General features: G+C 47.2%; 1 protein-coding gene across 1 annotated transcript; it reads left to right on the top strand.

Annotated features, from left to right (window-relative positions):
- Positions 1–30243: 30243 nt before the first annotated feature.
- Positions 30244–95698, top strand: cyp27a3 (cytochrome P450 family 27 subfamily A member 3). The gene is made up of 9 exons (XM_080199533.1): positions 30244–30522; positions 40841–41031; positions 52758–52957; positions 68787–68984; positions 71963–72126; positions 74819–74985; positions 78102–78183; positions 85206–85409; positions 93285–95698. The coding sequence occupies exons 1-9, from the start codon at positions 30271–30273 to the stop codon at positions 93399–93401; spliced, it is 1575 nt and encodes a 524-aa protein (XP_080055659.1). The 5' UTR covers positions 30244–30270; the 3' UTR covers positions 93402–95698.
- The last annotated feature ends 19311 nt before the right edge of the window (positions 95699–115009 follow it).

Below are 115009 nucleotides of genomic sequence, written 5' to 3' on the forward strand. Positions count from 1 at the left end.
ATATACTACATCCATCAACTCTCCTTTATCAATCTTGTGTAGCTTGAGGAACACCACGCCCCATCAAACATCCCTAATTCTCCTTGTCAAGGTGCATAGCGCGGCATGGTGACAAAATGGTGGCACTACTGCTTCACAGCACCAGAGACCTGAGTTCAATCCCCAGCTCAGGTTGCTGTCTGTGTGGGGTCTGCACGTTCTCCCCATGTCCGCATGGGTTTCCTTCGGGTGCTTCAGTTTCCTCCCACATTCTGAAAGATGAGCTAATTAGGTGCATTGGCCGTGCTAAATTCTCACTCAGTGTACCCGGAGAGGCGCCAGAGTGTGGCAACTAGGGGATTTTCACAGTAACTGGGTTAACAGTGACCTTCCACTTAAGTCCTAGGTCGGATGTTAATCATTAATAGAAGTCACTGGGATGTATAAAGAGGTTACAGATGGCACTGGATATCAGTGATGCATATGTAGAGTTGAATCAGAACATAACATTTGAGAGGCATCGATAGGGTGGATTCTCGGAGGCTATTTCCCAGGGCTGAAATGGTCGCTACGAGGGGACACAGGTTTAAGGTGCTGGGGAGCAAGTACAGAGGAGATGTTAGGGGTAAGTTTTTCACTCAGAGGTTAGTGAGTGAGTGGCGCCGTTGGTGGTCGTAGAGGCGAACTCGCTGGGGTCTTTTAAAAGACTTCTGGATGAGTACATGGGATTGGGAGTTACAGATAGTTCTATGGCCTGGTAGGTATGGATATGATCGGCACAACTTGTGGGCCGAAGGGCCTGTTTCTGCTGTAGTGTTCTATGTTCTATAAAGGAAGTTCATGAAGAAGCAGGACTTGGTGTGGCCTTACCAATGCCCGATATAATTGTAACTAAACATCCCTATCGCTTTACTCAAATCCTCTCACAATGAAGGCCAACATATCATTTGCCTTCTGTACTGCCTGCTGTACCTGTACGCTTAGAACAAAGAATAAAGAAAAGTACAGCATAGAAACAGGCCCTTTAGTCCTCCAAGCCTGTGCCAATCATAATGCCCTAACTACAAACAAAACCTTCTGTCCTTACTCAGTCCGTATTCCTCTTTTCCCTCCCTATTCACATAACCACTTAGATACCTCTTAAATGTTGCCAATGTGCCTGCTTCCACCACCTCCTCTGGCCAGGTGTTCCAGGCGCCAACTACTCTCTGCGTGAAAAGCTTCTCCCGCACATCTCCCTTAACTTTTGCCCCCTCACCTCGAACCTGTGCTCCCTTGTAATTGAGCACTGGCAGATGATATGTTGGCCTTCATTGTGAGAGGATTTGAGTAAAACGATAGGGATGTTTAGTTACAAGTGTATAGGGCATTGGTGAGGCCACACCTGGAGTATTGTGTGCAGTTTTGGTGTCTTTGTCAGAGGAAGGATACCCTTGTTATGGAAGGAGTGTAGTGAAGATTTATTTGAGCCTCTCAGTTACAGTCCAGTGAAGGAAACACAAGTCTTGTTTCTTCATGAACTTCCTTTATTTTCTGATTCAACTCTACGTACACATCACCAACATCCAGTGCCACCTGTAACCTCTTTAAACATCCCAGTGACTTCTATTAATAATTAACATCCACCTTGGAAAAAGCTTCTGCCTACCCTGTGTGTCTATGCCTCTCGTATTTTTGTAGACCTCTATCAGGTCTCCCTTCAGCCTCCGTCTTACTTTCAGTAATCTGTCGGAACTATTCCAGAGTCCAGGGAATTTTGTATAATAACTGCCAATGGATCTACTATTTCTAGGGCCCCTTCCTTAAGTACCCAGGGATGAAGATTATCAGGCTCTGGAGATTTATCCACCTTCAATCCCATCAATTTCCCCAAAACCATTTCTCTATTAATGCTGATTGCCTTCAGCTCCTCACGAAAACTTGTTTCTCTTAAAGCTTTGTTGTAAAAATCAGCCTGTTTTAACCCTTATACGATGGACAAATAACTTTGAGCAGACGTCTTATTAGTACAAACAATATTTATTTAAACCCACACAATCAATAATCACCCACCCGACCAACAATAAGTTATCTTACAGAAAATACTAGAATTCAAGTACAATACAAGACCTTGACTTAATTGTGTGTGACTGACAAATACCCAAACAGATACTGGCCTTTATCTGTATGCTGGTCTTGGTAGTTGTCTGTGTAGTTTGGTCCTTTGCTCTGGTCTGGCATTCTGGCTGTAGTCTCTCTTTCTTCCTTCTCAGGTGTGGTGGCTCTCCTCTTGCTGGCAATGTTCACCATTGTTGCAGCTTGTTCGTGGGATCAGAGAGAGAGAGAGAGAGAGCGATTCCTGGTTGTGCAGCATCCTTTATACCCCATTTGGCTTCACGCCCTTTTTTTGGCCATTGCCAATCAATCGATCAGGACTTGATCACCCTGATCGATAAGAGTCCAATCAGGTGCTACCACACCGATCTCTGGGTGTGTCCCCGGCGGCCATGCCTGTAGGTGTTGTAGGCACATAGGTCACATACCTTCCTCCTAAATAAGGATTCACGGTGCCTTTACGTCTGGCACACAACCCAGTGTGATCAGAAAGTCCCTTTCATCCTGGAGATGGCCCATATCCTGTGTATTCACTCATCAGGGTTGTAGCCTGTTTGTCTCTGTCTTTAAACTGCAGCCTGTCAGTTTAGTTTCTTGCCCAGTTATCCCAGAGTGCTTTACAAAACGCCATTTTAGATGGCCTGTTTGGCTACATTCCCCCCTTTGATCCTGAACGCAAAGCGTGATGGATCACAAATTCAGGACCAATATCTGTCAGGAATTCCCCAGTCACTCAGCAGTCAAGCAAGGCCCAGGTATTGACATTTACAGTAATGATATATCCCTACAACATATTCCAGAAGCTACAGACAACAGTCTACAATACAAATACAAACAACCACATATTCTAAACCCCATTATTACAATAAGCTAGTTACCCACAAATACAGACAATCAGATATTCCAAACACCAAACAAATAAATTAATTATAAACCAACATTTAAACAAACATTAGAATATTCGCATATCTGAGACACATTTTGGTAGTAGAATTTCTAATGGCTCATTAATATAAATGGTAAAATGGCAGCCTTCCTATAAACATTGTTCTACTGAATTAGAGGAGGCCATGATTCAAGGGCGAACCCTACATTCTGCCTCCGGGTCATCCTCTTTTTCCATCGGCTGAATTGGGTTGTGAGGATGATCAGATATACTAGGGTGAACAAAATTAGTACTACAGCCAGGTGTGACATTAAGCGAACAAATGGATGGATTTGGATGTTTGAGCCCCAGTTCCAAAGGTCATCCCACCAAGTGGTGACTTTGATTTCCTTAATCCTCTTTTTTATCTCTTGGGTCTGCTGTACTACTTTGGTGAAGGTTCTGTGGGCTGTAGCCAATTTTGCCCGAATCAGGTTCAATTCCTCCGGCAGGAGGTTTAAGCTTGTATCATATTTCTCATGGTACTCCCCCAGAGTCTGTCGGAGCTCGTCAGTGGCGTTCACATCTATCCTCTCCCTCTTATGAATGTCTATTAGTTGAATGAGGCCCACTCTGGCTGGTATGTCTGGTTTGATGCAGAATGTAGTGTTAGTAATGTTACAATGGGTTGTGCCATACTGATACTGTTTCAGGGAGGTGGTAAGACAGTATCTCCCTGCTCCTTTGTAAGCTACTCGGGTTATGTCTGTGTCCAGGTTACGAGCTTCTACTGAGCAATTTAGACTAGTGTTTGTTCTGAAGCCACACAGTGCATGCTCATTTAAATAAACTGGGTACGAACATGCAATTATTTCATCAGTTTGCTGACATCTGTCCAGAGTAGTGCCTATGAGTCTCCCTTCTTTTTCCACTGCGTATGGTAAAGTGCCATCATACCCTATCCAGATATCTTCATGGATAGTTCCTATATTTTCCACTTCAAAGACCCTCAGTCCAACCTGGTCGTCAGTGATTATGGGGAGCCCTAATATCATTCCCAGGGCTTTCCCTGGAGTCCCCTTGCAGTCGTCGTTGCATAGTAGTTATACTCGTTCTGAATAACCTTCTTTCCTAATTCCAGCCCATAGGCTAGACAGGCTAGCTCCATGCACCCATGGTTAGTGTATGCCCACCAGTCACTAGTGAGGGTCGTCCTTAGGAAGCAGTAATCAGAGCTCCTATTATCTTTCCTGTACACCACTCCTTGGATATTACATCCACCGGTGATACTCTTATTGGGGTGTACCCATAGGATGCCATCCTCACATTTGCCTGCTTCTGGTGGGATGAACCACGTATATCCAGGGTATCGTAGGCTGCTCTTCTGGTCTTTGGTTGAGGTGGTGTCTGTGGTTCGGTCTGAGACGAGGAATCCCAGATAGCAGAGAAGTATGTTGTCCATTCTGGGGGAGATCAAGGTAGCACCTGTTAATTCTTATTAATATCTGATTCTCTTTCCAATTTCATTACAAGAATGTCGTACGACTCCCCCCCAACTTTTTCCAAAAAAAAACCAAAGAAATAAGTAAATGAATAATAAAGGCCCAATAGTGCCATACGAAGGGTTGGTTGGCAATCAGTGTTTAATGGGGTTGAGTGGGGTGAGGAATTTGCAGAGCGTGAAAATAGAATGTCAATTGGGTGATGTGTGGAGTGGACGGATAAAGCTATTTACAATCTGGACCGTGATGTCCTGGTTCTTCCTGAGTGAAGGGACCTTACTTGGGCAGGCTTTGGCTGCCAGGCTCCATCCCTGGTAGTGAGCGCCGGGTCAAACGGTTCTGGGAGTCCTGGTACCAGGGGTGCCGTAGGGGGTAAGGTTTGCGGGTTCCCCATCCTTTCTGTCGGGGTGCCCGGGCCATGGTTTTATTCCTGAAGCTCTGTAAATTGGAGCGGGGACCGTGGGTGTATCTGTTGGCCCTGGGGATACTGGGTGGGGGTTGTAGCTGCTTGTCGGGCCGGTCCTGCGAGGGACATGGGTTGGGGTCCATCGTCGGAACCTCTGAGATGGTGGTGTGGGGTAGTTGGGTGATGCCCTACAGTCCCGGGCAAAATGGTTGGGTTGCCCACAGGTGTAACACTGTACTTGTGGGCGTGGGCCTCTGGGCTCAGCTCTATATCGTTCTCGGTGTCGGGGATTGGGCCTATGTTCTGTGTGGCCTCGTGGTCCCCTGTGTCGGCGATCAGCAGGGTTGTATGGGTGTGCAGGGTTTGCTGGCCTTCTCAAATTTGGTGCCCTACAATCTCGGGCAAAGTGTCCCGACTGTCCACAATTAAAACATGTCCCTCTATCTCTCCCTGGGGCTGCTGTGTAAGGTAGACGTGTACCTCTCTGGTATTGGTGATTCCCTCTACCTTTGTTTCTCCATACTGGACCCTGACGAGCCCTCATTGGAAGCATTTTTGCCTCCTTTTCTGACCGTGAGGTTGGGGCTCCCTGAACTTCCTGTTCCCAGATTCGAGCTAAGCGTCGGAGAACCCACGCTTCATTGTGTGTGGTTTCTGCAGGGTCAAAATTAGCACAGGCTTTCTTGCCTTCCTCTGTAGCGTGCGACACTAATGTCCTAGCCCATTTGGATGAATCAGCTTCATTTAATCTAGTCCGATCTAATTCCCCATATACTCCTGTGAAGTGGATCCACAAACGACTGGCAAAGGCAGTGGGATGTTCCCCTTTCCTCTGTCTGCATTTATTTAACCCATCTACAGGATCCCCTTTATTAAATCCTATCGCAGTCAATATCACTTCCTTCATTTCGTTTAATGTCCCTTCCCCAACATTTTGAGGGGCTGGCAGGGCAGACCGTACAGACTTGCTTAAGCACATGACTATCAGCTTCACCTCCTCTCTCTCATCCAGCCCATGCATTATCTTTTGCTGCCTAACATCCTCAAAGAAACTGTATGGGTCAGCCGATGGCTCAAAAGTTGTGATTTTATTTGCAATCTCAGCCAATTGTGCCACTGTAAATGGAGTCGTGTATGTAACAGCTGAGTCCTGACCCCCTCCTGTCCGACGTTCAGTCGTCACAGGGTACATCGGTACTGGAGGTAAATCTGGGAGTGCCGTGGGTATGACCTCCCCTGGGAAAGATGGTGGTGGACCCCGACCCTCGGTTTGCATAACATAAAGTCTAGCATTCTCCTTTAACTCTCCCCAGTCTGCACTCTCTATCCCCTTTCCCTCTGCTGTCCCGAAGGCACACATAAATCCATTTTGAACTGATAATAGGGATTCCAGCCTTGAGATTTCTCGTTGGCATTTGGAGTGGTCAGCAGTTGCCTGTCTCTGTTCTTTACTGGCTTGATGTAGAGCTTTTATAGCAGCCTGCAGATCAGTGCACTGAGCTTCCAATTGTGCTACTGCCTGCTCAGCTTCGTCTCTGGCCAAGACAGCACGCTGGGCATCTTGGTAGGCTCTCTCATACTGGGTTTGGAAATTGCCCAGATGTAATAAATTTGCCTGGTTAGTTCGCCTTAATTCATCTATCTGTCTGTCCTTTTCAGCTTTTATCTGTTCTATCCTCTCCTGCTGCTGTTCCTTTAGTCTCTTGATCTCCTCCTCCTTTTCCACCTGTGCCTTACGTATCTCTCTGTCCTTTTCGGCTTTTATCTCCTCCAATTCCTTACGAACTGTGTTTAACTCCTTTTCTGTACCTAGCAGCTGTCCGAAGCAGCTCACAATAGCAATCTGTTTCTCATATTTGTTTGCCTGTTTTCCCTGAACTTTCCTTAGATCATCCCAATACTTCTGCCCTAGGGATAAGAACATAAGAACATAAGAAATAGGAGCAGGAGTAGGCCATCTGGCCCTTCGAGCCTGCCCCGCCATTCAATAAGATCATGGCTGATCTGTCGTGGCTCAGTTCCACTTTCCCGCCCTCTCCCCATAACCCTTAATCCCCTCTCTTATCAAAAACCCATCAACCCGCTTCTTAAAAATATTTAGCGAGGCAGCCTCCACCACTTCAACGGGCAGAGAATTCCAGAGATTCACCACCCTTTGAGTGAAGAAGTTCCTCCTCAACTCCGTTCTGAACTGCCCCCCCTTTATCTTGAGGCTGTGCCCCCTAGTCCTACTGTCTTTTTTGAGCGGGAAGAGTCTTTCCACCTCTATCCTATCCATCCCATTCATCATCTTATACGTCTCGATGAGATCTCCCCTCATTCTTCTAAACTCGAACGAGTACAAGCCTAGTTTATTCAGCCTCTCCTCATAGCTCAACCCCCTCAACTCCGGTATCAGCCTAGTAAACCTCCTCTGCACTCCCTCCAAGGCCAAAATATCTTTGCGCAGGTGCGGCGCCCAAAACTGCACACAGTACTCCAGCTGCGGCCTCACCAATGCCCTATACAGCTGCAGCAAGACCTCCCTACTTTTATATTCAATCCCCCTCGCTATGAAGGCCAGCATCCCATTCGCCTTCCTGACCACCTGCTGCACCTGCAGGCTGGGTTTTTGCGACTCATGCACAAGGACCCCGAGGTCCCTCTGCACCGTCGCCTGCTGCAGTTTTTCGCCACGTAAGTAATAGTCCTTCCTACCATTCTTCCTACCAAAGTGGACCACCTCACACTTGCCAACATTAAATTCCATTTGCCATTTCCTGGCCCATTCGCCCAGCCTATCTAGATCCTTCTGCAGACTCTCCACACCCTCCGCACAATTTGCCTTTCCCCCAATCTTGGTGTCATCAGCAAATTTCGACACCCTACACTCGGTTCCCTCCTCCAGATCATCTATATAAATGGTAAATAGCTGAGGCCCCAGCACCGACCCCTGGGGCACCCCACTAGTCACCAACCGCCAATCCGAATAGCACCCATTGACCCCCACTCTCTGCCTCCTATTTGACAACCAATCCTCTATCCACGCTAACACCCTACCCCCAACTCCATGTCCTCTGACCTTCTGCAGTAACCTCTTGTGAGGTACCTTATCAAACGCCTTCTGAAAATCCAGAAAGACCACATCCACCGGCTCTCCTCTATCCACCGCCCTAGACACATCCTCATAGAACTCCAGTAAATTGGTCAGACACGACTTCCCTTTAATGAAACCGTGTTGCGTCTGCCCTATCAAGCAATTCCCTTCAAGATGCCTCGCAATTTCCTCCTTAATGACGGATTCTAACATTTTACCTACCACAGACGTTAAACTAACCGGCCTGTAATTCCCCGCCTTTTGCCTGGCACCGTTCCCGGTCCCGTCTCAGTATTGGCACAAGATTCTGCCCATAGGGGCCACCCTTTCTTCTTAATATATTCCCTGATTTTTTTTTCCATATGGGACACTTCTCTGCCTCCATACTGTTTCCAGCCATTCTATATTTAATGACAAGGGGTAGGGAGGCGATTGGACTGCGGGTACGGCTTTATGCTATGTTCCAGTCCTAATCCCTCTGGATTCTAATACAAACCTACAGAGTTTACCCTATCCTCCTTGTTAGTAACAATACATGCACAATAAACAATTTCCCGAGAGCAGTTATTTGTCCAATAAGGAGTTCACACCTGTTGGCTCTGAGTTTTGAATAACCATTCAATATAAAGTCTGTGGGGTTCGATATCGGAGCAACAAAGTTACTTCTCATCGATGCCCACCCAGGGACGCCAAATGTTGTAAAAAATCAGCCTGTTTTAACCCTTATACGGTGGACAAATAACTTTGAGCAGACGTCTTATTAGTACAAACAATATTTATTTAAACCCACACAATCAATAATCACCCACCCGACCAACAATAAGTTATCTTATAGAAAATACTAGAATTCAAGTACAATACAAGACCTTGACTTAATTGTGTGTGACTGACAAATACCCAAACAGATACTGGCCTTTATCTGTATGCTGGTCTTGGTAGTTGTCTGTGTAGTTTGGTCCTTTGCTCTGGTCTGGCATTCTGGCTGTAGTCTCTCTTTCTTCCTTCTCGGGTGTGGTGGCTCTCCTCTTGCTGGCAATGTTCACCATTGTTGCAGCTTGTTCGTGGGATCAGAGAGAGAGAGAGAGAGAGAGAGCGATTCCTGGTTGTGCATCGCCCTTTATACCCCATTTGGTTTCACGCCCTTTTTTTGGCCATTGCCAATCAATCGATCAGGACTTGATCACCCTGATCGATAAGAGTCCAATCAGGCGCTACCACACCGATCTCTGGGTGTGTCCCCGGCGGCCATGCCTGTAGGCGTTACCTTCCTCCTAAATAAGGATTCACGGTGCCTTTATGTCTGGCACACAACCCAGTGCGATCAGAAAGTCCCTTTCATCCTGGAGATGGCCCATATCCTGTTTATTCACTCATCAGGGTTGGAGCCTGTTTGTCTCTGTCTTTAAACTGCAGCCTGTCAGTTTAGTTTCTTGCCCAGTTATCCCAGAGTGCTTTACAAAACGCCATTTTAGATGGCCTGTTTGGCTACAGCTTCTAGTACATTATTCATGTCTTCCTTTGCAAAGACTGAATCATAGAACCCTGCAGTGCAGGAAGAGGCCCTTTGGCCCATCGAGTCTGCACCAAACACAACCCCACCCAGGCCCTACCCCCATATACTGTAGCCACTAATCCCTCTAACCTACACATCCCTGGACACTAAGGGGCAATTTCTTAGCACGGCCAATCAACCTAACCCGCACATCTTTGGACTGTGGGAGGAAACTGGAGCACCCGGAGGAAACCCACGCAGACACGAGGAGAATGTGCAAACTCCACACAGACAGCGACCCGAGCCGGGAATCGAACCCAGCACCCTGGAGCTGTGAAGCAGCAGTGCTAACCATTGTGCTACCGTGCCACCCGTGAAGCAAATGGCCCACTATGAATCCTCCCATGTTTGACTGTAAGGGCCCCTACATTCGGTTTTGTCCATCTTTTTCTCTTTACATATCTATCGAAACATTTATAGTCAATTTTTATCTTCCCACTTGCTTACTTTCATTTTCTGCTTCTTAACCAACCCCTTGGTTCGCTTTTGCTGAATTGCTCCCAATCCTCAGGCCTATTGCTTTTTCTTGCCAATCGTCTTTCTAATTGGTTGAGAATCAGCTGCTGGAAGAGAAAGATAACCCAAATGTAATTGCAAACCTTTTGGGGCGAGCCACTGCTGAACTGTGATATTTTGCGCTTTCGCCTAGAAACAAAAGATGACCACTGAAAGTTTTGTTCTTTTCCAGATAGGTAATGCCCTTTTTAAACAGAGGTCAGATTCTTTCTGTTTGCGTGAGCCTGGGGGCAGTAACTTTTTTCGCATATTGCATCAATATACAACACAGGGAATACTTGTCAATCCAAATTCTGCTCCTTTTATAACATTTAAAAAATATAATAATTATTTACACCCCACAAACGTGGCTCAGCGGTCAAGATAATTCAGCAAGAATATATCTCTTACGTGGCACGGTGGCACAGTGGTTAGCACTGCCGGCTCACTGTGCCAGGGACACATATGCATGTTTGCCTGTTTGTGCTTGTGTCTGCATGTGCGTGTTTGCGTGGCTATGTGTGCCTGCATGTATGCGTTTGTGTCTGTGTGTGCATGTCTCCATGTGTATGTGCGTGAGTCTGCATGGCTATGTGTGTGTGTGTGTGTGCCTGTGTTTGCATGTTTACATGAGTGTATCTGTATGTGAGTGTCTCTGCATGTCTGTCTGTGCGCATGAGTGTGTGGCTATGTGTGTGTCTGTGTGTCTGCCTGTATGTCCACATGTGTATGTCCACGTGCATGTGTCTCTATGTGTGTGCATGTCTGCCTGTATGTCTATGTGTGCATGGCTATGTGTGCGTGTGTCTATGTGTGTGTATGAATGTGTGGCTGCATGTGTATGTGTGTGTGTGTGTGTGTGCATGTCTCCCTGTATGTCTATGTGTATATGTCTACCTGTATGTATGTCTGAGTGTGTGCATGAGTGTGCGTATGTATCTGTGTGTGTCTGTTCATGTCTGCCTGTATGTCTACGTGTGTCTGCATGTGTGTCCGTGTGTGTGCATGAGTGTATGTGTTCATGTGTATGTGTCTGTGCATGTGTTTGTATGTGCATTTGTGCGTGTGTGTGTGTGTGTGTGTGTGTTTGTACATTCTGATAAATATAATTTCATAAACTTTTTGTAGCAAGAAAACAGCTACTGCAAGAACTTGGAGGTAATGAGTATAAATGGTGAGCGAGTGAGTCTTGAGTTGAAGTTAATTGAACCGTTCTCTGCTTTATTGATGTCTTGAGCAATACTCGATGTCTTAACTAAATCAACTAAGAGTGCTCGTATTATAAAGGATCAGTATCTGATCCACCTAGGAAGGAAGGAACTTGTATTTATCATGATTAGATTTTGCTATAATCAGGCCAAGAGGTTTTCAAACATTTGGTTCTACAAAATCTCAGAGGAATTCTGAATGTGGCTGTGTATCTCATACACACAGATATGATTGTGCATTTAAATATTCGTATTATACCTGTACACACACAGATGTTTCTTTTAATGGAAAGCGTTGAAGAAAAACGAAAGTGAAGATTTTCTTTGATGTTTGCACTATGACTGGTTTATTTAAGGAGCGAGTAACCATTGACTGCAGATGCACTTTTGGTCCTTCCAAGTGATGTCGTCAGTAAAGTTATTTTTTTTCTTTCTGAGCAGTGTGTGCTTGTATCAGTTTGATAGATTTACATTATGACACAAATAAAAATGCATTGTATAAAATATTTAATAATGAGGACAGCATTACTTTGGTCTGTTGTATTGTGATTACAATTGCTCGACAGAGTAAGGGTTAACGTGGGACCGGGGAACAGTACTGCCCATGTGGCATGATATATAGAACATAGAACATTACAGCGCAGTACAGGCCCTTCGGCCCTCAATGTTGCGCTGACCAGTGGAACCAATCTAATGACCCTCTAACCTAAACTATTCCAATGTTATCCATATGCCTATCCACTGACCATTTGAACACCCTTAAAGTTAGCGAGTCCACAACTGCTGCAGGCAGGGCATTCCACGCCCTTACTACCCTCTGAGTAAAGAACCTACCTCTGACATCCGTCCTATAATTACCACCCCTCAATTTAAAGCTATGTCCCCTCGTGTTAGCCGTCACCGTCGGAGGAAAAAGGCTCTCACTGTCCACCCCATCCAATCCTTTGATCATCTTGATAGTATAGAGTCACATGATGAGAGACCCAGAGAGACTACTCTGCAGGTCGCTTACCTACTTGGAGAAATGGCAGGGACGAGGGATCTGCACATATTTAGAGATTAACAATAAAGTGTTTATTTTTAAATGTGAAAGTCTCAAACTCCTCATGACAGCAACACTATATTAAAATATGGTGGGCGGCATTAGGCAACATTACTAGGCTGATTCTGGGAAGGGCAGGACTGAAGGATGAAGGGAAATTGACTACGTTGGGATTGTTTTTGCTGGAGTTTGGATGAATGAAGGGGAAGTCTCATAGAGACTTATAAAATTCTAACAGGACAAGACAGGGCAGATGGTGGGAGGGGCGAGGCTTAACTCAGATATCAGAGGAATGTTTTTTTACACAGAGGGTGGTGGGGGCCTGGAATGCGCTGCCAAGTAGGGTGGTGGAGGCAGATACGCTGGCATCGTTTAAGACGTACCCGGATAGTCACATGAGCAGACTGGGAATGGAGGGATACAAACGAATGGTCTAGTTGGACCAATGGGCGGCACAGGCTTGGAGGGCCGAAGGGCCTGTTTCCTGTGCTGTACTGTTCTTTGTTTTTGTTCTCTCCCACACACTCACTCACTCCCACCTATTCACCACGCTCTCTTCCCAGGCCCCGAAAAACTGCAGCCTCCTGGTCTCTGCCTTAACTGCAGCCTCCCTGGGCCCCAGTTGACATCCCAAGCATGCACTCAGCCTTAGGCACTCTGGCCTCAACTCAAATTCATTCTCCCAGGCTCTGGAGGAACAGCATCTCATCTTCCGGCTACGCACTTTACAGCCTTCTGGTCTCAACATCGAATTTAATAACTTCAGGTGATTAACTTTGCCCCACCTCGACCTCTTTATTTTCATTCTATCTTATTTAAGAACATAAGAACATAAGAAATAGGAGCAGGAGTAGGCCATCTAGCCCTTCGAGCCTGCCCCGCCATTCAATAAGATCATGGCTGATTGTGATGTACAAAATCTAAAGTTGTTAAAAGTTTATTTATTAGTGATCACAGGTAGTTTTTATATTAACACTGCAATGAAGTTACTGTGGAAATCCCCTAGTTGCCACACTCTGGCACTTGTTCAGGTACACTGAGGGGGGATTTAGCACAGCCAGTGCACCCTAACCAGCACGTCTTTCAGACTGTGGGAGGAAATTAGAGCACCCGGAGGAAACCCACGCAGACACGGGGAGAACATGCACACTCCACCCAGACAGTGACCCAAGCCAGGAATCGAACCCCGGTCCCTGGCGCTGTGAGGTAGTAGTGCTAACCACTGTGTCACCTTGCCGTCCCTGAAGCTGAAGCTTGTGCTTGTTAGTAACTAATTAAAAGCACATTGGTTTGAGATTGACTGCTCATGCGACAAGTCTTAAATGATCCCAGCGTGTCCGCCTCCACCACCCTGCTTGGCAGTGCAAACGGTGTTGGAGAAACTCACAGGGAGCTTGGCTGGAGTGCAAACGGAGGCTGCCAGTGTTTTGCTTCACTTGTCTTCTGCATTTCAGGAATGCGTGCTGCAGTTTTGGCAATTATTTCGCTATTTGAGGCTCTGCCAGTAACATTGGAGACAGACCCGCATTTTCAGAATCACATTCACGTACTGATTATTTGAGTGAATAAAATTTAAGTGCATCACTCTTGTAGATGCAGAGTTGGGGAAGGAAATTGTCCACTCGGTTTAGCTGCACGGTTTTTATAAACTTATTGCCCATCCCTGATTGCCACTGAAGTGAGTTTCTCACTTGACCATTTCAGAGGGCAGTTAAGAGTCGACCACATTGCTGTGCGTCTGAAATCACATGTAGGCCAGACCGGGTAAGGATCTCAGATTTCCTTCCCTAAAGAAACATCAATGAACCCAAACATCAACGATGGTTTCATGGCCATCATAGAATCCCTATGGTGCGGAACGAGGCCATTCAGCCCATCAAGCCTGCACCAACTCTCCAACAGAGCATCTCATCCGGGCCCTTTCCCGTAACCCAACATATTTACCTCGCTAAACCCCCCTCGCCTATACATCCTGGGACACTGAGGGGCAATTTAGCATGGTCAGCCCACCTAATCAGCGCATCTTTTCGGACTATGGGACGAAACCCACGCAGACACGGGGAGAACATGCAGGCTGCACACGGACAGTGACCCAAGCCGGGAGTCGAACCCGGGTCCCTGGCGCTGTGAGCCAGCAGTGCTGACCACTGTGCCACTGTTCCATACTTATTAATTGAACTGATGTTGCCACAGCACAAGCTTGCGCCGTGGGATTGCTAGTCCATTGATGTTACCACTACATCAGTTAGCAATGCTCAATAACCCATTGTGTTTTCATGCCCCTTTGTGGAAATGTTTCTTTAAATGAGAATCCTCGGAGTAGTTCCCCAACAGCTGATGAAATAAATAATATCATATCAGCACTCTCAAAACCTTTTGTGATTTTTGTGTAACTCTATCAGGTTAATGTTTTGTATTTTAGTTGGGAGGGAAGGGGGAATCCACTCACTGCTGCCTCACAGCGCCAAGGACTCAGGTTCAATTCTAGCTGCACTCCAAAGAGGTGCGAGTTAGGGGGATTGGCCATGATAAATTCTCCCTTTTGGAGGGAGTGCAGAGGAGGTTTACTAGGCTGATGCCGGAGTTGAGGGGGTTGAGCTATGAGGAGAGGCTGAATAAATTAGGCTTGTACTCGTTGGAGTTTAGAAGAATGAGGGGAGATCTCATTGAGACGTATAAGATGATGAATGGGATGGATAGGATAGAGGTGGAGAGACTCTTCCCGCTCAGAAAGGACAGTAGGACTAGGGGGCACAGCCTCAAGATAAAGGGGGGGTGGTTTAGAACGGAGTTGAGGAGGAACTTCTTCACTCAACGGGTGGTGAATCTCTGGAATTCTCTGCCCGTTGAAGTGGTGGAGGCTACCTCGCTAAATATTTTTAAGATGTGGGTTGATGGGTTTTTGATAAGAGAGGGGATTAAGGGTTATGGGGAGAGGGCGGGAATGTGGAACTGAGCCACAACAGATCAGCCATGATCTTATTGAATGGCGGGGCAGGCTCGAAGGGCTAGATGGCCTACTCCTGCTCCTATTTCTTATGTTCTTATGTTTATTCTCTGGAATTCTGGAATCTCTGGAATTCTCTGCCCGTTGAAGTGGTGGAGGCTGCCTCGCTCAATATTTTTAAGACGCGGGTTGATAGGTTTTTGATAGGCAAGGGGATTAAGGGTCATGGGGAGAGGGCGGGAAGGTGGAACTGAGCCACGACAGGTCAGCCATGATCTTATTGAATGGCGGGGCAGGCTCAAGGGGCTAGATGGCCTACTCCTGCTCCTATTCCTTATGTTCTTATGTTCTGATGTGGATCAGTTCCACTTTCCTGCTTTTTCCCATAACCCTTAATTCCCCAGTCTGTCAGAAACCTATCTACCCGTGACTTAAATATATTTAGCGAGGCAGCCTCCACCACTTCAACGGGCAGAGAATTCCAGAGATTCACCACCCTTTGAGTGAAGAAGTTCCTCCTCAACTCCGATCTAAACTGTCCCCCCCTTATCTTGAGGCTGTGCCCTCTAGTCCTGCTGTCCTTTCTGAGCGGGAAGAATCTCTCTACCTCTACCCTATCTATCTCCTTCATTATCTTATACGTCTCTATAAGATCCCCTCTCAGCCTTCTAAACTCCAATGAGTACAGACCCAGTCTATTTAGTCTCCCTTGATAGGCTAATATTTTTATTGTTCTCTATCTTTTATTTCTTCATTGTGTTTCTTCATTTTCTTCCCCCCCCCACTCTTTCCCCCACTTCATCCCCTTTCCCTTCCCTTTTCTCCCCCCGCCTCCCCTTTTCTACATTCCACTCTTGCCCAAAATCTCCATCTGTCACAGCTTATAGCTTCTCTGCTGTTTGGCCATTCACACACTTTATTTTCTCTGTGGACAGCTTTTAACAGTCTTTCCCCCCCAGTTTTTGTGGATATGACTCACCTTTCATTCCCTCCCCCTGCAGCATAAATATCTCTTATTTTCTATGCCTTTTACCTTTGACAATGGGTCATCTGTACTCAAAACATCAGCTCTTTTCTCTCCTTACAGATGCTGCCAGACCTGCTGAGATTGTCCAGCATTTTCTCTTTTGCTCCCAGGCCCTGAGTTGACTTCTACCTCCCCAGGTCCTGACTTGATCTCAGCATCTCAGGGCTTGGCTTGAACTTGCTCTCCCTGGGCTCTGGGACAGTTGTAGCTGGCTGCCTAGGCTTCAGTCTTGGTGTTGCTTTGCTCCTCTCAGTCAGGCAGCCCCCAGCACACTCAGCAACATGGTGCACGCTGCACCTCCCATCAGACACAGTTTCTCTCCTGCCTTTGCTGCTGATAGGTTCACTGGTCTGCCAGTGAGAAGGAAAAGCAGGAGTAAAATGACCTGTGTTTGGAGGAGTAGCTCCAAGAATAATCTTCCTTTGAAACCTGTGTTTGAGCAGGATTTTGACAAATGTTGCAGGGGACTGGTGATGGTTGGGGTGGAGGGGGGAGGAGGGAAGGGAGATGGCTGCAGTGTAGAAGGGCTTCACGGGCCAATCCAGCATTCAGGCCATACACTGGACAAGCCTGCACTACAAGCATCTCTCAGGTCACCATGTATTTCTCTGGGCAACCCCATGCCAACACTATAGTTCAGAAAGCCCACCAATGCCTCTACTTTCTCAGAAGACTAAGGAAATTTAGCACGTCAGCGAATGCCTCTCACCAACTTTTACAGATGCACCACAGAAAGCATTCTTTCTGGTTGTATCACAGCTTGGTATGGGCTCCTGCTCTGCCCAAGACTGCAAGGAATTACAAAAGGTTGTGAAAGTAGCCCAATCCATCACGCAAACCAGCCCCCCCATCTATTGACTGTATCTACACTTCCTGCTACCTTGGCAAAGCAGCCAGCATAATTAAGGACCCCACACACCTCGGACATTCTCTCTTCCACCTTCATCCTGGAAAATCATCCTCGTTTATACAATTCTGCAACTCACAATCAGTTGGACAGAATCCAATCAAAACTGCTACAAATGACATATCTTACATACTGATCCAATAGAAAAAATACTGAACCACCCTGATCAATGAGATCACGATACCTCGTGGGATACCCCAATATATCATCTCTAAGCCTGTCCTCTGGTCTCTTAGTCAGATATCATTGGGGTGATTCTCCCAAAAGTGCTGAATTGGTGGGAGAACTGTTCTAAATCCCAACTGTTCTGTCAGTTCCGCTTCTCACCTGAATCTCCTCACTCTGTGCACTGAAGGTGTCCCAGTTGCGAATCTCCCCAGGGGGTGGGATGTATCCACGCTGGATTTTGACAGTTCTGGAACTCTGCGCATGTGCAGTGGCCCCAAACTGTCAACTTCCCGTTTGCTGACCAGCCCGATCGCCGGCCAGCACGGGACCCCCACGGTGCTGCCACTCCAGCCCCTCCATGGCCCAATTGTGGCCCCCACAGCAATTCCTGGGCCAGCCCTGACCTCCCCCTTATCCCAGAGCACCCCGATGTCCAGGTCCCACCCCTCAGCAGTGGCGATCCCCCCGCTCCCTTCACCTTGGCAGATTCCCCCTCACTGACCCCCTCTGGGGTCAGATCCCCCAGTGGTAGGCACCCCCGCTGCAGACCACACCACCCCCCACCCCCCCCCGCCAAGCCTGCTCCAGTTAGTGCCCTCCCTCCAACTTAAACTGATCCTGTCTTCAGACTGGCAGCAGGAACCCCCCCCCACCCCCACCCCCACCAATTGTCCCTACGCCCCAACGACAGTAGGTCCCGTCCCCTTGGCACTGCCCGATGTCCAATGGGTAGTACCAAGGTGCCCCCTGGGCTTGGCCACTTTGTCCACTGGGCAGTGTCGGGGGTACAGGCTGGCACTGCCAGGATGCCCACGCCCAGGGGGCACAACCCCCCCCCCCCCCCCCCCCCCCCGCCGCCCAATTCCCTGAGGGGCTCCAGTTTCCCCTCCTTCATTCCAGCTGGGTCTCCTGCTGGTTCCCCAAACATGGAGAGCTGGTCTGAACCCTGTCAGGGTGAAGTATTCCTGGCGGGACGGGAGATTCAATAATCCCGATAATGAATTAATATGCATAATTAAAGAGAAAGATTGAGCTGACTTACCTGCCATCCCGCTGGTTTCCAGCGTGGTCTGACCGGTGACTGTTCACCGGCTCTGGGAGATGCGCACGCGTTCCCGATGCCGGAGGTGCACTTCTCCCATCGCGACCCGACAGAAGAGTTACGGGTCACAATGGCAGAATCGTGGTCCATGTTCTATGTCGACAGCAGGCTCACAAAGCATCTTCACTGAAACAGTCTCACATGGGCATCCTTTAATTGATAAACGGGGCTTACAAAAGCTATTAGTATTTCACCTTGTCAGTGAAGTTGACTGAATCTCTCAGGGATGTGGTCAACTCAACTCGCTTTCAGGATATTCCCCGATTATAGCCCTGATAAGTTTTGTTTATTGCCAACATAATGAAACACAGGTAGATATTGCTTATCAATTCAATGACTGAGCTTCTTGTCACTCCCTACAGTTTCAAGGTGTGTCGTTGTGTTACCATTAATTCTTGTCAGTTCCCACTAAGTGCCCTCCCATAACTCTTTTGTTAGCTAAGACATTAATATCTTTCTGACTCTGTTTTGATTAGAAACTGTGAAGGCAGCTTCATTAAAACTCTCTCTTGTATCAGTTGTTTCTGATAAGGTATCTGGTGAGGCAGTTAAGTCTCCTTTATGGCCTTGTGATTCCAACAGTTGGGTGCATTAAAGGAACACATCTAACATTTGTTTGCTATCAAAGGGGCACTCTGTAACTGTGCATCAAAGTTTCTTTGTTTAATTTCTAAGAACGTATAGAAGTTATATTTATATGTATGGACTAATTAAAGGTATTACATGTACCTTTAAAACTGCAAAGGTGGCACGGTAGCACAGTGGTTAGCATTGCTGCTTCACAGCCCCAGGGTCCCGGGTTTGATTCCTGGCTCAGGTCACTGTCTGTGTGGAGTTTGCACTTTCTCCTCGTGTCTGTGTAGGTTTCCTCCGGGTGCTCCGGTTTCCTCCCACAGTCCAAAGATGTGCGGGTTAGGTTGATTGGCCATGCTAAAATTGCCCCTTCATGTCCTGGGATGTGTAGGTTAGAGGGATTAGTGGGTAAATGTATGGGGAAAGGGCCTGGGTGGGATTGTGGTTGGTGCAGACTCAATGGGCCAAAGGGCCTGTTTCGGCATTGTAGGGTTCTATGTTCTAAGTATTTAAAATTCCTAATTACAATCGCTAACAAACTTGCTCCCCACTGATAAAGTGAATTCTACATCTAAAAACTGATTAAACGAAAACCCTAGCAGACTCTTAAGGTAGCCCTTTCTTTTCTATCTTTCTACACACCCTTGCCTTATCCCCGTAACCCCACACATTTACCCTGCTAATCCTACCCCACTAGCCTGCTCTTGCTGGGATACTAAGGTGCAATTTAGCATGGCCAATCCACCTAACCTACAGATCTTTGGTCTATGGGAGGAAACCGGTGCACCCGGTGCAAACTCATGCAGACACAAGGAGACTCTGCACAGACAGTGACCCAAGGCTGGAATCGAACCCAGGTCTCTGGCATTGTGAGCCAACTGTGCCACTGTGCCACCATGCTGCCCCAGTTGAATATATATGCAAGAGCACAGATGTGTGAAGTGGTTGACAGGCATTCTGTCGCATCAGGTCCCTTTTACCTTATTCATTTATGGGGTGTGGGTGTTGCTGGCTTGCCCATCCCTGAGGGTAACTAAGAGGCAACCACATTAAGATAGGACTGGAATCACATGTAAGCAAGTTCCCCTCCAAGACACTCATCATTCTGACTTGGAAATATGTCGCCATTCCTTCGCAGTCTCTGGGTCAAAATCCTGGAATTCCCTCCCTCACGGCATTGTGGGTCAACCCACAGCCCGTGGATTGCAGGATTCCAAAGGAAGCAGCTCACCATCATCTTCTCAAGGAGTAACTAGGGATGGACAATAAATGCTGGCCAGCCAGCGAATGCCCATGTCCCACGAATGAATACAAAAGAAAGGCCAAACCAGGTAAGAATGGCAGGTTTCCTTCACTAAAGGGCAGGAGTGAACCAGATGGGCTTTCCCAACAATCGGCAATAGATGTCCCCAGATTTTTACTGAATTCAAATTTTACCTTCTGCCATGGTGGGATTTGAACCCTGATCCCTGGATTAATAGTCAAGCAACAATACCACTGTGCCACTGCCTGCCCTTCATAGCAGTAATCTGCGCTAGTCATCGACAACTTGGAGCCACATGTGGCATGAGAACGATTTCTAAGAAGGCACTGCTTTGTAAAAGAGGTTCCACATAGAGCAGATTCCCAACTTGTTTAGGTGCTCTGCACTCTCAACACCAAACTAACTAGCAAATGCCTTGTGGGCCCTCTGAAGTATGTGACTCTATGATCAGACAATGCAAGACCCTGTGTGGGGAGATGCAGCCATCTTTCTGAAATGGCTAATTTGAGTTACTTGGGCTGTCAGGTTGTTTAAGTTTATATTTATTAAGTGTCACAAATAGGCTTGCATTAGCTCACTGTGAAAATCCTCTAGTCACCGCACTCCAGCGCTTGTTCTGGTGCACTGAGGGAGAATTTAACACGGCCAATGCATCCAATCCGCACATCTTTCAGACTGTGGGAGGAAACCGGAATACCCGGAGGAAACCCACGCAGACACGGGGAGAATGTGCAGACTCCGCACAGACAGTGACCCAAGCCAGGAATCAAGCCTGGGTCCCCTGGCAGCAGTGCTAACGAGTGTGCCACCATGCTGCGCTTGACATGGTTGGGTTAGTCCAGGGCAGTTGTTTAATGAGGACGGGTGAGAGGGAGATCATTGCAAGTGACATCATTGGGGGAGCCTTCGCTTATTCATCTGCTTGGCTGATGTCATTGTGTACCTTAAGTCATGTTCGCTAATGTCATTGGATGTCCTGGGTCATGCTCAATGACATCATCAGATGCCCGGGTCATGCTCGGTGGCTCCATCAGGTGTTCTGGATTGGGAGTGTCAGGTCACACTTGATGACAATGTTGGGTGCGCTGACGGCATCCAGGAGAGAAGAGGGGACACCGTTTCCAGTCTGGAACGGGAGGTGCAGGGAGGGGTGAATGCGAGCCATCACCTTACCTGAATCACGCTCTCCCAATTATTTCCACTTCTTCTCTTTGTGCTGTCCTCCCCATTCCTGAGCTGGGATCAGTTGCACAATAAGCACTCACACCACAGCCTGTGCCAGGTTTGGCGTGATACACAAGGAACTTTGAAAAGAGATAAGCTGCATGCACGCTGGTCAATGTAAGGCTCATTGTAGCTCTGACACAGACATATTTTTCCGCTGAAGGATTCCTGATACTTCTCTGGTGCCAGGTTCCAGGATATAACTAAGCAGCTGAACAATATCCTGAAAGGGAAGCATGAACATCAAATCCTTATCTTTCAATGAGATCATCTTTTATCCTTCTAAACTCCAATGGTACAGGCCCTTCTGTTCAACCTTTCCTTATAAGAATGAATACGGTGAACCTACTCTATTATATTTTTTTTTCAAACGAGGAGACCAAAACTGTACACAAGACTCCAGCCGTGGACTTGTTAAGGCACTGTAAATCTGGGGTAAAACCTCTCTGCTTCTGTATTCCGTTCCCCTTGCAATAAACACCAACATCCCATTTGCCTTCCCAGTCACTTGCTGTACCAGCACCTTAACTTTCTATGATTCATGTACCAAGACGCCCAGATCCCTCTGTATCACCATGCTCTGTAATCTCTTTCCATGTAAATAATATGCTGCTTTTCTAACCCTCCTGTCAAAGTGAACATGTTCACAGCTTCCCACAATGTATTCCATCTGCTATTTTTTTGCCCATTTACTTAATCTGTCTGTTATCCCTTTGCAAACTCTTTACCTTCTTTTGGCAAATTACTGTTGTAGCTATCTCGGCCATTGGCAAATTTAACTCCCATTCACTCAGTCCCTTGATATAGATTGTAAATAGTTCAGGTTCACGGACTGATGCCTAGCGGCATTCCACTAGTTACATCTTGTCGATCTAGAAGACACCCATTTATCCCTACTCTCTGCTTCCTGTTAGCTAATTAATCCTAATATGTTGCCCCCATGTGCTTTTATCTTGCGTAGTAACCTTTGATGTGGCACCTTATCAAATGCCTTTCGGAAATCTAAGTATATCACATCTCCAGGTTCCCTTTTAGTCACCTTTCTCAAAGTTCCAATTCCTGCCAGACCTCCAGTTCTTCCTTCCTGGGTCATGATAGAGCCCCAGAGTTAATCAGGAATTACAGTCCTGCAGTCAGGACACAGGAAATTTCTTCTGCAGCAGTACCGGCATCCCTGTCTTTGAAGTTACTTGTGTGATTGTGGCTGTCCCAGCAGGACTCTTCCTGTTAAAAGCCAGTATCGCGGTCTGCCATCAGCAGCTGTCAAAAGCCGGTACCGTAAACTACCATCTGTGTAACGATATCCAACTAACACAAGTAGATAAGATTGGCAAAGTCTACAAAATAACAGCTACATTAAACTATCTGTCTTTATAAAGATGAGAGTTAAAGCATGTAACACATAAACAAATAACTTATATTAATGCCAGGAGCGGTATAAGCTAAAGGAGATCAGCCACGAGGAAGGGTTATGTTTGTGACATATTCTAGGTACAAAATCCATTAACCCTTTCCTTTCAGGTACAAAATGCATTCACCTTTTCCCTACTTCACCCTCTCTGGTGGACACCTTTCCCAGTTCAAATGTATTTGTGTTTTAAAAGGAGCTAATCTAACAAGGCTTTCTGGAGTTAAATAAAAAAATGAGTTTATTAGTCACTAAAATGCAATAAAAAAGAATATAACACAGTATACACATAGATTAGAATTGAGGAATGTGTTGGGGCTAAAACTTTTTAAAAATACAAATTGGTTGTGACTTGTCTGTGGGCAGCAGACGTAAAAATGCAACTGAAAATGCAAATGCAAATAAAAATCAACATAAGAACATAAGAACATAAGAACATAAGAAATAGGAGCAGGAGTAGGCCATCTGGCCCTTCGAGCCTGCCCCGCCATTCAATAAGATCATGGCTGATCTGTCGTGGCTCAGTTCCACTTTCCCGCCCTCTCCCCATAACCCTTAATTCCCTCTCTTATCAAAAACCCATCAACCCGCTTCTTAAAAATATTTAGCGAGGCAGCCTCCACCACTTCAACGGGCAGAGAATTCCAGAGATTCACCACCCTTTGAGTGAAGAAGTTCCTCCTCAACTCCGTTCTGAACCGCCCCCCCTTTATCTTGAGGCTGTGCCCCCTAGTCCTACAGCTGATTTTAATATACTGCAGGTTAGCTGAAAGGACCTGCGCTGTTTCCTGTTCAACTGCAGCTTTGTTGACTTCACTTACTTCCAGTAACCAGCAAGAGAGTGAGACTTTTTTTACCTGCCAGATCAGGAGAGATGGTGTTGCCTTTTCTTGCCTCTGTGTCACGCACTCTGACACTCCAGTTCAAGTCCACTGATCAGGTCTGCAACTTGCTTTTTAATTCCAGTTCCTTATATATTCCTAGAAGAATACCAACAGCTCTGGCATATTACTTACAGGACACGATTCCTGCTGAAATGAGATCAGCCTCCATTGTCTCCACAGGAGATTGCAGTAAGTTCCTGCATTGTTCCTTTCTTTGAAATTTCCATGTCTGGAAAGGGTGTGACATTCCATTGTTTCTCTCTCTCTTTCAGCTTGGAGGTTAATCCGCATGGGAACCTTTCAGATGGTTACTGAATTATATTCTTAGAATTTACACTCTTAGCACCTTCAGTTTGTATGGCTCTTTTTAAAATCTATGGAGGGATTTTTCCGGCCTTGCTCATCGCAAGGCTGGAAAATCTCACCCGAGGTCATGGTCTCTTATGGCCTGTTATGATTCCTGTGGTGGGTGGGACAGGAAAATTCCACCCCTTTTCTTATTTAAAAATTCAATATGTCTGCACGTAATTCAGACTATGATTCATCATTGTGACAACTATCTCTGCAGTCACTTCCCTTAACACCCAAACGATGCAGGTCATTTAGAGATCTATCAGCCCTTAGATCTAATAGCTTCCTCAGCATCTTTCCCTGATGGTGATTGTTTAAAGTTGTTCTAGGCAAGGTAAATGCAGGGAGGATGTTCCCAATGGTGGGGGAGAGACTGACTAGGTTAGCATTGTTTTCACTGGAGTTCAGACAAATGGGGGGGGTGGGGATCTTATAGAGACTGATAAAATTCTAACAGGACTAGACAGAGTAGATGTAGGGAGATGCTCCCAATGGTGGGGGAGTCCAGAATCAGGGGTCACAGTCTGAGGATTCGAGGTAGTCTATTTAGGGTGGAAATGAGGAGACATTTCTTTATTCAAAGAGTGGTGAGCCTGTGGAATTCATTCCCACATGAAGTAGTTGATGCCAAAGCATTGAATGCGTTCAAGAGGTGGCTGGATATCACACTTGGGGTGAATGACATTAAAGATTATGGGGAGAAAGCAGGGTTAGGCTTTTGAGTTGGATGATCAGAATGGTGGGGCAGGTTTGAAGGGCCAAATGGCCACCTCCTGCTCCTATCTTCAATGCTTCTATTTCCTCCCTTTCACCACCTGATTTTCAAGTATCTTTTCAAAGTTTCCTAAGTCTTCTACTGTGAAGACAGACTCAAAATACCTATTCATTTCCTTGTTTTCCATTGTCAATTCATTTGACTTAGTCTCCAGAGAACCAACACTAGATTTAGTTATTATTTTTCATTCTGAAATGCTGATTGAAACTCCTACCATCCATTCGTATTCCTGGGTATTTTTCTCTCATACTCTACCCTTGTTTGTTAGTCATTACTTCCTGATTCTTAAAACCTATCCAATCTTGTCATCTACCACTAACATTTCCTGATTTCAACAGTGCTTCTTTTGATTTGATTCCCTTCTTATTTCAATTTCCTTTCTCACTGACATAAGTCTTTGCCAAAAGGTATTAAATATCTCTTTAAAAGTCTGCTGTTACATCAGATCTGCCGTGCCTTTTGACCGAATTTCCCCGATCAGCTAGTTCTGTCTTTATATACTTATAACTAAGTACCTTTATTTAGGTTTAAGACACTAGTCGTAAACACACACTTCTCCCCTTCAAATTATTGTGTTAGGATAGCTGTCACTGAAGGGTTTACCATGAGGTTATTGATTAAGTCTGTCACATTGCACTTTACCAGGTCTAGATCAGCGTGTTCTTTCTTATCTTTTACTGATGTAATAACAGCATTGTTAACATAGCTACCCTACCAGCATTTCTTAGCTTTCGGACTTTTTGAAATGTCAAATACCTTTCAATGTTGAGGTCACAGCCTTGGTCACCTTCTATTTCTCTGTGATGACTGTCTGATTGCAGATATTTATTTCTATCTGTGCTAATAATTCATCCATTTAGTTATAATGTTGCGTGCATTCAGGCATAGACTCTTTGGCTGTGATTCTCCCATCACGCCGTGCCAACTCTTCAATGCAGCGGGTTGGGAGAATCCCACCGCAGCTGATTCATGGGGTTTGCACGAGCGTTCGTGCCCTGCTTGTGTCTCCCAGCGCCGGAATTCCGGCAGCATCTCGTCCGCACTGGAAATCCGGCATGTCTTGCAGAGGTTGCTGTGGCAGGGTTGTGTGGAATTGTGGTCACTGTTCTCCTGAAGACTGGGTAGTTTGCTGCGAACAATGGTCTGTTTGAGGTTGTGTGGTTGTCTGAAGGCAAGAAGTGGGGGTGTGGGGATAGCCCTGGCGAGATGTTCGTCTTCGTCAATGATATGTTGAAGACTCCGGAGAAGACACAACCCTGCCACAGCAACCTCTGCAAGACATGCCGGATCATCGACATGGATACCATCATCACACGTGAGAATACCATCCACCAGGTACATGGTAAATACTCTTGCAACTCGGCCAACATTGTCTACCTGATACGTTGCAAGAAAGGATGTCCCGAAGCATGGTACATTGGGGAGACCATGCAGACGCTACGACAACGGATGAATGAACATCGCTTGACAATCACCAGGCAAGACTGTTCCCTTCCTGTTGGCGAACACTTCAGTGGTCACGGGCATTCAGCCTCTGACCTTCGGGTAAGCATTCTCCAAGGCGGCCTTCACGAGACACGACAGCGCAGAGTCGCTGAACAGAGACTGATAGCCAAGTTCCGCACACATGAGGACGGTCTCAACAGGGATCTTGGGTTCATGTCGCGCTATCTGTAACCCCCGTGACTTGCCTGGGTTTGCAAAACCTCACTTACTGTACTGTCTGGAGACAATACACATCTCTGTAACCTGTGATCAGTGCTCCTTCCACTCACATTGTCAGCCACTTCAGGTCTTGAACAGCAGGTTAGGTGTAAAGATTCGCATTCTAATCAGTAATCTCTAAACTGTCTGTGCTTTATATGCTCTGTCTGAGGCCAGAACTCTCCATTCACCTGACGAAGAGGCAGTCCCCTCGAAAGCTTGTGAGTATTATCAAATAAATCGGTTGGACTAAAACCTGGTGTTGTCAGACTTTTTACTGTGTTTACGCCAGTCCAACGCCGGCATTTCCACATCATGACATTGCAGCAGGCCAGGGACAGACATGTGGGCATGGGAGCAGGATTGGGTGTTAAAATGGCAAACAACTGGAAGGTCAGGGCCCTAATTGTGCACAGACCAACGGTGCTCAGCAAAGCGATCACCCAGTCTACGCTTGGTCTCTCCGATACAGAGATCACACTGGGAGCAGTGAATGCAATAGACCAAATTGAAAGAGGTGCAAGTGAAACACTGCTAAACCTGGAATGAATGTTTTGGACCTTGGATGGTGAGCATAAGAACATAAGAACATAAGAAATAGGAGCAGGAGTAGGCCATCTAGCCCTTCGAGCCTGCCCCGCCATTCAATAAGATCATGGCTGATCTGTTGTGGCTCAGTTCCACTTTCCCGCCCTCTCCCCATAACCCTTAATCCCCTCTCTTATCAAGAACCCATCAACCCGCTTCTTAAAAATATTTAGCGAGGCAGCCTCCACCACTTCAACGGGCAGAGAATTCCAGAGATTCACCACCCTTTGAGTGAAGAAGTTCCTCCTCAACTCCGTTCTAAACCGCCTCCCCTTTATCTTGAGGCTGTGCCCCCTAGTCCTACTGTCTTTTTTGAGCGGGAAGAGTCTCTCCACCTCTATCCTATCCATCCCATTCATCATCTTATACGTCTCAATGAGATCTCCCCTCATTCTTCTAAACTCTAACGAGTACAAGCCTAGTTTATTCAGCCTCTCCTCATAGCTCAATCCCCTCAACTCCGGTATCAGCCTAGTAAACCTCCTCTGCACTCCCTCCAGGGCCAAAATATCCTTGTGCAGGTGCGGCGCCCAAAACTGCACACAGTACTCCAGCTGCGGCCTCACCAATGCCCTATACAGCTGCAGCAAGACCTCCCTACTTTTATATTCAATCCCCCTTGCTATGAAGGCCAGCATCCCATTTGCCTTCCTGACCACCTGCTGCACCTGCAAGCTGGGTTTTTGCGACTCATGCACAAGGACCCCGAGGTCCCTCTGCACCGTCGCCTGCTGCAGTTTTTCGCCACGTAAGTAATAGTCCTTCCTACCATTCTTCCTACCAAAGTGGACCACCTCACACTTGCCAACATTAAATTCCATTTGCCATTTCCTGGCCCATTCGCCCAGCCTATCTAGATCCTTCTGCAGACTCTGCAGAAGAGATAAAGGTGTTACACCTTCTGCGATTGCATGGGAGGGTGCCATGAGTGACAGGAGAGGTGTTGAGTATAGTGGAGGAGTGGTCCAGGTTGTCCCAGAGGGAACGGTCCCTGCGGAATGCTGACAGAGGGAGTGAAGGGAAGATGTGTTTGGTGGTGGCCTCACACTGGAGTTGATGAAAATGGCGGAGGATTATACTTTGCACATGGAGGTTAGTGGGGTGAAATGTGAGAACAAGGGGGCCTCTATCCTTGTTCTGGGAGGGAGGAGAGGGGTTGAGACTCGAGGCGTGGGAGATGGACCTTACGCTGTTCAGGGCCCTGTAAACAACTGTAGATGGAAAACCATGGCTGAGGAAGAAGGACCATGTATTAGAAGCACCACTTTGCAAAGTGGCATCATCAAAACAAATGTGACAGAGGCAAAGGAGCTGAGAGGAAGAATCATAGAACCCTACAGCGCAGAAAGAGACCCCTCGGCCCATCGAGTCTGTACCAAACACAATCCCACCCAGGCCCTACTCCCATATCCCTACATATACCCGCTAATCCACACATCCCTGGACACTAAGGAACAATTTCTTAGTGTGGCCATTCAACCTAACCCGCACATCTTTGGACTGTGGGAGGGAACCGGAGCACCCGGAGGAAACCCACACAGGCACGAGGAGAATGTGCAAACTCCACACAGACGGCAACCCGAGCCGGGAATCGAACCCAGGACCCTGGAGCTGTGAAGCAGCAGTGCTAACCACGGTGCCACCGTGCCGCTCCATCCTTACAGGATGTAGGGTGTGAAGAGCTGTAGTCCAGATAGCTGTGGGAGTCAGCGAGCTTGTAATGGACATTGGTTGACAGTCTATTGCCGGAAATGGGAACAGAAAGGTCAAGGAAGGAAAGGGAAGTGTCTGAGATGGACCAGGTGAAGGTGATAGAGGAGCGGAAACTGGCAGCAAAGAAGATGAATTTTTCTTAAATTCATCCCACTTTCTCAAAATCCAGGGTGTAGCAATGCAGCTGTATAGGGCATTGGTGAGGCTGCAGCTGGAGTACTGTGTGCAGTTTTGGGCGCCGCACCTGCGCAAAGATATTTTGGCCTTGGAGGGAGTGCAGAGGAGGTTTACTAGGCTGATACCGGAGTTGAGGGGGTTGAACTATGAGGAGAGGCTGAATATCTGCCTCTGAATACTGGGCTTGTACTTGTTAGAGTTTAGAAGAATGAGGGGAGATCTCATTGAGACGTATAAGATGATGAATGGGATGGATAGGTTAGAGGTGGAGAGACTCTTCCCGCTCAAAAAAGACAGTAGGACTAGGGGGCACAGCCTCAAGATAAAGGGGGGACGGTTTAGAACGGAGTTGAGGAGGAACTTCTTCACTCAAAGGGTGGTGAATCTCTGGAATTCTCTGCCCGTTGAAGTGGTGGAGGCTGCCTCGCTAAATATTTTTAAGATGCGGGTTGATGGGTTTTTGATAAGAGAGGGGATTAAGGGTTTGATAAGAGAGGGCGGGAATGTGGAACTGAGCCACGACAGATCAGCCATGATCTTATTGAATGGCGGGGCAGGCTCGAAGGGCTAGATGGCCTACTCCTGCCCCTATTTCTTATGTTCTTATGTACCTGCATGGTTCCTACCTATGCTTGTCTTTTTAATGAGGTATGTGGAAGACTCTTTGTTCCAAGCCTACACACCATTCCTTTACCGGTACATGGCTGACTATTTTGGTGCTGCTTTTGTGCTCTCATCCAGAGCTGGAAAAATCCATCAACTTCAACAGGAATAGGATGGGAAATGGGGGCGTGCGGTCCCCAGAAGCGGAGGGGGTTTCAGTTCAGTTGGGCAGCATGGTCGGTGCAGGCTTGGAGGGCGGAAGGGCCTGTGCTTTAACGTTCTTTGTCCCCAGATGTGCTGGTTAGGTGCGCTGGCCAGGCCAAATTCTCCCTCAGTGTGGGCTCAGGGGATTGTCACAGTAACTTCATTGAAGTGTTAATGTGAGCCTACTAATAAATAAGCTGAACGAAGAGAGGTGGATGTAAACATACCAGATCAGATACACTGATAAATTGTCAGCAAGCAGCAGCTCCCAAATTACTGCAGTGCCGGATTTCTGTTTTTTCTCAACTGACTTGGCACAGCCCCAGCTCCGATTAGCTTTGCTATTGTTGAACGAAGGCGAGATCTCAGAGGATCAGGAGGTACTCAGTCAGGTTAGGGTCCAGCTCTCCCTTGCTGGCTGGAGCAGTGCAGATGTCTCTGTGGCTGCGCCTCCGTCCCTGCTGGCAGCGGCGGGGATTTTCCCCCCGCGTCCCGGCGCTGCGCCCGCTCCCTCGGTGCAAGTCGGGCGTAAGAGCGGCGCCGGCGGCGGCGGAGACTCCGCTCGATGGGCGGGCGGAGCGGACCGATCCGAAAAACGCCCGGGATCTTCCCGTGCAGAGTCTGCTTTCGACCGCCTACTGGCACTTTGTGAAAGGATACCATGAGAAAACCCATGAGTTGCAGGTGAGAGGGGGATGTGGGGTGGGGTGGGCTGGGAGGGGGGGGGGGGGGAGTGTGGGGTGGGGGTCTCTTTCGGGTCAAACCAAGTAGACAAACTCAAATTACATTAGGACAGAGTGAAAACAAAAACAAAAAGTCCAAAGGAGAAACTTAAATCAAAATGTGACTGTCGGGGGTGTGTAATGCACCTCAGCCCCTGCGGTGCCCAGCGGGTGCGGAAGGTGTCGACTGTTCCTGCGGACACTGCATGCTCCCTCTCCAGGGACACCTAGCCGCCAATGTAGCCACGGTAGAGGGGTGGGAGGGTGTATTTAACTGCTGGTGTGAACCCTCCTGGCAAGAGTGGGTTTCACTGTACAGCGCAATGCACTGCTTCTTCCTAATGTTCAGTTGTTGTCGAAGTTTTATTTATCAGTCACAAGTAAGGCTTATATTAACATGGCAATGAAGTTACTGTGAAATTCCCCTCGTCGCCACCCTCTGGCGCCTGTTCGGGAACACTGATGGAGACCTTAACCAGCACGCCTTTCGGACGGTAGGAGGAAAGCGGAGCACCCGGAGAAAACCCACACCGACGCGGGCACAATGTGCAGACTCCGCACGGACAGTGACCCGAGCTGGGAACCGAACCCAGGTCCCTTATGCCGTGAGGCAGCAGTGCTAACCCACTGTGCCAGCGTGCTGCCCAGGTGCGAGCAGATAAATAAGGGGTGCAATTGAGGGATAGGAGGACAGGTTTGCGATGGACACATGTAAACACACACCAAGGGTGGAATTTTCTCATTCTACTCGCCGTGGGGCAGGACAATGCAAAGATCCGTTGACTTTGGGAGGGATTTTCCGGCATTGGGATGAGCACGGCAGGAATGTATCCTCCAAGTGTGGCAAATAAGGTCGGTGAGCTAGAAGCACACACGGCTGTCTGGGAAAACCAGCAGCGGCTGGGAACAGAAGTAGAATTTGATCCGTAGTGAAGCAATCCATTTGGTGGAATGCCAGTCACTTCTTCTCCCCTGCTATTTTCTGGTTCTCTTGCATTTACCATGGAAATATGAAGTGCTGGCAGCTGCGATCTCTCAGAGAGGAAAGTGCTTCATCCCCAGTTTCGCTGAGTTAACTTGCTTCTCACGATCACGGTAACACAGTGGTTAGCACTGCTGCCCTCACAGCGTTAGGGACTCGGGTTTCGATTCCCAGCTCGGGTCACTGTCCGTGTGGAGCTTGCACATTCCCCTGATGTCTGCGTGAGTTTCCTTTGGCTGCTCTGGCTTCCTCCCACAGTTCAAGGATATGCGGTCCAAGCCTGCACCGACCATGCTGAGGGAAATAAACTTTTGGGATAGAGCAGGGGAATGGGACCGATTGGATTGCTGCACAGAAAGCTGGCGTGAACCCGATGGCCTCCTTCAGTGCCACCAAGTCTCTACGGCCCCATGAATCAAGTTCCACCTTTTCAGGCAGAGCATTCCACAATGTTGTAGCTCCATGCAGAATTCATTCCCTTCGGCTTGTTTTATCTTCAATCTGATTCCCCACCCACCTGTCAGCAGTAAAAGTTTCTCCTGATTAACTCTACCTAACACTTCTATTCATTCCCTGCTCTAAGGAGAACAAGCTCAGCTCCTCTTGTCTATCCATGTTACTGAAGTCCCTTATCCCTGTTACCATTGCAGCGAGTAATTCCACAGTATAGCCTGAAAAGAGGCCCTTCGGCCCATCAAGTCTGCACCGACCACAATCCCACCCAGGCCCTACCCCCATATCCCTACATGTTTTATCCGCTAATCCCTCGAACCTAAGCATCCTATGCAAATTAAATTGAACTGCAGCACATTACAGATTGTCTCAGGAGAATAGGAACAGGAGTTAGAGATTCGGTCCCTTGAGCCTGTCCCATTATTCAATTAATTTGCCAGTCTACTTGCTTGCTATGTTAACTTCCTGTGATTATTGTGTAAGGACACTTGGATTGCTTTGCGTAATAATAAGTTTTACTTTAAAAAGAAATAATCTTCAGATCTATTCTTCCTACCAAAGAGGATAAGTTTGCATTTCTCCATATTATTATATTTCATTTGCTGTTTTCTTTCCCTGTCAACTTAAACTTCATGTCTAATGATATGCTGGCGTTGGAGAAGGTTCAGTATCCCGGGTCCAGTATCCCGGAAGATCCCGGGTATGGAGGGATTTTCTTATGAGGAGAGGTTGAGTAGTTGGGGCCTGTACTCATTGGAGTTTAGAAGAATGAGAGGTGCCCTTATGGGCACACGTAGGATTCTCAGGAAGGGTTTGACAGTGTAGATGCTGAGAGATTGTTTCCTCTTGTGGGAGCGTGTTGGACCAGAGGGCATAATCTCAGAGTAAGGGGGTCATCCATTTAAGACAGAGATGAGGAGGAGTTTCTTCTTTGAGGACAGTGAATCTGTGAAATTCTTACCTGCAGCTGTAGAGGCTGGGTTATTAAGTACGCTCAATGTTGTGATCGGCAGAATTTTAACCAGTAAGACAATTGAGGGTTATGGGGATAAGGCAGCAAAGTGGAGTTGACAAGTATCGTATCATTATTATGGCAGCACGGTAGCACAGTGGTTAGCACTGCTGATTCACAGCTCTAGGAACCTGGGTTCAATTCCCGGCTCGGGTTACTGTCTGTGTGGAGTTTGCACATTCTCCTCGTGTCTGCGTGGGTTTCCTCCGGGTGCTCCGGTTTCCTCCCATGTCCCAAAGATGTGCGGGTTAGGTTGATTGGCCATGCTAAAATTTCCCCTTAGTGTACTAGGATGCTTAGGTTAGAGGGATTAGCGGATAAAATATGTAGGGATATGGGGGTAGGGCCTGGATGGGATTGTGGTTGGTGCAGACTCGATGGGCCGAAGGGCCTCTTTCTGCACTGTAGGGTTCTATGATTCTATGATTATCACGAAAGAGGTAGTGTTGGGCAAGTTAATAGGGCTGAAGGTAGACAAGTCTCCTGGCCCTAATGGAATGCATCCCAGGGTACTAAAAGAGATGGCAGGAGAAATAGCAAATGCACTAATGGTAATCTACCAAAATTCGCCAGACACTCCAGCAGATTAGAAAACAGCAAATGTGATGCCAATGTTTAAAAAAGGAGGTAGACAAAAGGCAGTTAACTATGGGCTGGTTAGCTTAACTTCTGTAATAGGGAAAATACTTGAATCTATCATCAAGGAAGAAATAGGGAGACATCTGGATGTAAATTGTCCCATTGGTGAGATGCAGCATGGGTTCATGAAGGGAAGGTCATGTTTGACTAATTTGGTGGAATTCTTTGAGAATGTTACATGTGCAGTGGACAATGGGGAACCTGTGGATGTGGTGTATCAGGATTTCCAGAAGGCATTTGACAAGGTGCCACATCAAAGACTGCTGCATAAGATAAAGGTGCACAGTGTTACGGGTAATGTATTAGCATGGATAGAGAATTGGTTAACTAACAGAAAGCAAAGAGTGGGGGTAAATGGGTGTTTTTCTGGTTGGCGATCAGTGACTAGTGACATGCCTCACAGATCAGTGTTGGGAGTGCAATTTACATAGATGATTTGGAGTTGGGGACCAAGTGTAGTGTGTCAGAATTCACAGATGACACTAAGCTGGGTGGCAGAGAAAAGTGTGCAGAGGACACTGAAAGTCTGCAAAGGGCTATAGGTAGTCTAAGTGAGTGGGCGAGGGTCTGGCAGATGGAGTACAATGTTGGTAAATGTGAGGTCATCCATTTTGGTAGGAATAACAGCAAAATGGACTATTATTTAAATGATAAAAAATTGCAGCATGCTGCTGTGCAGAGGGATCTGGGTGTTCTTGTGCAGGAATCTCAAGGAGTTGGTTTCCAGGTACAGCGGGTAATGAAGAAGGCAAATGGAATTTTGTCCTTCATTGCTAGAGGGATGGAGTTTAAAAACAGCGAGGTTATGTTGCAGCTGTATAAGGTGCTGGTGAGGCCACACCTGGAGTACTGTGTACAGTTTTGGTCTCCTTACTTGAGAAAGGATATACTGGCACTGGAGGGGGTGAGGAGGAGATTCACTAGATTAATTCCAGAGTTGAGAGGGTTGGCTTATGAGGAGAGACTGGGGCTATACTCATTGGAATTCAGAAGAATGAGGGGAGATCTTATAGAAACATATGAGATTATGAAGGGAATAGATGATAGATGCAGAGAAGTTATTTCTACTGGTGGGTGAAGCTAGAACTAGGGGACATAGCCTCAAAATAAGGGGGAGCAGATTTGGGACTGAGTTGAGGAGGAACTTCTTCACACAAAGAAGTTTTCACATTTGTTAATTTTCTCCCACATCATTGTTTCCAAAAGCTTTCCATCACTTGGTTCAAACTGACTGATCTTTGGTTGTAATTCTCCAGTCCTCTGGCACCATCCCTGTGTCGAGGGAAGATTGGGTGAGATTACGGTCAGTGCCTGTACAATTTCCACCCTTACCTCCCTCAATAAATGTCCCACGAATGAATAAAGTGAGGAACGGTTGAGGACTCTGGGTCTGTACTTGTTGGAGTTTAGAAGGATGAGGGAGGATCTTATTGAAACTTACAGGATACCGCGAGGCCTGGATAGAGTGGACTTGGAGACGATGTTTCCATTAGTAGGAAAATCTAGAACCAGAGGGCACAACCTCAAACTAAAGGGGTGATTCTTTAAAACAGAGATGAGGAGGAATTGTTTCAGCCAGAATGTGGTGAATTTATGGAACTGTTTGCCGCAGAAGGCTGTGGAGGCCAGGTCACTGAGTGTCTTTAAGAAAGAGATAGATAGGTTCTTGATTAATTAGAGGATCAGGGGTTATGGGGAAAAGGGGGGATGAGAAAAGTATCAGCCGTGATTGATGGGCCGAGTGGCCTAATTCTGCTCCTATGTTTACAGTCTTAAAAAAGAGTATGCTTAGTTGCCTGCTATTTGACCTTGGTGACTCATCAACTTCAGGTATAGCCGGCCTTTCTATTGCTTCCTTTTTATGAACTTTTAGCCCATGCATTATCTCAGCCACTACCTCTTTCACTATAAATGTGACACCGTCTTCTTATTTGTTAAATACAGGTGCAGAGTACTCATTTAACCCCTTTGTATCTACATGGACATCTGATTTCTCATCCCTAATCAACCTTAGTCTCACTTTTATCCCTTTTTTAATATCTACATGTCTATAGGAGACTTCAGGATTCCCATGTTAGCTGCCAGTCTCTTCTCATCCTCTCCCTTTTCTGCACTTTCTCTTTGATCATCCTCTATTCAGTGGGCTCCTCGCTTGTATCATTAATATGACTCGCGACATTTTCTGCTTCATCTTTCGCTTTTCCATCACGCAGGGAGCTCTAGGTTTATTTGTCCTAGCTTTTCCCAGTGTGGGAATGTTTCAGGGGCGTACCCAAACTGCTGAGTCTGTTCTCACGCCACTGAAACTGGCCCTGGACGTGGGAACAAGATGGGCAAAAGGGACGAGAAGTGCTGGTCACATGGAGGCTTTGCAGCAAACTCAGACTAGCGGACCCTGCTGACGTGTTTCTGAGTTTTGCTTTCTATGACGTACCTTCTGTGCTCGGCCTGGTTCCCGCTCGTCGTAACACTCGCACACTCTCTCCGTCATCCAGGTAGCCCTGGCTTTGTTTGTTCTTTCTTGACCCCACCTGGGGATGTTGCAACCAATTTATCTCTGGAACTCAAACCTGTGACAAACATTCTGTTCACTCTACCTGCATCCGTCTAAAACATTCTGCATACAGATGCCAGTGTAAATACTACAAATCCCAGCTGTTAAGAAACCGTAGCAATTAGGGACAGATTTCAGACTGGTTCATTTTTTTTGAGCAGAACGAGAGCTTTGGACTCATTTGCTGCAAACTACTTTGATTATATTCACGGTGATGATGTTGAATGCGACACTAATTGAAAATATGAATCTGTGAGAATGACTATGTCGGACTGTTACTTGACTTGTCTATGAACCAGCTTTCCCAACTTTGCTGCAAACTCCTACACGTTAGTAAGCAGTTCCTTGCTACAGTGACAGGCCTGGGTTTGCCCTTACCGTGGTTGTTTTGCAGTGATAAGATCAATGTTTGGTTGCCAGTCAGTTTTCATTCCTCGAATGTTAAGTTAAACACTTCTTTCAACATTTCCTTTAAATCTCTACCCCCACCCCCCTCCCCGGTCCCCTCAACCCAACACACGCTCCCCATGCTCGTACATATCCAAAGCTTGCCGACAAGCCTGCGCCCATCTCGAAGGCTTCTTATAGCCCCATTTAGTGCCAACTCATGACCAACCCCACCTCCCAACTTTCACCCTCCATGCCAACTTAACAGGTATTGACCGTGGGCAGACTTCAGGGTGGGGGCACACTAACATTAAATAAATTGATGTATCTGTTGCAGATTTCACTGTATTAAAAAAAAACAATCACAGAATCCCTACAGTGCAGAAGAGGCCATTCAGCCCAGCAAGTGTGCACAGTCTCCCTGACAGAGCATTTTACCCAGGTTCCCTCTCCCACCCTATCCCTGTAAACCCCCACACCATTTCCCATGGCTAATCCATCTAACCCACACATATTGGGACCCTAAGTGAAATTTAACATGGCCACTCACAATTGTTAAAATGGCGGCGCGGGCTCGTTGGGCCGAAGGGCCTGTTTCCCGTGCTGTGTTGTTCTTTGTTCTTCTTAGTTAATCCACCTAAGCTGCACACCGTTGGACCGTGGGAGGAAACCGGAGTACCCGGAGGAAACCAACACAGACATGGGGAGAACATATGAACTCCACATAGACAGTCACCCAAGGCCGGAATTGAACCTGGCTCCCTGGAGCTGTGAGACAGCAACCACTAACCACTGTGCCACCCTCTCAGCAAATGAGGAGGGGTTAAGAAAGGACAAACAAAGCCAGGGCTGCTTGGATTCTCTCACTCTCATTCATGATATCCCACACACTACATTTAAATCCACACAAGTACTTAATCTGCTATAAAAACAAATATTTGTATTTATAAACCCATACTAAAGTCAGAAAAGATCACTAATCCTTTAATAACTTTTCATCTGTCAATCAAACTGAATCTAGCATCCCCCCATCAACCCCCCCGCAACCCCAAACCCCACTGTGATGATGATAGGTGTGGATGCAATCAAGCATTATGTTATGATGATTGGGTTAAGGGTTATGTTAACAAACACCTGTTGAGACTTTTCGAATTGTTTTTGAACTCTCAGCCACAGGCAGGCAGTTCTTTTTCAATTTTTAAAGAGCAGGGGATTTAAATAACTTCATGACTTGACAATTCTACATACCTTATCCTTCCCTCATGAGGATTTATATCTACTCTAAAGGTTTGTAATGCCCACATTGCAGGATAAGGCCTTTTCTGCAGCAGAAATGACTCATTTGGACTCAGCACTGAGTTCGTATGGCCCTACTTAGTTTGGATTTCCCACATGTCAGTGTTACATATTATCCCTTTCCCTAAATGGTGAATGTACCTATCATTTTTATAGGTTTCTGGAGCCTCCACTACTCGGTGAAAACAGGGGCCAAACATTCATTCGTTCTCCCTATTTCGTTTACCCAACTCCTTCACGGTGGCGCAATGGTTAGCACTGCTGCCTCACAGTGCCAGAGACCCAGGTTCAATTCTGGCTTTGGGTCACTGTCTGTGCAGAATCTGCCCATTCTCCCCTGTGTCTGCGTGGGTTTCTTTGGGTGCTCCGGTTTCCTCCCAAAGTCCAAAGATGTGTGGGTTAGGTTGATTGGCCATACTAAATTGCCCCTTAATGCCAGGGGGATTAGAAGAGTAAATGTGTGGGATTACGAGACTTGGGCCTGGGTGAAATTGTGGTCAGTACAGACTCAATGGGCCAAATCACCACCTTCTGCACTGTAGGGATTGTATGGATTTTTGACACAATTTTAAACCTCCCGTTGAACATGCCCTGGTCAGTTTTTTTTAGCATTGGTATCATTACACATGGAATGAATGTCCTGAGTGATGGGGTGTCAACCACACAACCAATTAATCACCCATTGCACTCTACAATGGAAAAGACTTTGGATAGAACATAGAACAGTACAGCACAGTACAGGCCCTTCGGCCCTCAGTGTTGCGCTGAGCAAGTCCGAACCCAAGATCAAGCTATTCCACTCCCTATCATCCTGGTGTGCTGCATGTGCCTATCCAATAACCATTTGAAAGTTCCTAAAGTGGCTGACTCCCCTAGCACAGCAGGCCATCCATTCCACACCCCCACCAGTCTCTGAGTAAAGTATCTACCTCAGCCACCCCTCCTATATCTCCCACCACGAACCTTATAGTTATGTCCCCTAGTAATAGCTACGTCCACCCAAAGAAATACTCTCTTCGTGCCCGCCTCATCTATCCCCCTCATCATCTTATAAACCTCTATTAAGTCACCAGTCATCCTCCTCCATTCTAAAGAGAAAAGCCCCAGCTCCCTCAACCTTTCCTCATAAGACCTACCCTTCCAAACCAGGCAGCATCCTGGTAAATCTCCTCTGCGCTCTCTATAGATGTTTTTAGACAGATGACATGAGAATGTACGGACGATCTTTTTTTTTGAGTTAAATGTCTTAACTTAGTAATACAATCTGCACTGCCGTTTTGAACCATCCTTTTGAATGGCCCCCTTTCCGCTTCTACTGTTCATAACATCGTCTTTGCTTGCTTGTGTCTGACTGTTTGGATTGTGTTTCTCTGGGACGGGGGGGGCAGGCGGGCGGTGGTGGGGAAGGCGACTGCATTTGCTCTGTTAATCTGATTATGCAGTGGAGGAACAGACAAGCTCTGTTTATGAAGGCAGCCGTAACCATGGGCCAACATGAAGATGTCCGTCAGTGAATTTTCACCCTATTCATGAGCTGAAATGTTAACTCTGTCCACAAGTGCTGCCAGGCTTACTGTGCACTCCCAGTGTTTATTTTTGACTCGACTGAATTGGTTATAAAATCTTTATATTGCATGTGTCCAGGATATTGTAGAATGGTAGAATCTCCCACTAGCAGCAGGAGGCCATTAGGCCCATTGTGTTGTGTTGGCCCTTTGGGCTATCCAGCTAAGCCCATCCTTTAATTCTTCCCCCCGCCCCCCCCACATTGTTCCACAAATGTTTCCTTTTCCAATTCTTATTTATCCAATTATTATTGAACCTTCACCCACCAGGCAATGAAATCTATTCATAATCATTCTGTGTTTCTAGAAATAAACTCCTCACATCTACCCTCAGTTCACTGATGATGTAATGTGATGGCTGTTGTCCATCCCACAGTTCCGCTCACTGCCATAACATGAAGGACGGCATTGTCAATCAGGTCTGCCCTCTGATTGAGAGGGTATCTTACTGAAATGTGTTGGCCTAGGGGTATTTTCACTAGACTATAAATCTAGCAACTCAGCCAATGCTCTGGGGAGCCGGGTTCGAATCCCATAGAGTCATAGAATCCCTACAGTGCAGAAGAAGGCCATTCGGCCCATCAAGTCTGTACTGACCACAATCTTACCCAAGCCGTATCCCCATAACTCCATGCATTTATCCGAGCTCACCTTCCTGACACTAAGGGGCAATTTAGCATGACCAGTCCATCTAATCCGCACGTCTTTGGACTGTGGGAGGACATTGGAGCACCCGGAGGAAACCCGCGTAGACATGGAGAATATGCAAACTCCACACAAACAGTGATCCAAGCCGGGAATTGCACCCAGGCTCCTGGCACTGTGAGGCTGCAGTGCTAACCACGGTGCTACCATGCTGCGTCTTAGTGTCCAGAAATTTGTAGCTTGGGGTGGTAGTGGCGTAAATGCTTGGGGTTACAAAGATAGGGCCTGGATGGGATTGTGGTCAATGCAGGCTCGATGGGCTGAATGGCCTCCTGCACCATAGGGATTCTATGAATCCCGCTGCCGGAGATGGTGGAATTTGAATTTAATAAAAAATATCCGGTATTACGGGTGACCATGAAACCATTGCCAACTGTCGGAAAAACCCATCTAGTTCACTAATGTCCCTCAGGGAAGGAAATCTGCCATCCTTACCTGGTCTGGCCTACATGTGATTCCAGAGTCACAGCAATTCAATCGGCTCTCAATTGCCACCCAAGGGCAACTAGGGATGGGCAATGAATGCTGGCCAGCCAGTGACACCCATTTCCTATGAATGAATGAAAAAAAAAGTACAAGAAGACTCTATGAGGATATTTTCTGTTGATAATACAGTGGCATCCTGCCAAAAGCTTCAGGAGAAATTTAAGAGCGAGTGACTCTCTTTTGTCTGATTTGTTTTTGTAGATTTTGCAGAAGAAAATGTTTGGCCCCATTTGGAGGTCTCAATTTGGTCCCCTCAGGATCGTCAATGTGGCCAGCGCTGATTTAATTGAGCAGGTTTTGAGGCAGGAAGGTAAATATCCGGTGCGAACGTACATGCCTCACTGGCGGGCGTACAGAGAGCTGAGGGGACAAGCTTACGGACCACTTTGTGAGTGAGTATCACGGGAAGCGTGCAACGCTACCTCTAAGAGCCCGTTTCTTTGAAGGTTTATCAGTCGTAATAATGTCCAGCTTGGGGCAATGAATGCTGTTGGGCAAAGAGGGCAAGGATTATCCAATCAGGTGACAAAATGTCTCTTGCTTTCCAATTGGCCATGCAAAGGAGGTGTACTAAAAGGAGAAATGTGTTGGATGACTAACGGTGGGAGTGGGAAGGTGGAGGCAGGAAGTCAGAAACCTCCAGGAACTACCATGGTGTGCCCAAGAGGTTGGAATAAGGATCGCTGCTTTTTTTGCACAGTTCAGAGACGGTCGCCGGTGGGGAGGGATTGTCTTGTGAGCAAAGGTTAAACAGATTAGGACCCTACTCATTGGAATTTGAGCCCCATTCAAAGGGGTTTGACAGGGTAAATGCTGAGAGGATGTCTCCCTTCATGGGAGTGTGTGTGTGCGTGTGTGTGTGTGCGTCTGTGTGTGTGTGTGTCTGTGTGTGTGTGTGTGTGTGTGTGTGTGTGTGTGTGTGCGTCTGTGTGTGTGTGCGTCTGTGTGTGTGTGTGCGTCTGTGTGTGTGTGTGTGCGCGTCTGTGTGTGTGTGTGCGTCTGTGTGTGTGTGTGTGTGTGTGTGTGTGTGTGTGCGTCTGTGTGTGTGTGCGTCTGTGTGTGTGTGCGCGTCTGTGTGTGTGTGTGTGTGTGTGTGCGCGTCTGTGTGTGTGTGTGTGCGTCTGTGTGTGTGTGTGTGTGTGTGCGCGTCTGTGTGTGTGTGTGTGTGTGTGTGTGTGTCTGTGTGTGTGTGTGTGCGTCTGTGTGTGTGACCAGAGGACACAGTCTCAGAATAAAGGGGTGCCAATCTGAGATTGTGATGAGCAGGGTTGTGAATCTTTGGATCTCCTTGCCACAGAGAACTTTTGGGCAGAGTTCTCGTGTATATTTAAGGCTGAGATAGATCGATATTTGATCAGCAAGGGAATCAAAGGTCACAGGGAAAGGGCAGGAAGGTGGATGTGAGGAATGTCATTGGACCAACCATTTGAATAGCAGAGCAGGGTTGAGAGACCAAATGGCCTCCCCCTGTTCCCCACATACTTACCCTGCTAATCCCTCTAGGTATCCCAGGACCCTAAGAGGCAATTTAGCACGGCCAATGCACTTAACCTGCTCATCTTCAGACATGCGGGAGCACCTGGAGGAAACTCACGCGGACATGGGGAGAACATGCAGACACCACACAGACAGTGACCCAAGCCGGTAATCGAACCCCAGGTCCCTGGAGTGGCGAGGCAGCAGTGCTAACCACTGTGCCACCATGCTGCTTACCAGATTGATGTCTGGGATAGCGGGATTGATATATGAGGTGAGATTGAGTCAGTTAAGATTATATTTGCTGAAGAATGAAGTGTGGTGGCAGGGTGGGGGTGGGGGGCGGGCAGTGCGTTGTCATAGAAACCTATAAAATTCTAACAGGGTTGGATGGTCTAGGTGCAGGAAGGATAATTTGATGGTGGGGGGGAGTCCAGAGCTGGGGGACATTGAGGACATGGAGTCAACATTTTAGGACTGAGAGGAGGAGAAATTTCTTCACCCAGAGGTTGATGAATGTCTGGAATTCACTACCACAGAAACTATTTGAGGTCAAAATTGCCCCTTGGTGTCAGGAGGATTAGCAGGGTGCGTATGTGGGATTACAGGAATAGGGCCTGGGTGGGATTGTGGTTGGTGCAGACTCGATGGACCGAATGGCCTCCTTTGGTACTGTAGGGATTCTATGATTCTGTGAAAACATGAATGTTTTCAAGACGGTGTTAAACAGAGCTCTTAAGTGAAAGGGACTAAAGGAATTGAGTGGCCAGCAGGAACAGGTTACTGAGTTGGATAATCAGCCATGATCATAACGAATGGAGAAGCAGGCTCAAAGGCCTATTCCTGCTCCTATTGCCTATGTTTCTATGAATTCCATGTTCCCATCTACCTTTGATTTTCTTGCCTAACAAGAATCTACCAACCTCTGCCTTAAAACTATCCATTAAACCCCGCCCCCCAGACCGCCTTCAGGGAGTTTCCAAAGTTGCACAGTCCTCAGGAATAAACCTCTCCTCATGTCTGTCCTGAAAGGGCAGCCACTAATTTTCCAACAGTGCCCCCTGACCTGGGCACACCCACAAGAACAAAGAAAATTACAGCACAGGAACAGGCCCTTTGGCCCCACCGATGATGCTGCCCGATTGAACTAAAACCCCCTACCCTTCCCGAGACAATCCCCCTGTTCCCATTCTATTCATGCATTTGTCAAGACACCTCTTAAAAGTCATGGTCATATCTGCTTCCACTAGCTCCCCCGGCAGTGAGTTCCAGGTACCCACCCCCCTCCGTGTAAATAAACTTGCCTCGTACATCTCCTCTAAACCTTGGATCTCGCCCCTTAAAGCTATGCCCCCCTAGTAATTGACTCTTCCACCCTGGGAAAAAGCTTCTGACTATCCACTCTGTTCATGCCTCTCATAATCCTGTAGATTTCTATCAGGTCGCCCCTCAAACTCTGTCATTCTAGTGAGAACAAACCAAGTTTCTCCAACCTCTCCTCATAGCTAATGCCCTCCAGACCAGGCAACATCCTGGTAAATCTTTTCTGCATCCCCAAAGCCTCCACATCCTTCTGGTAGTGTGGCGACCAGAATTGAACACTATTCCAAGTGTGCCCTAACTAAGGTTCTATAAAGCTGCAACATGACTTTCCAGTTTTTAAACTCATTGCCCCGGCCAATGAAGGCAAGCATGCTGTATGCCTTCTTGACTACCTTCTCCGCCAGCATTACCACTTTCAGTGACCTGTGCACTTGTGCACCCAGATCCTTCTGCCTATCAATACTCTGAAGGATTCCACCATTTACTGTACATTTCCCATGTGTATTAGATCTTCCAAAATGCATTACCTCACGTTTGTCTGGATTAAACTTCATCTGCCATCTCTTCGCCCACATCTCTAACTGATCTATATCCTGCTGTACCTTCTGATGGTTCTCATCACTATACGCAAATCCACCAACCTTTGTGTCATCCGCAAACTTATTAATCAAACCAGTTATATTTCCCTCCAAATCAATTATATATATTACAAACAGCAAAGGTCCCAGCACTGATCCCTGAGTAACACCACTTGTCACAGCCCTCCATTCAGAAACACACCCTTCCACTGCTACCCTCTGTCTTCTTTGACCGAGCCAGTTTTGTATCCACCTTGCCAGCTCACCTCTGATCCCGTGCAACTTCATCTTCTGAACCAGTTTGCCATGAGGGACTTTGTCAAAAGCCTTACTGAAGTCCATGTAGACAACATCCACTGCCCTACCCTAATTTATTATCTTTGTCACTTCCTCGAAAAACTTGATCAAGTTAGTGAGACACGACCTTCCCTTCACAAAACCATGTTGCCTGTCGCTAATACATCCCTGTATTTCCAAGTAGGAATAAATTCTGTCTCAAAGAATCCTCTCCAATAATTTCCCGACCACTGATGTAAGGCTCACCAGCCTGTAATTACCTGGATTATTCTTGCTACCCTTCTGAAACAAAGGAACAAATTGGCTACAGGGGAGATCCCAGAGGATTGGAGAATAGCCAATGAGGGTACAAAGATTTCTCTCAAGGCCCCAGTAATTTCCTCCCTTGCCTCTCTCTCAGTATTTTGGGGTATATCCCATCAGGCCCTGGGGACTTGTCTACCTTAATGTTTTTCAAACCCCCTCAATACCTCCTCCTTTTTGATCTCAACATGACCCAGACTATCTACACACCCTTTCCCAGACTCTTCATCCACCAAGCCCTTCTCTTTGGTAAATACTTATGCAACGTACTCATTTAATACCTCACCCATTTCCTCTGGCTCCACATATAGGTTCCCTCTCCTGTCCTTGAGTGGGCCAACCCTCTCCCTGGCCACTCTCTTGCTCTTTACATATGGATAAAAAGCTGTGGGATTTTCCTTAATCCTGCTGGCCAATGCTTTCTCGTGACCTCTTTTAGCCCTCCTTACCCCTTGCTTAAGTTTATTTCTACTTTCCTTGTATCCCATACTTGCTTTGTGTGTTCCCAGCCCCCTCGCTTTGACAAATGCTTCCTTTTTCTCTTTGACTAGGTTCACAATATCTCTCATTATCCAAGGTTCCCAAAACTTGCCATATATTTCCTTCATCCTTACAGGAATATGCCGGTCCTGAATCCCTATTAACTTACACTTGAGAGCCTCCCAAAGAGATGTTAATTTGCCCTCAAACATCTGTCCCCAATCTACATTCCTCAGTTCCTGCCTAATATTGTTGTAATTAGCCTCTCTCCAATTTAGCACCTTAACTTGAGGACTATACATATCTTTATGAATCAGTACATTAAAGCTTACTGGACTGTGGTCACTATTCCCGAACTGCTCCCTTACTGAAACATTGACCTCCTGGCCAGGCTCATTCCCCAATACCAGGTCCAGTGTGGCCCCTTCCCTAGTTGGACTATCTACATACTATTTCAAGAAGCCCTCCTGGATGCTCCTTACAAACTCTGCCCCATCCACACCCCTAGCTCTATGTGAGTCTCAGTCAATATAAAAGAAGTTAAAATCTCCCACCACAACAACCCTGTTACTTTTACACCTTGTCAAAATCTGCCTACATATCTGTCCCTCTATCTTCCGCTGACAGTTGGGTGGCCTATAGTAAGCCCCAGCATTGTGACTACACCCTTCCTACTCCTGAGCTCTACCCATATTGCCCTTCTTGTATGAGTCCTCCACAGCTGTGGTACAGCTGCGATATTCTCCTTAACCAGTAATGCAACTCCCCCACCACTTTTATATCCCCCTCTATCTCTCTGAAACATCTGTATCCTGGAACGTTAAGCTGTCCTTCCCTTAACCAAGTCTCTGTAATAGCAACAACATCGTAGTTCGTCGTACTAATCCAAGCTCTAAATTCGTCTGCCTTACCTATTACACTTCTCGCATTGAAACAAATGCACTGCAGTCCACCAGACCCTCTTTGATGAGCAACCATCCCCTGCCTGCTGTTTCTCGGGTCAAAAGTTATGAAGAAGAAATGTCTCTTCCACATCCGTCTTGTCAAGACTGTTCAGGGTCTTATAAACTTCAACCAAGTTGCCTCCCACTCTTCAAACAAAGTAAGAGTTTCTATAGATGAGAATTAACAAAGAGAGCTTTGGCCGGGTAGAATGTGAGTCTGGGGAATTAATAATGGAGATGGCAGATAAACTGAATGAGTATTTTGCATTGGTCTTCCAAATGGAGGAAACAAGTAAGATTCCAGATATAGTTGCAAATCAGGAAGTGGAAGGGAGGTGCCCAATAGAATTGCAGGGAAGCGACACTGAGCAAATTGTTTGAAGTTGTAGGCTGACAAATTCCAGATAGATTTCATCCCAGGGTCTTTGGAGAAGATTCAGTTAGATTGGAAAATAGCATTTGATTTGATTTGATTTATTATTATCACTTGTGTTAGTATACAGTGAAAAGTATTGTTTCTTGTGCACTATACAGACAGACCATACCATTCATAGAGAAGGAAAGGTGAGAGTGCAGAATGTAGTGTTCCAGTCATAGCTAGGGTGTAGAGAAAGATCAAGTTAGTGCGAGGCAGGTCCATTCAAGAGTCTAATGGTATCCGAGAAAAAGCTGTTCTTGAGTCGGTTGGTACGTGACCCCAGACTTTTGTATCTTTTGTCCTTGCATGTGTGTTTATGTGTGAGTGTGCTTGTTCATATATTTGTGTCTCTGTGTGCGCCTTCATGTGCGTGGCTGTTCTTGAGTCGGTTGGTACGTGACCTCAGACTTTTGTATCTTTTTCCTGATGAAAGAAGATGGAAGAGAGAATGTCCTGGGTGCGTGGGGTCTTTAATTATAAGAACATAAGAAATAGGAGCAGGAGTAGGCCATCTAGCCCTTCGAGCCTGCCCCGCCATTCAATAAGATCATGGCTGATCTGTCGTGGCTCAGTTCCACATTCCCGCCCTCTCCCCATAACCCTTAATCCCCTCTCTTATCAAAAACCTATCAACCCGCGTCTTAAAAATATTTAGCGAGGCAGCCTCCACCACCTCAACAGGCAGAGAATTCCAGAGATTCACCACCCTTTGAGTGAAGAAGTTCTTCCTCAACTCCGTTCTAAACCGCCCCCCCTTTATCTTGAGGCTGTGCCCCCTAGTCCTACTGTCCTTTCTGAGCGGGAAGAGCCTCTCCACCTCTATCCTATCCATCCCATTCATCATCTTATATGTCTCAATGAGATCTCCCCTCATTCTTCTAAACTCTAACGGGTACAAGCCTAGTTTATTCAGCCTCTCCTCATAGCTCAACCCCTTCAACTCCGGTATCAGCCTAGTAAACCTCCTCTGCACTCCCTCCAAGGCCAAAATATCCTTGCGTAAGTACAGCACCTAAAACTGCACACAGTACTCCAGCTGCAGCCTCACCAATGCCCTATACAGCCGCAGCAAGACCTCCCTACTTTTATATTCAATCCCCCTCGCTATGAAGGCCAGCATCCCATTCGCCTTCCTGACCACCTGCTGCACCTGCAGGCTGGGTTTTTGCGACTCATGCACAAGGACCCCGAGGTCCCTCTGCACCGTCGCCTGCTGCAGTTTTTCGCCACGTAAGTAATAATCCTTCCTACCAAAGTGGATCACCTCGCACTTGCCAACATTAAATTCCATTTGCCAGTTCCTGGCCCATTCGCCCAGCCTATCTAGATCCTTCTGTAGACTCTCCACACCCTCCGCGCAATTTGCCGTTCCACCAATCTTGGTGTCATCAGCAAATTTCGACACCATACACTCGGTTCCCTCCTCCAGATCATCTATATAAATGGTAAATAGCTGAGGCCCCAGCACCAACCCCTGGGGCACTCCACTAGTCACCATCCGCCAATCCGAATGACACCCATTGACCCCCACTCTCTGCCTCCTATTTGACAACCAATCCTCTATCCACGCTAACACCCTACCCCCAACTCCATGTCCCCTGACCTTCCGCAATAACCTCTTGTGAGGTACCTTGTCGAACGCCTTCTGAAAATCAAGAAAGACCACATCCACTGGCTCTCCTCTATCCACTGCCCTAGACACATCCTCATAGAACTCCAGTAAATTTGTCAGACACGACTTCCCCTTAACGAAACCGTGCTGCGTCTGCTCTATCAAGCAATTCCCCTCAAGATGCCTCACTATTTCCTCCTTGATGACGGATTCTAACATTTTACCTACAACAGACGTTAAACTAACCGGCCTATAATTCCCTGCCTTTTGCCTGGCACCCTTCTTAAACAACGGCGTAACATTAGCCGCTTTCCAATCTTCCGGCACTTCCCCGGAATCCAGCGACGTCTGGAAAATAACCACCAAGGCATCCACTATCACCTCCGCCATTTCTTTCAGAACCCTCGGATGCATTCCATCCGGTCCTGGGGACTTGTCCACAATCAGTCCCTCCAGTCTGTCGAGCACAGCCTCTCTCGTAACAATAATGTCATTGAGACCCTCCAGTCCTACCACCTTTCCATCTCTAACACCCGGCAAAGTATTCACATCCTCCTCCATGAAGACCGAAACAAAAAAGTTATTCAAGACCTCAGCCATTTCCCCATCCCCTACCACTAAGTCCCCCTTCTCATCCTCTAAGGGACTAACGTTCACCCTCGCCAGCCTCTTCCTTTTTATATATTTATAAAAACTCTTGCTATCCTTTTTTATATTAAGCGCTAGCCCAGCTTTATAGTTTCTCCTACCCTTCTTTATCAACTTTGTCAAATTATGCTGGCTGCTTTGCCGAGGCAACAGGAAGTGCCTGGGTCAATTTCAGGTCAGGTGTCTCCAGAGTCCAAAGGTTTGCCAAATCTTTAAGGAATTGAATTAGAGCTTTGTTAGAAAGTTTAAAAGAGTTAGAATGAAGGTCGAGAAGCATAGAACAAGAGGGAAAGAATTAGAGGGGATGCTGAGCACAGCTTACAAGAAGTCGCCTAGCTCCAGTACCATCTTGAGCAAGTTTGTAACCCCTTTATTCAGAAAGGAATGGATTACAAATGCAGGAAACCAAAGACCAGTTAGCTTAACATCTATCATAGGGAAATTATTAACAGCTGTTTTAAATAAATTACAGCAAGAAGTCTCACAACACCAGGTTCAAGTCCAACAGGTTTATTTAGTGGCAAATGCCACCATATTTGCTACCAAATAACCTTGTTGGACCTTGACCTGGTATTGTGAGACTTCTTACTGTGTTTGTCCCAGTCCAATGCCGGCATCTTTACATCATTAAATAAGTTACAACAGGGCATTCAACGATGACCTGGGGAAGTCAGCCTGGTTCTGTGCAGGGGAAATTCTGTCTGACCAAGTTATTGGAGTTGTTTGAAATTGGAGATAAAATGGAATTTTTTGGGGACCCTAAGGGGGATGTGCTCTACATAGATTTTAAGAAGGCTTTTGATAAAGTGCCCTTCAAAAGATCAGTACAGAAACTAAAAACTCCTGATATAGGGAGTAACATATTGGCATGGATTGAAGGTTGCGAGCTAAGAGGAATCAGAGAGTGGAGTCATAGAGGTTTACAGCATGGAAACAGGCCCTTCGGCCCAACTTGTCCATGCTGTCCTTTTTTAAAAACCCCTAAGCTGATCCCGATTGCCTGCATTTGGCCCATATCCCTCTATACCCATCATACCTATGTAACTATCTAAATGCTCTTTAAAAGACAAAATTATACCTGCCTCTACTCCTACCTCTGGACACTCACCCCCCTCTGTGTGAAAAAATTGCTCCTCTGGACACTTTTGTAACTCTCCCCTCTCACTTTATATCTATGCCCTCTAGTTTTAGACTGCCCTACCTTTGGGAAAAGAAGGGGAGTGGATGCCAGTTGGTCATTTTCTGGTGGCGAGTGGCGTGCCACAGGGATCAATGCTGGGGCCTCAACATTTTACACTTTATGTAAATGACTCGGATCAAGGGACCAAAGCTAAATTCGCTGATGATACAAAGATATGTTGGGGAGTAAGTTGTAAAGAGGATTAAGGAGGTTACACAATGACGTGGGCAGGGTAAATGAGTGGGCAAATAGAGTATAATGTGGGAAAATGTGAAATAGTCCATTTTGGCAGGAAGAATAAAAAGTAAGTGTATTGTCTAAATGGCGAGAGATTGCAGAGTTCTGAGAGGCAGAGGGATCTGGGTGTCCTAGTGCACGAATCATAAAAGGCTAGCATACAGGTACAGCAAGTAATTAGCAAAACTGATTGAATGTTATTGTTTATTAGGAGGGGAATTGAATACAAATTGGGGAGGTTATGCTTCAGTTATACAGAGTATTGATGAAACCACATCTGGAGTATTGTAGACAGTATTAGTCTCCTTATTTAAGGAAGGATATAGATACCTCAGAAGCAGTTCAGAGAATGTTTATTTGACTAATACTTGGAATGGGAGGGTTGTCTTGTGAGGAAAGGTTGGAGAGGCTAGATTTATATTCACTAGAAGAGTAAGAGGCAACTTGATTGAAACATACAAGTTCCTGAGGGGTGTTGACATGGTGGATGTGGAGAGGGTGTTTCCCCTCGTCAGAGAATCTAGAATTGGGAGTCACTGTTTAAAAATAGAGGGGGTTGCCCATTTAAAGTGAAAATGAGGCAAATTCATTCTTCTAAGCATTGTTAGGCTTTGGAATTCTCTTCTTCTGGAGGTTGTGGGGGGCAGTCTTTCAATAATTTTGAGCCAGTGGCAGATAGATTCTTGATAAGCAGAGAAAGATTATTGGGATCGGCAAGAATGTGTAGTTCAGTTTAAAATCAGATCAGCCATGATCCTATTGGATGGCAGAGCAGGCTCAAAGGGCCGAATGGCCTACTCCTCTTAATTTGTATGTATGTGTCAGCGTTAATATTGTGTTGAGTTTTAGGCACCACACCCTCGGAAGGATACTCAGGCTTTGGCTGGGGCACAGAAGAGATTTCCTGGAAGGATACCAGGGCTCTGAGGGATTACAGTTAGGTGGATGGACCAGAGAAAGTGGGATTGTTCTCCTCGGAGCAGTAAAGGCCCAGGCAGAGTAGTGTTTTTATAGAGTGAATGGAGAGAGACCGTCTGCAGTCATAGAGGACTTAGTAACCAGAGGAAACGGATTTCAGGTGACTGTCAAAAGATCCGGAGGTAGCGCGAAGAAACAAGATATTGGTATGGAACTATAATGACTTGGAGTGCAGTGCGACTCTCAAGAGGCTGGCACAGTGGTTAACATGCTGCCTCACAGTGCCAGGGGCTCAGGTTCGAATCCTGGCCTGGCTCACTGTCTGTGCGGAGACGGCACGTTCTCCCTATGTCAGCGTGGGTTTCTTCCGCTTTCCTCCAAAGGTGCGTAGGTCGGGTGAATTGGCCATGCCAAATTGTCCCATATATCCCACGATGCGTAGGTTAGGGGGATGAGCAGGGGAAAGGGCCTGGGTGGGATGCTGTGTTGGAGAGTTGGTATTGAGTAGATGGGCCGACTGGCCTTTTGCTACACGGTATGATTCTAAATAGTGGGAAAAAGGAAAAGAACTGCTGAGATTTGGAGAACGGCCTGAGGAATAACAACTGGTTAGATTCCTCTTTCAGAGTGACCTATTTCTGGGCTGCACTAAGTTTTTGAAAGTATCCAAATGGATTTGGGACCCTACCCAAACTTTCAGCTTCAGGCTGTGACCTGAATTCTGTGTTTGATCCAAGTAAATTCTGGCTGAGGGAATTTGTGGATTAGTTGTTCGAACTAACAATGTGCTACGAGTACCAATCACATTGCATGTTTCTGTACTGACAGGAGAGGATAGGCTGTTCGTTGTTTTCAAAGCTAAATGTTGAGCGTGGAAACCTCACCCTGACAGTTTGTAAATTCTGATTTCAGCCCATGGGTCTGTGCTCGCTGAACGTGTTAGCTTGCCTGCCGGTGTGACCGTATTGTATGTCACCCCGGGGTTAAGTTTTGTGGGGTGCAACAGCTATTGAATCGTAGGCAGGGATTTTACGATCTCGTTCGAGCGAGGCTCGTAAAATCCCGCCTGAGGCCAACGGAGAATTCCGTTCAGTGAGCCGTGCCCGCCCTATTTCCGAGGCAGGTGTGGCGGTAAAATTCCGGCCGTAGAACCCCGACAGTGTGAAAGCAGATTATTTGGCCTACCCGGTCTATACCAAATCTCCAAAAGAGCACCTTACCCAGGCCCTATCTCCCTATCCTCGTAACCCCACGTACTTACCCTGCTAATCTCCCTAACCTACTCATCTTTGGACACTAAAGGGCAAACCTGCACATGTAGGAGAAAACTGGAGCACCTGAAGAAAGGCCGCGCAGGCAATGGGAGAACGCACAGGCACCCCAGGCCAGAATTGAACCCAGGCCCCTGGTGTTGTGAGGCAGCAGTGCCAACCGTTGTGCCAGCGTGCCCCCCTGTTGAGGTGGGGCGGGAGGCTTGAGTTGCTCCCAAAATAAATAAATATCTACATTTCCACAGTCTTTTTTTTGTGGCAGGAACAGTTGGGTCTCAGAGGCCAGTCCATCCCCATCATCAAATAACACCGGCGTTCTTCGGGTCCCTGCTGTAGGGGTGGGGACAACAAGGAATACACTGGTGTGTAAAATCCAGCCTAGGGCGTAGCCAAGGGCTCAACCATCTTTCCTCTTGTGCTTTCTCTCTTTCAGGTATGGGAAGGAATGGAAACACATGAGGAGCATTTTGAATCCCAAGATGTTGAAGCCAAAGGAGGTGTCCAGTTATTCTCCTGCCATCAGTGAGGTGGTGACTGACTTTGTGAAGAAAGTTCGGTGGCTGAGAGAAAACCACGGGGGAGGGGTGATGGTGAATGATGTGTCCAGCGAACTCTACAAATTTGCATTTGAAGGTAACAACTTTAAATCTTAAAACCTTGAAGGAAGCCCATTGTGTCTCTAAAGATGCTATCCAATTGATCCCACTCTCTTCACCTCTCCCCATAGCGGAGTTATGGGAGGCGATACCCTAGTGGTATTATCGCTAGACCATTAATCCAAAACTCAGCTAATGTTCTCGGGACTCGGGTTCGAATCCCGCCATGGCAGATGGTGGAATTTGAATTCAATTAAAAAAAGAATCTGGAATTAAGAATCTTACTGATGACCATGAAAACATTGTGGATTGTCGGAAAAACCCATTCACTAATGCCCTTTAGGGAAAGAAATCTGCCGTCCTTACCCGGTCTGGCCTACATGTGACTCTAGAGCCACAGCAATGTGGTTGACCCTCAACTGCCCTCAGGCAAATAGGGATGGGCAATAAATGCTGGGCCAGCCAGCGACACCCATGTCCCACAACTGACTAAAAGAAAATATTCTCCTTCAAGCACTCATCTAATTTATTTTTTTGAAGTTGTGATTGAATCTGTTTCCATTACCCTGTTAGGCAGTGCATTCCAGATGGTAACGCACTGTTGTGTGGAGAAACATCTCCTCTGTCCCACGCCTGGCTCTTTTGCCAGTAACCTTAAATCTGGGTCCTCTAGTCATCGACCCTCCCACCAGTTCTCCGAATTTGTTCATTCACTGGTTTGACTGGTGCATGTTCCGACATCACATGGACTGATCATTGATCAGTGTGGTCAATATGTGAAACTACTTATTCTAAGTAACAAACTCCTTTCCAACCTGTGGGCAGCCTTGAGTAAGATTCGTTTCTACAAATCCAGTAGGTTCCAATAAGTGTTGGATATATTGAATGTTGCACATGTGATCATCCTCCGTGGTCTTAAACAAATCAAAATTGAATATAAAAGTAGGGAGGTCTTGCTGCAGCTGTATAGGGCATTGGTGAGGCCGCAGCTGGAGTACTGTGTGCAGTTTTGGGCGCCGCACCTGCGCAAGGATATTTTGGCCCTGGAGGGAGTGCAGAGGAGGTTTACTAGGCTGATACTGGAGTTGAGGGGATTGAGCTATGAGGAGAGGCTGAATAAACTAGGCTTGTACTCGTTAGAGTTTAGAAGAATGAGGGGAGATCTCATTGAGACGTATAAGATGATGAATGGGATGGATAGGATAGAGGTGGAGAGACTCTTCCCGCTCAAAAAAGACAGTAGGACTAGGGGGCACAGCCTCAAGATAAAGGGGAGGCGGTTTAGAACAGAGTTGAGGAGGAACTTCTTCACTCAAAGGGTGGTGAATCTCTGGAATTCTCTGCCCGTTGAAGTGGTGGAGGCTGCCTCGCTAAATATTTTTAAGAAGCGGGTTGATGGGTTCTTGATAAGAGAGGGGATTAAGGGTTATGGGGAGAGGGCGGGAATGTGGAACTGAGCCACAACAGATCAGCCATGATCTTATTGAATGGCGGGGCAGGCTCGAAGGGCTAGATGGCCTACTCCTGCTCCTATTTCTTATGTTCTTATGTTCTTATGTAAAATGCCGTGAGGTACCTGCCATTGTTGGATAGCCCTAATTTAGTTGGTGCTGTTATCACAAAATATCCAATAGGGGCAAATGTAAACTTGTCACTTCCCCACCTACTCTATTTTGTATAATTTCCACTAGACGCTCTCCCCTTTCCTATTTTGTTTTGATTTGGATTAGCAGTTCATATTAATTATGGGCAGCACGATGGTCAGCATTGCTGTCTCAGAGCGCCAGAGACCTGGGTTCGATTCACGGCTTGGGTCACTGTCTGTGCAGAGTTTGCACGTGTCTGCGTGGGTTTCCTCCGGGTGCTCTGGTTTCCTCCCTCCATTCTGAAAGACATTGGCCATTGGCCTCAAGGTCATCCCATTCCTAAAAATGGGAAATTCTTTTTGGTGGCCTGATGTAATTTAAAGCCTAAATCTTTTCATTGAGCGTTTCATTTCACAAAGGTAATAAAAAAGTTTATTCAGTTCAATGAAATTCTTCAATTAAACTAAGTTTATTAAAACATTGAAATGTTAGAATCAAAAATGTTACAAATTAACAATATTCGGACAAACGTACACTTAGGACAAAACAAATGTCATTTTGGCCAAAATGGGAGATCAATGGTCCCACCTGCACAGCTAATCAGTTAGCAGGCTGTCACAAAAGATCTCAGGTTTCATGCCAAAGAACAGAATTGGTTATAGTTTTTATTATCAGATTATAAGCCCAGCACTTAATTAAAAACAATTTCATTCATTCAGTGTTGTGTCAATCTAATGATGGCATGTACTTCAATTAATCATATTTTGACACCTTCAAATATTGATCTGTCGCTCGTCTGTCCGTTTTACGTAGAAACATAGAACAGTACAGCACTCGATGTTGTGCCGAGCTATGTCCAAACCCAAGGTCAAGTTATCCCACTCCCTATCATTCTGGTGTGCTCCATGTGCCTATCCAATAACCATTTGAAAGTTCCTAAAGTGTCTGACTCCACTATCACAGCAGGCAGTGCATTCCATACCCCAACCAGTCTCTGAGTGAAGAATCTACCTCAGACATCCCTCCTATGTCTCCCACCATGAACCTTAAAGCTATGCCCCCCAGTAACAGCTACATCCACCCGAGGAAATAGTCTCTGCACGTCCACTCTAATGTTTTACAAAAGTTCTCTCCTAAAAATGGCTCCTTACGATTCAGCATTTCTCTAACCAGTTTAAACCTAACTTAAATACCAAAATACACCTTTATCTTTTGGCATTATCACCCTGCCTGGGTAATTTACTTTGTTGCATAACATATGCCTGACTTGTGCTGATATCTTTCATGAATACATTTTCCATTTTACTGGCATGTTACAAATTAATTTTTTAGAGACATTATTAAGATGTTACTGAAATATTTTGTATTGTTCTCAAACCACATATTAATACATTAGGTGATAATTTATCTTCATGTTGGGCATTTAGAATGAATGAGAATTCTCAACTATACCAGGCCATTTGCATAAACTGTAGACAGCACTGATCCCTGTGGCACACCACTCAATACATCTTGCCAACTTGAAAAAGACCCATTTATGCCTACTTTCTGTTTCCTGGTAGCTAACCAGTCTTCTATTCATGCCAATGTGTTCCCCCTTTTAACAGAGCTTTGACTTTTCGAAATAACCTTTGATGTGGCTCTTTACGAAATGTCATCTGGAAATCTAAGTACAGTACATCCATCAGTTCCCCTTTATCCGCAGTAGGAATTATTTCCTCACAGAACTCCAATAAATTTGTTGAGCATGATTCCTCTTTCAACGAACCATGTTGACTCTACCTGAATGGAGATAGACACGCTGGGAAAGATAGATTTTTGTTGTCTTAGACAATTAAGGGATATTGGGGAGGGGGGGGAGTAGGCGGGAAAATGAAGATGAAGCTCAAGAACATCAATGATTGTAATGAACAGAGAAAAGGCTCAATGGGCCGAACGTTCTCCTGCTTCTTATTCTGTAGAAGAGCCGTAGGGCTTGAGAAATGAACTTTGTGCATCCTGACAACTCTCAATGTTAAAATGGCGCCATGGGCTTGTAGGGCTGAAGGGCCTGTTTCCTGTGCTGTGTTGTTCTTTGTTCTTTGTCTTAAGCCATTTTTATGGCTATGCATTTCAATAGAAGGTCATTCAATTGAACTTCTCAGATCAGTTACTGGCTGAAACTGAAGGCTATCATCAAAGCTGTGATGATACTATGCCTTTAAGAAATGTATTTGTGCCATGTTTCTTGTGCAGGAATTGTTGTAGCAGTGAGTTCTGTTAACCGGTGCCACTTCATCTCTAACCGCCAGCCCTGGTGTTACTGCAGCGGCATAATTGACCTTAATTGCTAAAGTGTTTGTTTTAATCTTGACTAATGCAGTTCCGTTATTTTTATGTTTTCTCCGTGGATTTTTTTTCCGAGGAGGGCTTGATTAGATTGATTGACAGGAAAGTTGATGTGTTTGGACGGGACTAGGCTTACACGGGTAACTAAGCTGAGTTGCTGCTTGGAATTGTTTGAGAGAAGCACTTCCCTTTCTCACTGTGGATTTGGAGGCTGGGATCTGACGGGAAGTAAGGCTCTTTCTCTGGAGGCTGCTGTACTGGAGTCAGAAGATTCCCATACAGCAGCTTCCAGAGAAAGAGCAAACACAATGGACTGAGTGGCCTCCTTAGGTGCTGAATGGTTCTCTGGAAAGGTGGTGTTCCCTAAAGTGACTGTGTTCCCTGGTCTTGTTTAAGCCATTCCACCTCACAGAATTGCCTACTGTTTGGACAAATGTAGGGATGTTGATCGGAGCAGTTGGAGGTGGGTAGTCATGTGGTGTAACCTCCAGGGATATGTCTACCTGGCGTAGGCTACCTGCTTGCCTCCTCCAGGTACCTGATCCAATCGTGGCTCTTCACGTCTGGGTTCAGATAGCCCCAACCTTTGGGTTTTTTTCTCTTTTTATTTGAACCAGACCATCGTGGTCACCGCTGACCAGAGATTATTTTTTGTGTGGCCTTCCAGAGACCAAGATTGTTCTTCATCTCCCCTGAGCCTCACTGGTACGAAACCAAAAATCTCACGGTGCTGTCCCTGAATCTTGTTCGCGCTTTCCCGGGAATGTGGCAGTCTTTCCTTCCTTTCGTGTTCCCCCTTCGCTAGATTGCAGGCTCAAATTCCTCCCCCTGGGCTCGAGTACAAAAAAAATGAGGCTGACAATCCGAGGGCAGTACCGAGGGGTGTGCTGCACTGTCAGAGGTGCCCTCTCTTCTGGAGGGGGTCTTAAACATTGGCCTCATTTGTCTGCTCGAGTGGATATAACACGCTTGCCGTAATTTTACCACCTGGCCCGCCCGAGGCTCATAAGATCCCGCCCGAGGCCAATGAAAAATGCCGTTCTGTGAGCCTCGCCCGTCCGATTCCGGGCAGGGGAGTGCGCCCCTTCCGGTGTCCTTCCCAACATTTATCCTTCAACCAACATCACCAACGCAGATAATCTGGGTATTATGAGTTTGCTGCTCGTGGGATCTTGCTGTGCACAAATCAGCTGCCATGTTTCCTACTTCACGAATGTGACTACCCCTCAGGAGTACCCGATTGGCTGTAATGTTCTTTTTGGGACATCCCGTGGACATGAAAAGTGCCGCAGCATTGCGAGTCTCTCTTTTTTTTACATTTCCTTTTGCTACCCACAGGCCTTTTAAACCCAAACTAGGCCTCTCTGAGCTACAGGGTTGTTGACTTGTTTCAAAACACCTCCTACTCTTTTCAGCTTGATTGATGGCCTTGACCTTTCACCCTCACCGCCCCAATTTAAAACTCTGTAAAGGTTCGGAGGTCGGCTGGGGAAACGTTGTTAGGGAAGGTAACTGCAGTTCGAACGAGAGTGGGCCTGTTTGAACCGCCGTAGGTAAACAGCCTCGGGGGCAACCTTCCTCATCTTGCCTTTTGGCCGTCCGCTATGGGTCATGCAGCTGGTCGCACTCTCACTTTTGAGTCAGAGGGTTGTGGATTCAGAAGCTGGAGTACAGAAATCCAGAGTGAGATTCCTATGCCAGTACTGGGGGAGTGTGGCACTGGCTGAGGTGTAGCCTTCCCAATGAGAGGTTGAACCTTTCGGCTGCCTGTATCAGCTCCCGTGGCATTATGTGAAGCCCTGAGGCATTGTCCCTTGTGTTCCAGGTCAACATTTGTCCCTCCGCGTATATTGAAAGGAGGATTCGGGGTAGACCGTTTGGGACGGAGATGAGGAGACATTTCTTCACCCAAAGAGTGGTGAGCCTGTGGAATTCATTACCACAGGAAGTAGTTGATGCCAGAACATTGAATGCATTCAAGAGGCAGCTGGATATAGCACTTGGGGCGAATGGGATCAAAGATTATAGGGAAAAAGCAGGGTTAGGTATTGAGTTGATCAGCCGTCATCATTATAAATGGCGGCGCAGGCTCAAAGGGCCCAATGGCCTCCTCCTACCCCTATCTCCTATGTTCCTATCTTTCTATGAAATGTTCATGGAAAATGGAAGCCAGGGTAGGCCATTCGGCCCTTCGAGTCTGCTCTGCCATTCATTTTGATCATGGCCAACCATCAAATTCAATACCGCGCCCCCCCCATATCCTTGATGTCATTAGCCCCAAGAGTTATATCAAATGAGTCCCTACATTGCAGAAGAAGGTAGTTTGCACCGACCACAATTCCACCCAGGCGCTATCCCCATTATCTCATGCATTTGCCCTAGCTGGTCCCCCTGACACTAAGGGGCAATTTAGCATGACCAGTCCACCCTAACCCGCACATCTTTGGAATGTGGGAGGAAACCCATGGAGACATGAGGAGAATGAACAAATTCCACACAGGTGACCCGAGGCTGGAATTGAACCCGGGTCCTTGGCGCTGTGAGGCAGCAGTGCTAACCACTATGCCACAGTGCCGTCCATCTATCTAATACCTTCCTGAAATCATACAACGTTTTGGCCTCAACTACATTCCACACATTCGTCACCCTCTGGGGGAAGAAATTTCTCCTTACTTCAGTCCTAAAAGGTTTACCCCTTATCTTCAAATTATGACTCCCGAGCTCTGGACTCCTTTTAGTTTCTTGCGGTCTTGGTTAGAGCAGAAGCCATTAACAAGCTGTAGCTCTGCCTCAGTGCTATACTGAAGAGCTGGCGAGGATAAAATCCTGCAATTACCTGGGGTAATTACCACCTTTGGAATCAAAGGCAGGAGTTCCACTACTAAACCATATCTCAAAAGAGCCTTCTTTAGCACCTAAAGGAAGTGAGATTCGCGTACTGAGCACATGTCTGTGAGACCACAGGTCAAAACTTTGTCCTGTCTCCCCAGATGCTGTCAGACCTGCTGAAGTTTTGCAGCATTTTCTATCCGATTCCAACGTCCACAGTAATTCACTTTAATCAAAGACTGAGCTATCTTTTTCAGCAGTTGACTGGACCTTGACCTGGGTGGAATATTGCCTGCAAGGACAGTGCACTCTGTCTGATAATAATTGACTGTCTGTCAGCCTGAGTAGCCATCTCCATCCCTCTGCTCTCCCTGTTCTTTATTTCCCATTATTGTCTCTTTATTCCCGTGTCAGGAAGTTTGAATACTGGAAGGAATAAGCTTGCTACTGGAAAGATGAGAATTCTTTGTTGTTGGAAATGTGATGCAAAGGAATGGGTACAATTCTACAGGGAGCGAAGGTTATTTTAAGTTTATTCATTAGTGTCACAAGTAGGCTTACATTAACACTGCAATGAAGTTACTGTGAAAATCCCCGAGTGAGCACACGCCGGCGCCTGTTCAGGGACACTAAGGGAGAATTTAGCACGGACACTGCGCCTAAACCTCACGTCATTCAGACTGTGGGAGGAAACAGGAGCACCCAGAGGGTGCCCACACAGACACGGGGAGAACATCCCAACGCACAGACAGCGACCCAAACCAGGAATCGAACCTGGGTCCCTGGCGCTGTGAAGCCGCTGTGCTAACCACTGTACCAGCTAGGCTAAGGGACCTGGGCTGATGTGTGCATAAATCATTGAATATGGCAAGGCAGATTGAGAAAGTGATTAAAAGGGCTGTACAGAGAGAAACAGAGGGCCTTATTTTACCATTTTGATTCTAAATGCTTGGGTGGCCATGAAACTGAGAATGTTTCAGATCTGACTTTTAGACCTCTTCTCAGGCACCCTCGTACTGCCTGAAAAAATATCAGCCATTCCGAATCGTGCCACAGAAGCCTGTGGGCAAGGTTTAACGCACCCGAAATCACGCAGCTCCAATCGACTGCGCACGCGCAGAGAAAGTTGATAGAATGCTGCTCCCCTGCCACCCCCTCCTGGGCCGGGTGATGCCTCCCTCTGGCCCCCACCGACATTGCCCCATCCCCTCAACATTACTGAGCCCCTTATGACCCCCCCCCCCAACACTACCCAGACCGATCGCAGCTCCCCTTCCCCTCCACTTAGACATAATTCCAGCGGATCCCCCCTTTCCCTCCATCGACCTCAGACAGAGTGGCAGCAGACGCCCCCCTTCCCCCTCACTGACCTCAGACAGAGTGGCAGCAGACGCCCCCCTTCCCCCTCACTGACCTCAGACAGAGTGGCAGCGGATCCCCCTCACCAATCTCAGGCTGAATGGCATTGAACCCCTTCCCCCTCACCCCTCAGCACCCTCCCCCCCCCCCCCCCCCCCCACACTGATCTCAGGCAGAGTGGCAGGAGACCCCCCCCCACACTTTCCCCTCACGGATCACACACAGAATGGCAGCAGCAGCACACACACACACCCCCCTGTTTTGGGTACGGTCCCAGTCACAGCCATTTTTGGGCCTTGGTAAAGGGGGAACCCAGCGCGGAGGTGGGCGTGGATCATCCTACTCACCTCACGCCCGACTTTATCAAATTTTCGTGAAAGCGAATGCAACGCGATGGTAAAATCAGGCCCACAGAGTACAAACGCAAGGAGGTTGCGTTGAACCCACTCTTTTGATCTCAGTTGGACTATTCTGTCCCAATTCAGAGCGATAAACTTTTAGGAAGGATGTAAAAATGACAGAGGAGGGGCAAAGAGATAACAAGAATGGTTCTAAAAATAAGGAATGTCAGTTATGGGAATAAATGAGAGAACCTGGGGTTGTTCTCCTTGTAGGTTGAGAGGATGGTGTTCCAAGTCATAGAGTCATAGAAGCCCTACACTGCAGAAGGAGGCCATTTGGCCCATCGGGTTTGCACCGACCACAATCCCATCCAGGCCCTACTCCCTTATCCCTACATATTTATCTGCTAATCCCTCGAACCTACACATTTCAGGACACTAAGGGGCGATTTTAGCATGGCCAATCAACCTAACCCGCACATCTTTGGACTGTGGGAGGAAACTGGAGTACCTGGAGGAAACCCACGCAGACACAGGGAGAATGTGCAAACTCCACACAGACAGTGACCCATGATGAAGGTGTGGGCCTTGTAGCTGGGGATAAACTGATCCCATTGGCAGCAAGGTGATAAACCAGAGGACTCTGAGTTAAAGCGATTGATAAAAGAACAAGAGGAGGCACAGGGCCAAGCTTTGTAACGCAGCGAGCGGTTAGGACTGGGAGGCCAGCGCCTGAGAATGTGGCGGAGGCAGCTTTCGAAAGGGAGTTGGATAATTCATGACCTGAAAAGAAAAGCATTGTAGAATTATGAGGAAAAGGCAAGGGAATGGGACAGGCTGAGTTGCTCTTGCAGAGGGCTAGCTATTGTAGGATGTTGGTTATAGTTTGAGTAGTTCTGAAGAAGTCTTTGTAATCATATGTAGGTTAACTGTAAATCTTTATTGACCTCAACTTATTTACAAATATAGGGTGGGATTCTCTGGTCTCCCAGCCGCATGTTACCTGCTGGTGGTAGGTGGGGTGTTGTTTGCTAATGGTCGGATTCTCCCAGTCCCGCTGCGGTCAGTGGGATTTCCCATTGATCTCAGGCAGAGACCCGTGGGTGGGGGTTGCGCTGCTAGCAAGACCGGAGAATCCGGCTGGCATGAACTGCCAGAGAATTCCGGCCATCGTTTAAATTTAAAGTTTATTTATCAGTGTCACAAGTAGGCTCACATTAACACTGCAATGAAGTTACTGTGAAAATCCCCTAGTCACTACACTCCAGCGCCTGTTCGGATACACTGAGGGAGAGTTTAGCACAGCCAATGCACCCTAACCCCAAGCACATTTTTCAGACTGGGAGGAAACCCAGGCAGGCACGGGGAGAATGTACAGACTCCACACAGACAATGAGCCAAGCCGGGGATTGAATCTGTGTCCCTCGTGCTGTGAGGCAGCAGTGCCAACCACTGCGTCACTGTGCCGTTCACAAAAGGGTAAAGGATTATAAACTGGGAGTTGTCTCCGTACTCGCTGGTAAACACATCTCTGTCCAACACTTGGCTGACCCTGGGTGAGGGTTATGTATGAGCGGTGCTGGACTCAATCCCACATTAATCTGATAGATGCCAGATACTTTTACTACACCAGCAAGAACATGATGAGCCAAATGGCCTCCTCACATGCTCTGTGTCATATTATTTTCTGACTTGTTATGCCTGGTTCTTTTGCTGTAGCGATCTAGAATTTTATTTGAGAACTATGCAGGCAATAATTTCCCAATCATTTTCTAGCAAGCAGTGTTAATATTGACTGAAGTTTCTATTTGCAGTAAGTTGTTTAGTGCACAGTTGGCCAGCCTTCATTAAAATTCAGAGTGCATGAGTTCAAATCCCCTCAGTATGAGAACTTCAACTGAATTGTAGACCGGTGAGCCTTACTTCTGTTGTGGGCAAAGTTTTGGAAAGAATTATAAGGGATAGGATTTATAATCACCTAGAGGGAAATAAATTGATTAGGGATAGTCAGCACGGTTTTGTGAAGGGTAGGTCGTGCCTCAAGCCTTATTGAGTTTTTTGAAAAGGTGACCAAAGAGGTGGATAAGGGTAAGGCAGTTGACGTGGTGTATGTGGATTTTAGCAAAGCGTTTGATAAGGTTCCCCATGGTAGGCTACTGCAGAAAGTGTAGATGCATGGGATTGAGGGTGATTTAGCAGTTTGGATCAGGAATTGGCTAGCTGATAGAAGACAGAGGGTGGCGGTTGATGGGAAATATTCAACCTGGAGTTCAGTTACAAGTGGTGTACCTCAAGGATCTGTTTTGGGGCCACTGCTGTTTGTCATTTTTATAAATGACCTAGATGAGGGTGTAGAAGGATGGATTAGTAAATTTGCTGATGACACCAAAGTCGGAGGAGTTGTAGACAGTGCAGATGGATGTTACAGTTTGCAGAGGGACATTGGTAAGCTGCAGAGCTGGGCCGAGAGGTGGCAAATGGAGTTTAATGCGGAAAAGTGTGAGGTGATTCACTTTGGTAAGAGTAACAGGAGTACAGAATATAGGGCTAATGGAAGGACTCTTGGTAGTGTTGACGAGCAGAGAGATCTCGGTGTACATGTGCACAGATCCCTGAAAGTTGGCACCCAGGTTGATAAGGTTGTTAATAAGGCGTACAGTGTGTTAGCCTTTATTGGTGGTGGGAGTGAATTTCGGAACCGTGAGGTCATGTTGCAACTGTACAAAACTCTGGTGTGGCCACACTTGGAGTGTTGCGTACATAGAACGGAAAAACGAATTGCATGGAGGATGCGGAAAGTCTGCAGGGAGATCTGGATAGGCTGAGTGAGTGGGCGAGGACCTGGCAGATGGAGTATAACATTAGCAAATGTGAGGTTATCCACTTTGGTAGAAATAATAGTAGGAGGGATTACTATTTAAAGGGTGAAAAGCTGCAGCATGCTACAGTGCAGAGGGACCTGGGGGTCCTTGTGCGTGAATTGCAAAAACTCAGTCTGCAGGTGCAGCAGGTGATCAAAAAGGCGAATGGGATGCTGGCCTTTATAGCGAGGGGGATAGAATATAAAAGCAGGGAGGTCTTGCTGGAACTGTACAAGGCACTGGTGAGGCCGCAACTGGAGTACTGTGTGCAGTTTTGGTCCCCTTATTTGCAAAAGGATATATTAGCCTTGGAGGGAGTACAGAGAAGGTTCATCAGTCTGATACCGGACATGAGGAGGTTAGCTTATGAGGAGAGATTCAATAGACTGGGCCTGTACTCATTACAGTTTAGAAGGCTGAGGGGGGATCTTGTAGAGACTTACAAGATAATGAGGGGCTAGATAACGTAGAGGTAGAGAGATTCTTTCCACTTAAAAAGGAAAACAGAACTAGAGGGCACAGCCTCAAAATAAGGGGGGGGGGGGCAGTTTTGAATGGAGTTGAGGAGGAACTTCTTCACTCAAAGGGTGGTGAGTCTCTGGAATTCTCTGCCCATTGAAGTGGTGGAGGCTGCCTCGCTGAATATATTTAAGTCACGGGTAGATAGATTTCTGATAGACAAGGGAATTAAGGGTTATGGGGGGAAAGCGGGAAAGTGGAACTGATCCACTTCAGATCAGCCATGATCTTATTGAATGGCGGGGCAGGCTCGAAGGGCTAGAACGCCTACTCCTGCTCCTATTTCTTATGTTCTTATAGAGATGGCAGTTAGCTTCTGGATGACTTTCGTGTATCTTTGTCACGAAACAGGGCCATTGTCTCACTCGTACTATCAACCATCAGAATGCAGCCAATGACTGAATTTGCATCCTCAGCCCTCCTTTTTTAAACAAGTTTTACTGTTCCTGGCCACACAGCTCAATCTTGAATATATTATAACTTAATTCTTCTGTTGATTCCAAAGTACATCCTTTAGTACACTCATATTTGGAACATTCCAGAAAACATTTGGAACAAGTTGCTTTGGCTCATTTGTCCATTTTCCGAAATCCACAGGTCTCCTTTAAACATAAAACATCGAATACAGGAGCAGGAAGAAGCCAATCGGGCCTTCGAGCCTGCTCCGCCATTCATCACGATCATGGCTGATCGTCCAACTCAATAGCCTAATCCTGCTTTCTCCCCACAACCTTTGATCCCATTCACCCCAAGTGCTATATCCAGCTGCCTCTTGAATACATTTAATGTTTTGGTACCAACTACTTCCTGTGGTAATGAATTCCACAGGCCCACCACTCTTTGGGTGAAGAAATGTCTCTTCAGCTCCTTCCTAAGATGTCTATCCTGAATCTTCAGACTGTGACCCATGGTTCTGGACTCCCCCATCATGTATATTAATGATTTGGATGAGAATATTGGAGGCATGGTTAGTAACTTTGCAGATGACACTAAGATTGGTGGCATAGTGGACAGTGAAGAAAGTTATCCCCAATTGCAATGGGATCTTGATCAATTGGGCCAGTGGGCTGATGAATAGCAGATGGAGTTTAAATTAGACAAATGCGAGGTGATGCATTTTGATAGATTGAACCAGGGCAGGACTTACTCAGTTAATGGTAGGGCACTGGGGAGAGTTACAAAACAAAGACATCTCGGGGTACATGTTTATAGCTCCCCGAAAGTGGAGTCATGGATGGACAGAGTGGTGAAGAAGGCATTCGGCATGCTTGGTTTCATCGGTTAGAACATTGAATACAGGAATTGGAATGTCTTGTTGAAGTTGTACAAGACATTGGTAAGGCCACAATTGGAATACTGTGTGCAATTCTGGTCACCCCTATTATAGAAAGGGTATTACTAAACTAGAAAGAGTGCAAAAAAGATTTACTAGGATGCTACCGGGACTTGACGGATTGAGTTATAAACAGGCTGGATAGATGGGACTTTTTCTCTGGAGCGTAGGAGGCTGAGGGGTGATCTTTTAGAGGTCTCTAAAATAATGAGGGGCATAGATTAGCTCGATAGTCAATATCTTTTCCCAAAGGTAGGGGAGTCTAAAACTAGAGTGCATAGGTTTAAGGTGAGAGATCAGAAGTGTCCAGAGAGGCAATTTTTTCACACAGAGAGTGCTGAGTATCTGGAACAAGCTGCCAGAGGTAGTAATAGAGGTGGGTAGAATTTTATCTTTTGAAAAGCATTTAGATAGTTACATGGGTATGATGGGTATAGAGGGATATGGGCCAAATGCGGGCAACTGGGATTAGCGTAGGGGTTTTAAAAAAAAGGCAGCATGGACAAGTTGGGCCAAAAGGGCCTGTTTCCATGCTGTAAACCTCTATGACTCTATAACATCCTCCCCACATCAACCCTGTCTAGATCTTTATAACTTTATAAGTCTCTATGAGATCCCCTTCCATTCATCTGAACTCCAGCAAAAACAATCCTAACCTAGTCAATCTCTGCTTACAATCAGTCCCGCCATCCCTGGAATCAGCCTGGCAAACCTTCGCTGCACTCCCTCAAGCACAAGAACATCCTTCCACAGAAAAGGAGACCAAAACTGTGCACAGCATTCTAGGTGTGGCCTCACCAGGGCCCTGTATAATTGCAGCAACACATCCCTGCTCCTGTACTCAAAACCTCTCGCAATGAAGGCCAACATATCATTTGCTTTTTAACCGCCTGCTGCACCTGCATGCTTACCTTCAGCGACTGGTGCACAAGGACCCCCAGATCCCACTGTACACCCTCTCTCCCAATCTACAGCCATTCAGGCAGTAATCTGCCTTCTTGTTTTTGCTTCCAAAGCGAATAACCTCACATTTATCCAATTTATACTGTACTGCCATTGACTTGTCTACTGGCCCAACCTGTCCAGATCATTCTGAGGGATCTCTGCGTCAGTGTCAGAGTTCAGCCTCCCACCCCACTTGCTCTCCCTGAGATGTTACATTTTGTTCCCTTGTACAAATCAGTAATATATAATGTGAGTAGCTGGGGTCCCAGCACCGATCCCTGTGGCACCCCACTAGTTACTGCCTGCCAATTTGAAAAGCACCCATTAATTCCTACTCTTTGCTTCCTCTCTGCCAACCAGTTTTCTATCCATCTCAATTCACTTCCCCCAATCCCGTGTGCTTTAATCTTGCACGGTAATCTTTTAGGCAGGACTTTGTCAAATGCTTTCTGAAGTCCAATATTTCTGAGTGTAATTCTGTGTTTTCTCTACATCATCATCATGTGTCATTCCAAATGCTTTTTTCAGCAGAGGACACGGGTGGGATTGTGGTTAGCACTGCTGCCTCACAGCGCCAGAGACCCGGATTCGATTCCCAGCTTGGGTCACTGTCTGCGTGGGGTTTGCGCGTTCTTCCCATGTCTGTGTGGGTTTCCTCCGGGTGCTCCGGTTTTCTCTCTGTCTGAAAGACGTGCTGGTCAGGTGCATGCTAAATTGCACCTTAGTGTCAGGGGGGATTAGCTTGGGTAAATGCGTGGGGTTGGGGCCTGGGTGGGATTGTGGTCGGTGCAGACTCGATGGGCCAAATGGCCTCCTTCTGCACTGTAGGATTCTATCTTGCTGAAGACTGATCAGACCTTCCTTGGGCCGTACCCTAACTGTGTACTAGCTTTACTCAAATCTGTGCATTCATTTTTGAGGTATCTTGTTTAGAGACAAACAGGGTGGGAGCATTACTCCACTCACCATCAGTGGCAGAGTGAAACACTGTTAACACTATACAGTTCAAATTGCTGGATACACACATAGCTCCTGTGGAGCATTGCAAGAACATAAGAAATAGGAGCAGGAGTAGGCCATCTAACCCTTCGAGCCTGCCCCGCCATTCAATAAGATCATGGCTGGTCTGAAGTGGAACAGTTCCACTTTCCCGCTTTCTCCCCATAACCCTTAATTCCCTTGTCTATCAGAAACCTATCTACCCGTGACTTAAATATATTTAGCGAGGCAGCCTCCACCACTTCAACAGGCAGAGAGTTCCAGAGATTCACCACCCTTTGAGTGAAGAAGTTCCTCCTCAACTCCGATCTAAACTGCTCCCCGCTTATCTTGAGGCTGTGCCCTCTAGTCCTGCTGTCCTTTCTGAGCGGGAAGAATCTCTCTACCTCGACCCTATCCATCCCCTTCATTATCTTATACGTCTCTATAAGATCCCCTCTCATCCTTCTAAACTCCAACAAGTACAAACCCAGTCTATTCAGTCTCTCTCCATCGTCCAACCCCCTCATCTCTGGCTTCAAATTGGAAATCTTCATTGTCCAACTCCAAATTGGAGAACATTCTCGCTGAGGTAAAATGTAGAAATGTTAGTGCAGCATCAAAAACATCCTGAATAAGCCTTTGTCCCTAATGCTGGACCCTCAAGTGTTATTCAAGTTTAAAGTTGCACAAGGACTTTGTAACAAGTCCTTTCTTTATTCAACTCTCACTAGTTTTGCCAACAATCTGTCAGCTTTATTTTTTTTCTGTGCTTTCCTTCTCACAGCCATCTGCAACATACTGTTTGAAACGAGGATGGGATGCCTGGAGGAAGAGATTCCCAAGGAGACGCAGAAGTTCATCGAGGCCGTGTTTGAGGTGTTCCGTATTTCTGCCATTATTGTCTTCTTCCCAAAGGCAATGTGGCCATTTATATCGCTGTGGAAACAATTTGTGGCAGCGTGGGACTACCTCTTTTACATCAGTAAGATGAAATTATTTAAGAGCCGGTTGTTTTGTGAGGTTCGTCTCCTTTACTTTGAGAATGAGCAACCTGGGAAGCCCCCTTAAAAAGGTCAGGTAATTCCCCAATCCCCCTTCTCCCAATCCCCCTTCTCCCAGAATGTACCAACCAGTAGCAGGAGCTGGGAAAACAGAAATATTGGGCTGGATATCACACTCACAAAGTGCTCCCCTCGCAAACCTCGAACGTACACAAAATCAAGATACTGCGGATGCTGGAGATTTGAAATAAAATGCTGGGAAAACTCAGCCGTCCGCATTTGTTGTCCATTCCCTTGAATTTAGTGGCTTTCTAGACCGTTTCAGAGGTCAGCTGAGGGTCAGCCGCATTGCTTGTGGCTCTGGGTAGGCCAGCCTGTCAGGACGGCAGACTTCCTTCCCTAAAGGAAGGGTTTTTCTGACAATCGACAACAGTTCCACGGTCATCCGTAGTTTCTTAATTCCAGACTTTTTTTTAAATTGGATTCAAATTCCACCATCTACAGTGGTGGGATTCAAACCCGGGTCCCCAGAACATTAGCTGAGTTTCTGCATTAACAGTCTAGCGATAAGGTCCCCAGGCCGTCGCAGAGTTAACGTTTTGGGGTTGTGCGACTCTTACCCCTCCAGAGGGTTAACTGTGTCTCCCTGTCCGCCGACGTTGCCAGACCTGCTGAGTTCAGCCGACGTTTTCTGTTTTGAATTCAAAGTTCTGAGGACGCAAGGTCTCCAGTAGAACCTCGTCGCGCCGATATTGCGGAATGCGATCGAGTGTGGGAATCAGAAGCCCCAGCCACCCTTGTGAGATAAACAATTCACTTAGCGACTGAGTGACAGAGTCACCTCAATGGAATTCCTTGTTTCCTGCTGCGTCGCAGAGGGAATGATTTTGGGAGTGCTTTATGGCAGATACCGTGTGGCAGAACGGTGGCACAGTGGTGAGCACTGCGGTCTCACAGAGCAGGGTTCAAATCCAGTCTCCGGTCACTTGTCTGTGTGGAGCTTGCACGTTCTGCCCCCTGTCTGTACGGGGTTTCCTCCGGGTGCTCCGGTTTCCTCCCCCAGTCCAAAGATGCGCAGATTAGGTGGATTGGCCGTGCTAAATTGCCCCTTGGTGTCAGGGCGATTAGCAGGGTAAATGCATGGGGTCGCGGGGATAGGGCCTGGGTGGGATTGTTGCCGGTGCAGGCTCGATGGGCTGAATGGCCTCCTCCTGCACTGTAGGACTCTGGGACTGTGTGAACCTTTGTGGGGCGGAGGGGTGGGGTTGGGGGGGTTGGTGGAGGTGGGAGGGGTGGGAAGGGTGAGGGGGGTGGGGTTGGGGGGGGTAGGGTGGGTGGGGTGGAGGGAAGGGTGAGGGGGTGGGGTGGAGGGTTCGGGGGCTGGGGGCGGCGGTGGGGAGGGCTGCAGTTGGCAGCAGATTCCGCAGGGGAAGGTGGCAGTGTCTGTATGGATTTGGACTTTATTTAACCGGGACGGGAGCAGTGTAATGTGTAGCTGTGACTGTTTACCCTCATTTTCACCCCGTCACCCCAGCCTAGACTCCTGATTGGATGCAGAGCCAGCCCTTTGCAGCATTGATTGGCCAAATTCCCATTGGCTGGCTGCTGATTGGCCCCCTTGACACACGGAGCTGGGATCCCATGGACGGGAGCGAGTGGATCTCTGACTTTACATTCAGCTTGACTTGCCCTGCAAGGAACCATCCAGCCAATAGACTGATTCACAGCTCAGGTAGAGGCCATTTGGCCCATCACATTACTGCTGTCCAATATGAAGGCATCCAGTCTAATCCCACCTTCCAGCTCTGTAGGTTGTGGAACCTCAAGTGCGTGTCAGCGAAGCGTAGAATCCCTACAGTACAGGAGACCATTCAGCCCATCGAGTCTGTACCGACCACAATCCAATCCAGACCCTATTCCCGTAAACCCACGCATTTACCCTCCTATTGCCCGTGATACTAGGGTCAGTTTAGCATAGAACATAGAACATTACAGCGCAGAACAGGCCCTTCGGCCCACGATGTTGCGCCGACCAGTTTTTTTAAAAAAACACTGACCCACTAATCTAAACCAATCCCTTTTCATCCATAAACCTATCCATAGATCTCTTAAACGCCCCCAAACTAGGCGCATTTACAACCGCAGCAGGCAGGGCATTCCAATCCCTCACCACCCTCTGGGTAAAGAGCCTACCCCTGACATCCGTCCTATAACTACCACCCCTTAATTTAAAGCCATGCCCCCTCGTGCTAGCATTCTCCATCCGAGGAAAAAGGCTATCACTATCCACCCTATCTAAACCTCTAATCATCTTATATGTTTCAATAAGATCCCCTCTTAGCCGCCTTCTTTCCAGCGAAAACAACCCCAAATCCCTCAGTCTCTCCTCATATGACCTCCCCTCCATACCAGGCAACATCCTGGTAAACCTCCTCTGCACCCTCTCCAAAGCCTCCACGTCCTTCCTGTAATGTGGGGACCAGAACTGCACACAGTACTCCAAGTGCGGCCGCACCAGAGTTGTGTACAGTTGCAACATGACGCTGCGACTCCTAAATTCAATCCCCCTACCAATAAATGCCAAGACACCGTATGCCTTCTTAACAACCTTATCTACTTGATTCCCTTATCTACATGGTTAATCCACTTAACCTGCGCATCTTCAGACTGTGGGAGGAGACTGGAGCACCCGGAGGAAACCCACACAGACACGGGGAGAACGTGCAAACTCCACACAGACGGTGACCCGAGCTGGAATTGAATCTGTGAGGCAGCAGTGCTAACTGCTGTGCCACCCTCCAGAGGTTTCGTTTCCCAATCTGACAAGGGTTTCTGCCTTTCAGGCTGTGAGCTCCTCATTCCTCAGCACCCTCTGGGTGAAAACAATCCCCCTCCAGATCTCCTCTCCGATCCCTCTGCTACTTGTATTAATTACTGGCTGTGTTTTCTTCACTTTTAGCTGAGAAATTGGTTGACAAGAAAATCAAAACGATGCAGGAGATGGCTGACAGAGGCCTTTCAGTGGAAGGAGAGTACCTCACATACCTGCTAACCAGTACCACGATGACTCCTCTGGATATATATGGCAGCCTAAGCGAGCTGCTACTGGCTGCAGTGGATACGGTACGAACAAAATATTTATTCACTAATCCTTTCTGCTAATCGCAATGAACACGGGAGGCACAGTGACACAAGTGTTTAGCACTGCTGGCTCACAACTCTAGGGGACCTGAGTTCAAATCCTTCAGCTTGGGTCGCTCTCTGTGTGGAGCTTGCATGTTCTCCCCATGTCCGCATGGGTTTCCTCCAGGTGCTCCGGTTTCCTCCTAAACTCCAAAGATGTGCTGGTTAAGTGGATGGGCCATGTTAAATTGACCCTTAGTGTCAGGGGGACTTGCTAGGGTAAACACACGGGGTTATGAATAAACACATGGGGCCACGGGTGGGATTGTGATCGGTGCAGACTCGATGGGTCGAAGGGCCTTCTTCTGCAGTGTAGGATTCTGTGAAAACGGTCCCACTGAGGCACATGCTTACTGAATAAAGTTGTGCCTCCCTGGAAACAAGTGCATTGTCAGGGGGTGACTCAGGCAAGGTGTAGGAAAACAGAATCCTTTAAAAAAAGATGTGTAGGTTAGATGGATTAGCCATGGTAAATGCACAGAGGGGGAGGGAGTGGACTGGGTAAGTTCCCCTTCAGAGAGTTGGTGCAGGCTAGATGGGCTGAATGGCCTCTTTTTGCACTGTCCGAATACTATGTTTCAGGTACAGGAAGCAATTAAGAAGACAAATGATATGGGAAGGTTAGCCTTTATTGCAAAGAGGTTGGTTATAAGTAATGCCTTGTTGGAATTATATAGGAATTTGTGGGACCATGCTTGAAGGATTATGTATAATTTTTGTCTCGTTACCTAAAGAAGGATGTATTCCCCTTCGAGGGATTGCAACAAAGGTTCACAGAATTGATTCCTGGCAGTTGCCTTATGAAACGAAGTTGAGTTGAGTGGACCTATATTCTCTGGAGTTTAGCGGAATGAAAACCGATCTAATTGAAAGGATGAAATTCGCCGTGGGCTTGCCGGGGAAGATACCAAGGGCGGAAGTTTCTGTCCGTGCTCACCCCAAAGACCAGAAAATCCTGCCTGAGATCAACGGACCATGGTCTGTCCCTGCCTGCTAGGATTCCCGAGGCGGATAGGACAGGAGAATTCCGCCCTTGGCCTGGGGGTCTCTCGCGAAGGTGGGGGGTGGGGGTGGGCAGGGGTTGGTTTGGGGGGGGTGGGGGTCACAGTCTCAGGGTGAGCGTTCAGCCATTTAATATTGAAATGAGGAAGAATGTCTGCCTCCAGAGAGCTGGAAATCTTTGGAATGCTCTGCCTTGAGAGACCATGTTGCTCCATCATTGAGCACGTTCAAGACAGGGATCGATAGAACATAACAACCTAAGAACTCGGAGCAGGAGTAGGCCATCTGACCTTTCGAGCCTGCTCCGCCATTCAATAAGATCACGGCTGATCTTTCCGTGGACTCAGTTCCACTTACCCGCCCGCTCACCATAACCCTCAATTCCTTTACTGTTCAAAAATCTATCTATTCCTGCCTTAAAAACATTCAATGAGGTAGCCTCAACTGCTTCACTGGACAGGGAATTACACAGATTCACAACCCTTTGGGTGAAGAAGTTCCTCCTCAACTCAGTCCTTAATCTGCTCCCCCTTATTTTGAGGCCATGCCTCCTAATTCTGGTTTCACCTGCCAGTGGAAACAACCTCCCTGCTTTATCTTATTCCCTTCAAAATTTTATATTTATCTATAAGATCTCCCCCCGCCCCACCTCATTCTTCTAAATTCCAAGGAGTATAATCCCAGTCGACACAGTCTCTCTTCATAAAACAACCCCCTCAACTCTGGAATCAACCTAGTGAATCTCCTCTGCTCCTCCTGCAGTGCCAGTATATCCTTTCTCAAGTTAGATTTTTGGACATTAAGGAACAGGGTAGAAAAGTGGAGTTATTGAAGATCAGTAATGCTCACATTCCGTGAAAAATGACTTTAGAAAAAAAAAAGCCAGAGGTTAAATTTTCTGATCCTGCCTATCATGGGAATCATTGCGGACAGGATTTGATTTATTATTGTTACATGTATTAGTATACAGTGGAAAGTATTGTTCCTTGTACGCTATACAGATAAAGCGTGCCATTCAGAGAGAAGGAAAGGAGAGAGTGCAGAATGTAGTGTTGCAGTCATAGCGAGGGTGCAGAGAAAGATCAACTTAATGCAAGGTAAGTCCATTCAAAAGTCTGATGGCAGCAGGGAAGAAGCTGTTCTTGAGTCAGTCGGTGCGTGGACGGAAAATCTGGAGGACAATTTAAAGATATTGACCTTGGTGGGGATTTCCATTCTCGAGACTGGTGGGATTGGGGAACGCTGCTCATGAGTTCCGGGTTCGAGTCCCACTTGTGGACTTGACGGCCGTGGAAAGTGTACTCCTGATAGGGCCATGGAAGGTGTACTCCTGTTGAGTGCAAACCTGTAAATCCTTCCAGTACAGCCATGACAGGCAGTAAGAGAGATAGAGTCTGCTGGGCAGCCAGAACGGTGTGGTAGCTGCAATCTCCCCCCACCCTCACCCCATGTTAAGAGACTTTACATGTAAGCTCTTGCCAAGTGGCTGTACTCTCCACGGCCAACATCCTCCTCGCTTTTGAGGGACTGCGGATGATTCACCAGATTGGGCTTGGCTCCATTGTGTGGAGCACTGGTGTTTCTCCTGCTGTGCTGCTTTATGGTGACGAAGACTGCTCCTGTCTTGCAGACCTCCAACACAATCTCTTGGATCCTGTACAGTCTGGCCAAGGAGCCGTCCATCCAGCAGGATCTCTATGAAGAAGTGACCAGAATTTGCCCTGGAGACCAAATCCCAGCAGCCAAAGACTTTGACAACATGCCCCTGTTAAAAGCGGTGGCCAAGGAGACTCTACGGTAGGGTACGGGTTTACACCCTCTGTTTCCAGCTTTCCCTGTCTTGCTGTCTTTTTCTGCTTCTCCAGAGATTTTGACCCCAGAGTCCCTGGGCTTGTGGGTGCGGGCAAAGAGTGTTTATTTTTATTGAACTGTACGGGAGGGGTTGGAGAGGGGAGTTGAACCCAGTTTTACCACGATTCCTTCCTTTTAGGGATTGAAGGACAACAAATTGAGGAACAGGAGGAGCTCATTTACCCCCCTCGAGCCTGTTCTGTGCCATTCACTGAGATCTGAGGGATCTGTGACCGAACTACCTTTGCCCCATATCCCTAAACACCTCTTTTGTGAATCAGATTTAAAATCAAGAATTGATCGAAGATTAGTTTTTAGAAGAGTTTTTATCACCCTTTATATGTTGGAATGTTTCCTAATTTCACTCCTGAAAGGTCTCGACTCTAATTTTTAGATTTAAACTCCGTGTTCTGGACCCTCCCCACACTCATTGAAAATATTTGCTCGCAATCAGTTCCCGTCAACATTGATCAATTTACCCCTAAATGAAGTAATTTCCAGGGAATGTAGCCCTAGTTTGTAATCTCTTTGTGTAATTTAATTCATGTATCATTCTGGTAAAACTACACTAAACTCCATCTAAGGCCAATATATCCTTCTTATAAAGTGGTGTTCACAATTGCTCGCTTGTGGAATGAACAGGGCTTTGTATAGCTGAAGCATGTCTTTCAGCCCTTGAAATATTCCCTTCCTTTAGATAAACAAAAAACAACATTCCATTACCCTTTGTGGTTACTTCCTGTGTCTGGCAGTCATGCACACATATACGCACGCACATACGCACTCTCCTCGCCTGCTCCAGTGTCCACAGCGGGTGGGATGGTACAGTGCCAGCCACAGTGTCCTCCATTGTTTCCAGCTTTTCACCATTTATAAAGTACTTTCCTATACATATTGGGTGAAAAATGGATGACCTCACATTTGCTTACATTGGGTCACAGAGTTGTTACAGTGTTGGGCCCCTTGCTTCTGTTGTGGCCCTCTGACTGATTGTCATAACTATAACCCTGCACACTCATTCTTTTCAAATAACAATCTAATTCCTTTGAGTGTTTCCACTGAACCTGCTTCTGCCACATTCTCAGGCAGCGCATTCCAGACTCCAGCTTGCTCAGATTGCTTTTGCTCTTTTTACCAAAGACTTTAAATCTATTGCCTTTTGTTCTTCATGAGTTTTCTACATTTTCTCCCTATTTACTCTGTCCAGATCCTCATAATTTTAAATAATCTATCAAATCTTTTTTTTCCTCCAAGGAAGACAGTCCCAACCTCTCCAATCTATCCTCAAAAAAAAAGTTCCTTTTACCTGGGGTGGCACGGTGGCACAGTGGTTAGCACTTCACAGCTCCAGGGACCTGGGCTCGATTCCTAGCTCGGGTCACTGTCTGTGTGGAGTTTGCACATTCTCCTGGTGCCTCCGTAGGTTTCCTCCGGGTGCTCCGGCTTCCTCCCACAGTCCAAAGATGTGCAGGTTAGGTTGATAGGCCAAGCTAAATTGCCCCTTAGTGTCCTGAGAGGTGTAGTTTAGAGGGATTTGTGGGTGGGGCCTGGGTGGGATTGTGGTCGGTGCAGACTCGATGGGCCGAGTGGCCTCCTTCTGCACTGTAGGGTTTCTATTCTTGTGAGGCTTTTCTGCACTGTCTCCTAAGCATCTTTCCTAAAGTTTGGTGCCAAAAACTGGACACTGCAGTCCTGAGGCTGAATGTGTACGAGTTCAACATAACCCCCTTGCTCTTGTACTCTATATCCTTACTAATAAAACCTAGAATACTCTCGGCTTTTTTAAGCTTCAAAGATTAATGCATGTATAAACCCAAATCCCTCTGCTCCTGGACCCCTTTTTAGCATTGTACCCTTTGTTTTATTTTCCCTCTCTATGTTTACCCACCAAAATGGATTACTTCCTGTTTTCCTCCATTGAACATCATCTATAAGAACATAAGAACATAAGAAATAGGAGCAGGAGTAGGCCATCTAGCCCTTCGAGCCTGCCCCGCCATTCAATAAGATCATGGCTGATCTGTCGTGGCTCAGTTCCACTTTCCCGCCCTCTCCCCATAACCCTTAATCCCCTCTCTTATCAAGAACCCATCAACCCGCTTCTTAAAAATATTTAGCGAGGCAGCCTCCACCACTTCAACGGGCAGAGAATTCCAGAGATTCACCACCCTTTGAGTGAAGAAGTTCCTCCTCAACTCCGTTCTAAACTGCCTCCCCTTTATCTTGAGGCTGTGCCCCCTAGTCCTACTGTCTTTTTTGAGCGGGAAGAGTCTCTCCACCTCTATCCTATCCATCCCATTCATCATCTTATACGTCTCAATGAGATCTCCCCTCATTCTTCTAAACTCCAACGAGTACAAGCCCAGTTTATTCAGCCTCTCCTCATAGCTCAATCCCCTCAACTCCGGTATCAGCCTAGTAAACCTCCTCTGCACTCCCTCCAGGGCCAAAATAACCTTGCGCAGGTGCGGCGCCCAAAACTGCACACACTACTCCAGCTGCGGCCTCACCAATGCCCTATACAGCTGCAGCAAGACCTCCCTACTTTTATATTCAATCCCCCTCGCTATGAAGGCCAGCATCCCATTCGCCTTCCTGACCACCTGCTGCACCTGCAAGCTGGGTTTTTGCGACTCATGCACAAGGACCCCGAGGTCCCTCTGCACATCTCCTGCCCATCTGCCCAAACTGCCTCTTCTAGGGGCACAGCGGTTAGCACTGCTGTCTCACAGCTCCAGGGACCTGATTCCTGGCTTGGATCACTGTTGGCGTGGAGTCTGTACATTCTCCCCATGTCTGCGTGGGTTTCCTCCAGGTGCTCCAGTTTCATCCCACAGTCTGAAAGACGTGCTGGTTAGGGTGCATTGGCCATGCTAAATTCTCCCTCAGTGTACCCGAACAGGCGCCAGAGTGTGGCAACTAGGGCATTTTCACAGTAACTTCATTGCAGTGTTAATGTAGGCTGACAATAATAATTTTACTCCTCTTGCTTCACCTCAACATGAAGTATGTCTGTGTGTTGTCTGCAGTGAGAATTAACTCCCTCCATTCTTGCCATGTAGGATGTATCCTGTTGTTACTGGCAACGCTCGGGTTATGGTGGAGAAGGACGTGCTGGTTGGAGGATATCACTTCCCTAAAGGCGTTAGTATTTATTTTAAAAGCTATAAAAAGGTGCCTTAGTAGAATGCCCATCTTTTACCCGTCAGTGCCCACTCCCCAACTACTTGGCTCCCCACCACATCACCCAAATTATTTTCAAGTCCATCGCTGAGAGTTCTAGGTCACCGAGATGCTGAGTTGGTCAGGCTGCTTTTAAAAAAGTTCACACACTGGATAATTTATCTTTCTCAGTGACTCTGAGACATATCAAGGAGATATCTGTGCACTATAATCTCACTGACACTCTCACTCAGGGAAATATTTGTACACCATAACCTCTCTGACACTGATACTCAGGGAGATATCTGTACACTATAATCTCACTGATTCTCTCAGTCAGGGAGATATCTGTACACTATGGACTCACTATACAGTATAATCTCACCGGTTTTCTCACTTAGGGAGATATTGATACACTATAATCTTACTGACTCTCTCATTCAGGGAGATACCTGTACATTATAATCTCACTAACTCTCTCACTCAGGGAGATATCAATATACTATAATCTCAACGGCTTTCTTACTGAAGGAGATGTAGACTACAATCTTACTGACTCTTTCTCTCAGGGAGATATCTGTACATTATAATCTTGCTGACTCTCTCATTTGGGGAGATATCTGTACAGTATAATCCCACAGACATCTCACTCAGGGAGCTTTCTTTACACTATAATTTCATTGACACTCTCATTCAGGGAGATATTTATGCACTATAATCTCACCGGATTTCTCATTCGGGGAGATATCTTTATAATCTCAGTGACTTTCTCACTCAGGGAGATGTCTGTACACTATAATCTCACTGATTCTCTCATTCAGGGAGATGTCTGTACACTATAATCTCACTGATTCTCTCATTCAGGGAGATGTCTGTACACTATAATCTCACTGATTCTCTCACTCAGGGAGATGTCTGTACACTATAATCTCACTGACTCTCTCAGGGAGATGTCTGTACACTATAATCTCACTGATTCTCTCACTCAGGGAGACATCTGTACACTATAATCTCACTGACTCACTCAGGGAGATGTCTGTACACTATAATCTCACTGATTCTCTCACTCAGGGAGATGTCTGTACATTATAATCTCACTGACTCACTCAGGGAGATGTCTGTACACTATAATCTCACTGACTCTCTCACTCAGGGAGATGTCTGTACACTATAATCTCACTGATTCACTCAGGGAGATGTCTGTACACTATAATCTCACTGACTCTCTCACTCAGGGAGATGTCTGTACGCTATAATCTCACTGACTCTCTCACTCAGGGAGATGTCTGTACACTATAATCTCACCGACTCTCACTCAGGGAGATGTCTGTACACTATAATCTCACTGACTCTCTCACTCAGGGAGATGTCTGTACACTATAATCTCACTGACTCTCTCACTCAGGGAGATGTCTGTACACTATAATCTCACTGACTCACTCAGGGAGATATCTGTACACTATAATCTCACTGATGCACTCAGGGAGACATCTGTACACTATAATCTCACTGACTCTCTCAGGGAGATGTCTGTACACTGTAATCTCACTGACTCTCTCACTCAGGGAGATGTCTGTACACTATAATCTCACTGATTCACTCAGGGAGATGTCTGTACATTATAATCTCACTGACTCTCACTCAGGGAGATGTCTGTACGCTATAATCTCACTGACTCTCTCACTCGGAGATGTCTGTACACTATAATCTCACTGACTCTCTCACTCAGGGAGATGTCTGTACACTATAATCTCACTGACTCTCTCACTCAGGGAGATGTCTGTACACTATAATCTCACTGACTCTCTCACTCAGGGAGATGTCTGTACACTATAATCTCACTGACTCTCTCAGGGAGATGTCTGTACACTATAATCTCACTGACTCACTCAGGGAGATGTCTGTACACTATAATCTCACTGACTCTCTCACTCAGGGAGATGTCTGTACACTATAATCTCACTGACTCTCAGGGAGATGTCTGTACACTATAATCTCACTGACTCTCTCACTCAGGGAAATGTCTGTACACTATAATCTCACTGACTCTCAGGGAGATGTCTGTACACTATAATCTCACTGACTCTCTCACTCAGGGAGACATCTGTATGCTATAATCTCACTGACTCTCTCACTCAGGGAGATGTCTGTACACTATAATCTCACTGACTCTCTCACTCAGGGAGATGTCTGTACACTATAATCTCACTGATTCTCTCACTCAGGGAGACATCTGTATGCTATAATCTCACTGACTCTCTCACTCAGGGAGATGTCTGTACACTATAATCTCACTGACTCTCTCACTCAGGGAGATGTCTGTACACTATAATCTCACTGACTCTCTCACTCAGGGAGATGTCTGTACACTATAATCTCACTGACTCTCTCACTCAGGGAGATGTCTGTACACTATAATCTCACTGACTCACTCAGGGAGATGTCTGTACACTATAATCTCACTGACTCTCTCACTCAGGGAGATGTCTGTACACTATAATCTCACTGACTCTCTCACTCAGGGAGATGTCTGTACACTATAATCTCACTGACTCTCTCACTCAGGGAGATGTCTGTACACTATAATCTCACTGACTCTCTCAGGGAGATGTCTGTACACTATAATCTCACTGACTCTCTCACTCAGGGAAATGTCTGTACACTATAATCTCACTGACTCTCTCACTCAGGGAGATGTCTGTACACTATAATCTCACTGACTCTCTCACTCAGGGAGATGTCTGTACACTATAATCTCACTGACTCTCTCAGGGAGATGTCTGTACACTATAATCTCACTGACTCTCTCACTCAAGGAGATATCTTTACATTATAATCTTGCCGACACGCTTGTTTCGTGTGATATCTGTGCACTGTTTGGTTTCTCTTGCCCGAATTCTCACCTCTCACGATGTTACTGGCACTGAATATCCTGTGAGTTCAGCCTCCTGCCCGTTTCGCGAGAGACTGAACCATTTCTATAAATATATTTAAAACAGCTTTAATGTGTAACAAACAAGCCTGGGACGGAATCGTCTGGGCTTGCTTGCGTTTGTGGTCTCACGGCGAGAGGTTATCTCCGACAAGGAAAAGAACTGCTCCCCATGAGTGGGGAATAGCTGTGTTGCCTGCACCGGTAGAACTGAAGACCATTGAGGCCCCTAGTGAAGTCGAGGGTAAGGCTAGGGAGTGCGCCTTGGGCAGTACGAGCCTGGCACTGCCCAAGGGGCATCTTGGCATTTCTCACCAGGCGCCCTGGCACTGCTGGGGACGGGTCTTGAAGGGGGTGGGGCATGAAGGGACGGGCGCTCACCAACTCCCTCCTCATCACCGAATCCCCTCGCTCACCTACTCCTCATCACCGAATCCCCTCGCTCACCACCTCCCCTCCTCATCACCGAATTCCCTCGCTCACCAACTCCCCTCCTCATCACCGAATTCCCTCGCTCACCAACTCCTCATCACCGAATCCCCTCGCTCACCACCTCCCCTCCTCATCACCGAATTCCCTCGCTCACCAACTCCCCTCCCCATCACCGAATTCCCTCGCTCACCAACTCCTCATCACCGAATCCCCTCGCTCACCACCTCCCCTCCTCATCACCGAATTCCCTCGCTCACCAACTCCCCTCCTCATCACCGAATTCCCTCGCTCACCAACTCCTCATCACCGAATTCCCTCGCTCACCAACTCCCCTCCTCATCACCGAATTCCCTCGCTCACCAACTCCCCTCCTCATCACCGAATTCCCTCGCTCACCAACTACCCTCCTCATCACCGAATTCCCTCACTCACCAACTCCCCTCCCCATCACCGAACTCCCTCGCTCACCAACTCCCCTCCTCATCACCGAATTCCCTCGCTCACCAACTCCTCATCACCGAATTCCCTCGCTCACCGACTCCCCTCCTCATCACCGAATTCCCTCGCTCACCAACTCCCCTCCCCATCACCGAATTCCCTCGCTCACCAACTCCCCTCCTCATCACCGAATTCCCTCGCTCACCAACTCCCCTCCTCATCACCGAATTCCCTCGCTCACCGACTCCTCTCATCACCGAATTCCCTCGCTCACCAACTCCCCTCCTCATCACCGAATTCCCTCGCTCACCGACTCCTCTCATCACCGAACTCCCTCGCTCACCAACTCCCCTCCTCATCACCGAATTCCCTCGCTCACCAACTCCCCTCCTCATCACCGAATTCCCTCGCTCACCGACTCCTCTCATCACCGAACTCCCTCGCTCACCAACTCCCCTCCTCATCACCGAACTCCCTCGCTCACCAACTCCCCTCCTCATCACCGAATTCCCTCGCTCACCAACTCCTCTCATCACCGAATTCCCTCGCTCACCAACTCCCCTCCTCATCACCGAATTCCCTCGCTCACCAACTCCTCTCATCACCGAACTCCCTCGCTCACCAACTCCCCTCCTCATCACCGAATTCCCTCGCTCACCAACTCCCCTCCTCATCACCGAATTCCCTCGCTCACCAACTCCTCTCATCACCGAACTCCCTCGCTCACCAACTCCCCTCCTCATCACCGAATTCCCTCGCTCACCAACTCCTCTCATCACCGAATTCCCTCGCTCACCAACTCCCCTCCTCATCACTGAATTCCCTCGCTCACCAACTCCTCTCATCACCGAACTCCCTCGCTCACCAACTCCCCTCCTCATCACCGAATCCCCTCGCTCACCAAGTCCCCTCCTCATCACCGAACTCCCTCGCTCACCAACTCCCCTCCTCATCACTGAATTCCCTCGCTCACCGACTCCTCATCACCGAACTCCCTCGCTCACCAACTCCCCTCCCCATCACCGAATTCCCTCACTTCCCAACTCCCTCCTCATCACCGAATTCCCTCGCTCACCAACTCCCCTCCCCATCACCGAATTCCCTCGCTCACCAACTCCCCTCCTCATCACCGAATTCCCTCGCTCACCAACTCCCCTCCTCATCACCGAATTCCCTCACTTCCCAACTCCCTCCTCATCACCGAATTCCCTCGCTCACCAACTCCCCTCCCCATCACCGAATTCCCTCGCTCACCAACTCCTCATCACCGAATCCCCTCGCTCACCAAGTCCCCTCCTCATCACCGAATTCCCTCGCTCACCAACTCCTCATCACCGAATCCCCTCGCTCACCAACTCCCCTCCCCATCACCGAATTCCCTCGCTCACCAACTCCTCATCGCCGAATCCCCTCGCTCACCAACTCCCCTCCTCATCACCGAATTCCCTCGCTCACCAACTCCCTCCTCATCACCGAATCCCCTCGCTCACCAACTCCCCTCCTCATCACCGAATTCCCTCGCTCACCAACTCCCCTCCCCATCGCCGAATCCCCTCGCTCACCAACTCCCCTCCTCATCACCGAATTCCCTCGCTCACCAACTCCCTCCTCATCACCGAATCCCCTCGCTCACCAACTCCCTCCTCATCACCGAATCCCCTCGCTCACCAACTCCCCTCCTCATCACCGAATTCCCTCGCTCACCAACTCCCCTCCCCATCACCGAATTCCCTCGCTCAGCAACTCCCCTCCTCATCACTGAATTCCCTCGCTCACCAACTCCCCTCCCCATCACTGAATTCCCTCACTCACCAACTCCCCTCCTCATCACCGAATTCCCTCGCTCACCAACTCCCTCCTCATCACCGAATTCCCTCGCTCACCAACTCCTCTCATCACCACCGAATTCCCTCGCTCACCAACTCCCTCCTCATCACCGAATTCCCTCGCTCACCAACTCCCCTCCCCATCACTGAATTCCCTCGCTCACCAACTCCTCATCACCAAATTCCCTCTCTCAGCAACTCCCTTCCCCATCACCGAGTTCCCTCACTCACCACCTCCGCTCCCCATCACCGAAATCCATCACTTACCAACAACTAGCTTCAGAGTATAACCTACAAGGAACGGTATGTGCTGCCGTAGGAGCTCGGATTCAGTGAGTGATCATAGAGTCCCAACAGTGCACAAGGAGGCCATTTGGCCCATCAAGTCTGCCCCGAACACAATCCCACCCAGGCCCTATTCCCGTAAGCCCTCTTATTTGCCCTGCTAATCCCCTGACATTAGGGGCAACTTAGCACGGCCAGTCAACCTAACCCGCACATTTTTGGACTGTGAGAGGAAACCGGAGCAGCCGGAGGAAACCCGTGCAGACACGAGGAGAATGTGCAAACTCCACATAGACAGTGACCCGAGGCTGGAATTGAACCCGGGTCCCTGGCGCTGTGAGGCAGCGATGGTAATCGCTGTGCCGCCCCTCTGATCTCTAGCACAACATCATCATCTTAACGTAACGTCAAAGGCTCGTTGCAATCCATTATTAGTAAATTACAGTGGCTCATTTACATAGTTTATGAAAACAGAGATACAATTCGTAACCAGCCCTCATGGAGTTTTTGCTAAATCCACCAAAAAGAGAACTTTTAAATTTATTTATCAGTGTCACAAGTAGGCTTACATTAACAGTGCAATGAAGTTACTGTGATATCGCATCCTCAATTTACAGAGATTGTGGATTTAAGCCCCACTGCAGAGATTTATAAATACATAAAACAGGCTAACAGTCCCAGTGCACTGCGGGAGGGACACCTTTTTGGGTAGGATACTCAACCGAGGCTCTGTCCGCTCTCTTGGGTGAGTGTACAAAAATCCCTTGGCTGCAATATTGTAGGAGAGCGCTCTCCCTTGTGGCCTGGCTGCAGCCAGCACCAGTTAAAAATAGACCATTAGGGCTACGGGTGGGATCTTGCTGTGCACAGATTAGCCGCTGTGCGTCCTACACTGCTGCGGCGGTGACCGCGCTTCAGAAGTTGTGTGTCGATCGGGAAGCGCTTTGGGACACTCTAAGGCGATATAAAGAACAATATAGTTTGGAAGTATTGCAATGAGTGAATGGCAAAGCGAACTTAAGTCTTTAACCCCTCTCTTCTCCCTCTCTACTTTGTGTAAGCTGCACTAACTCTCACTCCCTTCACTCCAGACCATCTTCCACCTGTGCCATTATGCCGTGTGTCAGGACAACAGCGAGTTCACTCAGCCCGAGCGCTTCCTGCCTCACCGCTGGCTCCGTGATAGGGGCTTGAGGCAGCACCATCCCTTCGCCTCCATTCCTTTTGGCTTTGGCACCCGTACCTGCCTGGGCAAGAGAGTGGCAGAGCTGGAAATGTACAGCGTGGTGTCACGGGTGAGTCGCGGTCAGCCAGCACCAGGCAATTTACAGTGCGGCTTGAACTGAGTGAGAGCTGGGAGTTGGTGAGGGAGGGAATTTGGTGAAGGGGAGTTGGTGAGGGAGGGAATTTGGTGAAGGTGAGTTGGTGAGGGAGGGAATTTGGTGAAGGTGAGTTGGTGAGGGAGGGAATTTGGTGAAGGGAGAGTTGGCGAGGGAGGGAATTTGGTGAAGGGGGAGTTGGTGAGGGAGGGAATTTGGTGAAGGGGGAGTTGGTGAGGGAGGGAATTTGGTGAAGGGGGAGTTGGTGAGGGAGGGAATTTGGTGAAGGGAGAGTTGGTGAGGGGGGAATTTGGTGAAAGGGAGTTGGTGAGGGAGGGAATTTGGTGAAGGGAGAGTTGCTGAGGGAGGGAATTTGGTGAAAGGGAGTTGGTGAGGGAGGGAATTTGGTGAAGGGAGAGTTGCTGAGGGAGGGAATTTGGTGAAGGGGGAGTTGGTGAGGGAGGGAATTTGGTGAAGGGAGAGTTGGTGAGGGAGGGAATTTGGTGAAGGGGGAGTTGGTGAGGGAGGGAATTTGGTGAAGGGGGAGTTGGTGAGGGAGGGAATTTGGTGAAGGGAGAGTTGGTGAGGGGGGAATTTGGTGAAGGGGGAGTTGGTGAGGGAGGGAATTTGGTGAAGGGAGAGTTGGTGAGGGAGGGAATTTGGTGAAAGGGAGTTGGCGAGAGAGGGAATTTGGTGAAGGGAGAGTTGGTGAGGGGGGAATTTGGTGAAGGGGAGTTGGCGAGAGAGGGAATTTGGTGAAGGGAGAGTTGGTGAGGGAGGGAATTTGGTGAAGGGAGAGTTGGTGAGGGAGGGAATTTGGTGAAAGGGAGTTGGCGAGAGAGGGAATTTGGTGAAGGGAGAGTTGGTGAGGGAGGGAATTTGGTGAAGGGAGAGTTGGTGAGGGGGGAATTTGGTGAAGGGAGAGTTGGTGAGGGAGGGAATTTGGTGAAGGGAGAGTTGGTGAGGGGGGAATTTGGTGAAGGGAGAGTTGGTGAGGGAGGGAATTTGGTGAAGGGAGAGTTGGTGAGGGGGGAATTTGGTGAAGGGAGAGTTGGTGAGGGAGGGAATTTGGTGAAGGTGAGTTGGTGAGGGGGGAATTTGGTGAAGGGAGAGTTGGCGAGAGAGGGAATTTGGTGAAGGGAGAGTTGGTGAGGGAGGGAATTTGGTGAAGGGAGAGTTGGTGAGGGAGGGAATTTGGTGAAGGGGGAGTTGGTGAGGGAGGGAATTTGGTGAAGGGAGAGTTGGTGAGGGAGGGAATTTGGTGAAGGGAGAGTTGGTGAGGGAGGGAATTTGGTGAAGGGGGAGTTGGTGAGGGAGGGAATTTGGTGAAGGGAGAGTTGGTGAGGGGGGAATTTGGTGAAGGGAGAGTTGGCGAGGGAGGGAATTTGGTGAAGGTGAGTTGGTGAGGGAGGGAATTTGGTGAAGGGAGAGTTGGCGAGGGAGGGAATTTGGTGAAGGGGGAGTTGGTGAGGGAGGGAATTTGGTGAAAGGGAGAGTTGGTGAGGGAGGGAATTTGGTGAAAAGGAGAATTGGTGAGGGAGGGAATTTGGTGAAGGGGAGTTGGTGAGGGAGGGAATTTGGTGAAAGGGGAGTTGGTGAGGGAGGGAATTTGGTGAAGGGGAGTTGGTGAGGGAGGGAATTTGGTGAAAGGGGAGTTGGTGAGGGAGGGAATTTGGTGAAGGGGAGTTGGTGAGGGGGGAATTTGGTGAAGGGAGAGTTGGTGAGGGGGGGAATTTGGTGAAGGGAGAGTTGGTGAGGGAGGGAATTTGGTGAAGGGGAGTTGGTGAGGGAGGGAATTTGGTGAAAGGGGAGTTGGTGAGGGAGGGAATTTGGTGAAGGGGAGTTGGTGGGGGGGGAATTTGGTGAAGTGGAGTTGGTGGGGGAGGGAATTTGGTGAAAGGGGAGTTGGTGAGGGAGGGGATTTGGTGAAAGGGAGTTGGTGAGGGAGGGAATTTGGTGAAAGGGGAAGGAGGTTTTCCATTCCTTTTCTATCTTCAGCATTTACTCCTTCCATCAGTGCTACAGAACAACCTTAAAGTTTTAAAATATAAAGTTTTTCAAGTTTATTTACCAGTGTTACAAGTAGGCTGACATTAACACTGCAATGAAGTTATTGTGGAAATTCCCTAGTCTCCACACTCCAGCGCCTGTTTGGATACACTGAGGGATAATTTAGCACGGCCAATCCACCTCACCAAATTGGTGACTTAACTGGTGAGTTATAATTCAACTTAAAAGTTAGGAGAAGGTTTATTGGACTATTTCTAGGATTGGGTGGGTTGTTTTAGGAGGGAAGGTGGGAGAAGTTGGGTTTCTGAGCGCTCGGGTTTAGAACAGTAAGAGATATCTTGATCAAAACCTTTAAGACGCTGAGGGGTAGTGACAGAGTGGATGTGGAGAGGATGTTTCCTCAGAGAAGCTAAAACTGGGAGGGGTCACTGTTTAAAAATAAGTGGTTGCCCTTATTAGGATGAAGATGAGGGGAGCTTTTTTTCTCTAAGGGTCATGAATCTCTGGAACTCTCTTCCTCCAAAAGCAGTGGAAGCAGAATCTTTGAATATTTTCAAGACAGATTAACAAGGGGGTGGAAGGTTACCCCGGGGGAGTGTGGGGTTGAGATCATAATCAGGTCAGACATGATCTTATTGACGGCGGAGCAGGTTCGATGGGCTGAGTGGCCTACTCCTGTTCCTAATTGGAATCTGTCTGCCGGCCTTGTCCTTCAAGGTGGTAGATGTCATGGGTTGGAAGGTGCTGTTGAAGAAGCCTGTACCTAGAAGAGTTGCTGCAGTGTAGTACTCACAGCCTCTACTGAAGATTGATGGTGAATGGAGTGAATGTCAAAGGTGGTGGATGGGGCTGCTTTGTCCTGGCTGGTATCGAGCTTCCTTAGTGTTGAAGGGGCTTCATTAATCCATGATGGATAGGCTTTGGGGAGTCAGGTGTTGAGTTATTCACTGCAGGATCCCTATCTGCTCTTGTTGCCACAGTATATGGCTGGCAAAGCTCAGTTCCTTCTGTTTCATTCATTCGTGGGACATGGGTGTCACTGACTGAGCCAGCACTTATTGCCCATCCCTAGTTGCCCTTGAGAAGGTGGTGGTGAGCTGCCTTCTTGAACTGCTGCAGTCCATGTGCTGTGGGTTGACCCACAATGCCGTTAGGGATTCCAGGATTTTCGACCCAGTGAAGGAATGGCGATATATTTCTAAGTCAGAATGATGAGTGGCTTGGAGGGGAACTTGCAGGTGGTGGTGTTCCTATGTATCTGCTGCCCTTATCCTAGATGGAAGTGGTCGTGGGTTTGGAAGGTGCTGTCTAAGGATCTTTGGTGAATTGCTGCAATGCATCTTGTAGATGGTACACACTGCTGCTACTGAGCGTCAGTGGTGGCGGGATTGAATGTTTGTAGCTGTGGTGTCAATAAAGTGGGCTGCCTTGCCCCGGGTGGTGTCAAGCTTCCCGAGTGTTGTTGGAGTGCATTCATCCAGGCAATTGGAGAGTATTTCTTCACATTCCTGACTTGCGCCTTGTAGATTGTAGATAGGCTCTGGAGAGTCAGGAGGTGAGTTACTTGCTGCAGTATTCCTAACCTCTAACCTGCTCTTGTAACCATTGTGTTTATGTGGTGAGTCCAGTTGAGTTTCTGGTCAGTGGTAACCCCAAGGATGTTCATAAAGTGATGGTTACACCAGTGAGTGTCAGGGAGTGATGGTTAAGTTCTCTCTGGTGTGAAAGTGATCACCACAGTGCCTGGTTTCGAGAAGGACAAGCGATACATGTGCATAGATCCCTGAAAGTTGGCACCCAGGTTGATAAGGTTGTTAATAAGGCGTACGGTGTGTTAGCCTTTATTGGTGGTGGGATTGAATTTCGGAGCCATGAGGTCATGTTGCAACTGTTCAAAACTCTGGTGCGGCCACACTTGGAGTGTTGCGTACAGTTCTGGTCGCCGCATTATAATAAGGATGTGGAGGCATTGGAAAGGGTGCAGAGGAGGTTTACCAGGATGTTGCCTGGTATGGTGGGAAGGTCTTATGAGGAAAGGCTGAGGGACTTGAGGTTGTTTTCATTAGAAAGAAGAAGGTTGAGAGGTGACCTAATTGAGGCATCAAGATGATCAGAGGATTAGATAGGGTGGACAGTGAGAGCCGTTTTCCTCGGGTAGTGATGACTAACACGAGGAGACATAGCTTTAAGTTAAGGGGTGGTAAGTGTAGGACGGATGTCAGAGGTAGGTCTTTACTCAGAGGGTAGTAAGGGCGTGGAATGCCCTGCCTGCAGCAGTTGGGGACTCGCCAACTTTAAGGGCGTTCAAATGGTCAGTGGATAGGCATATGGATAACATTGGAATAGTTTAGGTTAGAGGGTCATTAGATTGGTTCCACTGGTCGGCGCAACATCGAGGGCCGAAGGGCCTGTACTGCGCTGTAATGTTCTATGTTCTATAATCCAACCATCTTACATAGGATGCATGTGTATATCACTGAGTGAGTGTGTGTGTGTGCTTGTGAGTGGTCTGTCAGTGTATATCTTTGTGTGTGGGAGTGACAGTATCATTACCTTGTGGAACTGTTAGTTGTCACCGAACAGCCCAAGCTTCAATGTTGTCCAAGCCATGCTGCATACGGACATGGGCTGTTTCAGTGCCTGAGGAATGGTACTGAAGTATAGCAATGTGTAAAAGATTAAGGGATGATTGGAAACAGGTTTTTAAGATGATGACAAGTGTTGATATGGTGGAAAGGGAGAAACTGGTGGAGGGTGTTCAAGAAAAGGAGGGAGAAACTTAAAATTCCAGCTCGGCTGTTCAGGGGATACAATGGACTCCGTTCGCCAAAAAGCTCACACTCAGACATGCTCATAGACACATGTGTGCACGCACACTGACTCGCGCACACGCTGTCTTGCGCGCATGCACTGACTCGTGCACGCGCACTGACACATGAAGGTGGGACCTCTGAAGATTAAATATCTCAGTGCTCAAGAGTTAAGCCGGACACTGTTTTAAAATAAAAATAGAGGAAGAAGATAAAAGAGGGAAAATAACTCATTGCATGAGGTTTTGAGACCAGATATTAAATTTTGGATGAGATGGAATGGTATTAAGACACGTTATGAAGCAACAAAAGTCATACGTAACAAAATAAGGTAGTTGATATCGTAGTTCAGTTGGTTCTGGCTCACAGTCGACTCTCATAGCTGCAGATAGTTTGCTTCTGTTCATTTCATGTCTTCTAGTGGTAGGTCTGGATGGCACAGTGGTTAGCACTGCTGCTTCACAGCACCAAGGACCCAGGTTCGATTCCCGGCTTGGGTCACTGTGTGGGGTTTGCAAGTTTTTCCCTGTGCCTGCATAGGTTTTCTCTGGCTGCTCCGGTTTCCTCCTGCAGTCCGAAAGATGTGCTGGTTAGGTGCACTGGCCGTGCTAAATTCTCCCTCAATGTACCCAAACAGTTGCTAGAGTGTGGCGACTAGGGGATTTTCACAACAACTTCACTGCAGTGTTAATGTAAGGCTACTGGTGGCGCTAATAACTAAACTTTAAAACTTTCTTTCCACCTGTATCGTGAATCTCTTCAAGCTAGTTCTCTGATCCTCTGAAGCCAGGGATCTTGCAGTTGTCTGATGTTGCCATTATTCTTTGATTTTGCTACTTGATTTGTCAATGGGAACTGGTCTGTAGTCACAGCCCAAACATGACATCCGCAACACTCAAACAGCCAGTCATTCACTTTTTCCTCTATAACCATCTGCCAAATTTGATAACTAGTATCTTCACTTAGCTCCAGAGTATCTTGATCTGATCATTTCAAAGCATATCCTTTGAATCATAGAATTTATAGTATGGAAGGAGGCCATTTGGCCCATCGAGTCTGCACTGACATCAATCCCACCGAGATCCTATCCCCGTAACCCCACGCATTTACCCTCCGAGTCCCCCTGACACTAAGGGACAATTCATCATGGCCAATCAACCTAATCCGCACATCTTTGGACTATAGGAGGAAACCAGAGCATCCGGAGGAAACCCACTCAGACATGGGGAGAATGTGCAAACTCCAGACAGATAGTGACCCAAGGTTGGAATTGAACCTGGGTACCTGGAGTTGTGAGGCAGCGGTGCTAACCACAGTGTCACCATGCTGCCCACACTGGTACTTTGATCAAAACTAGTAACATAGTTCGGATATCTGTCCCAACTTCCGTTACACTATTCACACTTCTGATTGACATCATCAATTCCTGTTGTGATCATCTCAATCAAACCCAAGTTACGCACAGCAGATACCTTTAGCATATGTTTAGAACTAACCCTTCTTCTATGAGGAGTTCATACGTAATCATTAGAATCCCTACAGTGCAGAAGAAGGTCATTTGGCCCATCGAGTCTACACCGACCACAATCCCATCCAGGCCCTATTCCCATAACCCCGTGTATTTACCCTGCTAATCCCGCTGAAACCAGGGTCAATTTAACACGGCTAATCAACCTAATCCACACATCTTTGGAGTGTGGGAGGAAACCAGAGCACCTGGAGAAAACCCACACAGACATGGGAAGAATGTGCAAACTCCACATAGACAGTGACTCGAGGTCGGAATTGAACCCGGGTCCCCGGTGCTGTGAGGCAGCAGTACTAATCACTGTGCCACCATGCCATACAAAATACACATAAATAACTCAAACATGCAATAAAGGAAGTACAAAGAGTACATAACGGCTCACATTTCGTTCATATTGCTGTAGCTTTAACGGGTTAGTGTGTGGTTTGTGGGATAAAGTGTCTCTCTTTTTAAATTAGGAATACGAGTAAAGCTTTGTCAGGATGTGACTTTGGTTCCTGCTGTTATGAAAATGTAATTTCATGAGTTATATGTTTGAGATGCAACTTTTAATTTTGGGAAATGAATTTTTAAATGTAAAATAAATGAAAAATCCATGGTTTGTGAAAGTGGTAAATACCCCAAAAATAATTCCAATTCAAAGGATTTATTAAAGGGGTTAGAGTTAGAGAATAATTAATAGATGATCCCTTCTTAGCTTCACAATGGATGTACGAGTCTGGTAGGATTGCAGATGCCACCATTGGAGATATAAATTATATGTATGGTTTCACAAAACAAAGGAAAAGTTTGGGAATTGGATTCAGACACCTTAATTTTCTATCGGAAATACCCCAAGTAAATGACGTTGCTATGAAAATAGGTTATGCGGTGAGGTATCTTTCTATTTTGGGTATTTATCTGTGTGATTTCTCACAAAATTGTTCAGTTAGTTTTTGGAGAAGATGGAGAGAGTCTGCTGGATATGGTGGACTGGGAGCAGAGGGCTATCAGAAGCCAAGGGTGTTTTTTGATGAAGGTGAGACTGTACCGAGGCCCGTGCCTGACCTGAGAATCCATAAATGTGTGATGGAAGGGGGGTTCCCTAGTCAAATGCTGGTGGAAGGACCCCTGGAAATCATACACCTTGCAGCATTGTTGAATACTAAGGATCAAAGTGAATTCCTGAGGGCTGTGGCATACCTTGGTTTCCTCCCAGGAAAAGTGAATGAACTCTCCATACCCATGTAATGGAACTCTTCAGTGGAACAAAAATAATGATGGCATTTAAAGTGTTTTGCTGAGAGATTTTTGAGACTTACGTATCAGTATTTACTACGTAAGGTGATAAGCTATTACTGCTTGCTTTATTTAACCCTGGCATGGTAAAGACTTCTGTTTAAAATGTGAAATCCTGTGGTGTAGTTTTTTTTCAGTTAATTACTGGGAGTTTGAATTTCTTTTGAAAAGTCTCGAACGAAATTGAGGCACTAGTTCTGACCTCCTTTCTTTTCTCCTCCTCAGCTAATCAAACACTTCGAAGTCAGGCCGGATCCTTCCGGAAAGGCGGTTAAGTCGAAGACCAGGACGCTACTTAGCCCCGCAAGCCCCATCAACTTGCAGTTCATTGACAGGAAGTGAACAAACAACCAATCTTGAGCCTGCCTGGTCCCTCCGCTTTAATACTACCTGAACTGTCCTTCCCACTTAATACTACTCAACCTGTCCTGCCCCTTTAGTACCACCCAGTTATCTTTCTCCAGATTCAAAGAATCACACATCAAAGGGAGGGGAGGAACGGAATGTGAATAGTTGCCACAAGGCAGTTTTCGGCTCATTCTGCCTTCCGTAACATTCCCAGAATCTCAGACAGGAGAAGGAGGCCATTTGTGCCATTGTACCTTTGGCACTGTTTCTTCCCCTTTTGGGTTTGTGTTGAAGTTGCAGCAAACAAGTGGGAAAACCTTGCTAATAAATCACCCTTCCCCACCCACTTTCCTCTCACATCATGTGACCAACATGACTTTCCTGTATTGCTGCTGGTTTGTGAGTAACCAGTGGTGGCCTCGTAGAATCATAAAGTCCTACAGCGCAGAAGGAGGCCATTCTGCCCATCGGGTGTGCACCGACAACAATCCCACCCAGGCCCTATCCCCATAACCCCATGCATTTACCCTAGCTAGTCCCCCTGATACTAAGGATTTAGCATGGCCAATTCACCCAACCCACACATCTTTTGACTGTGGGAGGAAACCCATGCAAACACGGGGAGAACGTGCAAATTCAGCTCAGACAGTGACCCGAAGCCAGGAATTGAACCCTGGTCTCTGGTGCTGTGAGGCAGCAATGCTAACCACTGTGCCACCGCGCCACCCTCACGAGTCTGAACTGAATTGAGACGCTTACTACATTCCACATCCCACCAGCACTTTGAATATCCATGCTTAATTCAGTCTCATATTGGCTGGAAATGCCGGATAAACTTAAACAAACATCAGCTTCGATGCTGCTGATCCTCTGGGCAAAAATAACTCCCCATCAAAGACTTCCTCTCGGTCTTACAGGAACAGGAGAAGACCATTCTTCTTTAACTTCATTTACAGGTTGTGGGCATCACTGCCCAGGCCAGCATTTTGCCCGTCTTAAGATGCCCTTGAGAAGGTGGCGGTAAGCTACCTTCTTGAACTCGCTGCAGCCCATGAGGTGTAGGTACACCCACAGTGCTGTTAGGGAGACAGTTCCAGGACTGGGCTCAGTGACTATCACTGTTTGCTGTGCAGACACATGGATTTGGGCCGGTGTCTGTGGGAGTTTGCGCATTCTCCCCGTGCTTGCGTGGGTTTTCTCCGGGTGCTCCGGTTTCCTCCCGCACCCCAAATGTGGGCTCTTAGGCTGATTGGTGTAACAAATTGTCCCTAAATTAGTCTCCCCTCAGTCTGGTTTCCCATGTGGAGTGCCATAAGCGTAGACAGGGGTCATGGGTGGAAGAGGGAACTCGCAATGTTAAAATGGCGGCGCGGGCTTGTTGGGCCGAAGGACCTGTTTCCCGGGCTGTGTTGTCCTTTGTTCTTTGACTGTTGATAGACATCAATCAGTCCACGGGGCGTAGGTGTACCCACAGTGCTGTTAGGGAGACAGCTCCAGGATTTGGATCCCAGCGACAGTGAAGGATATATTCCCAAGTCAGGATGATGAGTGACTTGGAGGGGAATCCCCAGGTGGTGGGCTGGCCAGGCGTCAACTGCCCTTGTCCTTTGGGATGGTGTGCGTTTGGAAAGGTGCTGTCTAAGGATCCCGGATCCTGTAGATGATGCACTTTCAGCGTAAGCTTGCACAGTGGCCCATTCAGCTGGATCACAGCTTAACTCCGTCTGTCCAACTTGGCCAGAGCAACAGAAAATGTGTGCCACCAGATTGCGGGGCAGTGGGATCCACACCCAGCCTGTTAGGCCCGCTTTACAGTTCAACAAAGGGGGAAAAAAAATCTAGAAATGGATGAAAGAGAAAGAAAACACAGGAGAAAATTAGCAAGAGATGTAGAAACACATTAGGATATTTAAAAGAAACAGAGTCATAGAGATGTACGGAAACAGGCCCCTTGGCCCAACTTGTCCATGCCAATCCGGTATCCTAAACTGAACAGGTCCCATTCGTCTGCATTTGGCTCATATCCCTCTAACTCGTTGCCACCCATGGGCCATCCAAATGTCTTTTAAATGTTGTAATTCTACCACCCAATCTGGCTGATTAGCTAAAATTAAATCCCGGGCTCTCAGAGGCAGTGTAGGGAAAAGTTATTGTAGGCAATAAAGAATTGGCTGAGACATTACACAAATTATATTGTCAAGGTTTGGAAGAGATCGTTACAGAGACAGTGGGTGCAATAGTTTGGAGCTCCCTAATTTCCCCCCGAGTATTAAACAGTTCCTGGGGATTGGGAAATATAACCACACTATCCCAGAAAGCAGGGACTAAGGACACTGAGAACCATAAACCAATTGACCTGAAACTGTTTCTCAGGAAAATGCTGGGATCTATCACTGGGAGTGTGTTAACACTACAGTTGGAGATCACATCACTAGTCAGGGTCAACATGGATTTATGAAAGGGAAATCCCGTTTGGCAAAATTATCTGGACAGGTCTAAAGATGTGTGGCGTCAGGTGGATTGGCTGTGCTAAATTCCCCTTAGTGTCTGAGAAGACTAGCTGGGGTAAATGCATATGGCTGTCGGGATAGGCCCTGGGTGGGATTGTGGCCAGTGCCGACTTGATGGGCCAAATGGCCTCCTTCTGCACTGTGTGATTCTGTGACTTCTAGGCGAGTAGGGAATGAATAGATGTGTGGTGTTTGGATTTTCAAAACACATTCAAACAGATGCCAGACGTGGGGTTGTCGTGCAAGGTTGGGACTCGTGGGTTGAGAATTGATTAATGGACAGAAAACAGAGAGTAGGGGTAAATGGGTTATTTTTGTGTTGGCGAGCAGGGTACCACCAAGATTAGTGCCTGGGCCCTCAACTCGTTACAACCTTAATTGGTGACTTAAATGAGTGAACCGAATGTAATGTTGCTGCTGACACTCAGGTGGGAAGTGAGGAGCAGAACAAGAGGCAGCAATAGAATTTAGGTTAATTGAGTTGAAGAGAACATGGGTGCTGGAATACAGTGTGGAGAAATAGAGATAAGAAGTCCTTGTATACCAGTCACAGAAAATCTACAGGTACAGCATACAATTAGGAAGGTGTACAATCCATTCATCCCTTTGAATAGACGGAGATGGCACTGATATGATGAATTTCTTTTATTGAATAGAATTTAAGATTATGTCATCACAGAAAGCAAACAGAAAGAGGGAAAAGAAAGAGAGAGATACTGATTTCTGCTTGTCAGTCCTGTACTGACCAAAGCTGAACTCAAAACATACTGGATAGGTCTCAAAAACAGACTGCCAATTGTACGCACAGTTCCACATCTATATGTTAACCCTTATCTCGTATTGAAATTGTTTGGTACATGCTGTCTCGAACTACCAAAACAAACCTCGTAGCTGCTGCTTAGAGCACTGCAATGCAATCAATTTCTAACTAACCCATCATGCCTTCTGAGTTAAGTTAGCTTTAAAATGTAGTCAAGTTAAGCTCTTTTGATTTATATGCAATTGCACAGGCAGAAATAACTTAAAATAAAGTCTTTGTATAAATGAAGCAAATCATACACATGCTCAACAGAAGGCAAATTGTACATTAGCCTTGGAATTGAAGTATCAAAATAGTCTTACTGCAGTTGTATAGGGCCTTGGTGAGACCGCACTTTGAGTGCTGTGTGCAGTTTTGATCTCAAACAAGGAAGAACAGATTGGCTGTTGACAGAGTGCAACAAAGATTCATTGCATTGGTTTCTGGAGTGGAAGCCCTGTCCTCGAGAGATCTGTCCTTGGAGGAGAGATCGAGAATATTAGAACTACGTCCCCTGGAATGTGCAAGAGTGAGGGCGATCTCTTTGAAAGTGCTGGGTGGAGGGTGGAGGCTCTCTGGCCTGGCTGGGTCATCTGGAAGACAGGAGCACAACCTCCAATTGAGGGGTCGGTCTATTAGGGCTGAGTTAAGGAGAACTTTCTTCAATAGGAGCATTGTCGATTTTTAGCGTTCTGTGGCAGAGAGCCATGTGGATGCTGAGAGATGTCAAATATATTCCAGACACAGATGGATATATTTTTCTGTACTAGAGAAGTTAAGGGGTTTGGGGATAGAGAGTTGAATATCAGTGTGATCTGACTGAATGATGTGAAGAGGCATTTGGCCTATTCCTGTGCCTATTTCAGCAGGAGTAGGCCATTTGGCCCTTCAAGCCTTCTCCACTGTTCGTTTTGATCATGGCTGATCATAGAACATAGAACACTACAGCACAAACAGGCCCTTCGGCCCACAAGTTGTGCCGATCATATCCATACCTACCAGGCCTATCTATAACTCTCAATCCCATTAAATCCCACGTACTCATCCAGAAGTCTCTTAAAAGACCTCAGCGAGTTCGCCTCTACCACCACCGATGGCGGTCGATTCCACTCACTCACCACCCTCTGAGTGAAAAACTTACCCCTAACATCTCCTCTGTAAAATCAAATTCAATTGAATCATCAAATTTAATATCGTGATCCTGCGTTCCCCTCCATACCCCTTAGCCCCAAGAACTATATTTCGTTTCTTCTTGAAATCACACAATGTTTTGACCTCGGCTAGTTTGTTTATTAGTGTCGCAAATAAACTTACATTAACACTGCAATGAAGTTACTGTGAAAAATCCTCTAGTTGTCACACCCTGACACCTGTTTGAGTACACGGGGGGAGAATTTAGCACGGCCAGTGCACCCAACCAGCACGTCTTTCAGACTGTCGGGGAAACCGGAGCTCCCGGAGAAAACTCACGCAGACATGGGGAGATCATGCAGGCTCCACACAGACAGTGGCCCAAGCCGGGAATCGAACCCGGATCCCTGGCGCTGTGAGACAACAGTGCTAACCACTGTGTCACGCCGACTAATTTCTGTGGTAGTGAATTGTTAATCTTATATACTTAGTGGGTTTAAACATGGGACTGGGCTGCAATGCTGCTGATCAGACAAATAAAGGATTTGCATTTACGTAGCACCTTTCATACCTTTAGGACATTCCAAAGTGCTTTACAGCCAATGATGTATTTTTTGAAGCATAGCAGAACTGAGAAGATGGTTTCTACACCAGCGTCCCACGTCGCTGCAATAATGACAAGATAATAGTTTTTTATTAGTGATATTGGGTTGAAGAATAAATATCGTTTCGGGCAGAACGGGAGCTTCCCCCGTTCTTCAAAATCGTGCCGTGGGATTCCTTTATGTCTGCCCAAGAGGGTCGATAAAGAGTCTCGGTTTAAATTTCAGCTGAGACACAGCGCCTCAGACAGAGCAGCACTCCCTCAATGCCAGCACGGGGAGTGTCAGCCTTGGTTTGGTCTCTGAAGTGAGGCCATGAACCCAGGACCAACTGAGGCCGAGGCAGGAGCGCCCCCCACTGGGCCACGGCTGAAACACCAACAAAATAAATGTTATCGAAACCTACCAAAAAAAAAGTGATGGATCAAAGATTGTGCAGGTTAGGTGGATTAGCCATGCTAAATTAAGAGTCCCAAGATGTGTCGGTTGGGGGAGTAGCAGGGTAAATACATGGTGTTATGGGGATAGGGTGGAGGAGTGAGATTGATGGTGGAGTGTTGTTGCAGGCCCGATGGGCTGAATGGCCTCCCTCTACACTGTAGTTTACTTATTAGTGTCACAAGTAGGCTTATATTAACACTGCAATGAAGTTACTGTGAAAATCCCCCGCTCGCTACATTCTGGCACCTTTTTGGGGTACACTGAGGGAGAATTTAGCATGACCAATTCACTTAACCTGCAGATCCTTGTGCGATGAAACCCATGCAGAACGGGGAGAACATGCGAGGTCCACACACAGGCAGTGACCCAAACCAGGAATTGAACCCAGATCCCTGGCACTGTGAGGCAGCAGTGCTAACCACTGTCAGCTTCTATATCTCCATGGAGGGCTTAGTTACCATGGTGAATGGAAGGAATCTAATATGGTATTTGGTTTCTGCACATTTAACTGATGGAATGAGTGCAGGATTTGACCCAGCTTTCCTTACCTGGACGCAATGGAAACCTTTTCAAGTCTGTGGCTTTTGCAACATGTTATTTGAAGGATGGCATCAGCTGTGCTGCCATCTGGAGGCTGCTATTTTATTGCCGATACATTATATTCTGATTAAGTAAAAACACACACACTTCCTTCTGTACTTTTGTCTTTCATGAAATTAAACAACGAGATCATGACTGAGCAGGACTAGAGGGCACAGCCTCAAAATAAGGAGGGGGGGAGCAGTTTAGATCGGAGTTGAGGAGGAACTTCTTCTCTCAAAGGGTGGTGAAGCGGGAAAGTGGAACTGATCCACTTCAGATCAGCCATGATCTTATTGAATGGCGGGGCAGGCTCGAAGGGCTAGGTGGCCTACTCCTGCTCCTATTTCTTATGTTCTTATGACGAGGCCATTTGGCTGTAGGTCAGAATAGTAACACACATGCTGCAGTTACAATCTAAATGTACAGAGGTCACTTTGATGAGTTGTGCGCATTGAGTTTCACCTAACCTCAAAGAGGGAAGAACATGAGAGAAGGTAGAGAGGTGACATCTGTTTGGAGGGGGGTGGGGGAAATGTATTTTTTTATTTGTGTGACAATTAGGCTTACATTTACACTGAAATGAAGCTACTTTGAAAATCCCCTAGTCGCCTGTTTGGGTTAACGGAGGGAGAATTTGACATGGCCTATGCAATGGTTAGAATGCGAGTCTTTACAGGTAATCAAGTTTTAAAGGTACAGACAATGTGAGTGGAGGAAGGGTTAAGTTAAAGAGATGTGTATTATCTCCAGACAGGACAATTAGTGAGATTTTGCAAGCCCAGGCAAGTCGTGGGGGTTACAGATAGTGTGACGTGAACCCAAGATCCCGGTTGAGGCTGTGAGGCAGCAGTGCTAACCACTGTGCTGCCCTCAACTCATCTTCCCACCCAACCAGCATGAGGTCATTTGGAGGAGGTCATTTGGCTCATTCATCCATCGGGATGAATTTCCAAAAAAAGAAAGCAAGTCAGGATGACCACCATGGGCACGGAGGTTAGTATAGACCTTAGGTGGTGAGAGACATACCTGGCCAGTGCCAACCTGGTAGTTGCCACATGTGGGCCCTGTGGGGAGCCCCAACTTGGGGAGGGTGGGGTCCCCTTTTCTGTACTGAGGGGGGCACACACAATTCTGTGAGGGGGGTGTACCCTGAAATCTGGGAGGGAGGGGGATGGCTGAGAGGGAAGAGGGAGATTATGCTTGTGAGGTTACTGTGGCATACAATTGGGGGTGGGTGGCAGCGGCTGGAGGATCCCCTGGTGCTTGTTATACAGATTGAGTTGTGTTTTGAAGGTGGCGCTCTGATGAGGTTGGCCTTGCCACCCCTGCCAGGCCCCAACCTGCCAGAGTAATGGTGCAAACCACATCTTGCAGATTCCCTTTGCGCTGAGTGCCAGAGAATCCAGAATAAAATCCCAGCTGTGCAGCGTGGCGTTTTCAGTCTGAACCGGACACTGACAAACTATGGGACAATTCCGCCCGGAATCTCCTCCTGATGAATGCCAGATAGAGGTGATGCGGATGATTGGAAAAACCTGCAAGACTTCAATTAACGGAGCTCAGTTTGAACAGGTCAATACCTTCTGCCATCTTGGGTCACTCAAAACAGAAGATCAAAGAAACTTGAGCTAGACTTAACAAGGGTATACTCATTTAAGGACATGCAAGAGCCATAACTCTGAAAACTCTCTGAAAAGCCCTTGTGTGACAACAATGTATGCCCGTGAAATCTGACTTGATTTATTATTGTTACATGTATTAGTGTACAGTGGAAAGTATTGTTTCTCGTGCACAGTACAAAGCATACTGTTCATAGATAAGGAAGGGAGAGGGTGTAGAATGCCGTGTTACATTCATAGCTAGGGTGGAGAGAAAGATCAACTTAGTGCAAGGTAGGTCTACTCAAATGTCTAACAGCAGCAGCTGTTTTTGAGTTGGTCGGTACGTGACCTCAGACTTTTTATCTTTTTCCTGATGGAAGAAGGTGGAAGAGAGAATATCCGGGGTGTGTGAGGTCCTGGATTATGCTGGCTGCTTTCCTGAGGCAGTGGGAAGTGTAGACAGAGTCAATGGATGGGAGGTTGGTTTACGTGATGGATTGGGCTACATTCATCGCTCTTTGTGGTTCCTTGCGGTCTTGGGCAGAGCAGGAGCCCATACCAAGCTGTGATACAACCAGAAAGAATGCTTTCTATGGTGCATCATCAAGAGAAGTGACAGGGGTCCAATAAGAACATTTGGAGTGAACGGACTCAGACGGCTATTTCATGTCATGGTTGGCCAAGCGGACAAATGAGTGGGTGCTCGAGAAAGCTGCTGTTTGAGGTGGTGATAGCGAGGAAGCTCACTGACTTGGGCACGTGATGGGAACAGCAGGGGAAGTATTTGGAGTAATGCAAAGCAAGCATGCACAAGGAAAACCCAAGATGGCACGGAAGGATAAGATAAACATGGACAGGCCTCACTATGGAACAGGCAGAGATGGCAGCAGAGAGTAGAAATCAGTCAAGGAAGATTGTTCAGACTGCAGACAACCTTCAGAGCAAGGCCCGTTGAAAGGTAAGGCAGGAGAGAAGAGAGTTATGGATTGAGTGCTCAGGGAGCAATATTAATTTGTGGATCAGGATTGGGTTTGGCATGGTGGTAACAATAGACATAACAGTGTGTCCTCTAAAAGTAGGAAAACATACGAAATTAAGAACATAAGAAATAGGAGCAGGAGTAGGCCATCTAGCCCCTCGAGCCTGCCCCGTCATTCAATAAGATCATGGCTGATCTGAAGTGGATCAGATCCACTTTCCCGCTTTCTCCCCATAATCCTTAATTCCCTTGTCTATCAGAAATCTATCTACCCGTGACTTAAATATATTCAGTGAGGCAGCTTCCACTACTTCAACGGGCAGAGAATTCCGGAGATTCACCACCCTTTGAGTGAAGAAGTTCCTCCTCAACTCTGATCTAAACTGCACTCCCCTTTATCTTGAGGCTGTGTGAGGGAGTGTCTCTGGATTTTGATTTTTCATTGAATAGATTTTCATAGAACCCCTACAATGTAGAAGGAGGTCATTTGGCTCATCAAGTCTGCACTGACCACAATCCCACTCAGGCCCTATCCCCATAACCCCACATATTTACCCTGCTAGCCCCGAACACTTGGGTCAATTTAGCATGGCCAATCAACATAACCCACACATCTTTAGACTGTGGGAGTAAACTGGAGCACCCGGAGGAAACCCATGCCAGCATGGGGAGAATGTGCAAACTCCACACAGACAGTGACCCGAGGCTGGAATTGAACCTGGGTCCCTGACATGTTGGAATAAGTGTTACTTTACAATGTTTCAGAGTCGCAGGCTTTGCCTGATAGAGCCTGTTGACTGGTGGTACATACCTACCAAATTGGATGGCTTTACTTTACCTGGATGGGTTGTAAGGATGGGATGGAATGTTATTTGATGGTGCTTTTATGTAAATGACTACAGTCAGTGGACCCAACATTACTGGAGCCCGAAGCCTGGGTTTCTGCCCCCAAGTCAGGACTGCAGAGTCGGGAAAATTGCCATCTCCACCAACCCAACAAGGGAGAAGGTGCCCCTGAATGGTTGGATTTTTGTTCGAGGGCAGGGGCAGCTAATAACCAGGGTGCCCCTGGAAAGAGTGGAGAGGAAGCCGAAGGAACTGCCGGGTGCTGACACGGGCAGGCTGGGATACTCCAGGACCTCACTGCAGCTTTTACACAATGGAACAAAGACCAGCCCTCTGCCATTCACCACCGCATTCCCCCCCTCCGACCCCCACAGCCCCTCCCCGAACACACACACACACATTCATAGAAACTAGAGGCAGGAGCAGGCCATTCAGCCCTTCCAGCCTGTTTCACCATTCATGATGATCATGGCTAATCGTTGAATTCATAAGAACATAAGAACATAAGAAATAGGAGCAGGAGTAGGCCATCTAGCCCTTCGAGCCTGCCCCGCCATTCAATAAGATCATGGCTGATCTGTCGTGGCTCAGTTCCACATTCCCGCCCTCTCCCCATAACCCTTAATCCCCTCGCTTATCAAAAACCCATCAACCCGCGTCTTAAAAATATTGAGCGAGGCAACCTCCACCACTTCAACGGGCAGAGAATTTCAGAGATTCACCACCCTTTGAGTGAAGAAGTTCCTCCTCAACTCCGTTCTAAACCGTCCCCCCTTTATCCTGAGGCTGTGCCCTCTAGTCCTACTGTCCTTTCTGAGCGGGACGAGCCTCTCCACCTCTATCCTATCCATCCCATTCAACATCTTATACATCTCAATGAGATCTCCCCTCATTCTTCTAAACTCTAACAAGTACAAGCCTAGTTTATTCAGCCTCTCCTCATAGTTCAACCCCCTCAACTCCAGAATCAGCCTAGTAAACCTCCTCTGCACTCCCTCCAAGGCCAAAATATCCTTGCGTAAGTGCGGCGACCAAAACTGCACACAGTACTCCAGTTGCGGCCTCACCAATGCCCTATACAGCTGCAGCAAGACCTCCCTACTTTTATATTCAATCCCCCTCACGATGAAGGCCAGCATCCCATTTGCCTTCCTGACCACCTGCTGCACCTGCAGGCTGGGTTTTTGCGACTCATGCACAAGGACCCCGAGGTCCCTCTGCACCGTCGCCTGCTGCAGTTTTTCACCACGTAAGTAATAGTCCTTCCTACCATTATTCCTACCAAAGTGGACAACCTCACATTTGCCAACATTAAATTCCATTTGCCAGTTCCTGGCCCATTCGCCCAGCCTATCTAGATCCTTCTGCAGACTCTCCACACCCTCCGCACAATTTGCCATTCCCCCAATCTTGGTGTCATCAGCAAATTTCGACACCATACACTCGGTTCCCTCCTCCAGATCATCTATATAAATGGTAAATAGCTGAGGCCCCAGCACCGACCCCTGGGGCACTCCACTAGTCACCAACCGCCAATCCGAATAGCACCCATTTACCCCCACTCTCTGCCTCCTATTTGACAACCAATCCTCTATCCACGCTAACACCCTACCCCCAACTCCATGCCTCCTGACCTTCTGCAATAATCTCTTGTGAGGTACCTTGTCAAACGCCTTCTGAAAATCAAGAAAAGCCACATCCACCGGCTCTCCTCTATCCACCGCCCTAGACACATCCTCATAGAACTCCAATAAATTCGTCTGACATGACTTCCCCTTAACGAAACTGTGCTGCGTCCGCTCTATCAAACAATTCTCCTCAAGATGCCTCGCTATTTTCTCCTTGATCACGGATTCTAACATTTTTCCTACAATAGACGTTAAACTAACCGGCCTATAATTCCCCGCCTTTTGCCTGCCACCCTTCTTAAACAACGGCGTAACATTAGCCGTTTTCTAATCTTCCGGCACTTCCCCGGAATCCAGCGATGTTTGGAAAATAATCACCAAGGCATCCACTATCACCTCCGCCATTTCCTTCAGAACCCTTGGATGCATTCCATCCGGTCCTGGGGACTTGTCCACAATCAGTCCCTCCAGTCTGTCGAGCACTGCCTCTCTAGTAACAATAATGTAATTCAGGCCCTCCAGTCCTACCATCTTTCCATCGCTAACACCTGGCAAATTATTCACGTCCTCCTCCGTGAAGACCAATACAAAAAAGTTATTCAGGGCCTCAGCCATTTCCCCATCCCCTACCACTAAGTCCCCCCTCTCATCCTCTAAGGGTCCAATGTTCACCCTAGCCAGCCTCTTCCTTTTTATGTATTTATAAAAACTCTTGCTATTCTTTTTTATATTAAGCGCTAGCCCAGCTTCATAGTTTATCCTACCCTTCTTTATCAACTTCTTTGTCATTCTTTGTTGACATTTAAACCTCTCCCAATCCTCTTCTCGCCCACTACTCTTAGCTACTCTAAACGCATCTGCTTTTAATTTAACACTTCCCTTCACCTCCTTCGTTATCCACGGCTGATTACCTCTCCTCCTCCGATCCTTTTTAACCATTGGAATAAATTTCTGCTGAGCACCAAGAAAGATCTCCTTAAAGATCCTCCACTGCTCCTCAGCAGACCTACCTTCCAACACACCCCCCCAATCAACATTCGCCAATTCCTCTCTCATCCTACCACACTCCCCTCTGTTCAAACAAAAGATGTGTGTCCGGGAACCCACTTTCTCCTCCTCCATCTGCATCAGAAACTCCACCATACAATGATCACTCTTCCCAAGAGGATCCTTCACCACAAGGTCCCTAATTCTACCCGCCTCATTACATAGCACCAGATCCAAGAAAGCTCGCTCCCTCGTCGGCTCCAACACACACTGTTTAAGGAAACTATTCCGGCAGCATTCCAAGAACTCCTCCTCAAGCCCACCGCGTCCAACGTGGGTTGACCAATCAATATGTAGATTGAAATCCCCCATAATTATCACTGTTCCATTCCTGCACGCCGCATTTATTTGCGCGTTAACAGCCCACCCCCCCTCCAGATCATTATTCAGGGGCCTATAAACGACACCCACACCCACCTGATCCCCCCTTCCCCCCATATCCCTTAATCCCTTTAGCCCCAAGAACGGTATCTAATTCATTCTTGTCTTGGCTTCAACTACTTCCTGTGGTAGTAAATTCCACACATTCACCACCCCCTGGGTGAAGAAATTTCTCTTCACCTCAGTTCTAAAAGGTTCACTCCTTATCTTCAAACAATGACCCCTAATTCTGGATTTCCCCACCATCAGGAACATCCTTTCTGAATCTACCCTGTTCGAACTTTATAAGTTTCTATGAGATCTCCTCTCACTCTTCTAAACTCCAATGAATATAATCCTAACTGACTTAGCCTCTCCTCATATGACAGACCAGGAATCAGCTTGATAAACCTTCGTTGTAGTCCTTCTGTAGTAAGGACATCCTTCCTCAGATAAGGACTCAGTATTTAAAAGAAACATTTGCACACAATACTCCAGATGTGGCCTCACCAATGCCCTGTACGAATGCAGCAAACACTGAAATAGCAAGCACTGATTTAAAAAAAAATTACTGCTTTCTTGGCCCATCAAACCTGCACCAACAACAATCCCACCAAATCCTTATCCCCTCGCTTCCACATACTTACCCTGCTAATCCTGACATTAAGAGGCAATTTAGCATTGCCAATCAACCTAACCTGTACATCTTTGGATTGTGGGAGGAAACCTGAGTACCTGGAGGAAACCCACGCAGACACTGGGAGAACGTGCAAACCCCACACAATCACCCGAGGCTGGAATTGAACCTGGGTCTCTGGTGCCGTGAAGCAGCAGTGCTCACCACTGCGCCATCGTGTCACCCACATAGACACACACCATCCATGTCAACGTGTACCTCTCAATCCACCCCTTCATTTACCTTCCATGCCAACCCATTTCCCTACCTCCCATGACCCTTTCTAGCCCCTATGCTAACTCAGTGTCAACTTATGCCTTCCAATCTACCACATTTTTCCCTTTCGCCTTCCATGCCGACCCATCCAGTATTCACCATGGGCAGACCTCAGGACCCATGCGGAGATGAAATAAAATGAAAACGAAATAATATTCCATTGATGAGCTCAGTATTTAAAAGAAACATTTGCATTATTTTTAAAAAATCACTATATTTAACTTACTTCAACTACTTAATCCCTTATAAAAAAGCATCTATATTCACAGCCCCACTTCCAAGACTTTATGAACACTTAGAGCATAATGATAGTTTGTGAAATTAGTCATGCTGCACAATCTTTGCAACGAGAACCCTCAGGCTCTCATCAATAATAGTGAAATAGCAAGCTCTGATTTTTAAAAAAAAAGCACTGCAGTTTTTTCAAAAACTTAAAGGCCAGATTTAACAGCTTGACAGTTCCCATGACAGCTCCATTGAATTTATACACTTCTTCTGCATATTCGGGTGCACTTTTCCCATCTACGAAGGGCACCTTACATCTCCACAAGTGTACCTACCCCTCCAAAAAACTGGCAGCTTCAGACCTTCTCTTGATGGGTTTAAATTGCACAAGTTGTTTTTCCCTTCTTTCCTTTTGAAAATCAGAGCTGAATGAAAGCTGTTACATATATCTCGGTGAATAGTGCATGCCCACAGTTCAACATTCCCCCATTCACACAATGCCACCACCACAACCTCCCCACCCCCTCATTGTTCAGCACTAAAACACTGGGCACCAGGCTCAGGGCTTCTTGATTTGGGCCCCTGGTTCCAGCTTTGCTGAGCTGGATAGCCTCTCCATCGTAATGAGAATTCAGGCCCAACTTATTCTCGAGTCTTCATGTGGTCATCTGGTCTTCATTGAGAACTAAACATGCTTTTATATTTGGTGCTTTGGCCGATCTTGGAGTTGTGGGGGGGGGGCGGGGGCGGTTGTGGGGGAGATCAGTACCTTTATTTCCTGTGTTTACATTGGAAATTCTACTGTATCCCAGCAATCGCATCATTGGTCCATGCAGACCTAAGCCTGCCATTCCACTGACATGATTAGGGAGACAGTTTGACTCTCTAAAGAAACGTTAGTAATTGCACAGTTGTTGAACAGGGCGGCACAGTGGTTAGCACTTCTGCCCATAGCCAGGGACTGGGGCTTGATCCCCAGCTGTGTGGAGTCTGAATGTTCTGCCCGTGTCTGTGTGGGTTTCTTCCGGGTGCTCCAGTTCCCTCCCACAGTCCAAAGATGTGTGGGTTAGGTGCACTGACGGAGAATTTAGCTTGGCCAATGTACCTGAACAGGCGCCAGAGTCTGGTGACTAGGGGATTTTCATAGGAACTTCATTGCACTGTTAATGTAAGCCTACTTGTGAGAATAATAAATAAACTTTAAAACTCATCTATGGCCAGAACTGCAAAATTAACAAACATGCAGTTCAATTTCCTTCCTTGTGGAAACATTAAATCAGCCTTAATTCAGATCAGACATAATTGGCAGAACAAGATTGAGGGGCCAAATGGCTTACGCCTGCTCCATGTTTGTATGTGTGTATGTATGTTAAAGTATGGCAGGGCAGCTCAACCCAAGGAATGTGCATCCTGTGATATGTGGGAAATTGTATGCTAATTTGCTTGTTTATTAGGGTCACAAATAGGCTCACATTAACACAGCAATGAAGTTACTGTGAAAATCCCCTAGGGATTGAGCAGGATGTTAAATGGGGAGGGAGACCTCACTGAAAGTAATGGCAAACTGTGTTCCTTAAGCATAGCTTTGTCTCGCCAGTTGGCAATTAAATAAGCCGCTGATAAAATTTATAAACCAGGTGACACATGTTTTATGGTGAGCGACTCATTAATTTTTTAGACCAAATCCCTGGACTTTTAAAAGTGTGTCTGGGGTTCCCCACACAGGTTGGACATCATTGCAGTATGTAATCTCACTTATTGAAGAGACAGTCACCTTAAAACCATTGCTCCCCCACTAAGGATCAATGCTCCTGCTAAATCTCCTTTGTTGTGTGGACCTGTTTCTCGCAAGATCACAGTCTCTTTACGATTGCTGCATGGTTGCTCGACTTAAAGGGACCATTGCTTGTGTATGGCTGGTTTGGCCGTGTACACATGTAGCATTGAGGGAATGTTGCCAATAAGGAGTTCATGGCAGGCAGGGAGGTGAGAAATTGTTGGGGTTGGGATATATAATGTCACAGAGGAAAGGCTTGTGGAGGTAGAAGATGGAATCTCACAATCTCCTAAATAATTACAGATCGATGACCTTTGGTGTCAATTTGAGGCAGAACAATCTCTGCCCTGCGCAAAAGAGAAACCGCTGGAAAATTTCTACCCACCTCGACCCCTTTGTTTTCATTTCATTTCATTTCATTTTTAACTGTTCTCTACCTTTTATTTCTCACAGAAACCCTGCAGTGCAGAACAAGGCCATTTGGTCCATCGAGTCTGCACTGACCACAATCCCACCCAGGCCCTACCCCCATATCCCTACATATTTACATAAGAACATAAGAAATAGGAGCAGGAGTAGGCCATCTAGCCCTTCGAGCCTGCCCCGCCATTCAATAAGATCATGGCTGATCTGTCGTGGCTCAGTTCCACATTCCCGCCCTCTCCCCATAACCCTTAATCCCCTCTCTTATCAAAAACCCATCAACCCGCGTCTTCAAAATATTTAGTGAGGCAGCCTCCACCACTTCAAGGGGCAGAGAATTCCAGAGATTCACCACCCTTTGAGTGAAGAAGTTCCTCCTCAACTCCGTTCTAAACCACTCCCCCCCCTTTATCTTGAGGCTGTGCCCCCTAGTCCTAGTGTCCTTTCTGAGCGGGAAGAGTCTCTCCACCTCTATCCTATCCATCCCATTCATCATCTTATACGTCTCAATGAGATCTCCCCTCATTCTTCTAAACTCTAACGAGTACAACCCTAGTTTATTCAGCCTCTCCTCATAGCTCAACCCCCTCAACTCCGGTATCAGCCTAGTAAACCTCCTCTGCACTCCCTCCAAGGCCAAAATATCCTTGCGTAAGTACGGCGCCCAAAACTGCACACAGTACTCCAGCTGCGGCCTCACCAATGCCCTATACAGCTGCAGCAAGACCTCCCTACTTTTATATTCAATCCCCCTCGCTATGAAGGCCAGCATCCCATTCGCCTTCCTGATCACCTGCTGCACCTGCAAGCTGGGTTTTTGCAACTCATGCACAAGGACCCCGAGGTCTCTCTGCACCGTCGCCTGCTGCAGTTTTTTGCCACGTAAGTAATAGCCCTTCCTACCATTATTCCTATCAAAGTGGACCACCTCGCACTTGCCAACATTAAATTCCATTTGCCAGTTCCTGGCCCATTCACCCAGCCTATCTAGATCCTTCTGTAGACTCTCCCCACCCTCCGCGCAATTTGCCGTTCTACCAATCTTGGTGTCATCAGCAAATTTCGACACCATACACTCGGTTCCCTCCTCCAGATCATCTATATAAATGGTAAATAGCTGAGGCCCCAGCACCGACCCCTGGGGCACTCCACTAGTCACCAACCGCCAATCCGAATAGCACCCATTAACCCCCACTCTCTGCCTCCTATTTGACAACCAATCCTCTATCCACGCTAACACCCTACCCCCAACTCCATGCCCCCTTACCTTCTGCAATAACCTCTTGTGAGGTACCTTGTCAAACGCCTTCTGAAAATCAAGAAAGACCACATCCACCGGCTCTCCTCTATCCACCGCCCTAGACACATCCTCATAGAACTCCAATAAATTTGTCAGACACGACTTCCCCTTAACGAAACCGTGCTGTGTCTGCTCTATCAAGCAATTCCCCTCAAGATGCCTCGCTATTTCCTCCTTGATCACAGATTCTAACATTTTACCTACAACAGACGTTAAACTAACCGGCCTATAATTCCCTGCCTTTTGCCTGGCACCCTTCTTAAACAACGGCGTAACATTAGCCATTTTCCAATCTTCCGGCACTTCCCCAGAATCCAGTGACGTTTGGAAAATAACCACCAAGGCATCCACTATCACCTCCGCCATTTCTTTCAGAACCCTCGGATGCATTCCATCCGGTCCTGGGGACTTGTCCACAATCAGCCCCTCCAGTCTGTCGAGCACCGCCTCTCTAGTAACAATAATGTCATTGAGACCCTCCAGTCCTACCACCTTTCCATCGCTAACACTTGGCAAATTATTCACGTCCTCCTCCGTGAAGACCGAAACAAAAAAGTTATTCAAGACCTCAGCCATTTCCCCATCCCCTACCACTAAGTCCCCCTTCTCATCCTCTAAGGGACCAACGTTCACCCTAGCCAGCCTCTTCCTTTTTATATATTTATAAAAACTCTTGCTATCCTTTCTTATATTAAGCACTAGCCCAGCTTCATAGTTTCTCCTACCCTTCTTTATCAACTTCTTTGTCAATCTTTGTTGACATTTAAACCTCTCCCAATCCTCTTCTCGCCCACTACTCTTAGCTACTCTAAACGCCTCCGCTTTTAATTTAACACTTTCCTTCACCTCCGTTATCCACAGCTTATTACCTCTCCTCCTACGGTCCTTTTTAACCATCGGAATAAATTTCTGCTGAACACCAAGAAAGATCTCCTTAAAGATCTTCCACTGCTCCTCAGCAGACCTACCTTCCAACACACTCCCCCAGTCAACATTCACCAATTCTTCTCTCATCCTACTGTACTCCCCTCTGTTCAAACAAAGGACGCGTGTCCGGGAACCCACTTTCTCCTCCTCCATCTGCACCAGAAACTCCACCATACAATGATCACTCTCCCCAAGAGGATCCTTCACCGCAAGGTCCCTAATTCTATCCGCCTCATTACATAGCACCAGATCCACCTGCTAATCCCCCTAACCTCTGCATCTCAGGACACTAAGGGGCAATTTTTAGCATGGCCAATCAACCTAACCCGCAGGTCTTTGGACTGTGGGAGGAAACCGGAGCACCCGGAGGAAACCCACGCAGACATGGTGAGAACATGCAAACTCCACACAGACAGTGACCCAAGCCGGGAATTGAACCCAGGGTCCCTGGAGCTGTGAAGCAGCAGTGCCCGTATGCTTTTTTGTTGTCTTTCTTTGTTTTTCTTCCCCACCCCCACTCTTTCCCCCTATTTTATCCCCCTTTTCCTTACTTTTTCTCCTCTTTTGCTTCCCCTTTCCCCCCTTGGCTCATTGTTGTCCGGAGCAGTAATACTTGGTGGCTGGTGAATTTTTGAATTTGCAATTCAGTTTTTATTTTCTCTGTAGTGCCGATTTGCGGGGTTTTTGTTTGTTTTCGCGTTCCCTAGTGGGATCTAGGCGCGGGGGCAGTCGGGAAGGGAGCGCGGGAGTACAAAAAGGTCGCAGCAGATAGCGGGCAGCGGAGTGAGGTGGGTGCAGAGTGAGTGCTGTAAGGGCTTTGGCTGAGGCAAAGGCAGGCTTAGGCATGGTGAATAACTGGTCCATTTTTCCCTGTTTTCCATTTCTGTGTCCATAACTCTAAGGGTGGTCAAATAAATGGCAGGGTCCTTGGGGAGACGCGTCAGCTGCATTAGGTGCAATATGTGGGAGTTCCTGGAGACAACTCGCCTCCCGAAAGTCCACATATGTACCGAATTGGAGAGGGTGCAGAGGAGGTTTACCAGGATGTTGCCTGGTATGGAGGGGAGGTCCTATGAGGAGAGGCTGAGGGATTTGGGGTTGTTTTCGCTGGAAAGAAGGCGGCTAAGAGGGGATCTTATTGAAACATATAAGATGATTAGAAGTTTAGATAGGGTGGACAGTAATAGCCTTTTTCCTCTGATGGAGAAATCTAGCACGAGGGGGCATGGCTTTAAATTAAGGGGGGGGTAGTTATAGGACAGATGTCAGGGGTAGGTTCTTTACCCAGAGGGTGGTGAGGGATTGGAATGCCCTGCCTGCTGCAGTTGTAAATGCGCCTAGTTTGGGGGCGTTTAAGAGATCCGTGGATAGGTTTATGGACGAAAAGGGATTGGTTTAGGTTAGTGGGTCATTGTTTTGTAACTGGTCGGCGCAACATCGTGGGCCGAAGGGCCTGTTCTGCGCTGTAATGTTCTATGTTCTATGAATGTCTGGAGTTGCAGCGTTTGAGGCCCCGAGTTTTGCAATTAGAGCTGCGACTGGAAGATTTATTTTTAGTCAGGGAGAACGAGTCAGTAATGGATAGGAAACACGGTCATGTGGAGATCCCAGAGCCTAGCGGGGTTGGGGGGGCGGGGGAGAGGGTGGGTTACTGTTAGAAAGGGGGAAAAGAAGAGGAGTCATGGTCCAAAGACTACCCCAGAGGTAGTCTTCCAAAATATCAGGGGTAAGGCGACGACTGGAGTAGAAAGGGCAAGAGAGGAAGACCAGAATGCCTCAGAGGGAAGGAAGGGGGCTGGATGTGAGATAGTGGTGGGGGATGGGAGGGTTAAAGGAATTGATAGGCGGTTCTGTGGGCAAAAGCGGGACTCCAGAATGGTGGTCTGCCTCCCTGGAGCAGGGGTACAGGATGTGTCGGAGAGGGTAGAGGGAATTTTGAATGGCCAAGGGACCCAGGCAGATGTAATTATACACATAGGAGAGAAGGATGTAGGAATGAAGAGCGGGGGGGATATACATTGGCAGTTCAGGGAGTTGGGGGGCAGGTTGAAGTGCAGGGCGTCTAAGCTGGCATTCTCTGGGCTACTGCCAGTGCCCAGTAATAGCAGGGCTAAGAATAATGAGATCCTACAGCTGAATGTGTGGCTGAGGGATTGGTGCAGGACAGAGGGTTTTACATTTGTAGACCATTGGAAAGTCTTTGTGAGGGAAGAGAACCTGTACAAATGGGATGGGGGACATTTAAATGGGAAGGGCGCACATATTTTAGCTGGGAGGTTAGCTGGAGTGTTTCGGCAAGGTTTAAACTAATACGGGGGGGGGGGGTGGGGAGGAGACAGATAGCTCAGTAGGCACTGGGAGTGGGAGTGAGTTGGGTGACAGGGTAAATCTAGATGAGAGGAAAATCTCCCAGCAGATCACAGCGGTGCGGAGGGAGGATAATGTAGAGGGGTTAGGAATTGAGTCTCTGTGGGTGGAGTTGAGGAATAGGAAGGGAGTGATTACTATGCTAGGGGTGTACTACAGACCGCCCGACAGCCCATGGGCAGTGGAAGAGGGTATATGTAGAGACATTTTGGATAAGCGTAGGAAGAACAGGGTTGTTGTAGTGGGAGATTTTAATCTCCCTGGGGTGGATTGGAAGGTGCCTAGAGCCGGTGGTTCGGACGGGGAGGAATTCGTAAGATGTGTATTGGAAGGGTCCTTGGAGCAGTATGTAGATAGCCCGACTAGAGAGGGAGCTATACTGGATTTAGTTCTGGGCAATGAGCCGGGTCAGGTGGTTGAGGTTGCGGTAGGTGAACGTGTGGCTAATAGTGACCACAACTCTGTTTACTTTAGGATACGAATGGAAAAAGATGAGTGCTGTCCTAAAGGGAGGGTGCTAAATTGGGGGAAGGCTAGATACAGCCGGATTATGGGTTATGAGGAAAGATTGAGCAAATTGGGGCTGTTTTCCCTTGAAAGACATCGACTGAGGGGAGATCTAATAGAGGTATATAAGATTATGAAGGGTATAGATAGAGTAAACAGTGGTAAGCTATTTCCCATGTTAGGGACGCACAGTATGAGGGGCCACGGGCTTAGAGTGAGGGGGGAGAGGTATAACACGGATATTAGAGGGAGGTTTTTCACACAGAGGGTAGTGGGGGTATGGAATGCTCTGCCAAGCAAGGTGGTGGAGGCAAACACGCTAGAGTTGTTTAAGAGTAACTTAGACAGGCACATGAGAGGGTTGGAGATGGGAGGATATAGGAGATTGTTTTAAATAAGGTTCATTAGCATTGGGACGTCCCTGGTAATGTAAAAGGATGTGGAATGATACTAATGTTTTTCTCTTTTAATTCACAGGTTTTAAGTCGGTCCACCTTGTTGTCCAACGAGGGGTGTACACACGATAGGTCGTACTAGGGCTGCTCCTGAATGTTCGAGAATAGCCTAGTGCTTCATGTCGTTAGTGTGTGCTTAAACT

Source organism: Carcharhinus amblyrhynchos, chromosome 11 (assembly GCF_965287045.1).
Source record: "Carcharhinus amblyrhynchos chromosome 11, sCarAmb.v2.hapA, whole genome shotgun sequence".
NCBI lineage: Eukaryota > Metazoa > Chordata > Chondrichthyes > Carcharhiniformes > Carcharhinidae > Carcharhinus > Carcharhinus amblyrhynchos.

Coding starts and splice junctions, on each gene's coding strand:
- cyp27a3 (XM_080199533.1), top strand. CDS start 30,271: ATGTCTCTGTGGCTGCGCCTCCGTCCCTGCTGGCAGCGGCGGGGATTT. Junction 74,986..78,101: donor GTGGCCAAGGAGACTCTACG/GTAGGGTACGGG, acceptor CTTGCCATGTAG/GATGTATCCTGTTGTTACTG. Junction 78,184..85,205: donor GATATCACTTCCCTAAAGGC/GTTAGTATTTAT, acceptor CCTTCACTCCAG/ACCATCTTCCACCTGTGCCA.